Source organism: Salvelinus alpinus, chromosome 16, assembly GCF_045679555.1.
Source record: "Salvelinus alpinus chromosome 16, SLU_Salpinus.1, whole genome shotgun sequence".
Classification (NCBI taxonomy): Eukaryota; Metazoa; Chordata; class Actinopteri; order Salmoniformes; family Salmonidae; genus Salvelinus; species Salvelinus alpinus.
The window spans coordinates 19,836,942-19,955,233 of NC_092101.1; the positions used below are offsets into that span (position 1 = coordinate 19,836,942).

A 118,292-nucleotide genomic window follows, 5' to 3' on the forward strand; every position below is an offset into this window, starting at 1 on the left:
AAAAAAAAACAATTGAATAAATTGAACAATAAGTGATTCACATGTCATGATTGTATATTATGGTAAGTGATTCCCATGTCATCAGCCCATCTGATCTGGTAGTTAGAGAAACAATAGGGATACATTGCTCATGGAGTGTATCTATTGAGGTCTAAAAATTATACTGTACATTGTAATCTGTTTGATAACGTTACGAAGTTCCCCCTGCTTATCATTGGAAGCTGCCCTGTCCGTCACGTCCTGTCCCTGTCATTTCCGGAGATGACAAAACACTGCACATCCAATGGATTAATAAATGACAGTAGCTGCTAATCATTTCAACCACTAAAAACCGATTTGATTATCAAAACGGATATTCGTGACGTTTTTTTGTTTTTTTTGTTCCCAGGCTATATATTTGCGTCGGTGTCCACAAATGACTGTCCTCCTAAAATTGGTGTTTTCAGGTCTGAATAACTAAACTAGCTAGCTAGTTTGCTAGCTACCCAATGCTAGCTGCTTAGCTGATACATTTCTGTGACCTAATTTAGCTAACGTTAGCTGGCTACTTAGCGATACAAAATGTGTTGAAAATTAAGCTTTGGTTTGGTTTCTGTGGTTAAAAATAATATTGTTTTTGTGTGTCGTCATTAGCATTGCCGGGATGTGTTTACTTATTCCTTTGCAGGCACGACTTTACGCTTTGAATCATTTGGCTGTACTAACGTTAGCAGTAGAAGGTCAATATTGTTGATGACAGCTAACTATAGTGGAATACTTCTCAACAAACCGCCTATGCGCAATGAGATGTAAAGCTACTGTTAGGCTATTCGATATGAGATGTAAACAGAGTGGGAGCTTCAGCTATCCAGATTCACAGTTGCTCATTAGTTAGCTAACTAGTCATTAGCTAACAGGAAAAGTAGCCATACCCAGTGTTGGCTGAAGTTAACTTTACTCGATTCTCTCCAACAATGATTAAGTCGATCACTACGAAAACACCTCAATAATAACAGCCAATACTTGGAAATATGGATTTCATGTGGACTTCAGCCATACTACAAAATCACCTGATTCTACTTTCAAAATAACCTTTTCAGACGACCGTCTTAATTTCAGATTTTTGCTGACAGGATAACTTTCATGTTTTGTTTTGGAGAGTAGGGGTTGGCTTTGGATCAATTGTTGATTTTTGCATGTGTTATAGTTAATTTTTTTCCAAATAATATCCTCTCACAGGTGGGCAGAACTTTTTTTATTCTTTAACATGAAATGTGTTAGTTTTATTGTTAGTTAGAATTGACGATAACTACTAAAGTATTTCTGAACAATTTTAACAGTAATGTAATTGTAAATACAACTTTGCATGTCAAATTTTGTTGTACTCCTTTGTTTTGAAATCAGATCAACATACAATGTCGTCTTTGCCCCCACAGTAGAAAATGAATGGCCTATCTGTCAGTGAGCTATGCTGCCTGTTCTGCTGCCCTCCCTGTCCGAGCCGTATTGCCGCCAAGCTTGCCTTCCTGCCTCCTGAGCCTACATATTCCCTCTTGCCGGACCTCGATGGATCTGCAGCCCCAGGGACAGCAGGGTCAGCGGGGCTGAGATCCAGGGGAGGGGTACCTGGAGCAGCTGTAGGGGGTTCAGGCAGCACTGGTCCTGCAGAGGGAAAATGGAAGCTCCACCTGACAGAGCGAGCTGAGTTTCAGTACTCCCAGAGAGAGCTGGATGCTACAGAGGTGTTCTTCACCCGCTCCAGCCGTGGCAATCGAGTGGGCTGCATGTACATCCGCTGTGCCCCCACCGCCAGGTTAGTCACGCAGAACAGTGTGTGCGCGTGCGTGTATCTTGGCTCATTTAGGTCCTTTTGTCTGACCATGTGTCCCAACTCGCCCCTTTTCCTCTCGTCTTCTTTTTGTAATGCCATTATTTTTCCACTCCCTTGTGTCCTATTTCCTTACTTCCTGTACTGCATCTCATTGTGTGTGGCTATCTCAAATCTGTTCTCTTCCTGCTTTCGGCATTCATTTGTTTAGGCCATCTCTTTTGACTTACAAATACCATTCTACTTATTCTTACCCCAATTTATGCTAAAATGTTTGCCTGTGGTCTTGTCAGATTTGTCAATTGGTCTTTGATAGTCAGGTTTGCTGAGTTTATACCTCAGTATGTCTTCATATTGTATGACTTCAGGTAGCAAAATTGTTTCTCTTGTTGTGGCGTTCAGTAATAAACTAAATTGCTTTGCGAAGACATGGACTGGGTCTTGTTACACTTGAGTAATATCAGTGTCACGCATGCAATGTAATATCGTATTCCTTGTTCAGGGTCACATTTTGAGCAAAACGCCCAAGAGCAAAGATATAACTTAGTGTATGGGAGAGGCCCAGTCTATTTAAAGAATAGAGAGTATCCAGTTGCTTTAGGGAGCACAGCTCACATTCATGAATATAAAGCACATGGATGATGCCTGGGGTATAGCAACCCTATTATTCATGTAGTACAGAACAAGCAAAAAGACCTGATTCAAACTTAGTGAACTAGTCCTCTCTTGAGTCTGTGGCCGTAACCAATTTACCTTATACAGCATATTCATGTCCCATGCAAAGAGGTAATTCCTGAGTTTTCAATGGAAATCTGCTGTTCACACAATACAGGTTAGGATAGGTAAAAATACCAGGTAGAGTCCATAGCCGCAGGAAATAGGGGTGTTGGTGGTGCTGCAGCACCCCCTGATAAATTTAAATGCATTTGCCAAAATTATATAGTCTAATTACTCCTGTCTGTAGCTTACAGACATCAACAAAATCATTCAAAACACCAGAGAGCCGCAATTTTGGCAGACAGCGCCTAGTACTTGTTGCTATGCAACCATAGAAATATAATCTATAGAATGGCTTTTGGAATCTCTAACCCTGGCAATTTGACTGGTAAACTCATGGGTACACTCACAATGGTTGCCAGTCATGACTTGAATCCGAACCTCCGTTCTATGGATTCTATTTTTGTGGTTGTGGCTGTAAGTGAACAGCTATAATCTGCCTTTTGCACATTTCTAAATACAATCGTGGGAAAAACATTGTTTATAAAGCAAATGCCTACTGCTGAAAATAGTAGACTAATTTGTCTATAGAAACTACCAAATGTTTTCGCAACAACTCTACATCTTTAGCATAGGAACATTAGCCATCACCGGTGAGTAGCCTATGCTATCTTCATCATTGGGTGAGTCGGTGCCACTCGATAGTTTATTAAGTAGCCTGTACTGTAGCCTATTTATATTTCATCCTAATATTGTTCAATCTTTGTCTCCCCTCTTTTCATTGGCTTGGGCCTTTGGTTGCACCCCCAACTCAAAACATCTTCCCGCGGCTATGGTAGCGTCCATCTTTTTAACCTAGTCGTTGCTCTGTGGCCTCTCTCACCAGGTTTACAGTGCTGTTCTCCCATGGCAACGCGGTGGACTTGGGCCAGATGAGCAGCTTCTATATCGGCCTGGGCACACGCATCAACTGCAACATCTTCTCCTACGACTACTCCGGCTATGGTGTCAGCACGGGCAAGCCTTCCGAGAAGAACCTCTACGCTGACATTGAAGCCGCCTGGCAGGCCCTGCGCACACGGTACATACGGCACTGCCACAACGCAGTCAGTGTGGGAGATGTCACCTTACAGAGAGAGGAGGAGGGGTGGTGTGGGTGGAGTCATTTCACACAAGGAAGGGCTCATGCAGCTGATGGACTGTCATTAGATTGATGGGATGCTGTGCTATCAACGGCTGCCCCTGGAATGGATTTTAGAGTTATGGAGCTACAGCTGTTTTTTGTATTAGGTGTGCCATGTTCGCAGACATTTGTTACCCGTCAACTACTGGATCTTTGTGATAAAAATATATATTATAATTCCATATTATCACAGTTTAGGTTTCATAGGAGTGATTTATGTTCAAATCGTTTGCCAATACAAGCTTTTCCTTGACATTATTGTATTTTATTCCACTCTCTTCCTGGTTGTGATCAGATATGGCATCAGCCCAGAGAACATAATCCTGTATGGGCAAAGCATTGGCACCGTTCCCACGGTCGACCTGGCATCACGGTATGAGTGTGCCGCTGTGGTGCTCCACTCCCCTCTCACCTCTGGCATGCGGGTGGCCTTCCCAGACACCAAGAAGACATACTGCTTTGATGCTTTCCCCAAGTGAGTCATCTACCACACCGTCCTCCATCTTCACATTATTGCATTATTGCAGACTTGTCAAGATTAGCAGATCATTATAGAACTAGAAGTGTCAGTGGCAAAATATTTCTGTCCAACTAAAAGAAGAGCTGCAATCTCTTTCATAGCTTCCACGTATTTTATTATTCAGCCTCTCTCCCTGGGGAATCAGCCTTAGTACATAACTGAGTCATCTCTCACTCTGCATCAGATCATAAGCAGGTGTCAGAAACACTGACTCCTCCAGTCATTTGTCATATCATCGCCCGTTATTATGTCAAATGTGGTCGTGTGGTATCTGAACCATTAAGATCACATGCTGGTTCACTGAATAGGATTCCATTACAGTCCAGTTCCAGAACCAGGCAGTGCAGTGTGGGAGTAGAGTAGGTGGTGGGGAGGGAGCTGGGGATGCCTCTTATCTGTGGTGAAAGCCTCCGGTGTTCTCCTCCATCCTCCTGAATTCTCCCGCGCCTGTTGCCCAGTTGGCACTCCCCAGCCCACACAACACTCAGCTCCCATACTCAATACTCCATCTAGTCAGAGTGGACTCCAAATGATGTGATACTAGCTTGGTTCAGATCTGTATTTGCTGTTATGTGGGGGATGGAGGACTGAAAGTTCTCTCTTCCATCTGAACTAGCAGATGGAGCTGATCTGGGAGATGCATTTACATGCAGCAGGATTGTGTTCTCATTATTCTCCCCTTCCTGTCCTGTTTGTCCCTCTACCTGTTAGAGAACAGTTGCTGCTCAGTGCTCAAGGCTGCAGGGCATTTTGCACTAACTGGCCATGCTAGAACAGACTGTACAATGCTTTCTATCCATGGTTACCCTTTAAGAACATACTTGCCCATTAGTTATAACAATGTTGTTACATAATTCCTATCGTACATTGCCGTCTAGGGACTACCTTTGCTTCCCTTATCCCCAGTCACTAACTCCTTTGCCCATTGTGTCTCTGTCAGCATTGAGAAGGTGTCTAAGATCACGTCACCGGTGCTGATCATCCACGGGACTGAGGACGAGGTGATCGACTTCTCCCACGGTCTGGCTCTGTTCGAGCGCTGTCCCAAGGCCGTGGAGCCACTTTGGGTGGAGGGGGCGGGACACAACGACATCGAACTGTACAGCCAGTACCTGGAGCGCCTGCGCCGCTTCATTGGCCAGGAGCTGGCCGTACAGCATGCCTGAACACCCCCACACCGCCTCCAGGCTCCAACCCTCCTCTGGCTCCCCTCTGTTCCTCTGGGTCTAAGTGGGTCAGGAGGAATGGATGGCTGGGCTCTCAGAATGAATGATCCTTCACCTTTTGGGGCGACTTTGTCTGGATGCTCGGCAGCCCTGTCTTTTAGTTGTTTTCCTATTTTTCTGTCTCTGTCACCTGTCATTAATCCTGGTCAGAGAATCTAGTCCACCTCCCGCCCCTTGGACAGTGCAAGAATGCACCCAGGCATGGAGGGCTCTCTACCTTCTGCCTTTTTTATTTCTGTCTGTCCAAAGCCCCTCTATTACCCCAGGCATGGAGGGCTCTCTACATTCTGCCTGTTTTATTTCTGTCTGTCTAAAGCCCCTCTATTACCCCAGGCAAAAACAACCTCAAACAGGCTAGGTGTTCTAAACACATGTACTGTTTATCATCTTCTGAGACATTTACACATGATTCAATTTTAACTAACAACCCTAACATGGGCAAATCATTGAGTAATGAAAGTCTGTTTTGAGCACTGACATTTTGGTATTTAATTTGAATGGGGAATGTGTGTATTTCTCTTTTCTAACACAACGATGACACTGAGCCACTACTTTACAAATCCTGTGGTGTTGATGTATGAGTATAACTGTCCTATTTGAAAGCAGGTTTGTTGCTAATGTTTCTTGTGGAATCTTTTTTCTTTGCTCTCTTCTCTTTCTCTCCTCCTGTCTCTTCCTCTCTGTCTCATTTTCAGTTAAGCTGTCAGATTAATAGTCCATGTCTATGAATAATTTCTTTCATAGACATAAATCTTACGTTTTTATAATTATTAAGCATGGTTTAATTTTTTATCTAAAAAGTGATTAGAGCAAAAATCTTTTTTAAAAAGTTGCTGAATATTGCTTTGGCTGAAGTCCAAAATCTCTCTGCCAAATTAATTGTTTCAAAAGCATCATTAAGTCGCTAACATCTCTCTAAGATGTGATTGATTTCTAACTCGGCAACCACTCTCATGTTTCACTCCCTGATTCATATTCTACAGTAGTTGTACTGCAATTGATGTTATGGACATGTGAGTTTACCTTTAGAACACAAACTAAGTCCTGCCACGTTCTCTGAGTTAAGGAGGCATTAGTTGGCCTTTACTCACACGGAAGTCAATTCACATCTTACTGGGTTTCTATATGGGATGTTTTCCAAAGGCTTTTAAAAATATTTGTACGTGATTTAGAGTTGTACATATTCAATTTCACTTTAGTTATTTCATCCCTCTAAACACAAAATCATTGTAAATTACTAGGCTTATGCTGGTAATGGCCATTCGCAAGGTAAATTGGGTCAGGGCAGTTGAGATTAAGCTGGTTGGGTGGATGGAGTTTTAACTGAACTTGCTGCTAAAGATGAGGGTCAAATGGATTGAAAAGGGTCAAACCCTCCACATCCATTGTATACATTAATGCTGCTTAGTTTGAGGGGAAATGTTACAGTCATACATGTTATTTTACGCTGTACAGTGGAATGGATCCAGTGATGTACAGTACTCTCTGCTGGTGTCATGTTGCATGTTTGATTGGTTGCTCTTTTGCTTCATTTTAGGGGTAAAAGCACATCATTATAACACTAGTAGAGCTATGGAATGAGATGTGCTTTAATTTATTATTCACTAGGTTTATTTCCAGCAGGCTCCCTTTTCAGCTCCAACTAGCCCTTTTCACTGACTTTCTACTGTTGCCACACTATTTCAGACAGACTTAAGATTCCACAATTTCTGACCGACTGTGTGAAAGTCGACCGAATGCCCAACTTCTCTGGCATACAGGGTCCACCACCACTCACAGGATAGTGGAGGTCCTTTGTTTGGGTTGGGTTTTGGGGGAGTCAGGATTACTTGTACACAGCAACCAAATTTTAACAGTAAATGTTCTGTCTTGAACAAAGCATACCTCTTATATTGGTATGTTCATCAGAACCAAAGAAAGTCCTTCATCACCCATAGTACTTGGGTTTATTGTCCATCACCACATAAACAGTTAGGGAACAAAAGTTGTGCGCCCTGAATCAGCCAGGATATGCTCTTGTTCAAGCTGCTTATAGTTTGGTTTGGGACAGCTTAGGCGTGTTTACTCTCTATTATGGACGATTGTATGGAGAATACAAGCAATACAGCAGATTTGTGTGTCTGGGTGGCCTGAGATAGGAGTGTGTGTAGCAGATGATGGACTGTACTTCGAGTGTGAGGAGTTCCAGACACACATTCAGAGCTTTTGTTTAAAGAAACTAAGAAACTACTGTATTTTTTATTCAAATGTATTTACTATATTACATTGTTTATTTTTTTGCTGAGGGTTAGGATCCAAGTGGAAGATGGGGGTTGGTATGTTATTGTATCCAGTTATGTATTGTTTATTATTTACAACTTTGTTATATTTAGTTTAAAATGTTGTTTTCCTCACCCCCCCCCCAAAAAAACATCTTAGAAAATAAAATAATGAATTGATCAAATTTGACTTTCATGTCTGACTTAATTTCTATGATGTTTACCCCATTGGTGTAGTACAGGTCTCTGTAAATTAAAGGTTAAGTCCACTCTATTCACCAGTTTCCCCTTTCATCTCTGTGATTCAGCTTTGGCATGCTGTAAAGAAAGAGCAGAATGAGTGTTGGACCAGGTTTCGGAGGACTAGTCTACCAGATGCTATACATATACTGCTGGTGGGTGACCAGGTGACAGGGCATTGTATTGGGGAATGGGCAGCCCATCAAAATAGGCTTAGCTATTTATCTGTGACAAAAATATTCAAATAATCTATCTGTTTTATTTTTGTAGTACAAGCCCTTCCAGTCTGTCCAACCTCTCTTCGCAGGCTAGGATGAAGAGTAGGGGGATGTAGCACTGCCAGATGGGACTTAAGCGCTGCTCCCCCTTCCCGCAAACACACACACACTTCTCCCAACTCTTCTCAATGGGCTACATACATGAGCACACAGTCTCTCACACAAATGCGCTTATTGCTTGGCACAGAGATTAAGGCAGATGCAACAGCACTCCCCTTCTGCCAGGCTGCAAACAGCACAATAGGAAGTTAGAGACTGAGTGACCCACTGTAGCAGTACAATCACATCCACTGTCACCGCCTTGCACGTATAGTCTACATGGACCATTCATGCATCCATTTTAACTTAGACATGCAACTAGCAGGTTGCTACTAGTAATAGTACTGCTACTACTATTGCAAATAGCAAGTGTGTCCTTTTTGCTAGACAGAGCAGTCAGAACTGTTCATAAATTAATGGAAGATGTTTGTAATTTTATTAAGTCCATATAGGCTGTCTCAATATTTTCCATTAATGTCACTGATACAGATGGCTGAATAGACCATCTTGCTGCCGCCTGGCATATTCTGCCAGATCAGCGCTCATGGTATTGAGGATAAGCTTCAATTGACACAAGGTATGTTGAACAGTATAAAAAGCAGTTTGCAAGTTCTGGAAAGCTTTTGTAAGAGTTGAGGCACAACAGTAAATAACAGTATCATCAGCATAAAAATGAAGTTGTGCATTTTGGACATTTTTGTCTAAATCATTTATATAAATAGTGAATAAGAGAGGACCAAGTACAGAGCCTTGGGGCACACCATTCAGGACAGACAATTTGACAGACATGAGCCCATCAAATTGAGTGCACTGAGTTCTATCAGACAGATAGTTAGCAAACCATGCAACTGCATGCTCCGAAAGACCTACACTCAACAATCTCTGCCTTAGTATAGCATGATCAACTGTATCAAAAGCCTTAGAGAGAGCCTTAGAGAGATCAATAAAAAGTGAGACACAGTGTTGTTGTTTGTCAAGGGCTTCAGTGATATCATTTAAAACCTTCATGGCTGCTGTAATTGTGCTATGCTTCTTCCTGAAGCCCGATTGGTACATTGATAAAATAGAGTTAGTAAATAAAAACTCTTTTAGCTGTTCACTTACAAGGGTTTCAAGTATTTTCACCAGGGGTGACAGCTTTGAGATTGGCCTATAATTATTTAAAAGAGTTGGATCTCCCCCTTTTAAAAGTGGTAGGACAAAAGCTGATTTCCAGATCTTTGGAATTTCATTACATTCCAGGGTTAGATTGAACAGATATGTAAGTGGTTCAGCTATGAAATCAGCTGCCAGATTTAAAAAGCAGGGATCCAAAAGATCAGGACCTGCAGGCTTTCTTTGATCTAAGGATTTCAGGGCTTTATGTACCACCTGCACTGAGAATGGCAGAAAGCTAAAAGTTTGACCAGCTCTCACTGGTTCATCCACACAGGGTTGAATAAAGAGACAGAGGACACTGGTTCATCCACACAGGGTTGTACAGAGACAGAGGACACTGAATCAAACAGCCTACCAGATGATACAAAGTGCTCATTGAAACAATTCAGCATTTCAGTTTTGTCATATATAGCAACAGAGTCCTTCAAAACACATGACGGTAATTCATTAACATTACTGTTACCAGACATAGACTTAATAGCATTCCAAAACTTTCTAGGGTCATTCAGGTTATCAGTGGTAACAGACATAAAATATTCAGACTTGGCCTTCCTGAGAAGAAAAGAACACTTGTTTCTTAACTGCCTAAAAATAAGCCAATCAGCATCAGAACAAGATTTCCTTGCTTTAGCCCAGGCTAGATTACGGTCGTGAATAATACAAGACAGCTCAGAAGAAAACCATGGATTATCCCGCCCTTTAACCCTGAACCTGCGGAATGGTGCATGTTTGTTTACTATTTGGAAAAAAACATCATGAAAGAATATCCAGGCAGTTTCCACATCAGGGATAAACTCAATCTTGCTCCAGTCAAAATAAAACAAATCATGAAAGAAAGCCTGCTCATTAAAACACTTCAAATTTCTCTTACGAATAAAACGTGGATTTGTCTTTGGAACCTTAGTATTTCTAACAGCAACAACAGCACAATGGTCACTTAAATCATTACAAAAAACACCAACCGCAGAATATTTATGTGGAACATTTGTCAATATCAAATCAATCAGGGTAGATTTCTCTGGGCATTTAAGATTTGGGCGAGTGGGTGAATTAATCAACTGGGTAAGATTCATAGAATTACAAAACATTTTTAAATCATCAGACACCGACTTTAACCAACACCAGTTGAGATCACCAATCAAGATCATTTCACTGTAAAGAAGTTTAGACATAAGGTGCGTCAAAGAGAGGCCCTTTGAAACCTCAATATTCAAAGCAAGAAATTCCAACTGTTTACAAATAGTTTCAGACTTTGCCACACTTACATGGAATTTAGATTTTACATATATAGCCACACCCCCACCTTTCTTAACCCGATCAGTGCGATAAACATTGTAACCACTTATACAAATATCCTTATCAAAAACAGACTTGCTGAGCCAGGTTTCAGAAAACACAATTACATCAGCATCAGTTGATTTAGCCCAAATCCTAACCCCATCAATTTTTGACAACAGGCTGCGTACATTTAAATGAAAAATACCAAAACCAGATCTTGATTTAAAATCAGAGGGGGTTTGGAGACATTGCATATCAGGGCCAGGGTTAGGTTGCACGTTACCTGATATCAACAACAGAATAATAACTAGGCACCTCTGTTTAATAACCTTGCACGGCTTCTCTTTTTTAAGAGACCTACTGCAAGCGAATTCTACAAGTGCGTTTCCAGACAATACAAAACAGTCATTTAAAACCATTAGACTTTGGTAGTGACACAAGTTCGTACTGTTCACATCATGACACAAATGCATCGGCACTTGGACGAGTGGACCGAGTGAAAAAGAGCGAGTTCCTGCATACAAAATGTCTAATGGACGCGAGAGTACATTGTCAGATGTACTCACCCTGCGACAATGTTCGTTTTCTCCAGAGTTCAGTAAAGTCAGTGCACAAAGCAATACCACGTAAATTGTCATTTTCTCTGACAAAAAAAACAAGAGGCCAACGAAGGTAAGTGGAGAGAGGGACAGCGTGTATGTGAATCAATGTGAGTGTTTGCGCGTGTGAGTAGATTGGGTGTTGAGGGAGATCGAGAGAACGGGTTGAGCTGCCACTGACAGCCAGGCAAAGAGCAAAAAGGAGCAGCTTGGACAAGACACTCCGCGGACGAAGGAGGAACTCAGGCCAGCCAGAGATAGGGTTACTTTGGTAAACTTCAAGTAATGAAGTGCCAAGTTGAGGAGGACCCGTGATCTTTACACCAGCAAAAATGAAATAGTTTGCACTACACAACAACGAAGTTACGCAACCATAAATAAATAGATTATTAGTAGGTTAAAATGTACTAGTCACAAACAAACGACTTGACATTCTGCCATCTTGGATTTGTAGGTTCACTGCAATCTGCGATTGCTTTCAATCTTTCAACTGCTTTCACTCTAGTGGTAGCATGAGACAGAGTCTACAACCCACACAAGTGGCTCAGGTAGTGCAGCTCATCCAGGATGGCACATCAATGCGAGCTGTGGCAAGAAGGTTTGCTGTGTCTGTCAGCGTAGTGTCCAGAGCATGGAGGCGCTACCAGGAGACAGGCCAGTACATCAGGAGACGTGGAGGAGGCCGTAGGAGGGCAACAACCCAGCAGCAGGACCGCTACCTCCGCCTTTGTGCAAGGAGGAGCAGGAGGAGCACTGCCAGAGCCCTGCAAAATGACCTCCAGCAGGCCACAAATGTGCATGTGTCTGCTCAAACGGTCAGAAACAGACTCCATGAGGGTGGTATGAGGGCCCGACGTCCAAAGGTGGGGGTTGTGCTTACAGCCCAACACCGTGCAGGACGTTTGGCATTTGCCAGAGAACACCAAGATTGGCAAATTCGCCACTGGCGCCCTGTGCTCTTCACAGATGAAAGCAGGTTCACAGTGAGCACGTGACAGACGTGACAGAGTCTGGAGACGCCGTGGAGAACATTCTGCTGCCTGCAACATCCTCCAGCATGACCGGTTTGGCGGTGGGTCAGTCATGGTGTGGGGTGGCATTTCTTTGGGGGGCCGCACAGCCCTCCATGTGCTCGCCAGAGGTAGCCTGACTGCCATTAGGTACTGAGATGAGATCCTCAGACCCCTTGTGAGACCATATGCTGGTGCGGTTGGCCCTGGGTTCCTCCTAATGCAAGACAATGCTAGACCTCATGTGGCTGGAGTGTGTCAGCAGTTCCTGCAAGAGGAAGGCATTGATGCTATGGACTGGCCCGCCCGTTCCCCAGTCCTGAATCCAATTGAGCACATCTGGGACATCATGTCTCGCTCCATCCACCAACGCCACGTTGCACCACAGACTGTCCAAGAGTTGGCGGATGCTTTAGTCCAGGTCTGGGAGGAGATCCCTCAGGAGACCATCCGCCACCTCATCAGGAGCATGCCCAGGCGTTGTAGGGAGGTCATACAGGCACGTGAAGTCTACACACACTACTGAGCCTCATTTTGACTTGTTTTAAGGACATTACATCAAAGTTGGATCAGCCTGTAGTGTGATTTTCCACTTCAATTTTGAGTGTGACTCCAAATCCAGACCTCCATGGGTTGATAAATTTGATTTCCATTGATAATTTTTGTGTGATTTTGTTGTCAGCACATTCAACTATGTAAAGAAAAAAGTATTTAATAAGAATATTTCATTCATTCAGATCTAGGATGTGTTATTTTAGTGTTCCCTTTATTTTTTTGAGCAGTGTATTAAAGTGACGTTTTTGAACTTTTGTAGGCTTTTTGAATGGTATACAATGGGAAAAAAAGTTAATTTGGCAGAAGTAAATTCCTCAAACAGGAATATAATTGTATATATCTTAAATGACCTTGTTTTCACAAATTTGATGACATAATCGTCAAGCCAATTCAAAAGATTAGGGGACAGGACCCGGAAGTATGACTTAGGACAACATTGTATACAGTGACCTCCGTAATTATTCAGTGACAATTTAGATGTTGTTCGGCCTCTACTCCAGCACTTTGGATTTCAAATTCTACAATTATTATGAGGCTAAACTGCAGACTGACAGCTTTAATGTGGGTATTGTCATCCATATCGGGTGAATCATTTAGAAATTACAACACTTTTTATGCATAGTCCCCCCATTTTAGGGGACCAAAAGTATTGGGACAAATTCACTTATGTGTATTAAAGTGGTCACAAGTTTAGTATTTGGTCCCATATTCCTAGCACGCAATGATTACATCAAGCTTGTGACATTTGCTGTTTGTTTTGGTTGTGTTTCAGATTATTTTGTGGCCAATAGAAATTAACGGTAAATAATGTATTGTGTCATTTTAGAGTCACTTTTATTGTAAATAAGAATAGAATATGTTTCTAAACATTTCCATGATTACAGATAGTCCTGAATGAATCACGAATAATGATGAGTGAGAAAGTTAGTGTTAGGAATTTTGTTAATAAATAGTTAAAACAAATTCTAGCTTTAGATAAAACTATAACTAATTGAACTCTGCACGCCTGGTGAAAAGAGATTTGTGTTGTTGGTTATAAAATAAGCAGAAAGGGTCGTTGAACTCTGGTTGAACTGACCCAACTTAGCCCTGAGATGTTTAGATAAGGCTGTGGGTAACTTTTTAGGTCTTCCATTATCTTGAGTTGTCTGCTAAAGTGGTAATAGATTATAGTGAGCCTTCAGGATAATTGATTATATTGTGTGTATTGTGTGTGTGCTGTGAAGTTGGAATGAACTTTTGAACCTGTTTTCTATTTGTCAGGACAATGAGACTTATTCTGTAACCTATGACGTCATATCTTGTATATAAACCTGTGTTTATGATCAAATGGCAGCGTGCTCCGAGAATAAACACTATTATCTAATTTTAATAAGACTGTATCCTGTCTATTTTATGTTAATAAGTATCTTACAAATTCTTATAAATAGACAGATTGAATTTAATTAATGAGTATATTAGAGGAATTATTTAATTCCACTAACAGTTAGACGCACAAATATCATACCCCAAGACATGCTAACCTCTCACCATTACAATAACAGGGGAGATTAGCATTTTGGGGTGGGAGGGGGGATGATATTTGTGCGTCTGTATCACTCATCATCATTCAAATCAAGACCTGTAAGTGCCTTACTAGTTGAGGCAGGTGAAATGCCTTTGGGCAGGTCATAGAAAACTGTCACTAGCATATTGGGTAAGAGGGTGATTCTGCAATTACGGGCACTTCTATGTCCTCGGGTCAATTTTGGGGATTTTATCAAAAATAAAACAAATACAAATATTTGTATGTTAAGTTCACACTGGAATCACCCCATACTTTTTTAAACACCTCTCTATCAAGTATCTTAGCTACTTTTCAGATGCATTTTATACCTCAATTTCACTATTTTGCCCTTGTCCCAGACCCAGACTTTTAAGCTTCTACTATGTTTTTCTATGAGAAAACATTTATAATTACACATTATATAATATGTACTACAGAAAGAGTCAATTAAATAAAATCTATATCAATATTTATTGTGAGTATGCCCTTTTATATATTTTTTTACACAAAATATACCTGTCCTTTGGGAGTGGTGTCATTTCCACCACTGAGGACAAATTCCTTATTAATAAAGTTTTTTCAAGAGAATGTTAATTTAGTTACCATGGAAACATATTGTGACACTGAAGTCCAGAAGTTGAAGAAAAATCGAGGTAAATATTGCTTGTGTAGAGAATATCTTTATTGTCAGTCATTTCCAAACAGGCTATAATTTCTTTAATATGTGGTCAAACTTTTTAATTAAAAAAAATATTTTATATATTTAGTGTAAACGATATGCTATCTGTAATACTAACCAAAGCATGCTAAGCAGTCTGTCAATTTTTTTTCCAGAAACTGTAGAAGTGTCATTTCCATCACAAACTTAAGTGTGGTGGAAATGACAGAAAGTGGTGGAAATGACACAAATCCATTATCTTATTCGTTTTTACTTTACTTTTTTAAATTTTTACTTTAGGCTTATTTAATAATGTTTTAAATGAATTGAATCTAGAAAATGCTCCAAGTTGAGCACAAGCTGAAAACTAAGTAGTATTTGTCTTTATTTTTTGAAGATGCCACATAAAACAGCACAGAGGTCACAGATATATATATATATATATATACAACATTTAAAAAAAGATCCTATACAATACCAGGAACATCTGCAAAAAGACAGGGAGAGATACGAAGAAAAAAGAGAAGGGAGAAGTGAAATCTATCTCTGAGCTTACAAAGCTAGAACAAAGAAACAAGAGATGGCAATGGATATGCAACCAACGGAATAGAAGACAGACTTTAAAGAGAACAGTTGCAATGGAGGCCTACCTATCAGGCAACACATCACCTCAGCCACCAGATGACCTGCAGCCAGAACATGAGGCCATCATACCTGCCCCTAACTTACCTGCCCCCGATGCACACCCTGATACCCCTTCCTCATCGTCGGCAACAGGAATGAGAAGTCGAATACTTGCTGGAAGGAAAAAGGTTGGAAGAGGTCACTCAAAAGCATACAGAGATCTTAGTATGACAAATGTCAAACTTGATAATGCTTTACGGAAAGCTGAGAAGTACAAAAAAAGGTATGATCGACTGATGAACAAAATGGAGAGACAAGATTCCCCAAAGACAAAGACAAAACACCAAATGAAGGGAAATCCAAAGAACTGGAGAAGGATTTTATTGTTTCAAAATGCCATCATTGCAGAGTTAAAACAAAAGTATAAAACAATTTGCAGTGAAAAGGACAAACAAGTGGCTTCAAAAATGCTGATGCAACATCCTGAGAAAGTATGGCCTGGTCAAAGTCGCAAACAGAGAATTTGGATTTTCAGCAAAAGCAATGAGGGCAAATGAAAACAGGCCATTAAGTCTTCAATACTCCAGGAAACATAATTAGCACAGCCACAGAAGAGAAAATCACTAGATTCTATGAATGTGATGACAACTGCAGAGCAACAACAGGGAAAAAGGACACACTAACGAGGAACAAGAAAAAAAGCAGAAGCACTTCTTGATTGGCACAATTCAGAACCTTTATCAGAAGTTTAAGAGGGAATATTCAGAAATTTTAATTTCTTACTGTGAATTCTGCAAAAGACGTCCTTTTAGGTTGTCAGGCCAACAGTCCAGGATAGGAACACATGGCTCTGCAAAACCCACACCAACCTCCAGTTCATGGTGGACAAACTACAGCATCACAAAGTGATCAGCTGCAGCAACAATGACAACCTTATTGAGTCTTTGTGCTGTGAAAACCTGAAGAAAGATGGCATGTAGACAGAGTGCTCCCTTTGCCAAGCAAAAGAGCTTAAAACATCTACCTTTGATGCTGGTGTGCAGACATGGTGGTTTGAGTGGAAAAACAAAGCTGAAGAGAGAGAGAAGAAAGAAAAACAAAGAGGGAAACATGGAGAAGTTCACTGTACATTTGACAGTAAAAGAAAAGGTGTGGCACACTGCAGATTCTACTGGAGGACTTCTCCAAAGGATTGAAAGAGAAGTTGGGGATACACATGTACAACATTCGACACCAATACTACAAACTGAGAGAATTAAAAGAGAATCTGGGGAAAGAGGAGATCATTGTGCATATTGACTTTGCAGAGAACTACCTGTGTAAATACACCAGTGAAATCCAGGCAGTTCACTTTGTTTTCATGTTTTTTCAAGTTTTTTTTACATAGATGTCATTTCCACCACACCTTGTCATTTCCATCACAACCCATATTTTTGAGGTAAATGAGTATATTATGTATAATTTACATACAATTATTTGTTTGAGATATGGAAATCATACAGTTGTTATCATAATCTCACAAAAAGGTTGGATGGAAATATATTATTTTTCATGATAAATGTTTTCAGCTGTCACCAAGGCAAGTTTATACATTCAGGCATTGTGTTGAATTATGAATATTAGAAAACCTTAAAAATCACTTAAAATAATATTCAATACAAGTTCAAGTACAAATGTATAAGAAATCCGTTATAAATCAATTGTATGATATTTGATTTTCAACTAAAATGGATGTTTAATGACGTGATGGAAATTACATTTGTCTATGGCTGTCTGGGAAAAATGACAAAAATATATAAATTCCTGAATAGTACGATCGCAGCCATTATCATATTTAGTTTCTAGACAAATCAAAGACAAGTACAATACTGGCAAAATGGTGTTTGAATAAGTTTTAATTTCTGAAAGACAAAGTGCTCGAAATCGCAGAATCACCCAAGACTGAAAGGCTGTGAGATTGGCCGTCCCACTGCTATTGTTCTAGATCAGTGCTATTCCAACTTTTTCAGCAGGGACACCATGTTTTTCACCAACATTTCTGGGGACCCCATTTTCTCGCAAGAATATCTCGCGACCCCTCCCCAAATCTAACGACACAACCTTAAAATCGGTACATTTCGATTTTTACATCAACAAATAACCAATTCATTACATTTTCAAAATGAAAAGAAACCAATAAATATATTTACTCAATAAAATGTTATTTTTCAATTATCTTTCTCAAAAACATTTGTATATTGTCCCATACAAGAATCTTTACTCTTATTTATTTTTGGACGATCCCACTGCAGTTACCCCGCGATCCCGACTGAATACCACTGTTCTAGACAAACGTTAGGAGTATGCTAGTCGACAAGGCAGTGGATTTGGTTGGATAGTTGAAAAGCTTGCTGAGGAGAGTGGAATGAGGGAGTTGGAGGTGGGGCCTTCTGTGGTTATAGTGGATGTCCCTCTGTGGTTACCTGTCATTGATTTAACCTTGGTGGAAAAGAGAAAAGATTGGGAACCACTGATTTCTGACCAAACTTTTTATAGTCCTGTACCCCTTCAAACATTCAACCTCCAGCTGTGTACCCCCTCTAGCACCAGGGTCAGCGTACTCTCCAAAAAAAATGTTTTGCCATCATTGTAAGCCTGCCACACACACACTATACGATACATTTCTTAAACATAAGGAGTGTGAGTTGTCGTCACAACCCGGCTCATGGGAAGTGACAAAGAGCTCTTAAAGGACCAGGGCACAAAAAATAATATAATCAATAATTTTGCTCATTATTTAACCATCTTACATATAAAACCTTATTTGTTAATTGAAAATTGTGAATAACTCACCAGATTAATGAGAAGTGTGTGCTTGAAAGGATGCACATAACTCTGCAATGTTGGGTTGTATTGGCGTGAGTCTCAGTCTTAAATCATTTCCCAAACACAGTCTGTGCCTGTATTTAGTTTTCATGCTACTGAGGGCCGAGAATCCACACTTACATAGGTACATAGGTTGCAAAGGACATCAGTGTCGTAACTGCGCAATTTGCCAAGGCAGGATACTCTGAGCGCAGCCCAATCCAGAAATCTGTCAGTGGCTTCTGATTAAATTCAATTTTCACAGAACCACTTGTTGCAATTTCGATGCGTCTCTCCTGTTCAGATATCGGTAAGTGGACTTGGAGGCAGAGCATGAAAGGGATAACGAATCGTGTCATCCGTTTCGGGAAAGTACCTGCGTAATTGCGCACCCAACTCATTCAGGTGCTTCGCTATATCACATTTGACATTGTCCGTAAGCTTGAGTTCATTTGCACACAAAAAAATCATACAACGATGGAAAGACCTGTGTGTTGTCCTTGTAAATGCAGACAGAGAAGAGCTCCAACTTCTTAATCATAGCCTCAATTTTGTCCCGCACATTGAATTTAGTTGCGGAGAGTCCCTGTAATCCTAGATTCAGATCATTCAGGCGAGAAAAAAACATCACCCAGATAGGCCAGTCGTGTGAGAAACTCGTCATCATGCAAGAGGTCAGACAAGTGAAAATTAGTAAAGAAAACTTTAAGCTCGTCTCTCAATTTTAAAGAACGTGTCAATACTTTGCCCCTTGATAACCATCACACTTCTTTCTGTATGTTGTAAATGCGTTACATGGTCGCTGCCCATATCATTGCATAGTGCAGAAAATACACGAGAGGTCAGAAGTCTTGCTTTAATTAAGTTAACCATTTTCACTGTAATGTCCAAAACGTCTTTCAAGCCGTCAGGCATTCCCTTGGCAGCAGGAGCCTCTCGGTGGTTGCTGCAGTGTACCCAAGTGGCATCGGGAGCAACTGCTTGCACGCGCATTACCACTCCACTTTGTCTCCCTGTCATGGCTTTTGCACCATCAGTACAGATACCAACACATCTTGACCACCAAAGTCCATTTGATGTCACAAAGCTGTCCAGTACTTTAAAAATATCCTCTCCTCTTGTCCTGGTATCCAGTGGTTTGCAGAAGAGGATGTCTTCCTTAATTGACCCCCCATAAACGTAACGGACATATACCAGGAGCTGTGCCAGGCCCACCTCGTCTGTTGACTCATCCAGCTGTAACGCATAGAATTCACTTGTATGCGAAGCAGTAATTGTTTCAAAACATCTCAACAGTGTTGTTTGATGAAGGAATTGTCTGTATAGTTTTTTGGGCCTTTTCCCCCTGCATTGTCCCAGCCATATCCGTGGCAGCAGGAAGAATTAAGTCCTTCACAATAGTAGGGGGCTTGCCTGTCCTAGCCACTCGGTAGCTCACCATATAAGACACTTCTAACCCCTTCTTATTAATGGTATCTGTTGCTTTTATACATGTCTTACTACTCGAAAGTTGTCTTAATTCTCGCTCAAAAAACTCCTGTGGCTTATTTGTCAAATTGCCATGTTTTGTTTCTAAATGTCTGCGCAAGAGGGAAGGTGAGTTGTGAGATAGTACTTTTGCACATACAACATACTGTGGCGGAGGAAAAGCACTACTCCCAATATAAGTGAACCCCAAATCAATATAGTTCTCATATTTGCGCCTCTTCGATGGTTCAACGTCCCTGTCTGTTGTTAGGTGCTTTCCCGGGTAAGGGGGCAGTAGCTCTTCGGCTGCATCAGATTCACAACGGTCAGTGTCCATGCTAGCTGGGCTAACAACAAATGTAGAATTACTGATGCTAGCATTGGATGTGCTCGTGGAAGCAGAACAACTTGTGTCGTTGACAGGTGCAGTACTGCTGGTAGTAGCAATACTACCAGTAGAGCTGGTATGTTTCTCTATGGGCCTTACTTTTTTAACCATTTACACATTTTCGAGCAAACGGAATGAGCAGGAGCTATGTTTGGCTACATACGGACCGTTACTGGAATTCCCGCGAGAGAATAACATTTAATGTAATTGGATGTTAATTATTTGACTAGGCTACCTGTATTTGACATAGTGTTGTTATTTCGCTGAACACTAGATGGTTTAATTTTATTTTCGGGAGTGAAACGAGGCTACTCAGGCGAGAAAAGACCCTCACCCACATGTATAGTCCCGTTGGAAAATATAAAATGGACTGTTTGAAAATGTGAAGATGTATTTTTTAAATAAAAAATAAAATACTTTAAAATGTTAATCACATTTTTATTTGGCATACCCCCAACGACATTGCGCATACCACTGAGGGTACACATACCCCAGTTTGGGAATACCTGATAAGAGAACTGGTTGAAAATTACATTAGTAGAAGATTGTATGCTTATTTACCAGTTTTTACAGATGGTTCCTAGGATCCTGATAGTGGACACAGGAACAGAAGTTTACATTCCTGAATTTGATGTGCAGAAGACTAACAGATGGACTGTCTGTACACTCTGCTGACTGTTGGCAATGGTAATGGCTCTCTAGCTTAGATTCTTTGTACTGCGTAGTTTATCTTCTGGTAACTCTAATAGGAGTGATCTACTATTGGAAGCATTAACTGCTATGGAGAATTGAGAGACTGGGTGTAGTAGTGCATTTCTACTGGGTCCCAGCCCATTCAGGTGTGGGAGGACATTTAATTGAAGACCAAGTAGCCAAGAGGGCTTTAAAACAAGATACAATTTATATTCATGCCCCATTGGGTAGAGGTGAGGCCAAATGTTATAAGTTAGTAGGTATCTTTTGTATCGTCTTAGTAGCACAAGATTAGGTAAGAGTTTTTTTAAATGTTTGTTTTCTTTTATTCGAAAGTCTACAAGCTGTGATTGACCACAAACCCCAGTACACTAGGTGGCAGCATGCACCTCTAACGTTTGTTTTGCAGATCACCATTATTTACATTTTAGTCATTTAGCAAACACTCTTATCCAGGGTGACATACAGTAGCAATTAAGGTTAAGTGCCTTGCTCAAGTACACATCTGCAAATTTCTCACTTTTTACTGTTGCAAAACCATGAAATAACACATATGGAATCATGTAGTAACAAAAACAGTGTTAAATCAAAATATATTTTAGAATCTTCTAAGTAGCCACCCTTTGCCTTGATGATAGCTTTGCACACACTATAAAATATAGATTTAAAAAAAACTTTTTGGGTTACTACATGATTCCATGTGTTTATTACATAGTTTTGATGTCTTCACTTATTTTACAATGTAGAAAATAGTCAAAATAAAGAAAAACCCTTGAAATCAGTAGGTGTGTCCAAACATTTGACTGGTATTGTATTTCTGAACATATCCAACTGATTTCAAAATAAAGCATATTTATTTTTCATGGAGGTGATCTCAACAATGAAAATATGGGCTAATTGTCTTATTAGCTGATGACAAACAAAAATATTGCGTATTAGATTTCCATGTATACTCTTTATCGACTTGGCTCTAGGATATTTATGTATATTTTCATAGGGTTAAATAAATAACTCAAAATGCTTTAAAACACATTTGTCAATGAATTTCTATGAAATTGCACAAGTGCAGGATGTAGCTTCGAGAGGAGAGGTCATGACTGCATTGAAGTCAGTAGAAATGTCTTAAACGATTTACAAAGCCCACAAATGATATGGTGCACTAGCTTTACAGGACTTCATAGTTACTTGTCATCTCATTGTAACATTTTATGGTAAAGAAATGACCAAGTATATTGTTAAATGGTAATTACAGAGTAATAACCCTTTACTTGTTTGTTCCAGAATAATAATTTGAACTATCGTTCAACTCTGGGAATCTTTTTTCTTCAAGGTCAAACAAAAAGACAATCATAGTAATGATAATAATTTATTTAGGTAGAGAATTCTTTGGCAGTGAAGAAGTACACAAAGTTCATGAGAGAAAAATCACAAGTGCTGAATGAGAATCAAGATAGGAGGAAATCGACCACAGAGTAAACCTTGCCCAGCCTTTAGTATGACCAATAACAGACCAGTACACTGCGCTCAGTGAGATGGCCAGAATGTCAGTATTAGAGAACGAGTGTTATAGCCATAACCACAGTGTGCAAGGAGAGAATAGGTATTTATAGCACAGTAGGGACAGCATTCAGTGTGTGTGTGTGTGTGTGTGTGACAGATGGGGTGGTGGTGTTAATGCTGGTTAGGCAGTGTGTGGGAGCCGGTATGGGTTTCTGTTAAAGTGGGAGGTGTGTGTGTGTGTGTGTGTGTGTATAGAGGCCTGGGCACAGGAGGAACTGAGTTAGTGTCATAGTGTGGGCTGGTGTGATTTCTTTTCTTCATATCGTCTGTGACTCAAACTATTGGGAGTGAGTGATTAGCTGAGGCTCGGTGCACAGGGTGCCGCAATGTTGAGAATGTTGTAAGAGCAGACATGACTGCCTATTCTGAATGACAATTTCCATCTGAACGTTTACGCAAACGGAGCGCAACGCAGTACTTGAATGTCGTTTTTTCACCACAAAATGGGCGGCTCCTTGTATAAGCCTGCCTAGAAGTCTTGCTACGCCCATTTTCTCCACAAAAATGTTGAAATGCAACATATTATTCCTTTTGTGAGGGTGGGGGCACTGTTGTGTAGATAATGAGGCTGTATTTTACCACCAAACTCACTTGGTTGAAATTGAACCCCCAAAAATGTATTTTGTTCCTTTCTCTTTTGGCATAAAGGTGTTTCACACTGATGTAGTGGGGCGAAAAAAAAGTGGGGTTGCGGTGAAAAAAGTAAAGCTCCTTATACGTTCAATTAATTTTCCTGCAAAACATTTACCCTTCACTACACCACTGGTTTCACTAAATAATTAACTCTACATCTATCAATTTGCTCTAAAAATAAGCACCAGTGTTGCTATAAATCCGTGAAAACAAAAGTGATCTGATGCTATGAACTAAAGTAGCCTATTTTGCATTGATAACTAAATATAATCTCAGCGACTGTTCAAACAATAAACCAAACATTATAGCCTTATTAGAATCCCTCCACAAAACATATTTTGTTTAGAAGTAATTACTTGATTTTAGGCTATTTCTAAATGGTAAAACAGCTGCTAGCCATGTGCTTTTTCTCCATGAACAAAAATGATGACATTCTATTTTTAGCTGATATGGGAGCGAATACATTCAAGCAGCAGATTAAACTGGAATAATGTTGTAGGTTACACTGGCAAGTAGAAGAATATTTGCCAGGGCATTTATTTAATTATAAATTGGGAAGATGGAAAAGCTAGCTTGCTTGCTATTTTTAGCCTACAGCCAACTGGCAGGCACAAAATGAGGTAATGTAAAACAAACCGAAACTTTCATTACATTTAGCTAATATTCAAAAATGCAGTTGGTTTTCTTTTAAATTAGCCAACAGTGGTCGTTTTCAATGTGATTCTTTGTTTTATCACAAATGGGAAGACAAGAAAATCTCTGCTATTGTAGCCTTGTGAATGTTTATAAATCGGGGGTCTAGGAACACATGGACCGGAGAGGGTATCATGTTGCCAAAAGGTGCTGCTCTAAAAAATCTGACTCCACCCAAGTGCACATGATAAGTGATGGTGTATTCAGCAGATAGACCTTAACCCTGCACCCTCCTGAATAAGCCCCAGTACTCATTAATGTAATGTGCACCCACTGAGCACTAGAGTGGGAGTCTGTCCCCTCTGTCACGATTCCAAATGCAGCACAGCAAATCTGGTACTGGCTTTTTTCTGACAATCTGAATTCACATATAATTTAAGAACATCATCCTTTGGAACTCTCTCCAAGTTTGATACAAATACTTTTTTCTTCTGCCCTGTTAAAAACTAAATCAGAGGAAAACAAAACTATACTTCATTTTGTGCAGAGGTGAAAAGAAGAAGAGCAGGTCACTCATTCCACCTATTTCCCACCTCCTGACGTCACCTAGCCACCAACAAGTGCATCTCTATCAGGACTGCTAATCAGCGCGGCAGGCTGATCCGGGCCTCACATAGAGACCCATCCTATGTGTCACTACACCCTACAGATGAGATAGGACAGCTAAGCAATTTCAAAAGGAAAGGACTTGTTAAAACCAAGTAGGAACCTATCAGAATGCCTCTATAATGGGTATTCGTCACACAGCTCAGAATATTAGAGGCGCAGTCCGGTGTGTTACACACAGTGCACACAATGAGGTGAAGGAAACAAAGAAGAAAGATATTGACGTGACACAGCTCCTGTCAATCAATCACCCAGATTAACACTGACACAGGAGTTCATCATCATTAATAAAGGCAACAGGACACATCGCAGTCTCACTCCTTCCCATCTCCCTCTGAATGGGAAACATAACAGGCATCACAGGAAAGAAGAGAGTTGATTAAAAAAAAGCTGAATACTGATGGAGGGCAGGAGTCACTCCTCCTGCATGTGCAAAATCTCTTCATGTGGAGAGCGGAAGGTTGGGGGGGGGGGGGGGCACTGTCTCGCTCTGCCAAAGGCTACTATATTCTAATTGGCACTGAAGTCCCACTACACATCCATAATAGTCCATAGGGGTTAGGGGGTGGCAGGGACAGGGATTGGAAGGCCACAGGCTGCTTCTGGAGTTGGGGGATGTATGTGGGCACTGAGAGGTGGGGGTCCGATTGGGGACAGGGGTTTTGGGAATAGGGTATTCAGAGTCTCATTAACTTCATCTCACTCCCCCATCCCTGGTTCTTCTCAGTCTCCCACCCCCTCCTGTCTGTGGTCCCTCCAGTCCTTGTGCCCCTGTCCTGGGAGTCACAGTGTGACCTTGCTGAGGCGCAGAGACAGGCTGGAGCGCTGCTGGGCACGGGGGAGTGTGGAGGCGCAGCGACTTCTCAGCTGGACCGGCCTCCCCGCGGTGCCTCGCACGCGCAGCAGGAAGTCAAAATTGGCTGAGGTGTTCATGGCGTAAAAGACGTTAGCGTTGTCTGGAATCACCAGCTCTGAAAAAGGAAGTTTTAAAAAAATTACTTTTTCACATTATCATCACAACTCCGAGGCTAAAAAGAGTGTCAGGGAGAATGTTGTACCTCTCTCCTCAGAGATGACCTGCACCAGCTCGTATCCCTCCCCAGGCTCACTCTCCAGGTTGTGTTTGGCCACAGCTCTAGAGATCACTGCTGGAGTCTTATCCTGACTCGTCAACTGGGGACGAAACAACATTTTAATATCAAAATGAAATCAAAATCAGGATGAATCGTCACTTCTGAAACACCTTTAGAATACATTTTTCATAATCTCACATCTTAACATGAGACGTACCAGGATGCTCTTGTAGAGGTTGCCATTGCCCTGCTCCAGACTGACTCTGATGATGCAGGCGTCCTGGGCCTGGGTGTTGTAGGCAGGGGGCAGGGGGGAGGAGGGGGACATGGGTGTCAGGGAGACAGAGCGACGGTGCATGCAGGGTGGCCCGGGGAGAGAGGGAGAGGCCGGGGTCACTGGAACACTGGCTGATGATGAGGTAGTGTCCATGGAGTGGAGAGAAGTACAGGAAGAAGACTCGGACAACTGGAGAAACACAGATGACGCACAGTAATTAGCACATATACAACCTTCATATTGCCAACCTTTTGGATAGAATTATAACTTTATTTGCACACATTGGTAAACAAAATACAGAATAGAAAGAAAATAAAACAATAGGGCTTGTGCAAAACCCCCACCAATTAAATACAACAAAAGTGTATCTTTGTGCCATACCTTGTTCTGCTGAGTGTCGGAGGTGTGTATAGGTGTCATGGCCATGCCATCGCTTTCTGAAGGGCTGGAGTCACTAGACGACACACTTACTGAGTCCATGCTCTCCCCAGAGCTGCCAGTAGGGGGCGACCGAGGTGTTTCCCTCAACGGGGAACTCGCTGCCGAGGAGTCTACACCCAGAAACAGTCTGACAGAGAAAAAAGTCAACAAAAAAACATCACAAAACAAAAAGGACCAATATCGGTCATTTAGATCTAATATAAACAATGATTTAATGGAATTCTGTTAAAACATCAATATTATGGTAAGGGCTCCACAACTGATTGTAGAATCCTACACCATTACAATAATGTCTATATTATTCAGGGTATATTTATTGTAAATCAAAATATAAAAGTACAGTATATGTTAGATTTCCTCTAGAGTGTGCTTACAGGCTAAGTCTCTTGACCATACTCTTGCGAGGTTTGGGTGAAGTAGGACTGCTGTCTCCCACTCCTTCAATGTCACAAGACATAGCATAGCTGCAAGAGAAACCGAAAATAATCATGACATCACTGCTACCAGTCCACTTAGCCTGAGAAACAATCAGAAAGAAAGAGAGGATAGCAAGAGCTGATCTAGTGATATATATGTGTGAATGATTGATGATGTTTGTACCTCTCCTCCTCGCTGTGCTGGGGCTGGCTCTTGAACCAGTGCAGGAAGGCAGCGTCAGCACTCAGACAGTAGCTGTTACACGCAGACTGCAGCAGCTTGATCTGAGCAATCACCTCAAACTCCTGCAAGAGAGAGATCAATGTCAATCATGTCAATTGAGCTGACACTACCAACATTAATGACTTTTCCTAATCACCTAATTAGTGGTTTAGAAACAAGTTGAAAATGACACTCACCCTCCGCCTCTTCTCAAAGTTGATGAGCCCACCCTGCAGAAGACACAGAGGACACTGAAAGACTGAACTCTCATCCCACGCTGGGCTGGCTAGACAAACAGTAGTGGACTTCTCCAAAAACTGCCAAACTAATTCCTCACATACTCATGGAAACTCATGCTCTAGTTGCAAACAGTAGTCACAACACACAAGTCTCTACAACCAGAGTCTCTACAACCAAACAGAAGGAGTGAGTAGGATGATAGTAAGGCTCACCTCTACTAGGTCTGGTAGAGCAGTATCTAGCATGGTCAGGTCTGTCAGGAAGGTGCCCAGGTAAGGTATCGTCCCCTGCATGGCACCCTGGGAGGAGAGACAAGCATAGGTTAAAACATACCAATCAGCAGGCACAGCTAAGCTACTCACTTTTACCCTCTTCCTGAAGCGGAAACAAACAGGGCCGCAAACACATAGTGGCTTGTAGCTTGCTCCATCGCTCACCATTTCCTTCTGCAGCTGGAGTCGTTTGTGAATGCGTTTCTGGTGCTCCTTAGCACAGCCTTCCAGATTGGCAAACTTAGAGGTGCCCTCCTGTAGGGGAAAGAGTAGATTGGGTAAATATCAAATCACTACTAAAATCAATCAATTCATCATCAATTAACCACTTCCTCAACATCCACAATGTCTGGTATGCAGGCATTCCCAGAGCAGTCTCACCCTCATCAGCAGCTCTCGGCTGGTCAGGTAGTTGTTGTGATCTGAGAAGATGTCTGATAGTTCCTCGAACGTAGAGATGCCGTCTCTGTGGAAATGACAGAGAAAGGTTAGAACTAAATTGGGAATGCATAAGAACTCTATCACATGAGTTGTGAATGACTGATCAGTTCATATGCATTCAGCTTGTGAAAGACCCACTTGTGCACGCAGGACCAGGCCCTCTTCAGTCTGTAGAGTGGGTTGGACTGCAGTGCAGATACGATGGCGTGCAACGAGGAGAAGTTCTTACGCATGCGACACTCCTGAGCGACGTCTATCCAGCGCTGGATGACCCGTGCCCTGAGGTGCGGGCGGATCTGGCGTCGGTGCAGTATGGTGCTGACCACACATGCTGCCACAGCATTGAACTGGGTGATGGTGGCACGGATGGTGGAAGCACTGTGCTTGTTTTGCTTCTTATCCCTCTGGGACCAGATGGAACCCAGGCAGTGGTGAGGAACCACCTTCTTGAACAACAACTGGAAACAGACAAACAATGATACTATTAGTATTCAAACTTTTAAAGTAACTGTCCAGTGAAAATATTACTTTAAAAAAAAGTTAATATTCTGTTAACGCATACCAAAATATTGTTGTTGACTTGTCCTATATCGTATGTGGCCAAAGCATAAATTGGCAAAAAAAAAATTAAAACTCACCTCAAAAACTTGTATCATAAAAATGCTTGCTATTTCCTCATAGAACATGAAGTCATGTTGGCTCATTGCCTGAGCTGGCCAAATCAGCGGTCTACTCGCATTAATATTTTGTTGGGGTCCGCACACACCATCACAACACAGAAAAGCTGATTTATAACCTTCTTAATTATCATTTTTAAAAAGGAAAACTACTTCACTCATATTATAATTATTTATAGGTCGTATTTCATAGAAATATGGTAATACTGGACAGTTACTTTAAAATGTATATTTATCCTATATTGTTCAAATACATTGGAAACCCATACTCCCACCCAGCCTCCCTCAGCCTCTCTTACCGCATCCATATAGGTTAGCTGCTCGGCCACCAAATCTGCATCAAATGACAGGAAATCTTCCTGGACCTCGATCTCCACTTCCTCATCCTCACCCAGGCAGAAGGAGCTGTTTCCATGGAAACCGCCGGAGAAACCTACCAAGAGAAATGATCAGATTAATGATTTCCTTCATGATGGCAGGGCTGCCAACTTCTGAAGATAGGAGATCGCACTCCAAGCTTAAGTGAATGTCATTGGCTCCAACCCCTAGCCTGGGTTAAAAGCTCATTTCCACATATTTTCATATGGCTTAGGCCCATGACCAGGGTGGAATTATTTTTTTATTATTCAAGATTCTCTTACAGTTTGAAAAAAAAGCTAAACAAAATCAAATCATTGTCACATGCACCAAATACAACAGGTGTAGAACTTACTGGCAAAGTACTTAACCAACCATGCAGTTAAGAAACATAAGAGTTAAGAAAATATTTACTAAATAAAGAAAGAAAAGTAACAAAATAACAAGGCTGTATTATATATACACTGCTCAAAAAAATAAAGGGAACACTTAAACAACACAATGTAACTCCAAGTCAATCACACTTCTGTGAAATCAAACTGTCCACTTAGGAAGCAACACTGATTGACAATAAATTTCACATGCTGTTGTGCAAATGGAATAGACAAAAGGTGGAAATTATAGGCAATTAGCAAAACACCCCCAATAAAGGAGTGATTCTGCAGGTGGTGACCACAGACCACTTCTCAGTTCCTATGCTTCCTGGCTGATGTTTTGGTCACTTTTGAATGCTGGCGGTGCTCTCACTCTAGTGGTAGCATGAGACGGAGTCTACAACCCACACAAGTGGCTCAGGTAGTGCAGGTCATCCAGGATGGCACATCAATGCGAGCTGTGGCAAGAAGGTTTGCTGTGTCTGTCAGCGTAGTGTCCAGAGCATGGAGGCGTTACCAGGAGACAGGCCAGTACATCAGGAGACGTGGAGGAGGCCGTAGGAGGGCAACAACCCAGCAGCAGGACCGCTACCTCCGCCTTTGAGCAGGAGGAGCACTGCCAGAGCCCTGCAAAATGACCTCCAGCAGGCCACAAATGTGCATGTGTCAGCATATGGTCTCACAAGGGGTCTGAGGATCTCATCTCGGTACCTAATGGCAGTCAGGCTACCTCTGGCGAGCACATGGAGGGCTGTGCGGCCCCACAAAGAAATGCCACCCCACACCATGACTGACCCACTGCCAAACCGGTCATGCTGGAGGATGTTGCAGGCAGCAGAACGTTCTCCACGGCGTCTCCAGACTCTGTCACGTCTGTCACATGTGCTCAGTGTGAACCTGCTTTCATCTGTGAAGAGCACGGGGCGCCAGTGGCGAATTTGCCAATCTTGGTGTTCTCTGGCAAATGCCAAACGTCCTGCACGGTGTTGGGCTGTAAGCACAACCCCCACCTGTGGACGTCGGGCCCTCATACCACCCTCATGGAGTCTGTTTCTGACCGTTTGAGCAGACACATGCACATTTGTGGCCTGCTGGAGGTCATTTTGCAGGGCTCTGGCAGTGCTCCTCCTGCTCAAAGGCGGAGGTAGCGGTCCTGCTGCTGGGTTGTTGCCCTCCTACGGCCTCCTCCATGTCTCCTGATGTACTGGCCTGTCTCCTGGTAGCGCCTCCATGCTCTGGACACTACGCTGACAGACACAGCAAACCTTCTTGCCACAGCTCGCATTGATGTGCCATCCTGGATGACCTGCACTACCTGAGCCACTTGTGTGGGTTGTAGACTCCGTCTCATGCTACCACTAGAGTGAGAGCACCGCCAGCATTCAAAAGTGACCAAAACATCAGCCAGGAAGCATAGGAACTGAGAAGTGGTCTGTGGTCACCACCTGCAGAATCACTCCTTTATTGGGGGTGTCTTGCTAATTGCCTATAATTTCCACCTTTTGTCTATTCCATTCGCACAACAGCATGTGAAATTTATTGTCAATCAGTGTTGCTTCCTAAGTGGACAGTTTGATTTCACAGAAGTGTGATTGACTTGGAGTTACATTGTGTTGTTTAAGTGTTCCCTTTATTTTTTTGAGCAGTGTATATATATATACACACACAGGGGGTACCGGTACCGAGTCAATGTGCGGGGGTACAGGTTAGTCGAGGTCATTGACGTAATAAACTCAGCAAAAAAAGAAAAACGTCCTCTCACTGTCAACTGCGTTTATTTTCAGCAAACTTAACATGTGAAAAATATTTGTATGAACATAAGATTCAACAACTGAGACAAACTGAACAAGTTCCACAGACATGTGACTAACAGATGTGGAATAATGTGTCCCTGAACAAAGGGTGGGTCAAAATCAGAAGTAACAGTCAGTACCTGGTGTGGCCACCAGCTGCATTAAGTATCGCAGTGCATCTCCTCCTCATGGACTGCACCAGATTTGCCAGTTCTTGCTGTGAGATGTTACCCCACTCTTCCACCAAGGCACCTGCAAGTTCCCGGACATTTCTGGGGGGAATGGCCCTAGCCCTCACCCTCCGATCCAACAGGTCCCAGGCGTGCTCAAGGATATTGAGATCCGGGCTCTTCGCTGGCCATGGCAGAACACTGACATTCCTGTCTTGCAGGAAATCACGCACAGAATGAGCAGTATGGCTGGTGGCATTGCAATGCTGGAGGATCATGTCAGGATGAGCCTGCAGGACGGGTACCACATGAGGGAGGAGGATGTCTTCCCTGTAACACACAGCGTTGAGATTGCCTGCAATGACAACAAGCTCAGTCTGATGATGCTGTGACACACCGCCCCAGACCATGACGGACACTCCACCTCCAAATCGATCCCGCTCCAGAGTACAGGCCTCGGTGTAGCGCTCCTTCCTACACCGAGGCGAGGTGAGACAAAGGTGAGACAAAACCGCGACTCATCAGCGAAGAGTCCTTTTTGCCAGTCCTGTCTGGTCCAGTGACGGTGAGTTTGTGCCCATAAGCGACGTTGTTGCCAGTGATGTCTAGTGACGACTTGCCTTACAACAGGCCTCCACCCCTCAGTCCAGCCTCTCTCAGCCTATTGCAGACAGTCTGAGCACTGATGGAGGGATTGTGCGCTCCTGGTGTAACTCAGGCAGTTGTTGTTGCCATCATGTACCTGTCCCGCAGGTGTGATGTTCGGATATACCGATCCTGTGCAGGTGTTGTTACACGTGGTCTGCCACTGCGAGGACGATCAGTTGTCCGTCCTGTCTCCCTGTAGCGCTGTCTTAGGCGTCTCACAGTACGGACATTGCAATTTATTGCCCTGGCCACATCTGCAGTCCTCATGTCTCCTTGCAGCATGCCTAAGGCAAATTCACACAGATGAGCAGGGACCCTGGGCATCTTTCTTTTGGTGTTTTTCAGAGTCAGTAGAAAGGCCTCTTTAGTGTCCTAAGTTTTCATAACTGTGACCTTAATTGCTTAAGCTGTTAGTGTGTTAATGACCGTTCCACAGGTGCATGTTCATTAATTGTTTATGGGAAACAGTGTTTAAACACTTTACAATGAAGATCTGTCAAGTTATTTGGATTTTTACTAATTATCTTTGAAAGACAGGGTCCTGAAAAAGGGACGTTTATTTTTTGCTGAGTTTATGTACATGTAGGTAGAGGTAAAATGACTATGCATAGATAATAAACAGCGAGTAGCACTAGCATCAACAACAACAAAAAAGGGTTGGGGGTCAATGCAAATAGACTGGGTAACCATTTGATTAGCTGTCAAGCAGTCTTATGGCTTGGGAGTAGAAGCTGTTAAGGAGCCTTTTGGACCTAGACTTGGTGCTCTGGTACTGCTTGCCATGCAGTAGCAGAGAGAACAGTCTATGACTAGTGTGGTTGGAGTCTTTGGCAATTTTTAGTGCCTTCCTCTGACACCGCCTGGTATAGAGGTCCTGGATGGCAGGAAGCTTGGCCCCAGTGATGTACTGAGACGTAAGCACTACCCTCTGTAGCGCCTTCAGGTCAGATGTCGAGCAGTTGCCATACCAGGCGCTGATGCAACCAGTCAGGATGCTCTCGATGGTGCAGCTGTAGAACTTTGAGTATCTGAGGACCGATGCCAAATCTTTTCTGTCTCCTGAGGGGGAATAGGGGTTGTCGTGCCCTATTCAAGACTGTCTTGGCGTGTTTGCACCATGATAGTTTGTTGTTGATGTGACACCAAGGAACTTGAAGCTCTCGACCTTCTCCACTACAGCCCCGTCGATGAGAATGGGGGCATGCTTGGCCCTCCTTTTCCCGTAGTCCATAAATGCACACTCAAAACCCGATGACTTGGTTTGAAGTTACTTTGAGATTATTTGGCCATGAAATTTAGAGTATGCTAGCTAGGTAACATTGAATTACATTGGTTTTTGGTTAGAAAATGCTAATATTGGCCTCCTGAGTGGCGCAGTGGTCTAAGGTACTGCATCGCAGTGCTAGCGGTGCCCCTAGCTGGCTTCTGGGTTGGATGGCATTGTGTCACGAAGCAGCGTGGCTTGGTTGGGTTGTGTTTCGGAGGACGCATGGCTCTCGACCTTCGCCTCTCCCGAGTCCGTACGGGAGTTGCAGCGATGAGACAAGACTGTAACTACTACCAATTGGATACCACGAAATTGGGGTGAAAAATAAATAATAAAATAAATGCTAATATTAATGGTTGGCGGCAGTGGCTAACCATAGGATGGATTGCAGTCTCTCCTTGTCCATAAGAAACAAACATGTAAATATGTAATTCACTTGGGTGAACTATCCCTTTAAAATAGGACCGTAGAAAATCCTGCCTAGAAGTAGCACTTCAGGGGGTTGGCCACCCCTGATCTATGTTTACCAAAAACTGGGGGTTTCAATATATTAATGTGACTTCATTTGATTTCTGCACAGTACCCCACATTCAAGAAAAATGTCATGAATATCAATCTTCAGGTGGTTGAGGCTGATTTGCAAAACCTTGCTATCATCTTACTCTACATAGGCAAGATCTTTTCCATTTGTGTCTACCATCTTGTGCACAATACTAAAATGACAAAACAGAATATTTGAGGCAAGGGGCATTTCAATATAGCTCATTTTTTAGCCCATTGTAGAGGATGGCAATTGTTCTAATGACTTACAGCAGCTATTGTAAAAGACTAAATAATTTAAAACAGAGATTAAAATCTCCTGAAGACAAGAGGACATAGCTTAAATCTGCCCCTACACCAAACCCAAATTATCTTCCAATGTATTGTTGTCCCCCCACAACAATCATTTACACATTTGGGTTCACAATTTGTTTGTGCAAAATAATGTTTATAATACATACAAATCAAGTCACCTTACCAAGATTCCTGCTGAATGCTGCCTTTTCGTTGTTACAGCCTAATGAACCTTGTGCTAAATCACTAACGACCAAACAAAGTAAATAATGTAGCATATGGATCTGGGCTCATGCAAGTGGTGGATTTAATCACTATAGTAGGCTAGGCTATATTATCACAATGTCAAAAGGAAACATTCTGCGACACGAGTGACAGAAAATTCACTTGTTGACAATTATGTGTAGAAAACAGCGCTACAATATGCCGTGCTGCTCTTCTGAAAATGTTGTTCACAAACATTGATCAGCGGAGAACAAACTTGCCTGTCCAGTCTGCGGTGGTGCTCCCATAGAAAAGCTGCTCCACGCTAATCATGAGGGAATTTTTTTTTTTTTACCAACGCGCATCCAATCGCCTTGGTCCTCGACCCTCACTAAACCAATCACAAGCTTCAATCTGCTGCGGTTCACAATGTGGTGGTAGGAAAATTATGGATCTCCCGGGTGAAGGTGCTGCAGTTACAACGCTTATGATATACAGTTGAAGTCGGAAGTTTACATACATTTAGGTTGGAGTCATATAAACTCGTTTTTCATCAACTCCACACATTTCTTGTTAACAAACTATAGTTCTGGCAAGTTGGTTAGGACATCTACTTTGTGCATGACACAAGTAATTTTTCCAACAATTGTTTACAGACAGATTTGATTATTTCACTGAACCACAATTCCAGTGGGTCAGAAGTTTACATACACTAAGTTGACTGTGCCTTTAAACAGCTTGGGAAATTCCATAAAATTATGTCATGGCTTTAGAAGCTTCGGATAGGCTAATTGACATAATTTGAGTCAATTGGAGGTGTACCTGTGGATGTATTTCAAGGCCTACCTTCGAACTCAGTGCCTCTGATTGACATCATGGGAAAACCAAAATAATCAGCCAAGACCTCAGGAAAAAAAATGGTAGACTTCCACAAGTCTGGTTCATCCTTGGGAGCAATTTCCAAATACCTGAAGGTACCACATTCATCTGTACAAACAATAGTACGCAAGTATAAACACCATGGGACCACGCAGCCGTCATACTGCTCAGGAAGGAGACGTGTTCTGTCTCCTAGAGATGAATGTACCTTGGTGCAAAAAACGCAAATCAATCCCAGAACAGCAGCAAAGGACCTTGTGAAGATGCTGGAGGAAACAGGTACAAAAGTATCTATATCCACAGTAAAACGAGTCCTATATCAACATAACCTGAAAGGCCGCTCGGCAAGGAAGAAGCCACTGCTCCAAAACCGCCATAAAAAAGACAGACTACTGTTTGCAACTGCACATGAGGACAAAGATCATCATTTTTGGAGAAATGTCCTCTGGTCTGATGAAACAAAAATAGAACTGTTTGGCCATAATGACCATCGTTATGTTTGGAGGAAAAAGGGAGAGGCTTGCAAGCCAAAGAACACCATCCCAACTGTGAAGCACGGGGGTGGCAGCATTATGTTGTGGGGGTGCTTGACAACAAAGTCAAGGTATTGGAGTGTCCATCACCAGCCCTGACCTCAATCCTATGGGAAATTTGTGGGCAGAACTGAAAAAGCGTGTGCGAGCAAGGAGGCCTACAAACCTGACTCAGTTACACCAGCTCTGTCAGGAGGAATGGGCCAAAATTCACCCAACTTATTGTGGGAAGCTTGTGGAAGGCTACCCAAAACATTTGACCAAAGTTAAACAATTTATAGGCAATGCTACCAAATACTAATTGAGTGTATGTAAACTTCTGACCCACTGGGAATGTGATGAAATAAATAAAAACTGAAATAAATCATTCTCTCTACTATTATTCTGACATTTCACATTCTTGAAATAAAGTCGTGATCCTAAGACAGGGAATTTTTACAAAGATTAAATGTCAGGAATTGTGAGAAAAAAACTGAGTTTAAATGTATTTGTCGAAGGTGTATGTAAACTTCTGACTTCAACTGTAGAATTGCAGGCACAATTGAAAAGTTAACGCACGGAACAGACACTGTATTAATCAAAGAATGAAAGCAGCAGGCCTACTTTTTTCAATGCATGAGAAATAAGGTGTGGAGTGTGAAGAGGGTCAATGGAGAGAAAGAGATGGAGATAGAAATAGAGAGAAATGAAGGAGAGGGAGAGACAGATAAAAAGACTAAAGAATTGAGGGAGGATATAGTACTAATTAACTAGATATCTTAGACTGTTCACCCACCCTCGGAGTCTGGATCCAGACTGGCCTCGGCTTGTAGCTGCCCCAGTAGACTCTGGGCTCTACGAATGGGCTCCGATCCAGGCAGGGCCCTCTGTAGATAGGCCATGACTCTGTGGAGGCAGGGGTAAGATGGAGGCTCCTGGAAGTCCTCTGGACACTGGTCCAGCCAGACTCGAAGGATGGAGGCCAGGGCACTGAGGATGAGGAGGGAAGGGGGGCAGAGATAAAGTCAAGAAGCCTGCTGGGAGCAAGCTGCTGCTGACAGAGCGAAAGGCAGACTGAGGAGCTACACAGTATCAACCCAGCAACAACTCAGCTTGAATCCATATGGAAAGCAAGCAAAGACAGACAGACTAAGAAAGTAGGAGATGTTGAGAAATCTTACGTTCGAACGGCTCCTTTGGTTTCAGAGGGTCTACATCGCTCCATCTGTCCTTCACTATCCTCTGGAATTCCATATCTGAGAAAAAGAACAAGAGAAAATAACATTTCAGCACCAATGTCTACCATCAGTCTGTAAAAGAAGTGAGACCAATAGGTTTCCTTAGCCTTTCAATGTAGAGCGGCAGTCACAGTGTGTCACAGCCCAACACTTAAACATAAAATTCACCTCATAAAAATAATGTTGGTTAGCTAAATTATTTGAACCAGGTCTTATAGCACTATGGCTGGGAGAAAAGCCTGAACACACTTGGGCCCACCAGGACCAGGAGTTGCCAGCCTCCGCTGTACACTACAGCCCCCAGACCCAGACCCAGACGTACTTGTCCAACAGCAGCTGCAGCACGGTGTGTGTGCTGGCGAAGGCGCGGTACGTGGACAGGAAGATGCTGGTGTAAGTGAGGTCATTGTCCCCAAACGCCGTCAGCAGGGTCTCCACCAGCCGTTCCAGCGTTCCCGCCCGGATACTCCGGATCTTACAGGTTTCCAGCTGGCTCACTGTGTGGCCAGGGGGCAGCCGGTCCCCCTCCGCCTGTGATCAGACAAGATTGAAAGAACCAGGGATATTAGAACGATGAGAACGGGGGAGAGAAATGGAGGGAGAGAGAGAGGTGTTGAGACAAAGGCACCCTATATTTAATTCTTAAGCAGATGTGTCCGAGTATTGTGTCTGCTGGGAGAAGAATTAGAAGAGAGGAGAGAGATATTTGGTGCTGCTAGCACACTAAAACAGGAAACTCTCCAATCTGCTTCTAATCACGGAGTGGAGCACCCCTCCTCCACCCTGTCCTCTGGCTAAGGGAGGGAGGCAAAGAGGACAGCAAACTCAGTCCAACTCCAACACACAGTAGCTCTCCACTCTCAAAGTCAGTACTGCTCTCTGGTAAAAATCTCACCACAAATGTACTGACTGTCAAGTACCAAACATATACATTCACATTGTATAGCATTTCTTCAGATGGCACTCTATGGGCAGTGCCACAACAGTAAACAATGCACCAGTGTGGCACTGTGGCTCACTGTTTACATTATCTTGCTTTCCCACTAAAGAAATGAAGGGATTACAATCACCAACAACCACAAAGAGACAATCAACAGAACAGACAATAGTCTTGTTTTCACTAGCTTACTCATACATTCACATATACAGAACTCCCACTCAGAGGCTACAATAAACAAGCACTCCAAATGTATACTGCCATATAATAATGTGGGGTAGTTGTTCTCATCCATATGCTTTGCTTTTACAGGATGTAACATGCAGGGAAAGAAGAATTATGGTGGCAGTTGGGTCGTTCCACTTCAAAAAGCACAAGAAAGACAATTTCAAGACCCACCATCTCAGATTGTTCTGAAATCGTTTCGGTTGTTAGAAACAGATATGATTAGCATTCCTGCAAAATAATTTTTTTAAATATCATTTGTTCCCTGAGAAATTATGCTGATTGATTGCACACAAATTGACCATTTTAATTTCTAGGATTCATATAATATTCAATATTCAACAATTATAGTACCCAACATCCTATTTGGACCTAACTTTTTTCTAACAATGTGTAAGACATGAGGACTCCAAAGAAGTGGTCAATAACCATCCACGGACACACCAACAACGAGTATATTGGATCAATTCTCTATGTTTGACAAGTAGTATGCTGCTGCAGCTCAGAGTATTGTTCCTTAATCCTATGTCATGATTTCTCTGTGAATTTGGTGATGGTTTCTTTCCCCTGTTCAGAGAAATTAGTAATTGAAGTTGTTGGGTGTATGTCCCATCCTACATCCTGATAATACCAGGTTCTGACCACTAGATGGTGCTGTTCCTGCTATTCGTTTTTTTTTTTTAAAGAATCTCCCCATTGTTAAAGGGATAGTTCACCCAAATCACAACATACATATATATATATATATATATATGTGTTTTCTTACCCTGTAAGCAGTCTATGGGCCAGGTATGACAGCAACCCATGCTTTGGTTTTGTTTACCTGGCCACAATTTCAAATGCTTTTTGGCATTTGTGGCACAAATCCAATGCAGGCCAATGGTAACTATATTAACATTTCCACACTTCATATCCCAAAAAATCTATAAGTAATATCCTTGAGTTACACAATCAATTGCTAGATACTTTAATGACAAATTTGTCTGAACAGGTGGGGGGGACAAGTTCACTGAGAATACAATTACATAGGATGAAAAATAACTATACTCTGAGCTCCATACTAGTTGTCAAACAGAGAACTGATACTATATACTGGTTGTTGGGGTGAGATTGGTGTGGGGTGTTGGGAGTCCGATGGCTTTTGACCACTTCTTTGGATTCCTCATTTCTTAGTCATTGTTAGAAAAAGGTTTGGTCCAAATCAGATGTTAGGTACTACAATTATTGAATATTACATTAATCCTATAAATTAAAATGGACAATTTAGGTGCAATCAATTAGCTTAAATTTATCAGAGATCAAATTATATTTCAACAAAATAATGTTTCCGGAATGCTTATCTTATCGATTTCGAACTACAGAAACAATTTCTGAATAATCAGATGGTGGGTGTCAAGGCTTGCTGAAATGACATGGAATGACCTAATTAGAACCAGACAGAGATAATTAGAGGACGCAACATTGCACCTGTCTCATTGTGGCATCTGTGCGAGCATGGGCAGTGCCATTGTGGCCATCTCCATTTTGAAGTAGTACATTTTCTTATTCTGCTACTTCTATGAGTTGGTAAACAAACTGAAAGGGTGCATCCTGCCACCTGGAATGTGCTGTTTGAACAGGTATAAAGCCAAGGTTGGCACTTGACTGCCACCTGCAGTTATGGAATGTGAGTATAATAGACTATAATTCATGAGTATAATTCATTGGCTGATCCCGCTTGACGATATGGATGGAATTTTGTGATTCTTCTTTAACCCATAGGAAGTCCCTCCCAGTTGACTACTTCAAAATTGTAAAAGTACTCAATGGCGCTACCAGTGCTAAAACAGGATTTTGGAGCACTAGAGTACTCTCTCTCTATGGAACTGGCAAATCAGGAAATCACATGACTTTGACAAACAGTTGAGTAGGCTATTTGTGTAAAAGTTTTTATATGGACTGCGCAGGGTGTTGGCAAAATTGGGAGAATTCAACAGTTTAAAAGTTAAAACGCCCTGTGATTGCAAATTGACATTACTGCATATCTTATAATGAAACAGACAAGTTCTATCCACAAAACTATTTATTGTACCCTCTCCTTTCACAAAGAACTATAGACTTATATAATTGCAAAGTGATTCAATCTGTCCAACGTTGCCATGTTAACTAGTGATTATATCATCAATTCTCCAATGGAAAGATTCAATCTGTCTATAGATATAATGTATTGATCAGGGTTATTGTTTGAGCCTGATAAAGTCTCTCACAGGTTCTCAAGTTTGCGTGTTTCAACCAGTGTGTTGTAGTGAAAGAGCAGAGTGGTCCACTCACCCCCAGCCATCTTGCTCCCTTGTTGGCAGCCTGCTGGATCTGGACCCTCTTCAGTGTCACGTTATATATTGCTCCCTCCTCCACTTCCTCCCCCCAGTCCTGCACCGAGCTCTGTGGGAGAGACATATTGAGCTGTTGACACACAGACAAACCATCCTCTAGAACACAGGACCACAACAAAGCTGAACAAACCAAAACTGTAGCAAAATGTATCACATTTAAAAAGAAGTGAAGTGTGTCTAGAAACAAAAGAGGAGTACTTTTGTTATGACTCAAGGACACCGCGAAAGAGATAGAGAATGAAACCCATACTGAGCAGAGTGCCACTGAGTAGGAGAGACTGTCTCCCTCACCCCCATACCTTTCACCCTCTCTGAGAGCTGAGGTCAGAGCTGGAGAGGGCCACTGGAGCGCAGGAGATGAGAGCTAAAGCTGAGAACTGTCTGTAGACTAAAGACAATAAAAGATCCCCGGCCTGTCTGAGACTGGCTCAACCTGAAACCTCCCTCCCAGAGCCTGGAACTGGTGGAAATACAGTACATGTACCGCTCACTGCTCCACACACACACACACACACACACACACACACACACACACACACACACACACACACACACACACACACACACACACACACACACACACAGTAGTCTACTCTCTGGCTCTGAATCCATATTGGCGACATATTGCCTCTCAGCTATGCAGAGCACACACACAGAACTGCAGTTCACTCAAATCAAACATCTGCCCAGTCAAGCAGGAAGGCAGCCGCATGCAGTGTAACGGTGACCAGAGCTAATTTCAATCCCATAAAGAGGAGCTGTTTAGAGGACAGAAGCACTCCAGCAAGTCCAAACTCTCACTTTCCACCGCTGCCATAACAGGACAATGGCAAAGTCCACTCCCTCCCTAGACAGAGTGGTGGCAGCTAGAGTCAAAGGTTACAGCTGGCCGTTAACAGGCTTAAAACGCCAGCTCTTAAGGCCAGTGGCACTTAGCCCGGAACTGTTGTGGGTGGATGTTTGGGTTCTAACAAAAACACAGCACAGAGGGCCATGCAGGGAACCCACCCCAAACAATCACAGTCAGGCACTGATAAACAGTGTGTGGTGGCAATGGGCTCTGGTGTAGAGAGAGAAAGAAGGCCACAGAGGAGTAACCGAGTCCAGGAGATAAAACAGGCCAGAAGGTCTGTATTTTCCATCCGTTTCCTGTACAGTGCTGCCTCTCTGCCTGCGAGATAAATACTTCACTCAGTGAGTTATGCAGTCCAGTCCACTCCAAAACAATAGCAGGAGGTATTTCTGCTCTGTGGCCCAGCCTGCTGAGTCCACAGTCTGCACAGAGCCTGCTCTTTGTGCCAGGCATAAATGTTTTTCAAACTGGGGTTTAAAGGCCTGCCTGCTTTGTGGACCAAGTTGGGGCAAAAGCACCGGGCGGGAGTTATAAAAAGAGAGATCAAACAAGTTATTCTGTCACAGGGGACATTTTAGCCTCTAAAAGGACCCAGCTCAGTGTGTCATCTAATAGGCCTATAATACAAAAGCTGAGATAAACATGGTTGTGAAAAGGAATGAGTTTAGAGACTACATGGCATATAAATGACCCCAGGATATAAACAGAAGATGGCTTGTTTACTAACTCCAATTTCATAATTGCTGGACAGGCTTCAGTTTGGAAGGATGCTCCAATTCAGCGGAGAAGGATCCCGACTACAGAATTGACTATTTGCTCGGGAAAATAACAGTAGTCTGTCTCCGACCCGCTTCTGCTGACATCACAGAACACATCACAGTCTTGAGCCAAGTGAAAACAATACGCTCAAGATAACAACAACGGTGTCAAGTCTTTGGGCTGATCCGTAGGCTTTGTGCTTGCTCCAGACGCAGCTGCAGGGACCCGTGAAAGGAGCTCACGCCCCAGGGCCAAGGCAATTGTTCTACCATTTCACTCTCGGCTCAGAGACAAAAGTTTTTCATTTCTATGGGGAAAAACGAATGGTATCATATTTATTCGGACACTAGTTACATTTCCATAGCGCGGCCGCGTCTTTACGCAAAACGTTTACGCGCAGGCGATACAGACCATTTAAAGTGCACCACGAGAGCGTTGAGGGAGAGAAAACAATTCAAACTCAATGTTCAAATTCATCCCCCGCCGCCCCCCCTTTCTTTCCTTTATCCGCTACTTTCCCAAGCATACCCCCTCCCTCTCCAGCCGCTCTGAAAGCTGACTCTCAAACCACAAAAGCAACAGTCTGCAGCACGGAAACAGTGGAACTTTTTTTACCATCTTAGCTTTCCAGGCGAATCTCATGGTCAGCGCTTCTCTCATGATCCGGGGACTGCATCAGAACACGGTATAAACAGTCAACCCAGGCAATAAATGTTTCCAGTCCCCAGCGACATACGGTGCTGTCCTGCTCTGTAAAATATTTTCTTCACTACACAATCCGTCACAGCTCTCTTGTCTGTGTTGTCCCCCTCTCTCAAATCCTCCTCCTCTCTTTCAATCTCCCCTCTTCCCCAGTCCTCTGTTGAATGGCTGAGCTCCGCCCACTGCACTCGCGGTCCTCCCAATAACCCCTCCCGTTACCATTTTCTTTAGATTTTTCATTTTCAGGGAGAACATTATGTGAAAGATACAATCTGACAGTAAATTTAAGATAGTATTTTAGTGCCCGTCGAGATTTTCGTTGATATTACGCATGCATGCTTGTGTGTAAAGCTTAAAGGGTCAATCTGAAGTTCCTTCATCCATTTTTGGACTTTCATTAATAATATATACATATTGATTATTGAAGAATATCATTTATAATTGCCTCATGAGCTTAGTTCAACTGTCAAACCCCATCAGAACCCGAAATATAAGCTTGTTTTACTCCAGTGTTTGTAAACATTGTAAATAAACACTACATACCCCTAAAACATGCTTGAAACTATAATGTTTATATCTTGGATGGTCAGTCCTAGCTCTGTCCATGAATTTGAGTGGTTACATTTCTCCAAGCCCACCCTTTAGCTTTTAACCAAAACAGAGGCGGGGTAACGGTTTGTTATTGTTTCAACTAAGGATTGGCCCTTTAAGCCAGATAGTCCTTGTTCCAGTGAGACAATACAAGAAGGCTGGAGATGCAGTCACGACTGTGTATTGTTTATGTGAATAGGGTATGTGTGTGAGAATAGTCAACAACTGTTCCACTGTTTATGTATTTGTACACATAGTCAACCACCAGTGGTGTAAAGTACTTAAGTAAAAACACTTTAAAGTGCTACTTAAGTAGTTTTTTGGGATATCTGTACTCTACTATTTCTATTTTTGACAATTTTTACTTTTACTCCACTACATTCCTAAAGAAAATAATGTACTTTTTACTCCATACATTTTCCCAGACAATCAAAAGTACTCGTTACATTTTGAACGCTTAGCAGGACAGAAAAATCAAATTCATGCACTTATCAAGAGAACATCCCTGGTCATCCCTACTGCCTCTGATCTGGAGGACTCACTAAACAGAGAACATCCCTGGTCATCCCTACTGCCTCTGATCTGGCGGACTCACTAAACACAAATGCTTTGTTTGTAAATTATGTCTGAGTGTCGGGGTGGGCCCTTGGCTATTCATAAATTGTCAAAAATAATAATAATTTGAAATGATTCATACTTTTTACTTTGACTTTTGATACTTAAGTATATTTTAGCAATTACATTTACTTTTGATACTTAAGTATATTTAAACCCAAATACTTTTAGACTTTTACTCAAGTAGTATTTTACTGGGTGACTTTCACTTTTACTTGAGTCATTTTCTATTAAGGTATCTTTAATTTTACTCCAGTATGACAAGTGAGTACTTTTTCCACCACTGTCAACCACTTACTTAAGTCAGTGGAGAGATAGAAATCAGCATGTGATCAAACATTTAGAGAGTTATTACGAAGCCATTAGGATGATCAATAACAGTATGTCTCATGTAATAACTTCAGCCACCAAGGCCCACACAATTCACTGTGAGTCATGTACTGCACCAGTAGGACTAGACTTCCAGTGGACAATGGGAGCCCTCTGTAGGAGAGTAGGCTGGCCATGCTGTGACCCGTGTCCTCTGACTCTCATACACTGGCCAATGTAACACACAACGTCACACAGCATCACACCAAACGTCACACACAGTGTCAGTCGGTGCCCACAGACGTACAGGCCAGCCATGGTGTCACTGCTCCCCAAACAGCCCAGTCCAGGTTGGCTGCAGGCCGGGCCAGAGGCCAGAGGCTGCCTGCCTGGAGGGCCAGGGGTCCAGGGAAGCCCTGTGTAGCCTGGCTGGAGGCCAGTTCCCAGGCTGGCTTGCCCCACCATCCACATCAGTCTCCAGGGCTCTGGGAAGCATCGACAGGCAGTGGGAAAGGTGGTGACCCCTGGCTCTCCCCCGGGGACTGTTCTGCTGCTCTCAGAGGTGAGTGATGTCATCCTTCTGTGCGACAATACTCCTTCTGACAAATGTGACAGGCACAGCTCAACTCTACTGGACCAATGAGCACACATCTCCCATTTCACAAGGAGTTGGTTTGGGATGCAGAGAGAGAGGGCTAAGATCTTTGGTGCAATCTACGGAGTTTGGCGCTGCACTGTTCAGATTAAATAAGAGACTGTTTGTATTGGCACAGCTGCTGGGGATAATAAATAAAGCCATATATCTGGTTGATTTACAGTGCTAAGATCCTACTGCTGCTCCAACAGATCTTATAGTCTGGAGCAAGTCTCTATGGAAAAGGAGGTTTGTTTGTCTGGGGGGCCGGAGAAGGGGTGCTGTTCATCCTGAGATCTGGGATAAAATATATCTCCAATATCACAGCACAGACTGGGGGACTGCACATAAGGGTCAGCTCTCCCCCTGGCTGGACCCTTGGACCCCCGGCCGCCAGCCTTCCCTCTTCGGGACCCCTGTCTACCCATCCTCCCCTCTGTCTCAAGGAAACCAGGACAGGGAGCTGCAGCGCGGAGTGGAGCCGGACAAAAACAGGAGGAGCACGGTGCTGTTGTTGCACCACTGTGGGGAAAAAGGCACATTCCAGGAAATCTCCCACTTCCTGCCTGCAGCCTCCTGACTCCACAGAGCCTGCTGTCCTCATACATGACGGGTGGGGCTGGCAGGCTTAGAGCCATAAAACACTACTACTGCTACAGATGGACTGGAGAGGAGAGGAGAGGAGAGGAGAGGAGAGGAGAGGAGAGGAGAGGAGAGGAGAGGAGAGGAGAGGAGAGGAGAGGAGAGGAGAGGAGAGGAGAGGAGAGGAGAGGAGAGGAGAGGAGAGGAGAGGACGGGACAGGACAGGACGGGAGAGGATAGGACGGGAGAGGACAGGACAGGACAGGACAGGACAGGACAGGACAGGAGATGAAAATAAAATAAAAGTAGAGGGACCATAAAACTCTACATCAAGGGGACAGGATTGCATCAGAATACTCACTTACAGAGAGAAGAGAAGAGAAGAGAGGAGACACTCAGTACGGCACTATAGGGATCTAACTATCCATCTCAGAGCCAAGAGGGTTTTGCAGATCAGACAGCCAGACCGTTCAGGATGGTTTGAAGCTGCTCTGTTTAAGTGAAGAGGATCAAGAGGTCATTGTCAGGGAAAGTGTACTGTACTGTTTAGTGGGTGTTGTCAGAGCTGTGTGTGCGTGCGTGTGAGTGCATGTGCTCGTGTCATAAAGAGTTCACAGCAAGGTCAGGAGCTCATAGAGAAGCCATTTAAGCCAGAGGAGATCAAGCAAAAACAATAACAGAGTCATTAGTGGAATTCAGAGGGAACTTAGGAATAATTATTAGATTTTGTACATCAAGCTGGATGGAAATTTTAAGTTGAACCTTTATTTAACTAGGCAAGTCAGTTAAGAACACATTCTTATTTACAATGATGGCCTTTCATTAGCCTGATATGAGCAAAAAATAAGATTCATCCTCACTATTAAAGTATTGGCAGCTGTAAGACCCAGAGACTCCAGTGGAAACTCTGTCATTGCATCATTGCATAACAAGCAGTACTAGGAAGGTCCTGTCAGCATCCAATGCCAGTCTGTCTGTCTGTCTGTGAGCCACAGGGAGGGATCACTTCCCCGAAGCCTCTACTCCCACTACTACTGTCACTATTGTGACTACGTTATGTCAGGTACACTTTGTGCCTGTGTGTGGGTGGGCCATGTGTCCTGCTATATGTGTCTGTGTGTAATTTACACTGTCTGCGCATGCAGATCAGTGTGCCTGTGTGCCTGTGTTTTTACCACACTATCCAGTAGGGAGTGGTATATATGTAAGATGGTGAATTTATCCAGAATCAGCGCTGGGTTTGCCAATGCATCGTGCAGGAGCCACAACTCCAGAGGAGTTGGTTGTTTTTATGACTTTATGATCTTCTATACCTTGTAAAACCTAAAAGCTGAGCAATCAAAGTTAAAGGTGCAAAATGCAGAAATTGCTCCGCCATTTCCTGGTTGCTAAAATTCGAATAGTTTGCCTAATTTCAGTTTTTGTGACAAAACAAGCATTGCATAGTGTAGAGAACCATCTAAACTGCTGTGAAATATATTTTCTATATTTTCTATCAGTCTATCACAGTGCCAACCGTTTTGTCACCAAAGCCCCTTATACCACCCAAAATTAGACTTGGTAAATTTAGACTCTGCGGTAGCAGAGAGAACAGTCTATGATTTGGGTGACTGGAGTCTGTGATCATTTTTGGGGGCCTTCCTCTGACACCGCCTAGTATATAGGTCCTGGATAGCAAGAAGCTTGGCCCCCCTATAGTCCAGGATCAGCTCCTTTGTCTTTCTCACGTTGAGGTAGAGGTTGTTGTCCTGGCACCACACTGCCAGGTCTCTGACCTCCTCCCTATAGGCTGTCTCATCATTGTCGGTGATCAGGCCTACCACTGTTGAGTCAGCAAACTTAATGATGGTGTTGGAGTCGTGCTTGGCCACGCAGTCGTGGGTGAACAGGGAGTACAGGAGGGGACGAAGCACGCACCCCTGAGGGGCCCCTGTGTTGAGAATCAGCATGGCAGATGTGTTGTTGCCTACCCTTACCACCTAGGGGCGGCCCGTCAGGAAGTCCAGGATCCAGTTGCAGAGGGAGGTGTTTAGTCCCAGGGTCCTTAGCTTAGTGATGAGCTATGTGGGCACTATGGTGTTGAACACTGAGCTGTAGTCAATTAACAACATTCCTTTTGTCCAGGTGGGAAAGGGCAGTGTGGAGTGCAATTGAGATTGTGTCATCTGTGGATCTATTGGGGCGGTATGCGAATTGGAGTGGGTCTAGGGTTTCCGGCATGATGGTGTTGATGTGAGCCATGACCAGCCTTTCAAAGCACTTAATGGCTACTGACGTGAGTGCTATTTAGGCAGGTTACCTTCGCTTTCTTGGGCGCAGGGACTATGGTGGTCTGTTTGAAGCATGTAGGTATTACAGACTCGGTCAGGGAGAGGTCTCTGATCCATTGTTACCCTGTGAGGCCCTGTGTGAGGCTCTATCAGTGGCCTCCTGGCCTCATTAGCATAGTGATTCATACAGCCGGCCAGACTCCAGAGGAATGACATCATCACCACTGCCAGTAAACCCCACTAAGACACTGAGAGCCCCTCCCCTCCCTCTGGATGGCCACCAGCTGGGGCTGCAGTGTCTTACAGAGGTCTTTGGGAGCACAGACAACATTACACCATGGCTTATACAGACTGATCCTAGAACTGCCTCAGAGAAGAGTAAGATGAAATTGCTCCTAGATACTGAGGTCAGTTTTACATTTCCCCCCACCTAAGCTGATCCTAGATATGTGCCTAAAGGCAACTTATAGGCCTATCCAAAGCTTTCCGAGAGGCAATATTACAGGCTGATCCGGAGTGTTCCACAGTGTTCATCTGGGGTCAATAGGCTTGAGCCGCCCTCGGCACCAAAACAAGGATAATCCTCAGTTCTAGGCTGTATATTATGATGACTCACACTGTACTGCCATGTCTTATAGACATTACGGTAACTTGGGGTATCCCCAGGAGCCCTCCATCCCCACCCCTGACCCCCTGCCTATAAGCCCTAATTAAGACGTGTGGGTCTGCCTGTCTGGCCTCCTGTTACAGTCAGAGCCATCTGTTTCTCACAGCTACTGTAGCACTACAATTCTGCTGAGATGAACACCCACAGATGCATAGAACCACTGACTCTGTTCTATATTGAAAACCTAGAAATGGACACACTAGATCTGCAAACATTTTATGGCCTCAGGGTTCAGACTACAAGTGGGTGAGATGCTGACATGCCAGATTGCACTAGTGCTGACCATTCATATTAATAACTGTCCTGAGTACACCACCCTGCACTGCCCACTTGTACATCGGCCCCCTCTCTACCCTCTCACACACACACACACACACACACACACACACACACACACACACACACACACACACACACACACACACACACACACACACACACACACACACACACACACACACACACACACACACACACACACACACACACACACACACACACACACACACAAACACTCTGCCTGCTCAGGCAGAACACGCAGTAAGCTGGGACACATGACTGGGATCAGGCTGGGGTGTTGTGGGGAGGGGAGGGGGCTCACATTGTTTACCGCAGTCCTCTTGCACAAGCTGCCAGGGGCTGGGGTTTTTGTGGTGTGCAGTCCAGGTTTTGTGTGCGTCTGCATGATTTAGTGCATCTATTTGATTTAAAAAGGTTAGTGTGCTTACACAGCCTACCGCCACTGTACCACTATCATCCGCAGCCTAAAGCCCATCCAAATGTGTGTGATCAACAACGACCCCCCCCTCACACATGCACACACAGCTGCTACAGTATCAAAACCACTCAGAATTGAGTTACCCAGTAGGGGGGCACCATATTGCCGTGTGCCCCTATGGTCTGATGAGTTTCTGCCCCAGTTGAGTGATCTGACCCTCTGGTGTGATGTGTGATGCCCAGGCCTGGACTGGAGGATGACAGTGACAATAGCCTGACTATTGACTCTTCACAACTTCTCTATGCCCCAATTAATCCAGGACCCATAATACAGTATGAACCATGGAGCAGCTAGATAGACTTGCAAGATGCTACCCAAGAGTGTGAAATTAATAGGATGCCAACAAAGAGGTGTACTTTGAAGAAAATACTGCAATATATCAAATCAAAGTGTATTTGTCACGTGCGCCGAATACAACAGGTGAAATGCTTACTTACAAGCCCTAACCAACAGTGCAATTTTTAAGTAACAAATAGGTATTAGGAAGTAAAGAAATAAAAACAGTAAAAAGACAGTGAAAAATAACAGTAGTGAGGCTATATACAGTAGTGAGGCTATATACAGTAGTGAGGCTATATACAGTAGTGAGGCTATATACAGTAGCGAGGCTATATACAGTAGTGAGGCTATATACAGTAGCGAGGCTATATACAGTAGTGAGGCTATATACAGTAGCGAGGCTATATACAGTAGCGAGGATATAACAGTAGAGGAGGTTAAATACAGTAGCGAGGCTATATACAGTAGCGAGGCTATAACAGTAGCGAGGCTATATACAATAGCGAGGATATAACAGTAGCGAGGCTAAATACAGTAGCGAGGCAATAACAATAGCGAGGCTATAAACAGTAGCGAGGCTATAACAGTAGCGAGGCTATATACAGTAGCGAGGCTATATACAGTAGTGAGGCTATATACAGTAGCGAGGCTATATACAGTAGTGAGGCTATATACAGTAGCGAGGCTATATACAGTAGCGAGGATATAACAGTAGAGGAGGTTAAATACAGTAGCGAGGCTATATACAGTAGCGAGGCTATAACAGTAGCGAGGCTATATACAATAGCGAGGATATAACAGTAGCGAGGCTAAATACAGTAGCGAGGCAATAACAATAGCGAGGCTATAAACAGTAGCGAGGCTATAACAGTAGCGAGGCTATATACAGTAGCGAGGCTATATACAGGCACCGGTTAGTCAGGCTAATTGAGGTAATATGTACATGTAGGTATAGTTAAAGTGACTATGCATATATGATAAACAGAGAGTAGCAGCAGCGTGGGGGACGACGACACACACAATGCAAATAGTCCGGGTAGCCATTTGATTACCTGTTCAGGAGCCTTTTGGCTTGGGGGTAAAAGCTGTTGAAAAGCCTTTTGGTCCTAGACTTGACACTCCGGTACCACTTGCCATGCGGTAGCAGAGAGAACAGTCTATGACTGAGGTGACAGGAGTCTTTGACAATTCTTAGGGCCTTCCTCTGACACCGCTTAGTGTAGAGGTCCTGGATGGCAGGCACTTGCATTTCCTTGATTCCTCATTTCCTCTCTCCTTGTCTTCTTTTCAAAAACCCATTGGAGGAGAAGGTCGGAGGGGAGTGACCTCCTTTTTAGATTCTCCCATAGGATGCACCCTAAATGTCCCCCTATTCCCTATGAAGTGCACCACTACCCCAAATGGCCCCAGCTTAGCCCCAGTGATGTACTACCCTCTGTAGTGCCTTGCGGTCGGAGGCCGAGCAGTTGCCGTACCAGGCAGTGATGCAACCAGTCAGGATGCTCTCGATTTTGCAGCTGTAGAACCTTTTGAGGATATGAGGACCCATGCCAAATCTTTTTAGTTTCCTGAGGGGGAATAGGCTTTGTCATGCCTTCTTCACGACTGTCTTGGTATGTTTGGACAATTCTAGTTTGTTGGTGATAAGGACACCAAGGAACTTGAAGCTCTCAACCTGCTCCGCTACAGCCCCATCAATGAGAATGGGGGCATGATCGGTCCTCCTTTTCCTGTAGTCCACAATCATCTCCTTTGTCTTGATTACGTTGAGGGATAGGTTGTTATTCTGGCACCACCTGGCCAGGTCTCTGACCTCCTCCCTATAGGCTGTCTCGTCTGTTGTGTTGTCTGCAAAGTTAATGATGGTGTTGGAGTCGTGCTTGGCCATGCAGACGTGGGTGAACAGGGAGTACAGGAGGGGACTGAGCATGCACCCCTGAGGGGCCCCTGTGTTGAGGATCAGCGTGGCAGATGTGTTGCTACCTACCCTTACCACCTGGGTGCGGCTCGTCAGGAAGTCCAGGATCTAGTTGCAGAGGGAGGTGTTTAGTCCCAGGATTCTTAGCTTAGTGATGAGCTTTGTGGCCACTATGGTGTTGAACGCTGAGCTGTAGTCAATGAATAGCATTCTCACGTAGGTGTTCCTTTTGTCCAGGTGGGAAAGGGCAGTGTGGAGTGCAATAGAGATTACATCATCTGTGGATCTGTTTGGGCGGTATGCAAATTGGAGTGGGTCTACGGTTTCTGGGATAATGGTGTTAACGTGAACCATGACCAGCCTTTCAAAGCACTGCATGGCTACAGACGTGAGTGCTACAGGTCTGTTGTCATTTAAGCAGGTTACCTTAGTGTTCTTGGGCACCGGGACTATGGTGGTCTGCTTGAAACATGTTGGTATTACAGACTCAATCAAGGACATTGAAAATGTCAGTGAAGACACCTGCCAGTTGGTCAGCACATACCTGGAGCACACCTCCTGGTAATCTGTCTGGCCCAGCAGCCTTATGAATGTTGACCTGTTTAAAGGTCTTACTCACGTCAACTACGGAGAGCGTGATCACAAAGTCGTACAGAACAGCTGATGCTCTCATGCATGCCTCAGTGTTGCTTGCCTCGAAGCGAGCGTAGAAGTGATTTAGCTCGTCTGGTAGGCTCGTGTCACTGGGCAGCTCGCGGCTGTGCTTCCCTTTGTAGTCTGTAATAGTTTGCAGGCCCTGCCACATAAGACAAGTGTCAGAACCAGTGTAGTACAATTCAATCTTAGTTCTGTATTGGCGCTTTGCCTGTTTGATGGTTCGTCGGAGGGCATAGGAGGATTTCTTATAAGCTTCCCGCACCTTGAAAGTTAGAGTCCCGCACCTTGAAAGTGGCAGCTCTACCCTTTAGCTCAGTGTGAATGTTGCCTGTAATCCATGGCTTCTGGTTGAGGTATGTACGTACAGTCACCGTGGGGACGACGTCCTCGATGCACTCATTGATAAAGCCAGTGACGGATGTGGTGTACTCCTCAATGCCATTGGAAGAATCCCAAAACATATTCCAGTCTGTGCTAGTGAAACAGTCCTGTAGCTTAGCATCTGCTTCATCTCACCACTTTTTTATAGACCAAGTCACTGGTGCTTCCTGCTTTCATTTTTGCTTGTAAGCAGGAATCAGGAAGATAGAATTATGGACAGATTTGCCAAATTGAGGGCAAGGGAGAGCTTTGTACACATCTGTGTTTGGAGTAAAGGTGATCTAGAATTTATTTTCCCTCTGGTTTGGTTGCGCATTTAACATGCTGATAGAAATGAGGTAAAACGGATGTAAGTTTCCCTGCATTAAAGTCCCTGGCCACTAGGAGCGCCAAGTGGCTGTTGTTTACAAATATGCACAGACCGCACCCCTCGTCTTACCGGAGTGTGCTGTTCTTTCTTGCCGGTGCAGCGTATATCCCACCAGCTGAATATCCATGTCGTCATTCAGCAACAATTCGGTGAAACATAAAATATTACAGTTTTTGATGTCCCGTTGGTAGGATATTCGTGATCGTATCTCGTCTAATTTATTGTCCAATGATTGTACGTTGGCAAGTAATACTGATGGTAAAGGCAGATTTCCCATTCGCCGTCGCCGTATCCTTACAATGCACCCCGCCATGTGTCCTCTGTACCTGCTGTCTCTCTCTTACCAATGACGGGGATTTCGGCCTTGTCGGGTGTCTGAAGTACATCCTGTACGTCCTGCTTGTTGAAGAAAAAATCTTTGTCTAATCCGAGGTGAGTGATCGCTGTCCTGATATTCAGAAGCCCTTTTTTGCCGTAAAATACGGTGGCAGCAACATTATGTACAAAATAAGTTACAAATAACACGAAAAAAACACATAATATGTCACACCCTGACCTTAGAGATCCTTTTTATGTCTCTATTTGGTTTGGTCAGGGTGTGATTTGGGGTGGGTATTCTATGTTCTTTCGTTCTATTATTTGTATTTCTATGTTTTGGCCGGGTAGGGTTCTCAATCAGGGACAGCTGTCTACCGTTGTCTCTGATTGAGAACCATACTTAGGTAGCCCTTTTTCCCACCTGTCTTTGTGGGAGGTTGACTTTGTTTGTGGCACATAGCCTTAAGCTTCACGGTTTGTTTTGTAGTGTTTATTGTTTTGTTCGGCGTCTTTTCTAATAAAAAGAAAATGTACACTTACGACGCTGCACCTTGGTCCACTTCATTCAACAGCCGTGACATAATAGAACAATTGGTTAGGCCCAGTAAAGTATGTGACTGGAGTAATGAGCCTTTTTCTGTACTTTTGGGTCAACACAGAAACACTTCTATTTAGGACAATCAAGTGTCAGTTTCCTTCCCCGGACTGTAGCAATGGGAGGTTTGTTGAATGGCAGTGTTTTTACAGACAACCTCAGTTCTCCTCTGTGTCATAATAAATCACTCCAAAACAAACTCAACTCCATTGTCGTGTCATAATGGCACATGACTGTCAAAAAATGAGAGGTTAGCTAGAAAGGAAACATTTGAACGTCACATAAAAATAAAAGTGCAAGAAATGAAGAAAAAACGGGAAGTAGGACTGCTTGGTCAGCTTTTCTATTTTTCCTTGGAAACCACATCATCATTGTGGATTTACTCTCGTGGTCTGCTATTGCTTCTGCTATTTCAATGGCCCACTATCGAATGGCCCTGCTTGGTTTATTACCAGTCATTGGGTTTTGTTGAATATTGCCTGCATTCTAGTTTATTGAGCTGCGTGCTTTATCACCAAACTGCTCTGTTACACCCTCTGTGGCTGTGAGTGGAAAAACAGATCACAGTATCATCTTCCATGAGCCAGGAGCTAGGAGGCAGCTCTATCTGTCTTTATGAGGCTCTAAGTCCCCAGTAACATGGAACAGGGACACCTCAGCATTACATCTCTCTTTCTGACCTGCACTTTGAACCTGGCGGCCATCATCCACAGACCACAGGACCACATAACAGCGCCATTAAAACACTGCTTTACTTTATGGCTGGCCTGGTTTTGTAACCGATCATTAAGAAGAGGATAAGAAAGGAGGAGGGGAAGGGAGGGAAAACATAGATTACAACAATGCTTCACAAGCCAAGGGAGCAGAACTGTCAAAGTCTCAAAGTTCTACTGGACAGAAATGCATAACAGGCATAAATGTTATGTAACTGTAGTCTGTAAAATTTGAGCAATTTTTCTCTTGTAACCACTAACAGGAGGACAAAAATGTAATACTAAATGCACCTGTGACATTCAAATAGATAGGGAGGAGAGAGTCTAATATAGGGAAACAGAGTGTGAATAGATAGGGAGGAGTCTAATATAGGAATACAAAGTGTGAATAGATAGGGAGGAGTCTAATTTAGGGAAACAGAGTGTGAATAGATAGGGAGGAGTCTAATATAGGGAAACAGAGTGTGAATAGATAGGGAGGAGAGAGTCTAATATAGGAATACAGAGTGTGAATAGACAGGGAGGAGTCTAATATAGGGAAACAGAGTGTGAATAGATAGGGAGGAGAGAGTCTAATATAGGGAAACAGAGTGTGAATAGATAGGGAGGGAGGAGAGAGTCTAATATAGGGAAACAGAGTGTGCTATCAGAGTACAGTGAGGTTGGTCATTCTCTGACAAACAATCAAACAAACACGATTCAGACTGCATTTAACACACACAGACTAGACTCATTGTTTGGTGTGTCAATGCCAAAACGAGCTTAGGCCTATTAGCCTACACACTGTGATTGTGTACATGTGCGTATGTACACAACATCTGTGTGTGTGTATTATTATTTCATGTGAAATCACAAATCTGTATGTTTGGAATCTGTATGTTTGGAATATGTATGTTTGGAATCTGTGTGAGCAGTGGTCAGTGGGAGAGGCCTGCCGTCCGGCCTGGCCTTTCTGTCCGGGAAACAATGGGCGGAAACTGTTCAGCGAGTCGGGAAGAGACGTCAGCCAGGATGTCAGATAAGAGGACCAGGGGAGGACCATCACAAACATTCACAATGTCACACTTTATATCCACTGAGCCACACTTTATATCCACTGAGCACACACAGACCTCCATTCAGATTATATCCATATTCACCCTATCAACACTATGTACTTCAGTACTGAGCCACAGACCTACTAATAGTTGCCGTATCTACATTTCATTGGTCAAACATACACAGACCACCCAAACACCTCTATTCTTAGATACCACATCAACAATGTTAAGGTAAATGCCAGATTCAAAAGATTCAGGGCTCAAATAGGTACACAAAACATCTCTCTCATGCAAACACTCAAAGTGACATGGTTAATAAACTGTTATTACCTCTCTATAAACACACACTAATAGTACATCATATATAAACACAACCATGGTTCATGTTCCAGCTACATGGCTGATAGACTCTGATGTAACCACTTCTTGGTAGTTGGAACTTAAACTGTGTGGAAGGCAGCAGTGATGAAGGTTCCCTGAATGGATGGATGACCACTCAGCAGGTCAGTAGCGGTCAGGAGTGGTCAGAGAGGGCGACCGTGTGTTACCAGCGGTCAGCACTACCTACATGCTTCTGTGCAGCAGAACTGCTGACATGGGCTAGAGACTAGGCTTCGCTTCCCGCTCAACAACAACCCCCTCCTTCTCCCCCCCTCTCTCCCTCCTCCGTTTCCTCAGAATCACCACAACCACACAGATTGATGTTTGAGGAATAAACAGAGCTCAGCAGAAGTACAGGTCACACTTCTCTGTGAAGGTAGAGCTGTCCCCCCTGTCTGTCTGCCATCAGCCTTCACTACTGTACACAATCACATTGGACTGTTCCTTCTAGTACACTAAAGACTTTGGACATTGAATGGTCTGCCATCGTCTACTTTTCTGTACATTTCCTGAATCCCTTTGTACAGTGTCTCTCTCACACCTCAGCCCAACAATGAAACTACCAAAACATATCTCCTTAAATTAGGCCCTGCAGACCTGAACACAGAGACAACTCAAACAGAGAGACAGAGCAGGAAAGTGTATAGACCCACTTCAGATGAGAAGACCAGTCCATCGCACTGGAAGGACACAGCAGAAAGTGTGAAACAATGTTTCCCTAACATTAAAGACTATCCACCATAGACAGAGACACACAGAGAAAGGTACATGAAAGACAGCTACACACACACACACACACACACACACACACACACACACACACACACACACACACACACACACACACACACACACACACACACACACACACACACACACACACACACACACACACACACACACACACACACACACACACACACACACACACACAGGTAGTGACTGACCCAGTGTCGGGGGCTGCTCTCTGGTGATCGAGCCTGGTACCTCTGCAGGGCCACCCCTCCCTCCCCATCCAGCAGAGAGGCCTCCATGTCGGAACAGTGTCCGTGGGGGCCGGGGGGCCAGGGCAGCAGGATGGCCAGGGGGTAATGGGATATCATGGTGCCCCAGCGGCTCAGTGGCAGGGTTGGCTGGGCTGGCAGGACATATTCTACTCTGGAAGGCAGCGCGAGGGTGCTGTTGGGGGTTCCTCTGGATCTCTGGGTCTCTGGTTCCTCAGTGTCTGGATCAGGGTGGTAGAATGTTGTTGTGGATCCACTGGCTCAGAGTGGCTGTTGTCCCTGGTCTTCTGTACCCAAAGGGCTCAGGTTTTATTCTCTGTTATATTCTCTGCCTGTGTGGTTCAGTAGGCTGGTCAGTCCTCCTGCTCCCAGGCTAGGTTGCTGTGTCTCCGGTCTTGCAATTCCCTCTTCACTATGTTCCTGGAGGTGTGAGTGAGGCTTCCTCTCCAACTGACACCGTTTCCTCTTTCTCTAAACTCACTCCTTCTCTCTCTTTTCCCCTCTCAGTGTGTGTGGAGCTTGGTTGTAGCCTACCAGCTCTGACCAAATGAGTGATTCAATTCTATTGTCTATCTCTCCTTCTCTCCCTCGCTCCCTCTGTCTCAGCCAAGAGTGGGAGGAGCTTAGGATAAGCCCCTTAACTATCCAGTGACTAAAAATGTGGATGAAAGACGGGGAAAGAGAGAAGGGAGGTTGATGTTATGGAAGAAGGATGTCAGGATTTCCAATATATTCTAATGGGTGTTTTCCATGATGTTAACTTGGATGGCCTAATTTATGTGGTACCTGAGCCAAAATGAATACACCACTCAAACCACTAAGCTCCATAGTCACAGCCATTATGAGAAAAGTAACACAGATCATGTTAAAGTATGATAGAGGTCTGGGTTGTCCCAGAGATCTGAGAGTAACAGTACAACCCTAACTGCTCTGTGCTTCAGCAGTTACTAATTCTACTGGTTTGTTAACCAACACTCAACAAAAAGTGGCAGATGATGCCCTTTGAGACTGGAAGCAAGGTTCAAATGGTCATAAATGGATAACGTTGGAGAATAGGATTTAATAGGGACTGAGAGAGAAAGAGAGAGAGAGAGAGAAGAGTGTGTGTCTGTGTGTGTGCGTGTGAGTGCGTGTGTGTGTGTGTGTGTGTGTGTGTGTGTGTGTGTGTGTGTGTGTGTGTGTGTGTGTGTGTGTGTGTGTGTGTGTGTGTGTGTGTGTGTGTGTGTGTGTGTGTGTGTGTGTGTGTGTGTGTGTGTGTGTGTGTGTGTGTGTGTGTGTGTGTGTGTGTGAGAGAGAGAGAGAGCGTGTGCAGTAGGGAAGAGAGTCAGTCATGTGTAAAACGCAGCCGTTGCTGAGGAGGATTATCTAGAACCAGGCACCGCTCACACACAAACACACCACACACACGTAGGCCTACACTCAGACCGCCATGCCTGGTTGCAACAGTGAATAGGACACAGGGTTAGGAAAGTTGCTTCCGATTGTTGCCAAAGCTTTGGATTCAGGCCTAACATCCTGTTCTCAGGTGAATCAGCAGCCACTGTAGAAACATCAACACATCCGGAGCACCCCTCTAAATACTCCTGTACACACACCAGTCATCACTTATTCACTCACCGACCTAGTTAGTAACGGTTTCCTAACTCTACCACATACACACTCACATGCAATTTGGTGAAATCTGACATATCCATTCACTCTGTGCTACCATGTAGTGGAGGTAAGGCCCTAAAACATAAACTTCACTGAAGCACAGTAGCTGTAACCTCATCCCCTAAAACATAAACTTCACTGAAGCACAGTAGCTGTAACCTCTGGATAATAGAAGTTGAACTGTGCTTGTAGTGTTATTGCCGTTTGATTTCGGAGTACTGGTGGTAACATGACAGGGGTTGTACATTCTACCGAACACACGTTGACACACCCAATGAGAGTGAATCAACCCAAGTGTGGCCAGAGTTCAATGTGTTTTTGTATGAATGAGATGACAGAGGAAGGAATAGTGAGTGAACAGAATCTAGTGTCAGCCTGGTCGCTCCTAAAGTCAGATTTCTTCTAGACTTCTAGCGAACTGGCATCCCCTCCTCTCTTCCTCTCCGCTCCTCCCTCCTCCCTCGTTTCCTTTTTCTGTTGTTCATTCCACTCTTCCACTCTTTCCCCCCCAGAAAAAGCTGAACACTCCAATACTTACTCTCTTTCCCGCTATCTCCTTCTCTCTTTCCTGTCAATTCTCTCTATCTCTCATAGTGTAGCCTACACAAATTTACACAGCTGAGGGAAAGAGAGACCCACAAGTCTCACAACACAGCTCACACGCAATAAACTCACACACTCACACGCAGTACACACAGCAGATATTGCTGACACAACTCACAGCACAGTGTATCTTATGAGTATACAACCCAAATGAAATACCAGAGAAGTAAAATAAACATACTTTTCTGTATCATATTACCATTTCACATGTATCTTGTGTGACAGAGAGCAAAAACATCTCAAATGTCCTCGTCTGATTTCATAACAATTATTCAGAGAGTCTTTGCCAAAATCATATTACTTATTCAGCTTTGTATAAACAGAGACAAATACATTATTTAGGGTGTCCTTCCCAACAGTAACTCTTTACACAAAACACTCCAGTGCCCTTGAGTGGCCACCGTGATTGTTACCATGGTACGTGGTATGGCCAGTGCCGTGCAGAAAACAAAACACTTCTTGACACGACTACACAGTGACTGTCTGAAGAGCTGTGGATGACAAAGACTGAAGGAAGTATTGCACATTACCAGACAGACACAGAGGGGACAGTGCGACACAGAGCCTACACTATCTCTGGATCAGTGACGGAAGAAAAGGACAAAGGAGGAGAAAAAAGGATGGAGGCAGACAGAAAGACAGTAAGAGAAGAAGCACTGTGTTTCTTAGAAACCAGTAGTATTTCCTTTCTTTTGCCCATTTAATTTCTCTTGTCTTTTACTCTACCCACTGCTTTCCTGCTACAACAGCCCTGCCATTTTGTTTTGTAAATAACAGAGCTGCACCACAGGGTTCCTAAGTAAGGCCAGGTACACTTATTCTCCACCAAGCTCAGCAAAACAGCACTCTGATATTTTTACAAGAGAAACTGTTAAGAAGAAGAGACTTGCTTAGGCCAAGATACACAAGCAATGGACATTAGACTGGTGGAAATCTGTCCTTTGGTCTGATGAGTCCAAATTTCACAATTTTTGTTCCAACCGCCGTGTAGGTGAACGGATGATCTCCGCATATGTGGTTCCCACCGTGAAGCATGGAGGAGATGTGATGGTGTGGGGGTGCTTTGGTGGTGACACTGTCAGTGATTTATTTAGAATTCAAGTCACACTTAACCAGCATGGCTACCACTGCATGATACGTCATCCCATCTGGCTGTGTCAGGGCTATTTTACCAAGAAGGAGAGTGATGGAGTGCTGCATCAGATGACCTGTCCTCCACAATCACCGACCTCAACCCAATTGAGATAGTTTGGGATGAGTTGGACCGCAGAGTGAAGGAAAAGCACCCAACAAGTGCTCAGCATATGTGAGAACTCCTTCAAGACTGTTGGAAAAACATTCCAGGTGAAGCTGGTTGAGAGAATGCCAAGAGTGTGCAAAGCTATCATCAAGGCAAAGGATGGCTACTTTGAAGATTTCTCAAACATAAACTATATTTTGTTTTGTTACTACATGATGTGTTATTTCATAGTTTTGATGTCTTCACTAATGTGTCTTCACTATTATTCTGCAATGTAGAAAATAGTACAAATAAAGAAAAACTCTTGAATGAGTAGGTGTGTCCAAACGTTTGACGGGTACTGTATGTCACAAGCACTTTTTTTTAAAGACTTCATCATTCCTGGTGTACAAGATTAAAAAAATTGGGCACCACACAACAGCACACTTAAACTGGAACAATACTCTCAGTAACGGTTGCAGAAAAAGGCCTGTGTGCACACCATACCCCCAAATATTCTACTGAGCCCCCTCTTCTAGCTGGGCTTGGTGGTGGCTAGCTTGTGCTGGGCTTAGTGTGGTCTGGCCCCTGTTGGGCTAGTGTGGGTTAGCCTGTGTTGGGCTGATGTGTGATTGATAGAGTAGGTTCATGCTCTACAACATCCGCAGAGTACGACCCTGCCTCACACAGGAAGCGGCGCAGGTCCTAATCCAGGCACTTGTCATCTCCCGTCTGGATTACTGCAACTCGCTGTTGGCTGGGCTCCCTGCCTGTGCCATTAAACCCCTACAACTCATCCAGAACGCCGCAGCCCGTCTGGTGTTCAACCTTCCCAAGTTCTCTCACGTCACCCCGCTCCTCCGCTCTCTCCACTGGCTTCCAGTTGAAGCTCGCATCCGCTACAAGACCATGGTGCTTGCCTACGGAGCTGTGAGGGGAACGGCACCTCAGTACCTCCAGGCTCTGATCAGGCCCTACACCCAAACAAGGGCACTGCGTTCATCCACCTCTGGCCTGCTCGCCTCCCTACCACTGAGGAAGTACAGTTCCCGCTCAGCCCAGTCAAAACTGTTCGCTGCTCTGGCCCCCCAATGGTGGAACAAACTCCCTCACGACGCCAGGACAGCGGAGTCAATCACCACCTTCCGGAGACACCTGAAACCCCACCCCTTTAAGGAATACCTAGGATAGGATAAAGTAATCCTTCTCACTCCCCCCCCCTTAAAAGATTTAGATGCACTATTGTAAAGTGGCCGTTCCACTGGATGTCATAAGGTGAATGCACCAATTTGTAAGTCGCTCTGGATAAGAGCGTCTGCTAAATGACTTAAATGTAAATGTAAATTGATGTGGGCTGGCCTGTGTTGGGCTGGTGTGGGCTGGCCTGTGTTGGGCTGGTGTGGGCTGGCCTGTGTTGGGCTGGTGTGGGCTTGATGTGGGCTAGCCTGTGTTGAGATTGGTGTGGACTGTGTTGGGCTGTTGTAGGCTGGTCTGTTTTGGGCTGATGTGGGCTAGACTGTGTCCACCTTGTCCACCAAGTACCCACATGTGGCCAATGGGGTTATGTTTGCTCTGTAGAGACGTCTCTACTTTCCTTCCAGTGAAGCTGTTACTCATCATGAATCAACTGAGTCAAGAGCCCAGTCTCTCCTCTCCTCTGGCATAACTGAGTCATTTCACCCCGTTACACAAGAATATCACATCTTACATAATAATAATCAGCTATATGACTCTCAGCAGCTCAATACATCTTAAAGAAAAATATTTTTTCCCTCCTGTGAATAACAATGACCATTTACATAGAATAAATTTGTCTCTCAACAGACACACTGCAATAGATATGCCCTGCCGTTCCCACACATTTAGTTGTGCATATATTTTGGTAAAGTGGTGAACATGATGTTCCCGTGTACAACACTTGTTTACCTGGAAGATTTTCACTGTGTCTGTGTGTACTGCCCCCTGCAGGTCAGTGTGATGAGTGACCATCAGTCAGCGTCCAGCTCTCCTGACTACCCTCAGTGCCCCCAACACATCCTGACAGGGGCAGAGGCAGCCGTGTCCTACTCCCAGTTCTGTGAAGCATTTGGCTTCCCCATGGGGCCCTCGGGCGCCAGGACCCTGCTGCTGTTCTATGAGCTATGGGACCCCAGTGGGACCTTAGTGCAGAGGGGCCAGGCTAGCAACTGTCTTGCACAAGGTCAACACCCTGAGCCCCTGCTGTTTGACCATCAGGGGTGAGTCAGAGTTTGTCACTCATACTCTCAATGCAAACTGTGTAGCAATGTCGATATTGTATGCATTTACTGCAAGGCTCTTGTGTGTGCCTCCCCAGCTACTTGTCCTCAGTACTAGAAGTGTGTGAGGAAGTGAGCTACATCATACTGTACTGTAACTACACTCCGTGCCAGGAGTGTTCCCAGACCCTGATCTCCTTCTTGCTGCACTATCCCTGGGTGCGCCTGGACCTGCTCTTCTCCCAGCTCTACCACACAGCCCCCAGCCAGACCCACAGTCTGGACAACCAAACAGGCCTCCGCAGCCTGGCTGCCCTCTGGCCACGACTCACCCTCAGCCCCATCTCTGGAGCTGCTTGGGGGCATCTGCTAAGGTGTTTTGTTAGAGATGTCCCACCGTCGGCCCTACAGCTCCCCCTGCTGCCTGAGAGGGTAGAGGCGGACAGGGTTAATGCAATTCACATATCAGCTATTACAGGCATAGGCCCTGCCTTTTTGGACCTCCCACTGAGGACATACACAGAGCCTGTGGAGAGAACCCACACTCCCCAAGCGCTCACCCTGCTCCCTCCCCCACACCTGAACACATCCATGCGCATCTCCACACCCCACCCTCGGGTAGTTCATGCCCCCCTCCCAGCCTATCTTCACCCTATCAATGTGGTCAGACATGTCAGGATGCCTCCACCTTGGAGGGGTCAACCCCAATCTCCTCCCTCTTCCTCTGGGTTCTTCTCCCCCCTGCTCTCTCTGCGGCTGCCTGGGCGGCTGGTGGAGATAGTGCGGGAGGTAGAGAAGGAAGTGGGAACAGCAGTCAGTCAGTCCCAGCACAGAGACTCGAAAAGAGGAAGAAGATCCAGAAGAAAATAGTGCAGGGGAGTCACAACACAATTCTCAAAAATGAAACTGTCATGTGCATAATATTTAACCAACAATAATGAATGGAGTTGATGCCGGCTGTGTTTTGCATTGTGTGCTCCGTATACTCTGTTTGTGTTTGCTGTGAGTGTGTACTTGCCGGAATACCTGTCTGCCTACCCATGTAGATGCACCCTGTTTTGGCACTGCGCTAGAGGCTAGAGGACAGGAGGGTGAGAGGTGGGAGGACTCTGCATGTGTGCGTGAGTCTGATGCTCAGAGGGGCACAGGGTTCTGGAGCACACTGGAGAATACTACACAGCCCCATCCCTACCCAGCCTAGCTCAGCACTGCAGCCTATAGCCGGACAAACAAACAGAGAGAGAGAGAGAGAGAAAGAGAGAGGGGCGGGTGGGGTGCAGCACAGGGCAAACAAATAGAAAGAGAGAGAAAGGAAGGGAAGTGACAGAGTAGAGAGAAGTGGAAAGGGGGAAACGAGGAGAACAGGAAGAGAGGAAAAGGGGAGAGGGGAGGAGAAGCAGGGGAAAGCATGTGCCAGAACAGACTGGGACTGATGAACATTGCAGACTTCATCTGAGCAACCTGATGTTAGGTGTGCTTTATCGCTCTCTGCACCCCCCTGAAGTACTGTACATGTACGCATACTGCGCACACACCCTCACATATCTACAAACAAATGCAGCTCAAGTATGTAGAAAAGCAGACAGGCCAGTTCTCCAACTCCCCATACAAACATATTATTTATAAAGCTGAACACATTAATATTTCAAATCTACCGATCTCATTACAACCATACCCTGCCCACTCCAAACTAAACTATGAAGTCATTTGGTGGTGATATTAAACAAAATAGGAATGAACAGATACACAGAGAAAGGTAATAACTCAGTGTGTGTGGTCAGCAGTATTTCTTACCTGAGTGCGTGTGCAGAATCCCTCCATTAGAGAGACACTAGCATCGCCTGCTCTGCTGCATAGAGGAGGAGGACAGAAAGAGAGAGAGAAAGATGGAGGGAAATCTCTTAAAGATATGCTCTCTTCATTTTCTCGCACTCCATCATGTGTCTGTTCTGTCGTCTACTGTCGCTTGACACATTCATCTCCGCGATGCCTCTGTCCAGCAGCAGCAAATCAGAACCACTCGGCCCCAGCTTTATCTCTTGCTTTCACACTCACATACGTACACACTAACACACAGTACAGCAATCACACACTATCTCTCCCGTCGTGCTCCCTCTCCAGCTGCAGTGCTGAACTACTGACTCACACTAACAGCTGCAGTGCTGAACTACTGACTCACACTAACAGCTGCAGTGCTGAACTACTGACTCACACTAACAGCTGCAGTGCTGAACTACTGACTCACACTAACAGCTGCAGTGCTGAACTACTGACTCACACTAACAGCTGCAGTGCTGAACTCCTGACTCACACTAACAGCTGCAGTGCTGAACTACTGACTCACACTAACAGCTGCAGTGCTGAACTACTGACTCACACTAACAGCTGCAGTGCTGAACTACTGACTCACACTAACAGCTGCAGTGCTGAACTACTGACTCACACTAACAGCTGCAGTGCTGAACTACTGACTCACACTAACAGCTGCAGTGCTGAACTACTGACTCACACTAACAGCTGCAGTGCTGAACTACTGACTCACACTAACAGCTGCAGTGCTGAACTACTGACTCACACTAACAGCTGCAGTGCTGAACTACTGACTCACACTAACAGCTGCAGTGCTGAACTACTGACTCACACTAACAGCTGCAGTGCTGAACTACTGACTCACACTAACAGCTGCAGTGCCGCTCTGCACCTCTCTATCTTACATTTAAGTTATTTAAGTCATATCTTGTGGCCGTCTATCTGCGTGTATGTGTATGTATGCCTGTGTTCCTGTGTCTTTGGGGTGAGTATCTTCACATGTGCTGCCTGACAGTACTTTATTACTACAGCTTGAGAGTGAACCAAAGTATTTTAATAAACAGAATTCAACCTTGTACTCTATGGTCATTGGTCATTGAATGAAAAGGGGACTCCTACTAAATGAGCCAAGCCGTTGTTGATTTAGTCAGACATTCCCCTTCTGTACCATCGGTATCCCCTGGCTGGTTGTCCTTTGCGTTCAGGTAATAACTCTAATCAATGAAATTTGCATTATCACTCACAACCAGATAAAAAGTAGGATCAAAAGTACATTATAAACTGGGTGTTTCCAGCCTTGAATGCTGATTGGCTGAAAGACGTGGTATATCAGATGGTATACCATGGGTATGACAAAAAAATGTTGTTACTGCTCTAATTACATTGGTAACCAGTTAATAATAGCAATAAGGCACCTCGGAGGTTTGTGGTATATAGGCAATATACCACAGCTAACAGCTGGTATCCAGGTATCCATAAGAACAGCCCTTAGCCGTTGTATATTGGCCATATGCTACACCCCCTCTGGCCTTATTGCTTAAATAAACCAGGGTTAGGGTAAGGGTTGAGCCAGGGTGTGGACATAGGACAAGAGGAAAGTGTGGAGAGACATGGCGGATAACAGTCAACATGGCTCAACCCTAACTCTAACCTGTCAAATGGGGCTCCTCCTCCACCTCTGAATTCCAAATTCAACACCTGCTCATGACCAGCAGGTGGCGACATTGCCTCTCTTTCTATTTCAACAGAAGGAGATTGAGACTCAGGGACAATTTCAACACAGACAGACAGAATATCAACATGTTCACAGGTATTTTCGCAGTTAGTTAAATCACTCAGGCAAACAAACACCACACTGGGCTCTCATAATAACTAGCGACTGTTCGTGTATGGTTAGAGGTGTGGTTCTGATATGGTGCAGTCGGTTACTGTGGCCTCCTCCTTATCATCCTCCTGTCCAGCAGTAGAGGTATTCAGGGCTCAGAGGCAGACTTCTCCATATCCAACCTGCCTGTCTCTTTATGGAACTCATGTGTCTCGTAAAATCCTCTGTTCTGGACAGTTTCTCCTCTTCTCTCTCTCTCTCCCTTCCTCTGTTCCCCATGCAGGTCTGGGCCTCAATGACTGATTCTACGGACAGGAACAGTAAAACCCAGAGAGGAATTTCCTATAACCAGACCACGGTGCACACCGTGGGATAGAACATAGTGTACTGAATACTGAGCTGAGTGTCTACCTGTACATGCATACAGTGCACATGCTTTGACTATGACTAGGGCCCGAAAAACTGTGGCCACCAACTAAATGGGATTTACTGTACATGAATCGTGTTCTTGAGTGAAATGTTGCCGTCGACCAAAGCTGTGTCTATGCTACAGACAGTAAGGTTGACATGACAAGGTCGTGGGAACAGTGCAGTAGTTTAGGTTAGTGATACAATTGAAATAACAGCAATACACGGCCAAAACCTTACACCATAGTCGTTTCAAACCCTGTAACCATAACAGAGATGATAGCAGGAGATATGGCCAAATCAAACAAACAAACTGCAGAGTGAATGAAAACACAGATTTGTAGCACCACCATTGCAGTTAGATGAAAGGCCAGGTTCAGCTCAGAGCCAAATGAGTGTAGTCTGATCTGTGTGTAACAGGGCCAGTCTGCTATCTGCTACAACAGTATCTACAGGTTCACAGGCTGACTGTCTCAGGGGAACACTGTCCTCCATCATCTCTGTCCTGACCTGCTTCTTACAAAGAATCAAATGGCAAATGATTGTGACAGTGTGTGTGTGCGCTCTTGCATGTGTGTATGAGTGTGTATGTACATGTGTTGAGTGTGTCTGGTAGTGACAGTGATCTAACATCATAGCAACTGACAGCCCTCCTGGGTATACTTGCGATCATGGAAAAACACAAACACCAGCCTGCATGCACACAAGCGCACACACACACAACGTCATTTCAGACAGCTGTAAGATTCCTTTATTCCCTGGGCTGCCCATAAACCACATGTTATTTTTAAATTACAAAAATCATCCTTTTTTAACAATACAATAAACATTGGTTTGTGAGTTTTATCTCTGTACTGCAAACAGCAATATCTGTCTTCCATATGTTGCAGTCTCAGGTCGTCCAGTCTCTGTCTCTCTCTCATATCGTCCCTGCATGTTGTGGGTGTTCAGGTCCCACCAGTCCTTCTCTCTGAGTCTCTTCAAGGTCTCTCTCTGACTGTGTGTGTGTGTGTGTGTGTGTGTGTGTGTGTGTGTGTGTGTGTGTGTGTGTGTGTGTGTGTGTGTGTGTGTGTGTGTGTGTGTGTGTGTGTGTGTGTGTGTGTGTCAGACTGTAGAGCGCATGGGGAATAAATACATCTGAGGTCCTGGGCCCACTTCCTCAGTGCACAGACCACTCCGCCCTTCACCAGGTATCCAATGGGATTCACATCTCAGCCTGCTAATATGCTAGTAGACAGCAGATAGCCAATGAGAAAAAGCACTGAGCAGAGTAGTTGACTGTGTATCCAGTTGGATGTGTGTGTGTGTGTGTGTGTGTGTGTGTGTGTGTGTGTGTGTGTGTGTGTGTGTGTGTGTGTGTGTGTGTGTGTGTGTGTGTGTGTGTGTGTGTGTGTGTGTGTGTGTCCGTGCAAAAGCACGTCTACAAGTCTCTCTCTCTTCCTTCTCAGAGTTCATCTCGTGTGGAGCGGGCGGCAGGCGGAGGTGAGTCTCCCGTCACACTGTTCTGAGCCACGGTGTGGATGCGGCCTTGCTGCTCTGTCTTCCTGGCATGCTGGTGCAGGCGGTCCCAGTCGGTGGCGGTGGCCTCATCGTCCCAGATGGTGGAGGTCTCCGTGTCACTCACGTAGCCCGGCTCGCCCGTGTAGTGGGTGGGGTACAGGAGGAGGGGCTCCACAGAGAAGGCCTTCAGGTCCCGAGGCTCAAAGTGAGACATGAAGTCGGAACTGACGGAGAGAAGGGGAAAGAGAGGAGGGTTCATTGACACATCAGAGAGTATCACACATAGAAGGAGGGAGGAAGAAATAGTCATCTGTCATCAAAGTGCATTTCGTGCACCATGCAGAATGATACAGGGGCACAGAAAGGAGAGGCTCATATATGGTAATTCAGCACCACCTGGTCAAATTTAATCATGGAAGCTGGCAGAGACACAGAGTAATAGACGGAGTATTCCAGTATCTTGAAAAGACACTTTAACATGTCATCATTAAAATATAGAACTAAGAACAGACATAGCCCTTGGTTCACTCCATACCTGACTGCCCTTGACCAGCACAAGAACACCCTGCGGCATACTGCACTAGCTTCGAATAGTCCCGCGATATGCAACTTTTCAGGGAAGTCAGTAACCAATACACACAGTCATACAGGAAAGCAAAGGCTAGCTTTTTCAAACATACATTTTCATCCTGCAGCACTAATTCCAAAAAGTTTTGGGACACTGTAAAGTCCATAGAGAATAAGAGCACCTCCTCCCAGCTGCCCATTGCACTGAGGCTAGGAAACACTGTCACCACCGATAAATCTACGATAATCGAGAATTTCAATAATCATTTCTCTACTGCTGGCCATGCTTTCCACCTGGCTACCCCAAACCTGGCCAACAGCTCTGCACCCCCCGCAGCAACTGGCCCAAGCCCCCCCCCCCCCCCCCGCTTCTCCTTCACCCAAATCCAGAAGTCTGAAAGAGCTGCAAAATCTGGATCCCTACAAATCAGCTGGGCTAGACAATCTGGACCCTCTCTTCCTAAAATTATCCACCGCCACTGTTGCAACCCCTATTACTAGTCTGTTCAACCTCTATTTCCTATCATCTGAGATTCCTAAAGATTGGATAGCGGCCGCGGTCATCCCCCTCTTCAAAGGGGGAGAAACTCTCGACCCAAACTGTTACAGACCTATTTCCATCCTGCCCTGCCTTTCTAAAGTCTTCAAAAGCCAAGTGAACAAACAGATCACCAACCATTTCAAATCCCACCGTACCTTCTCCGCTATGCAATCTGGTTTCCGAGCTGGTCACGGGTGCACCTCAGCCACACTCAAGGTCCTAAACGATATCATAACCGCCATCGATAAAAGACAGTACTGTGCAGCCATCTTCATCGACCTGGCCAAGGATTTTGACTCTGTCAATCACCGTATTCTTATCGGCATACTCAACAGCCTTGGTTTCTCAAATGACTGCCTCGCCTGGTTCACTAACTACTTCTCAGATAGAGTTCAGTGTGTCAAATCGGAGGGCCTGTTGTCCGGACCTCTGGCAGTCTCTATGGGGGGGCCACAGAGTTCAATTCTCGGGCCGACTCTTTTATCTGTATACATCAATGCTGCGGGTCATTATTTGATCCACCTCTACACAGACGGCACCATTCTGTATACATCTGGCCCTTCTTTGGACACTGTGTTAACTAACCTCCAAACGAGCTTCAACACCATACAACACTCCTTCCGTGGCCTCCAACTGCTCTTAAATGCTAGTAAAACGAAATGCATGCTCTTCAACCGATCGCTGCCTGCACCCGCCCGCCCGACTAGCATCACTACTCTGGACGGTTCTGACTTAGAATATGTGGACAACTATAAATACCTAGGTGTCTGGCTAGACTGTAAAATCTCCTCCTCCAGACTCACATTAAGCATCTCCAATCCAAAGTTAAATCTAGAATCAACTTCCTATTTCGCAACAAAGCCTCCTTCACTCCTGCTGTCAAACACACCCTCGTAAAACTGACTATCCTACCGATCCTCGACTTTGGTGATGTAATTTACAAATTAGCCTCCAACACTCTACTCAGAAATTTGGATGCAGTCTATCACAGTGCCATCTGTTTTGTCACCAAAGCCCCATATACTACCCACCACTGCAACCTGTATGCTCCTGTTGGCTGGTCCTCGCTTCATATTCGTCGCCAAACCCACTGGCTCCAGGTCATCTATAAGCCTTTGCTAGGTATAGCTCCGCCTTGTCTCAGCTCACTGGTCACCATAGCAACACCAGCCCCCCTGCAGCACACTCTCCAGCAGGTATATTTCACTGGTCACTCCCAAAGCCAACACCTCTTTGGCCGCCTTTCCTTCCAGTTCTATGCTGCCAATGACTGGAACGAATTGCAAAAATCACTGAAGTTGGAGACTTATATCTCCCTCACTAATGTTAAGCATCAGCTGTCAGAGCAGCTTACCGATCGCTGCAGCTGTACACAGCCCATCTGTAAATAGCCCATCCAACTACCTCATCCCCATACTGTTATTTATTTTGCTCCTTTGCACCCCAGTATCTCTACTTGTACACTCATCTTCTGCTCATCTATCACTCCAGTGTTTAATTGCTATATTGTAATTATTTTGCCACTATGGCCTATTTATTGCCTCACCTCCCTTATCCTACCTCATTTGCACACACTGTATATAGACTTTTTTTCTATTATATTATTGACTGTATGTTTGTTTATTTCATGTGTAACTCTGTGTTGTTGTTTGTGTCGCACTGCTTTGCTTTATCTTGGCCAGGTCGCAGTTGTAAATTAGAACTTGTTCTCAACTGGCCTACCTGATTAAATAAAGGTAAAAAATAAAATAAATAAAATAATAAATCTAAGTGAGTCAGAGAGTGGCAGGGGTGCAGAGAGGGGAGAGAAGTGACACGTCCACTTCAATCAGTCAGGCCCTGTCAGCCAGAGGTCAGCTGGTGGAGGTCAGCCCCCCCTGTCAGCCAGAGGTCAGCTGGTGGAGGTCAGCCCCCCCTGTCAGCCAGAGGTCAGCTGGTGGAGGTCAGCCCCCCCTGTCAGCCAGAGGTCAGCTGGTGGAGGTCAGCCCCCCCTGTCAGCCAGAGGTCAGCTGGTGGAGGTCAGCCCCCCCTGTCAGCCAGAGGTCAGCTGGTGGAGGTCAGCCCCCCCTGTCAGCCAGAGGTCAGCTGGTGGAGGTCAGCCCCCCCTGTCAGCCAGAGGTCAGCTAGTGGAGGTCAGCCCCCCCTGTCAGCCAGAGGTCAGCTGGTGGAGGTCAGCCCCCCCTGTCAGCCAGAGGTCAGCTAGTGGAGATCAGCCCCCCCTGTCAGCCAGAGGTCAGCTGGTGGAGGTCAGCCCCCCCCTGTGGCCATTTGAGTGTCAGCACTCAAGGAGAGTGTAACCTAATGCCTGAATTTCTGCCCAGGGAGGTGAACCCTGAGAGAGACTTAGTCTGAGTGTTTAATTCTCCCAGCGTCAGCACAGAGCAGGCAGAGGAGAGGAGAAACTGCAGGGCATCCCTAACCCACTTTCACGCTCATTCACTCTCTCCAGACTTAGCTCTCTCTTTCACGCTCATTCACTCTCTCCAGACTTAGCTCTCTCTTTCTCGCTCTCAGATACTCACATATTGAAATTTCCCACACATATTACACAACCTACGTTTACCAACTACACACATTGCTGACTGTGTGTTTACATAGCACTCCTTCTCTTTCCCTCTCCTGTGCTCTCTCTCACACACACACAAACACACGCTGTGGTCTGTATTTACATAGTAATTCATACTCACACTCAGACACGCACGCACACGGATACACAGACACACAGACGGATACACACACACACACACACCCTATAGAGAGGTCAGTAGTGCTGAGAGATTAATTAGCTGCACCATTAAGAGCATCTTGACTGGCTGCATCACCACTTGGTATGGCAACTGCTTGGCATCCGACCGCAAGGCGCTACAGAGGGTAGTGCATACGGTCCAGTACATCACTGGGGCCTAACTCCCTGCCATTCAGGACCTCTATATCAGGCGATGTCAGAGGAAGGCCCTAGCAATTGTCAAAGACTCCAGCCACCCAAGACACAGACTGTTCTCTCTGCTACCTCACTGCAAGCGGTACCGATGCACCAAGTCTGGAACCAACAGGACCCTGAACAGCTTCTATCCCCAAGACATACGTTAACCAAATTGCTACCCGGACTATCTGCATTGACATATGTGATGACCCTTTTGATTCATCACATACGCTGCTGCTACTGTTTATTATCTATCCTGTTGCCTAATCACTTTACCCCTACCTATATGTACAGTACATAGCTACCTCAATTACCTCATACCACTGCACATCGACTCGGTACTGGTACCTTGTGTATATAGCCAAGTTATCATTCATTACTCATTGTGTATTTATTTGTTGTGTTATTATTTTTTATATATTTTTTTCTCTCTACATCATTGGGATGGGCCCTGTTTACGAAGCATGTGACAAATAAAAGTAGATTTTAATTAATTGAATTTTATTTCACACACAGACACACACACAGACACACACACACACACACACACACACACACACACACACACACACACACACACACACACACACACACACACACACACACACACACACACACACACACACACACACACACACACACAGTCTCTCCCTGTCCATCTCTCCCCACCCCCATGCTCAGCTCTGGATCAATGGGAATCCTGTCCCTCTCACCAGTAGCAGGAATAACCATTCCGGACCCACATTCCTCCGAGAGCCAGAGTGAGGGAAAGAGAGAGGGAGAGGAAGAGAGACGGGAAGAGAGGGGAGGACAGAGGGGAGGACAGAGGGGAAAATGCAAAGAGGAGTAGGAAGAGTGAGGGAAAAAAGGGTCAGGGGAGCAAGGAGAGGCAGAGGGCAGGGTGTCAGAGACAGAGATGGGGCTAAGAGGGGGAGAGAGGGGTAGAGCAGGATTTCCCCAGGAGGAAGCAGACAGATAGGGAACCATTGTGTGTCCTACGAGGGACACCTTACCCATTGATCCCTGGGAACTTTCCATGGCCTGTGGGAAAGGGACCCACTCCATACAAGAGAGAGAGGGGGAGACAGAGATGAATAGAGAGCAAGAGAGAGGAAGAGAAAATGAGGAGGCAAGAGAGAGATGGCGTGGGGAAAGGTGGCTGAAGAGAATGAGTGAGGGAGAAAGAAGAGGAAGACGGGGACATGCTGGTGTACCTCTAAAACAGCACTCACCATACCATAGAGTCTATATGGAGGCTATATAGACACATGTATTTTTGCCTATGTATGCATTACTGTGCGTCACACTTCATTTTTGTTCTGATTGGTCGTCTAGTCTGTTTCTAGTCTCTGTGTTTGTCTGTCTGACTTTGACTGTAACTCTGTCTGCATCCTCTCCGTGTTTGTTTCTGCACTCCTCTGCATACAATGTAAATGCTGTTATAAATGTAGATGCTAAAATAAGTCTGTCCTTCATGCAGATAGTATCTCAATACGAGTCTGTTTGTCTTTCTGTCTCTAGCAGTCTTTCTATGCACTTCCCTGTCCCTCTGTCTGTCCCCGTCGGTTCTCCTGTCCGTTCCCTGTCTGTCCGTCCCCCTGTCTGACCCCCTATCTGTCCCCATCTGTGTCAGTGCAGTCAGCCAGTCACTTACTTGGGGTGTTTGTTGAACATGACAGGGAAGAACTCATCGACAGGTAGCATCTTGCTGAAGGCCTGAGCAGCCAGCAGCTTCCTGGCACCCTGCGCTGACAGGGCATAGCCCAGCGTCCAATAAGAGTAGTCAGCCTCCACCAGGTTATTAACCCCTTCCACCGAACGCTCCGGCTGGCGCACCTGCATACGCTTGCGCCCAACATAGCTGCAGGAGAGAGAGCGAGAGAACGATAGATGGAATGAATTATACATAAGCCCAACATTAAGAATTACACATCATAACAATGCTACTTGTAGACTTATTTCTTACATGAGATCCCAGTCCAGCTGGGCCTTCTCTACTTCCTCTATGATGGTCATCATTCGCCTCTTAAACCTGGGCTCAAAGCGCACGTCATCCTCCAGCACCAGCACCTTGGAAAGACCACGCTCCGCCATCTGACAACAGCACAGAGAATAGGTCTGAGGTCACAAATCCGCAAGAGGACACAACCACTGAGAGGATAGGGGATCTGCATCCATCCATCTATCGTAAGGATAGCATGGTTAGTTCAGCGTACCTGTACCCAGGTGGAGTGGTGGCTGAGGAAGCAGCCTATCTCTCCTCTGGTTAAAACACGGCCAGAGTACGGGTCCTTATAACCTGGAATCATCTCTATACCCAACGCCTGCAGCTGAGAAGAGTTCAGAGCCCTGAGAGAGAGAGAAGGAGAGTGAGAGAGAAAGAGAGGGATTGTGATCGATGAACAGAGAACTAATTTAAACCATAGTGTCCCATGCAGCTATGCAATCTTGTGTGTGTGCGTGCGTGTGCGTGCGTGTGCGTGTGTGTGTGTGTGTGTGTGTGTGTGTGTGTGTGTGTGTGTGTGTGTGTGTGTGTGTGTGTGTGTGTGTGTGTGTGTGTGTGTGTGTGTGTGTGTGTGTGTGTGCGTGTGTGTGTGAGAGAGACCTACTTGCCGTCCACTGCGTCAGTGATGGTGGCCTGCAGACCCAGAGAGGCCATTGTGCTCAACATCCGCTGTCTCCTGTCCAGACGACGTTTCAGATTGATCAGGAATATCTGAAACGAATGGAGGGAAGGAAGGGGGAGAGAGGGAGTGAGCAATCAGGAGGAAGAGGGGGAGTAATCAGAGTAGGAAAGTAGAGTTGGGAAAAAGGGGAGAGACAGGGGGGTAATGGATGAAGGAACAGGAAGTAAGAGCAGGAAAGGGAGGGTGAGAAATAAATGTCACATCAATATAAATAGTTCCTCTAAACCAGGGGTGGGCAATAAATTAGGCTCGAGGGCCACATTGGGATCTCAGAATTGAGTGAAGGGATGCAGAGAATTTTTTCGGACCGATTTGTTTTGCAAAAGCAATTTGTGGCCCAGAAAAAAGGGCAGTTATTTGAAAACTTGTAGTTCCATTATCATTTCTACATACTTTCTATCTGGTTTCAGACGTTCAAGAGTGGCCTGGTGTCACGTCTACACCCACTCCTCCCCTCCGGCGCTCAACATCACTGGTTTACTAACCACCGGTCCTGGCAACCATCATTACGCACACCTGGCATCAATCATTACGCATACCTGCGCTTCATCATGAGGAACACCTGGATTCCATTACCTCACTCATTACCTCCCCTTTATCTGGCACTCCCTTAGGTTCATTCCCCAGGCAGTATTGACTATGTGTTTCATGTCTGTAAGCTACTCTTGTTTCTTGTATTGTGCCATGTTCTGTTTATTATTAAACTCACCACCTGCACTTGCTTTCCGACTCCCAGCGTCTACGATACAGAATACTGCCTCAACAAATGGAAGCAGCAGGAAATCAGGACATCTCCCAGATGGTTGATGAACAGGGAAACCTACTTCGTCAACACCACGACCAGCTGGTGCAACTGGGGAAGGCTATGGAAGATGTGCTTCAGTCTTCAATGTCTCAAACATACCAGAGAGGCGTTGCCTTCAATTAGTGGAGGATACTCTGCCACCAGTCGACCCAGCACACCAGTCCATGTAACAGTCCGCCCAGGTCAGCGATGCCCTTCTGTCCTTCCCAGATAGATATAACGGAACCCCATCTAAATGCCGTGGCTCCCTATTCCAGTTCTCCCTCTATTTTGCGCCACAGATGGGAACCCCAACCACTGAAAGGTCCAAGGATGCCACGGTTATTTCTCTGCTGACTGGGCAGGCGTTGGAGTGGGCTACGGCTGTCGAGGAGAGGAGGAGCTGGATTCGTATAAAGGGTTCATGGCTCTGTTCAGAGGTATCTTCGATCATCCACCAGAGGGCAGAGAGAGGGGTGAGCGCCTATTCCAACTATGTCAGGATGACCAGACCGCTGCAGAGTACGCGCTCACCTTCCGGACTGTAGCAGCAGCCAGCGAATGGAATGAGCCAGTGCTCTGTACGCTATTCAGAGGAGGACTGCGCGAGGAGGTCCAGACGGAACTGGCATGTCAAGAAGACAACCTCTCCTTGGACGTACTCATTGGGATGGCCATCTGTCTGGACAACCTACATTGGGAGCATCGGTACCCTCGTCAGTTCTTTCCCTCCCTCAGTGACCACTCTGTATCAGATTCTGAACCCATGGAGGTAGGGGTCACACTCCTCCCTGTGGCTGAACGACGTAGACGGAAACAGCTGGGGCTCTATCCCTATTGTGGTCAAGGAGGGCACCAGCTTCAGCAGTGTCCGATATGTCCTAACTCGGGATCCACGAGAGTAGAGAGATGGTCATGTGATCTTCTACCCCCTGGGGCAGCTGTGTGTATTCCCATCTGCATCATTTTCTGCCAGACCCTTGTGTCAATCTACAGTGCTAGTGGATTCCAGTGCTGTGGGGAACTTTATTGACCAGACCCTTGCCTCCTCTCTCAACATCACCTCATACCCACTCTCCTATCCGTTTCCTGTTCAAGCCCTGGATGATTGATCAGTATGATCCGGAACCATTACACACATCACCACACTACTCACCCTCACTGGGGAGTCCACTCATCAGGAAAACATTCCTTTCTAACAATTAGTGCTCCAGTTCACAAGATCATCCTCGGCCTCCCATGGCTCCAATGCCATAACCCCACCATCTCATGGTCGAGAATGAAAATCACGGACTGGGCACCCGAATGCGGAGGACCTGCCATCTCTCTCTCGTCGTATCCCCTGTGGTCTGGGACGTAGATCTGGACATTTGCCAGGCTCTGGAGAGGGAACCCACAGCCACTACCTATCCTCCTGAGCGCATCTACATTCCCACAGGGGATAAGGGAGCAGCTGTTGACCTGGGCACACACAGCTGTCGTCGCTGGACATCCTGGGATCACCCGTACTATTCAATCTCTCTCCGAGAAGTATTGGTGGGATACCTTGGCGCAGGATGTTGTTCGTTACGTCAACTCATGTTCTGTGTGTGCCCAAACTAAGTCCCCGGCATGCTCCAGCAGGGGAACTCCTTCCCTAGTCTCATCTGTCCATTGACTTTGTTACCGATCTCCCCTCTGACGGTTTCACCACCATTCTGGTGGTTGTAGATAGATTTTCAAAATCATGCCAGTTTATTCCACGCTCTGGTCTCCCTACAGCTCTCCAGGTCGCTGAAGCACTGTTCCAGCAGGTCTTCCGGCATTATGGCCTTCCAGAGGACATCGTCTCTGACCGTGGACCACAATTCCCGTCAATGTTATGGAGGGTTTTTATGGAGTAACTGGGGTTCAGTCAGCCTCACTTCTGGGTACCAACCTCAGTCCAACGGGCAGGTGGAGAGGATGAACCAGGAGCTGGGGAGGTTCCTGAGGAGTCTCTGCCAGGACTGGCCGGGTGAGTGGGCCCGACTCCTTCCCCGGCCGGAATACGCCCGGAATTCATTACGTCACTCCTCCACCGGGCTTACTCCCTTCCAGTGTGTCCTGGGTTATCAGCCGGCCCTGCAAGAAGCTGAGCCCCAGGTTTGTAGGGCCGTTAAAAGTTCTCCGGAGGGTCAACGAGGTAACGTATAGGTTACAGCTTCCCAGTGACTACCGTATCTCAACTTCTTTTCATGCCTCCCTTCTCAGGCCGGTGGATCCTGGTCCCCTGGCTGATGCTGTCCCCCACGACACCCCTCCGCCCCCCTTGGACGTAAAGAGGTCCCGCCTATGCTGTCAGATCCCTACTAGACTCCCGACGTTGTGGGGGTCGACTCCAGTACCTGGTGGGCTGGGAGGGGTACGGCACAGAGGAGCGGTGTTGGGTTCCGCTGGAGGACATTCTTGATCCCAACATTAGCCGTGATTTCCATCTTCACAGCCTGGACCAGCCCGCTCCTCGTCCTCAGGGCTGTCCCTCTGGGAGGGTTACTGTCACGTCTAGTCCCGCTCCTCCCCTCCCCCTTCGGTATTGCCGGTTTACTAACCACCGGTTCTGGCAACCATCATTGCACACACCTGCGCTTCATCATGAGCCATACCTGGACTGCATTACCTCACTCATTACCTCCCCTTTATCTGGCACTCCCTTAGGTTCATTCCCCAGGCAGTATTCACTGTGTTTCATGTCCATATGCTACTCTTGTTTCTTGTATTGTTCTGTTTATTATTAAACACACCACCTGCACTTGCTTCCCGACTCCCAGTGTCTATGTTACACTTGGGTCGTTTTTTTTTAACCCCAAATAATTCCCCCACAAATGTGTGTCTATATATACTTAAACCTCCCCGGGCCAGATTGAATGGTCTCGCGGGCCGGGTCTGTATATTGCCCACCCCTGCTCTAAACAGTCAGGGCCAGTGTCTTACTGTACCTCATCAAAGCCCATCTTGTCCTGCGGCATCTCGGGATTGTACAGGTACTCTGAGGGTGCTATGTTGTGATCAACTGTAGAAACAGAGAAGTTAGAGTTAATACAGCAGAGTGGGATCAGAGAGAGTATTTCCTCTAGGGTCAAACTGGTTTATTTACCATTCTCATGAGCAGAGAGAAATGCTGAGGGAGGAAGGAAAGAGAACTAGAGTTAGCAGAGAGGAAGAGGCGAAGCGAGAGGGTTTAGTCTGCCCATGACAATAAGACCACGAAGTGAGGAATTGTGGTCAGTGTCAAATTTGGTCAACAAAAAATGCAATTGCTAATTTCCTACTTGAGGCTTATTTGATAGAATAGATGTTTTGTGATGGTTAGGTTATGAATGTTCTGTTTGTCTGTTGCCAGTTTGTCTTGTCAAGCTTACCAGCGTGTTTTCCGAGTTCCTGTTTTTCCTAGTCCACCCGGTTTTGACCTCTTGCCTGTCCTGACACTGAGCCCGCCTGCTTAACCATTCTGCCTGCCCCTGACCACAAGCCTGCCTGCCGCCCTGTACCGTTTGGACTCGGACCTGGTTATGACCTTTTGCATGTGCTCGACCTGCCCCTTGTTGCTCAATAAATATCAGAGACTCGAACCACCTGCCTCCTGTGTCTGCATCTGGGTCTCGCCTTGCGTTGTTACAGTACAAACTGGCCCTGACTGACCCAGCAGATGCAGACCAGCTCCATCACGTTGTCTCCCTGCAGGGAGCTACCATCAAAAAACATGAGGAGCTTCTCCTCATTGAATCCCCTCACGTCCCTGTTGTGTTGGGACTTTCTTGGCTCCAAAAGCACAATCCCGTTATTCACTGAACCACGGGTTCAATCCTGGGTTGGAGCCCATTCTGTCACTCCCACTGTCTTAAAGCGGAGCAACCGCCCCCGAGACGTCCACCTCGGGGTTTAAGTAAAGCCTCGGATTTCTCTACTGTTCCCACAGAGTACCATGATCTCCTGGAGGTATTCAACAAGTTTCGTGCTACCTCTCCACATCGTCCCTATGATTGTGCCATTGACCTCCTCCCGGACACCACACCGCCTCGAGGTCGGCTATATTCCCTATCCGGCCCTGAGACCAAGGCCATGGAAGAGTACATTGAGGACTCTCTGGCTGCTGGGAGCATTCGTCCTTCTGTATCACCTGCCAGCGCAGGATTTTTCTTTGTGGAAAAGGACAAGACCCTGCGTCCATGCAACGACTACCGGGGCCTCAATGACATCACAATTAAGAATCGTTACCCCCTGCCACTCCTCTCCTCTGCTTTCGAACCTCTCCAGGGGGCTACCATATTTCCAAGTTGGACCTTCGGAATATCTACCATCTCGTTCGGATACGTGAGGGGGACGAGTTAAAGATGCTTTTCAACACGGCCAGTGGACACTATGAGTATCTGGTCATGCCATTTGGGCTCACCAACGCTCCCGCTGTTTTCCAGGCCCTGGTCAACAATGGGATCCGTGACATGCTGAATCGTTTTGTGTTTGTCTACCTCGTCGACATCCTTGTTTTCTCCCGGTCTGCCCAAGAACACGTCCGACAAGTCCTCCAGCACCTCCTGGAGAACCAGTTGTTTGTGAAAGCTGAGAAGTGCGAGTTTCACCGCTCTACTATCTCCTTTCTGGGATACGTCATCGCTAAAGGAAATGTCCAGATGGATCCTGAAAAAGTGAGAGTGGTGGTGCATTGGCCCCAACCCACGTCCAGAGTGCAACTGCAACGTTTCCTGGGGTTTGCTAATTTCTACCGCCGCTTCATCCGGGGCTACAGCACACTGGCGGCTCCCCTCTCTACACTCACTTCTCCCAAGGTACCGTTCACATGGTCCCCAGCGGTTGACAGGGCTTTTGTGGATCTTAAGCATTGGTTCACTACTGCCCCATCCTCGTCCATCCGGACCTGTCCCGTCAGTTTGTGGTTGAGGTCGATGCTTCTGATGTTGGAGTGGGGGCCATCCTGTCCCAGCAATCTGCCCAGGACCAAAAGCTCCATCCCTGTGCTTTCCTGTCCCATCGTCTCAACTCCGCTGAGAGAAACTACGACGTAGGTAACTACGAACTTCTGGCGGTCAAGATGGCGCTGGAGGAGTGGAGGCACTGGCTGGAAGGTGCGGAACATCCATTTTGGTTTGGACCGATCATAAGAATTTGGAATATCTCCGCACAGCCAAGCGCCTTAACTCTAGGCAGGCCCGTTGGGCTCTGTTATTCACCAGGTTCAACTTCACCATCTCATACCGCCCAGGGTCTAAGAATGTGAAGCCAGATGCTCTCTCTCGCCTGTACAGTTCCGCTGCCACACCATCGGACCCTGGAGGGGGCCTGGCTAACCGGATGTTTGTCACTGATTCGGCCCGGTACCAGGTCCTGGAATGGGCTCATTCCTCCAGGCTTACCTGTCCTCATGGCTCCTGTCAAACACTGGCCTTCCTCTGACAACGCTTCTGGTGGTCCACTATGGTTCCTGATGCCTCTGCCTTTGTCACTGCATGCACAGTATGTGCCCAGAATAAGACTCCGCAGAAAGCTCCGCTGGTCCTCCTTCAACCACTGCCCGTTCCTCATCGCCCCTCGTTCCATATTTCTCTGGATTTTGTCACTGGGCTTCCTCCGTCTGATGGCAACACCGTCATCCTGACAGTAGTGGATCGGTTTTCCAAAGCCACCCATTTCATTCCTCTCCCCAAACTACCCTCAGTCCATGGACTCCCAGTGGATATGGTCTCCGACCGGGATCCTCAGTTCTCTTCCCGGTTCTGGAAGGGGTTCTGCACCCTTATTGGTTTGTCGGCCAGCCTGTCCTCCAGATTTCATCCCCAGTCCAACGGCCAGTCGGAGCGAGCGAACCATGACCTGGAAACGACCCTACGGTGCCTCGTCTCAACCAACCCCACTACCTGGAGCCAACAACTGATCTGGGTGGAGTATGCCCGGGAACACTCTTCCCTGCTTGGCCAGTGGACTCACCCCATGGAGCACTCGAAAGGGGAATCAGCCCCCGCTCTTCCCGGAGCAAGAACAGGAAGTCAACATACCCTTGGCCCAGGTGTTTGTCCGCTGGAAAAGAGCCTGGGCGGCTCTTCTCAAGGCCAACTCCAGGTATCGTCGACAAGCGGACCACTGCTGGACGCCGGCTCCCCGTTATCGTCTTGGGCAAAGGGTATGGCTATCAACATGGGTCTTGCCCCTCCGGGTGGAGTCCCACAAACTGTCCCCCCGTTTCATTGGTCCCTTCCCCATCTTTAGAGTCCTTAGTCCCACTGCTGTTTGTCTTCTGTTACCCTGTACCCTCCGTATACACCCTACTTTTCATATGTTCAGGATTAAGCCCTTGTCTCACAGCCCTTTATCTTCTGTTTCCATGCCCACCCCCCCTCCCCGTGTCTTCGATGGCCATCTGGCGTACACGGTGAGAAGCCTCCTGAGTGTTCGACCACGGGGCAGGGGTTTCCAGTGCCTGGTTCACTGGGAGGGTTATGGCCCGGAGGAGAGGTGCTGGGTCCCCGCTAAGGACATCCTGGACCCGGCTCTCATCGCCAGCACCCTGGTCAACCAGGTAGGACGCCAGTTCGTCTTGTCTTGTCTTGTCAAGTCAACCAGCGTGTTTTCTGAGTTCCTGTTTTTCCTAGTCTGTTTTTTCTAGTCCTCCCGGTTTTGACCTCTTGCCTGCCCTGACACTGAGCTTGCCTGCCTGACCATTCTGTCTGCCTCTGACCTCAAGCCTGCCTGCCACCCTTTACCGTTTGCACTCTGACCTGGTTATGAACTCTTGTCTGTCCTCGACCTGCCTCCTGCCTGCCCCTTGTTGCTCAATAAATATCAGAGACTCAAACCATCTGCATCCTGTGTCTGTATCTGGGTCTCGCCCTGTGTCGTTATAACGAATGCACTGATATAAATGGTGGCATTTCGTCAACTTGATAAAACAACTTCATATTGGAGTTGTGGCTGTTTACAAGTGTATCTGCTCTCTAATAGACTAGAATGGTCTCGCCTCTTCCCGCCATCTTTGAGGACATGTATTTCCATTGTTAGAGTGGTCACTCGACTATCTTGTCAATATAATAGATAATCTTTGGAGTTAGTAAAGCACTGCAGCAGGCCTGAGAGAGAAAGAAGTAGTGATGGGCTATAGATACTTAAACTATTAACTGCAATTCCGGTGATAAGCGTCAGGGTTAAGGATAGGTTTTGGCTTAAGGGTTAGGGTTAAGTTCAGGGTTAAGGCTTGGGTCAGTGTTAGTGAACCATCTGTAGGGGACTGTGTTATTTAGAGAGGTGTGTGTGTGTGTTTGTCATAGGTGTGTGTGCTTACTCATGGCCTCAGCGATGGTGTGTGTGAAGCTCTCCTTCTCGTCGTCAACATTCTGCGAGGCCTTCAGAGGAACCGGCAGGAAGCCATAGTGCTCTCTGTTACACACGTACATCTGCACATCTGGAAACAAACACAGTCACACAGAGTTCATCAACAACACACTGATACACACAAACACCTGGACATCTGGAAACAGACACTGCTATACAGAAACACTACCATGATTGTATCGGCAAAGTGCATGCTGGGAAACAGCCCACAGACTCGCACAGCTAAGCATACACAATGTCTCATATAACCACAGTATTTAAAGGAAGATACAGTAAGCACAAGGATATACAACTGACGGAATATATACAATAATGTCCTGGCCTTGTGATTTGAAGCAATCCAGAGCAATTTTTTGGGAGAGGCTGGTGATCCTCTGTGGCCGAATCACGCTCTCTGTTGTAGTGTTTTGAAGGATTGTATTTGTTTTTGTGTAGACAGGAGTAGTTGTATGGTTTTGGCGAGTTCAATTCGGTTTACTTAGGCTTCCGCAGGCCTATTGGACACCTATGGTTTTGTGTATAAGTAACTTAGCCACTTTAGTGTACATACATACCATGTCTATACATACCGTGTCTACATATTCATTCTATAACATGTACCATTTGTGGGTATTAGGGCCTAAGAACTCGATGTCTGACAGGTTCAATCACTCATGATCAGTATTATTCTGTGGTCACTAGTCATCATCATATTCCTGTAGCATTTCAGATGGATACAGTTAGTATTGTCTCGGTTATTATCTATGCTTAGAGTACGTCAATGGTTGTATTGAATTGTTTAATGCCCTAACCAATGGAAGAAACACTTAAAGAACATGGCCGTGTGTGTGTCAATGTGTGCGTGCGTATGGGAGAGAGAGACAGTGAGATGTGAGTGTGTGTGTGAGAGTTGTGTGCGTGCGTATGAGAGAGAGAGACAGTGAGATGTGAGTGTGTGTGTGAGAGTTGTGTGCGTGCGTATGGGAGAGAGAGACAGTGAGATGTGAGTGTGTGACATTACTGTGTTTTTAGTACGTGTTTGTGCATTCCTGTTATGTGTGTAATAGTTCTGCTTGTACTCTACCAATCATTAGCCAGAACAATTAAATCAAATCAAATGTTATTGGTCACATACACGTGTTTGTGGGTGTAGCGAAATTATTGTATAATTACACACATTCAGTCAAGTAATTAAGTCACACATCTGGTGTCAATTACCCAGCCTGCCTTGTTTCCCTCATTTAAACACCTGATCGGTTATTTTGTAAAACATGCCTTCAGCACAAGACATAGTACTAGAGGTTGATTCTGAACCAGGCTATATGACTCTAAGCTTACACAGTTGGTGCGTTGGTGGGGTAGCTATAGTGTGAGGGCTATGTTTTACAACACATCCAATAACATGGACTAGGATTTTGTTTCTGAACAGGCTCATGGTGACCACACATGGCGGGGTTGAAGGGATGGGGGGCGATTGGGGTTGGGGGTGTGTGTTGAACTCTGACCTGCCTGCCGGGCAGAGAAGGAGAACACCATGATGTCATCGAAGGCCCAGCTGTAGTCAGGGTGAGGGGGGTAGAAGGCCAGCTCCCTGCTCGCGCCACGCCTCAGGTCCAGCAGGAAGGTAGAGTGCACCATGGGTACAGCGAAGCAACCCAGACGCTTCCACTCCCTGATTGGCTGGTAGTCAGGGGTACGTTTGTAGTAACCCTGGGGGAGAGATGGAGAGAAATGGAGAGGGAGAAAGATGAAGATAGAAGGAGACAGAGAGAGAATTTAAAATGTGAAGGGCTATGAGGTCCCAAATGGTAATTAGAATTACTTTAATTGCCAAGGTGACGAGGTGACAAAGAGACACATGATGTGGTCTCTATTAGGCTGTTTACCTGTGGGGTGATGCCACACCAGAAGTTAGAGTAGAGAGAGCGTGACTCTAGCATGGGAGCTACCAGAGTCAGGTTCTCAGCCATGAGCAGGTTGAGAATCTTTGGGTTGGTCAGCAGGTTATCACCGTCTGCAAACTAGATACGGAGAGAGACAGAGCAGGATACCGCATAAATACACAGAATGTAATCTAACAAACATCTAGTATTGCAGGTATGCAGTCTCATGAAACCAGAGACAGAAAGCAGGAATCATCATTCACATACAATAATGCAGCTAACTAATGTTACACTGAAATGTAACACATGCAATCTCATAGGTATATTATGAACTCAGTCTCACCAGTATGTAATCTGCCCAGCGTTCCCGTGCTGCCTTAAGAGCAGCCTGCCTCAGTTTCATCACATGGTTGAAGCGGGACGGAGGCCAGTGCTTGGGCCCCCACTCATCAGTATAGGACCTGAGGACAGGACAAAGAGCTTTACTTTCAGTCTCTCATATTCACCATGCACCGATGAGCAGTGAACTCCAAAGATGTATAAAATGAAAGAATGTGAACCAGACTAGATGGTGGTGAGATGCCCTGAGTCTGGGGAGGGGAGGTTGGCTGGGAGGGGGTAAAGTAGACTTACCTGGGCTCCTCCATGGGTCTCCACTCCACATAGTGGTACTGGTCCTGAGCCTGCTTCAGCCACTCCCTCAGCATGGCTGTGCTGTTGTCCACACTGTGGTCTGTCGCTGCCCTGAGACACAACATATTATGGGACACTATATTAACACAACGTAATGCACAAACAAGGTAATGAAGTACCAACTCACTGTAGCCCTTTCCTGCAGTCAAATGACCAGATCACCCTCTCGTAGGTGGAGCGTTATTCATATTTTTCATTATTTAAAAAAAAAATGCAGAAAATGTGGTGTTTCTATGTCAAACAGTTTTGTTACATTTCAGGCTTGTGTAATATAAAGTGTAATATTGTGATGCAAACTTGAAATTGAATACATTTAAACTCCATATCTGACATGATACAGGTGTCTTCTTTTTTTTAAGCTCATAACCATGTGTGTGAGGTGTATACGTTTGTTTGAAAGTAGATTTGTTTAAGACTACCAAGAAACACTTTGACCCTGATTTAGCCCACTGCAGTATTAAAAAAAACATGATGAGAGTGTCTACATAACACATCAAAGTAATGTGTCGACATGATACAGCAACATAGCTGATATACTGTGTGTAGGATCAGAACACAAGCACACACACAGTGTCCTGTGTAAATCAGGTCTGGCAGACAGTTTGGAAAGCTATAAGGTGGAAAGGCTGTAAGTACAAACCACAGAGAGTAAAAAGAGCAACAAACAAACAGGCCAGAGTGTACAGTACAGTACTGCAGCTGGAACACCTCAACCCTCCTTACTGACACTGCTGCCACTGTCTGCACACCGTTTGCCTGTCCTTACACACACCTACCCAACTCGGTCACAGACTCATCCAGTCACATTCACCCTGTCTTTCTCACCCATGCTATCACACTATCACTTCTACAGAGTTGTGGCCTCACAATAATAGCCTATGACCTTGAGAGGGTATCTATAGTACAACTTCAACATAATCAAGTAAATCTAACCTGCTTCCATCTCTCTCTGCACCTAATACAGGATGTGCTTAATGGAGGAAAGGTCAAGAGAGAGAGAGCAAGGCCAGTGTATCTGTAGAGGTCGCAGTGCCACTGCTGGCACACACACTCACACACACACACACACACACACTGGAGTTTTCCACTGCTTGCTGTAATATTCCCGGCCATAACCTCTCCAGACAAACTCATACCCTACTATGTTGGAGTGCAGACAGACCAGAGATAGCAGTGTATAAACACACATTTTACAAAACCGCTGCTAACACTGTCCACCGTGAGATAACACTATAAACAGAATTCATTACACACACCCAGTTCAGAATTAACAATATTGACATCTGTGACACACACACACACAGCTCCAAAGAGAGAGAGAGAGAGAGAGAGAGAGAGAGAGAGAGAGAGAGAGAGAGAGAGAGAGAGAGAGAGAGCTCCAGACAGAGAGAGAGAGAGATCTCAGCAGACAGTTGTGACTTCATATTAACAGCTAGACACTAACAGATTTCCAGACAGACAGCGCCAGTCCAGCTGGAGAGAACGTAGGCCTGAAGGACCACAGGGGCAATCATGGGGTTAATAACAGCCCTTTCACAATGTGTGTCCCAGTGTGTGTGTTCGCTCATGTTTGAGCCTGTGTAAGGAGGTATACAGTGCCTTCAGAAAGTATTCATTTCCACATTTTATTGTGTTACAAAGTGGGATTAAAATCACTAGAAAATATTTGTACAAAAATTATTAAAAATAAAACACTAATATATCTTGATTAGTTAAGTACTCAATACATGTTAGAATCTCCTTTGGCAGTGATTACAGCTGTGAGTCTTTCTGGGTAAGTCTCTAAGAGCTTTGCACACCTGGATTGTACAATATTTGCACATTATACTTAAAACAATTATTCAAGATTTGTCAAGTTGGTTGACAGTCATTTTCAAGTCTTGTCATAGATTTTCAAGTCGATTTAAGTCAAAACTGTAACTAGCCCACTCAGGAACATTCATCTTGGTAAGCAACTCCAGTGTATAGTTGGCCTAGTGTTTTAGGTTATTGTCCTGCTGAAATGTGAATTTGTCTCCCAGTATCTGTTGGAAAGCAGAGTGAAACATGTTTTCCTCTAGGATTTTGCCTGTGCTTAGCTCTAATCCATGTATTTTTATCCTATAAACTCCCTAGTCCTTGCCGATGAGAAACATACCCATAACATGATGCAGCCACCACAATTGAAAATATGAAAAGTGGTATTCAGTGATGTGTTGTGTTGAAATGTGCCCCAAACATAATGCTTTGGGTTCAGGAAATATAGTGAATTGCTTTTCTACATTTGTTGCAGTTTTACTTTAGTGCCTTATTGCAAACAGGATGCATGTTTTGGAATATTTTTATTCTGTACAGGCTTCCTTCTTTTCACTCTGTCTATTAGGTTAGTATTGTTAGTATTGTGGAGTAACTACATGTTGTTGATCCATCCTCAGTTTTCTCCTATCATAGCCATTAATCTCTGTAACTGTTTTAATGTCTCCATTGGCCTCATGTTGAAATACCTGAGCGTTTTCCTTCCTCTCCGGCAACTGAGTTAGGAAGGACGCCTGTATCTTTGTAGTGACTGGGTGTATTGATATATCATCCAAAGTGTAATAAAATAACTTCACCATGCTCAAAGAGATATTCAATGTTTGCTTTTTATTTTTACCGATCTACCAATAGGTGCCCTTCTTTGCGAGGCCACCCTGGTCTTTGTGGTTGAATCTGTGTTTGAAATTCACTGCTCAACTGAAGGACCTTACAGATAATTGTATGTGTGTGGTACAGAGATGAGGTAGTCATTCAAAAATCATGTTAAACACTATTATTGCACACAGAGTGAGTCCATGCAACTTATTATTAGCTGATGTACGAAGGGCTATATAAAATTAAAATAAACTTGATTATGTGACTTGTTAAGCACATTTTTACTCCTGTACTTATTTAGGCTTGCCATAACAAAGGGGTTGAAAACTTATTGACTCAAGACATTTCAGCTTTTCATTTTTTATTAATTTGTAAAAATGTAATAAAAATAATAATTCCACTTTGACATTATTGTGTGAAGGCCTGGGACAAAAGAATCCAGGCTGTACAACACAACAAAATGTGGAAAAAGTCAAGGTGTATGAATACTTTCTGAAGGCATTCAGACCCTTCGCTATGAGACTCAAAATTGAGCTCAGGTGCATCCTGTTTCCATTGATCATCCTTGAGATGTTTCTACAACTTGATTGGAGTCCACCTGTGGTAAATTCAAAATATTGGACATGATTTGGAAAGACACACACCTGTCTATATAAGGTCCCACAGTTGACAGTGCATGTCAGAGCAAAAACCAAGCCATGAGGTCGAAGGAATTGTCTGTAGAGCTCTGAGACAGGATGGTGTGTGTTTTTGCTTTGTCATTATGGGGCATTGTGTGTAGATTGACGAGGGAAAAAAACGATTTAATACATTTTAGAATAAGGATGTAACGTAACAAATGTCGGAAAAGTCAATAGGTCTGAATACTTTCCGAATGCACTGTACATGCTTTATTGTAACGTCAGCAGTGGTTTACGTGTGGTTGAAAAACACCTGCCTTGGAGGTAATGAGTGGATGTGCATGTGCACTGTCTATTACATGGTTTTTAACCACAAAATTGCTGCAGGAAATACATATGTTGGTACATGACCTTTCCAAATGAAAGACAGCTCTAGGATTTGAATAGGCGTGGATCTGTGAAAAGGTCCAAAACAGAGGAGCTTCGATATGTTCTGTATATGAGGATGAGTGTATGTGCAGGTGTGTGTGTGTGTGTGTGTTTTGCGAGTGAGCATTCTGGAGCATGTGTTTGAATTTCATTACTTTGTTCCCTTGTCGTATTCCTTATACGAGTCTGTGAGGTCACAGTGACAAATATGTCAGAAGGATTGTATCTCATACCTTAGGAAAAAAGTAAACCTATTTAGTAAATTCCTCACAACGCTCATTAAAACATAAACACAAACAAACAGATGACCACAAACAAACAGATGACCACAAACAAACAGATGACCACACTAAGGTTTGGTTTCCACATTCCCCACTAAAATGTTAACACAATTCTAGGAGGAGTCTATTCAACCATGTAGCAGTTGAAGGTTTCTGACTGATCTTCATTCTCCACTAAGCCCCTCTGAGCCTTAACACACAGCTCAGGGGGGGGGGGGGGGGGCTGTACAGGCAGAGGATACACAGCCTGAGATGTCTATCTTTCACTTTTGTGTCTCTTCCTACAGTTTTTTTGAGGTGAATCTCCATCATTCCATCTCCTCTCTCTATCATTCCATCTCCTATTCCACACATGCATGTCCTGTTTCCGGGAGGATCTATCCTTTCCAGGCCTCTCAATTTCCTCTCCCCAGCCAGGGAGTGTACAGAGCAGCAGCTTGAGTCCCTGTGTGTCCCCTGTCTCCCAGGCTGCCTGGTCATCCCCACATCCCCCTAACCACACTCACATGCACTGCAGCCAAGCCTGGAAGTCAATGGCAATGATGTGTGAAAGGAAAAAATGAATGTGCTTGTGGGATACTGTGTATATCTTAAAGTGTATTCATAAGTGCACATAGTGCCCGTGTCTTAGCCCTTCTGTGAATGTGTGTGTACTGTACATGTGAGAGAGAGTGTTGAAATGGCAACTCCTGCTAAGTTTTGTAGGTGTTTAACCCTTTACACTAGTGGGAATTGGCCTATATGGATAGGGATAAATATACATGTTTCTGACAGAAGAAATATGAAAAGCATATGCAGAAGCATGGTAGAAATTACAAGAGAACAGTTTGGAGATTATAGGAAAATTATTAGACCAAAGTTGAGGAGAGTTCACCTGACACAAGACTGAATACAAACATTACACTGTTGATTTATATGTGCATTTTACATTTACTGTACTTTTCACCGTATTTGTTGATAACAAAATCTGAAAATACTCTGGATACATTCAGTAACATGATAGAATATTCCTGGAAAATGTGAGGTAGGTGAAAAGTAAGGGGGAAAAATGACAAGGGTTTGAGTGAGAGGACTAACGGGTGTCTCCAAGTGGTCACAAACCTCTCCATAGTGTGCACAGTTCCTAAGTAATTTCACTGCACTTTTATGACTCAAAGAAGAGTCTTCAACTATAAGGTGCTTTTATGAGCTCTCCTAGCTGTGCTTTTGAGGAACTAGAGGAAGCACACTTGTAGTTGTTTTGAACACAACACTATCCCCGCCATCACACAATTATGGTTGTTGTTTATGCAATCCAAAAACGGCCATTTTAAATCTCAGTCTGGGTCAGGTGGGCATAATTTCAAAGCTTGTTCTATTGCCAACATGACTAGCTACGTTTTAAATATGATGTTACAGTGTTAGGCTCTCACAGGGAAATTCAAAGAAGCAGATCGTAATTTTGGTGCGCATAGAAAGGATTCATTAGTTCATTCAGGTGCGTGTTCCACGGCAAATGTTCTTCACAATAGATAAACATAGGCTCATTCTGTTCAGAACAACCCAGGGTATGACGCCATGTCATCACACATATTGATCATAAACGTTGACGTTGTATATGACATGAGTTGTATGATATGGAAATGTGAAGTCCTCTTAACTTAGAGCATTTTCCTCACTCAGACAACAAAACATTTGCAAAAGTTGCCCAATTAGTTGGAGGGATGGGGGCAACTTCTTGTCGCAAGGAGTGATCAAGTTCAAAACGGCCGTCAGTCAAAACCCATACAGAGCTGTGAAGCGCAGAGCCATTTATAGCATTTTACTGTACAGCTTCTCAGTGCCCAAATCTGCCATTTTCAACCCGTATACAAGTACGAGTGTAAAGGGTTAACAATTCAGGCTTTGAGGGTTTGGACTGAACACTGGTCCCCCCTCCTTCTTTTCACTCATCTCTCACTTTATTCATTCACACTGCCCTCTTGGAAGTTTCCAGTAACTCTCCAGCTCATTATCTTCAGGCCCGGAGCACTGCATCTCTGCTTTCTTTCTTTATGATATGCATCTGGACAACACATGCTCCTAGGTTTCACCTACACATCCTTCCCCTCTCTTTCTCTCTCTCCATCCCTCTCTCCTTTATCTACGGGTCCCACCTGGACTGGCTATGCCATCATCAGTGAGGAAGGTGTGATTAGCTGACAGTGACAGTGATCAATGGGAGGGGTCAGAAGGGTCACACCTGGTCCAAAAACACTCAACAAACCCTTCAGTGAAAGTAACGAGGCCTAAAATCCTTCTAATGTATCTGGATTGTACATGCCCTCATACTGTAACTAGTGTTAACAGATATGCATCACTCTGTCTAAATTGTGTGTGTGTGTGTGTGTGTGTGTGTGTGTGTGTGTGTGTGTGTGTGTGTGTGTGTGTGTGTGTGTGTGTGTGTGTGTGTGTGTGTGTGTGAGTATTAAGTCTGCAGTAGCCCCCATCCCCTCCCCAGGCTGACGTGGCTGAGGCAATAAATGCTGGCCTGGCAGGGATGGGGGGGGGTGAGAGTTACTGGCCAAATTCCTCAGAACATTCACAGTCAACACACGGCAGAATGGCCCATGCTCCTCCCCCTTAGAGCCTATACAGCACCTCATCCTCACACACATGACTTATCCATACACACTCTCAGTCAGGCCAAACAAGGTAACTTGCAAATATAATCTGTCAGAAGAATCTCTGTGTTCTTGCCCTCTGGGCTACCCACGCATACTTTTTACACACTTTCATCCATAAATTCACACTGTCGATTTCTACACACATTGAATGCCTTGCTCCCTAACATGCAATTTCTCACACTTAGTCACCCACATGAAATAAACAGACAGCTTTGAAATACACACTGAGTGTACAAAAAATTAGGAACACCTTCCTAATATTGAGTTGCACCCTCCCCTTTTGCCCTCAGAACAGCCTCAATTCATCAGGGCATGGACTATGCAAAGATTCAAATGCGTTCCACAGGGATGCTGACCCATGTTGACTCCAATGCCTCCCACAGTTGTGTCAAGTTGGCTGGATGTTCTTTGGGTGGTGGACCATTCTTGATACACAATGGGAACTGTTGAGTGTGAAAAACCCAGCAGCATTGCAGTTATTGACACAAACCGGTGCACCTGGCACCTACTACCATACCCCGTTCAAAGGCACTCTTTTGTCTTGTCCATTCACCCTCTGAATCCATGTCTCAATTCTCTCAAGGCTTAAAAGTCCTTCTTTAACCTGTTTCCTCCCCTTCATATGCACTGATTGAAGTGGATTTAATAAGTGACATCAATAAGGGACCATAGCTTTCACCTGTATTCATCTGGTCAGTCTATGTCATGGAAAGAGCAGGTGTTCCTTAATGTCTTGTACACTCAGTATATATTGTCACTATCACTCTCAAGCATAAACGCTCTCATCCATCTTAATATGCTCTCTGAAAACCCTAACCTCTGACTCACTGGACATCTAGATGATTAACCTACTCAGTCATGTCTAGATCATTTCAAACTGATAGTAAATTATACAATCACAATCACTTTGTTTATAAGGGAAAATAAGAAAGACAGATCGACTGAGAGAAAAAGAGAGAGAGAGAGAGCGAAGAGGTAGGGGGAGAGAGACGGGAGAGATAGAAGAGGGATGGATAGAGAGTGAGAGAGCGAAGAGGTAGGGGGAGAGAGACGGGAGAGATAGAAGAGGGATGGATAGAGAGTGAGAGAGCGAAGAGGTAGGGGGAGAGAGACGGGAGAGATAGAAGAGGGATGGATAGAGAGTGAGAGAGCGAAGAGGTAGGGGGAGAGAGACGGGAGAGATAGAAGAGGGATGGATAGAGAGTGAGAGAGCGAAGAGGTAGGGGGAGAGAGACGGGAGAGATAGAAGAGGGATGGATAGAGAGTGAGAGAGCGAAGAGGTAGGGGGAGAGAGACGGGAGAGATAGAGGAGGGATGGATAGAGAGTGAGAGAGCATGAACAGCGGTAGTAAAGTGTGTCTCAGTGTTTAAGACAGGATGATGACACACAGACAGGCAGACTGACTGGGCTAAAATTGTATGAGCTCCTCTGGCCACTGTTGAATACATAACTGTCCTGTCATCATTACGTCCCTCAAAACACCTCTCTCTCTCTCTCTCTCTGGTATTTTCGTGTCTTTCTGAAGAGAAATCGAATACTTTGTCTGGATAGCAGTTTATTTCAGCATTGGCCAGATCCATTGTTGCTGGGCTGCCTCCAGAACTATTAGGTAAGAGACAATCACTTCCATGCTAACAGGCCCTTCTAACTGAGCACTCTGCTCTGTTTCAGCTCTCCTTTGGGGATCCACTGACACTAACACATGGCCCGGGATGTTCTGAGTACAGCCACAACTCCTGGCAGGGGACATGGAGCTGTTTTCTCTGATGTCAGACATAGGTCTGGGAACAGTCCCATATCCTCTCAGGTTTTATGAGGGAACAACTGGTATTAACACTCCTCGGGTAAGAATGGTGTGTGTAAATCATATCAGGAGTGTGTGTGTTCATATTATGTTGAGTGAGTTAGAAGGTGGTATGGATTATGTTGTGTGAATCATGGAGTTCCTGTGACACTGAGTTACTCCCTAAGCATAAGTCTAGCCCAAGGCGATGGGAAATTTGGTATGGGATTGGTAATGGGAATCAGAAGGAGAGGCAGGGTACTGGCCAGCTGAGTAGAAACAGACACACACACACCACCACATGCAGACCCCAACGGACTGACACTGGGCCAAAGCACTGAGGATAATTAAACACACACTCACATACCAGCCATGTGCCAGTGATATGATCTAATGCACAGAGTGAGAGAGGGAAATCAAATCAAAGAGAGAGAGAGCGTGAGAGGGAAAAAGAGAGAGAGAGAGCAAGAGAGAGATGGGGAGAAGATGATACAGAGAAACCAAGAGAGAAAAAATCTGATATCATAATTTACATTCACAAAAGCCCAAATTGTCTGCTTCAAAATCTTATCCTGTCTTCTTCCCCCTTTCCTTTCTGTGAAAAAAAAACACTCCCAAAAATGTCAAAGGATCTCCTGACATGGTCAAAAAGACATAAACCAAGGCCCCATCCCCAGGCCTGACAGAAGAATTAGAACCATGAGATACCCCTCCAGAACCCACACTGCTATCAGGCCTGACAGAAGAATTAGAACCATGAGATACCCCTCCAGAACCCACACTGCTATCAGGCCTGACAGAAGAATTAGAACCATGAGATACCCCTCCAGAACCCACACTGCTATCAGGCCTGACAGAAGAATTAGAACCATGAGATACCCCTCCAGAACCCACACTGCTATCAGGCCTGACAGAAGAATTAGAACCATGAGATACCCCACACTGCTATCAGGCCTGAGGTGACACAGTTGCACTCGGAGGTGGATCAAGGTTCTATACTCCCAGCAAGAGTCTACACAGCACAATGGAATTCTAGGAGATGGAATATAGTGTAGATCAGAGGAAATAGTTGGTTGTTGGACTGCTACTTAGCTTTCAATGTTGTAATCCGGTAGAAAGGGAGCTCTTTGGAAGCAAGGGTAAAACTTTCCAGTTTGAATGTTTGTTGCAGCTCGTTCCAGTCACTAGCTGCAGCGAACTGAAAAGAGGAGCGACCCGGGGATGTGTGTGCTTTGGGGACCTTTAACAGAATGTGACTGGCAGAATGGGTGTTGTATATGGAGGATGAGGGCTGCAGTAGATATCTCAGATGGGGGGAGTGAGGCCAAAGGGTTTTATTAATAAGCATCAACCAGTGGGTCTTGCGACGGGTATTCAGAGATGATCAGTTTAAAGAGGAGTATAGAGTGTCCTATAAGGAGCATTGGTGGCAAATATGATGGCCGAATGGTAAAGAACATCTAGCCACTCGAGAGCATCCTTACCTGGTAGGATGGTAGGATGGTCATCTGAATAAGGGTTAGTTTGGCAGCTGGGGTGAAAGAGGAGCGATTACGATAGAGGAAACCAAGTCTAGATTTAACTTTAGCCTGTAGCTTTGATGTGCTGAGAGAAGGATAGTGCACCGTCTAGCCATACTCTCAAGTGAGGTGTGGGAAGAGTGGCATTCTTCTTACCAAACCACATGGCCTTTGTTTTGGAGGTGTTCAGAACAAGGTTAAGGGTAGAGAAAGCTTTGTTGGATACGAAGAAAGCTTTGTTGTAGAGCATTTAACACAAAATCTGGAGAGGGACCAGCTGAGTATAAGACTGTATCATCTGCATATAAATGGATGAGAAAGCTTCCTACTGCCTGAGCTATGTTGTTGATGTTTATTGAGAAGAGCGTGGGGCCTAGGATCGGGCCTTGGTGTACTCCCTTGGTGACAGGCAGTGGCTGAGACAGCAGATTTTCTGACTTTATACACTGCACTCTTTGAGAGAGGTAGTTAGCAAATCAGGCCAAAGACCCCTCAGAGACACCAATACTCCTTAGCCGGACCACAAGAATGGTCTACCGTATCAAAAGCTTCGGGCCAAGTCAATAAAAATAGCAGCACAACATTGCTTAGAATCAAGGGCAATGGTGACATCATTGAGGACCTTTAAGGTTGCAGTGACACATCCATAACCTGAGCGGAAACCAGATTGGGGTTAGACCCACAGAGAGAGAACTGCTCCTTAAAGTAACTAACTTTGGTCTTCCGAATAGATTAAGTGAACTTATTTCTCATTTGCCTGAACAATAGCCAGTCAGCCTTAGTATGCGTGTGCCGAGCCTTTCGCCAAATGCAATTTTTGAGGTAAAGTAACTCTGCAAGATCACGGTCGAACCAGGGGCTGAACCTGTTTTTAATTCTCATTTTCTTCATGGGGTCGTGTTTGTTAACAATACCACTGAAAATATCAAAAAAGAAGGTCCAAGCTTCTTCGACAGAAGGGATCAAGCTGATTCTATCCCATTTTACAGAGGCCAGTTCATGAAGGAAGGCTTGCTCATTCAAGTTTATTAGCATGTAACGGCGTTCCTCCTCCTCTTCATCCGAAGAGGAGGAGCAGGTATTGAACCAAACTGCAGCGTTGTATTTAGACATAATGAATTTATTTAAGTGTAGACGAAAAACACGAACTTCACTTGAATACTTACAAAACAACAAAACGAATGTAGACAAACCTGAACATACGAACTTACATATAACACGAAGAACGCACGAACAGGAAAAATGACTACATAAAACGATGAACGAACGAAACAGTCCCGTATGGTGCAAACAAACACAGACACGGAAGACAACCACCCACGACAAACAATGTGACACCACCTACCTTAATATGATTCTCAATCAGAGGAGATGAAAACCACCTGCCTCTAATTGAGAACCATATCAGGTCACCCATTAACCAACATAGAAACACATAACATAGAATGCCCACCCACACTCACGTCCTGACCAACTAACACATACAAAAACTAACAGAAAACAGGTCAGGAACGTGACATAGCAAGCATCTATGACAAATCAGCACAGGTTGTTTCACTGAGCAGCCATTACGAACCCAGGCTGTAAAACAGTGATCACTAAGGTCAATACAGAAAACACCAGACTGATACCTATCAGGATTATTTGTGAGGATAACATTAAGGAGAGTAGCCTTTTCTGGGTGTTTGGAGTCATACATTGTGGGATTGGTAATAATCTGAGAAAGATTTAAGGAGTCCCATTGCTTTAGGACTTGGTCAGGTGGTTTAAGCATGTCCCAGATTAGGTCACCTAGCAGGACAAATTCAGACTTGTTATAAGGGGCCAGGAGAGAGCTTAGGGCAGTTAGGGTACAGGCCTGTGCTGATGGATGACGATAGCACCCAGCAACAGTCAACAAAGAGCTATTTGAAAGTTTAATGTTTAAAACCAGCAAATCAAATTGTTTGGGGACAGACTTGGTGGAGACAATCGAGCACTGAAGGTGTTCCTTGGTAAATATTGCCACTTCCCCAATTTTGGAAGATCTGTCTTGCCAAACAAGGTTATAACCAGAAAGGTTAACATCAGTATTCAAAACACTCTTCCTTAACCATGTCTCAGTAATGACCAACACATCTGGATTGGAACTGTGAACCCACACTTTCAATTGATCCATTTTAGGTAATACGTTTCTAGTGTTAACGTGCAGAAAACCCAGGCTTTTACGAGAGCAGAAATCAATGAAGCAGATATCAGAGCACAAGTCAGAATTGGGGCTAGCAACAGTAGATGGGCCAGGGTGTACATGCACATTTTCAGATATCATCAACAGTAATACAATCAAGGCACGGCATAGGACAGGGAGAGCTCTGCAGTGCTGAGTTATAACATCTGAATGTGCAGCAGATTGCAACAAGATCATATTGTACAGCGATTTCATCAGGTAACATGAATACAAAGCGAGAGGTGGTTAGAATAGGATGGGAGACCAAAAGTCTGTGTAACCAATAGAGAGCCAGAGTCCCGAGTGTGGGAACAAACATAGTCTGTCCCACGGTTGGGTAAAGAAAGTTTGGAGTCAACAAAGTATGCAGGAGTTATGAGGCAAAAAGCAAAATAGAAAAATGCACAATAAAAAAATAAAATATATAACGACTTTGGGCTAGCCATCGTTTGTTCAGAGCAACTCGCCCCACAGTGCGTGTGTGCTGGAGGCAAGCGAAAGCTCGGGAGAAAGGGGTGAGTGTGGTGGGGGTACCTGCACAAGACAGGGGGAGACAGGCCAGGGCAGACGGTGAACAGATTGCCAGGTGGAATCCAAGCAGCAGTGCAGCAGGCAACAGGAGTAGGTGCACACCCACTTGGGAGATGCTTTTATTTCTGGAGGCAGATTTCTTGTAAAAAATACCAGTGAATGGTCTTTCAACAGCAGGAGGGGGCTTCAAGGGAGGATGCTTCAAAGACTCCTGCCACTTGTTGGGCCCAAAGGCCTCGACACCCTTTACTTCACACCTAAGTGCTAATTGAGCATTAACTCAGCATTCAGTCTCTATAAAGTAAAATATATCATTGTAATGTACTTTTTTTCCATTTTTTTCATTTTTCTTTTTCTTCTTTGCTTTCAAAATAGCATCAGACCAAACACTACTCACTCAGTTCCAGGTTGGATGGTGTCCTCAGGTCTCTGCTGTTTGTTTGCTAGAGCACCCTCCATATTACTTGGAAAAGGGAAATCTTGAAGCAGTAATCTCTCTGGTTAATTTTGGTTCAAAATTAGGTTGTAGGTTTGGAGTTTTGATCTGGAATGAAGGCCATGCTGTGGAGGGTAGCATCCTGCATATGTACCTGCCCGAAAAATCCAAGTTTATCTAACTCCAAATCTATCCTTTTGTAAAAATGTAGAAAAATGTGAGAGCTCACATGCACCTGTGTCTCTCTCTCTGAGGGGGGCGTGACATCTGTGCTGACAACACTATAATACCTAAGGCCTAAGGGCACACATGGTTTAGATGGTACTCTCTTTCATCTGCATGTAGCATTAAAACATGATGTGTGGTTCAGATTTTTTCTTTGTGGTTCAGATTTCTTGGAGTGTGCATTGTGCAGTGGGTTATGTCATATGATACTCTAACATGGGGATACGAGTATAGAAACCACAAGGAATTCTCTGTTATTAGGCTATTTCACATCAATACAGTTAATTCTGGGAACCGTTGTCTTTTCATAGTCCTGACATGATCTATGTCGAAACACATCGACAAACCATCTCTCCCTCCAGTTCACCACCTGGTAAAGCACTTACAATAAACAGCCCACAGACCTAGCTCCAGACTACTGAGTTACTCCTGAACGCTGCCTCAAAGATGAGCTCAGCCTTTCCCTCCAGTCACAACACGTAGTCATGACCTGGTGACCAATCACAGGACTGAGTTACATTCCATCAACCAATCACTGGCCTGGGTCCAGGCCCGGGTCCAGTTGTTGGCCTGCAGCCAGCTCAATGTTGTCCTGGGGGCAGAGGAGGGAGGGTACGCTGTTTGAGCATGGATGGAATGTGAGTTCACTTTACTAACCTGCTCAGTGCCCCTGTGTAATTCTCAACACAAGCCTGCCAACCACCCTGCCTCCGCCCCCTGTCTACCTCTTTCCTAATAACCATTCCCTGCATTCTTTCACAGCACAGTGTGAGTCTTTCTCACCTCTCTCTCAGTCCTCTCTGTCAGACAGACACGTCCATTTGCTTTTCAGACTACTGAAGCTTTCTGTGGAGAGTGTGTTATCCCATCTGTTCTGTGTCTCTATCATACACACAGACTGCCCTTCCTCCAGCCATGACCCAGTTGAAACTCTCATGTGCCCCTACATACACACATGAACAGCGACAGTCTCCGTGTCGCAGACGAAGGGCAGGGAGAACTGAAGGTGAGCAGGGTACAAGCTCTACCCATCAGCCCCAACACAAACACACAGCCTTGGGTCCTTGCCGCCCAGTAATTAGCCACTAGCACTGGGTCTGTGGCCAGCACACATTTAATCACACAATCAGCTTTTATTTCACAAATCATAATTCTACCATTCTGTTGCTTTCACTGCCTCGCTTTATTTAGGTTGTATAACCACTGTTTTTGTTTATACAATACATATACTGTATATGTATTGTAGATGGCGCCGACAGACATGACAGCTCTGCTTCTAGCTCCTAAGCAACTTTGCAGTATTTAGTTTTTTTGTGTGCTATTTCTTACATTATTAGCCCAGAACGTTTTTTTGTGTTATTACATACTGCCGGAAATAACTTTCGGATATCAGAGCGGCGGTACCCACCAGCATTACGACCAGGAATATACGACATTCCCGAATTGGATCCTTTGTTCGTACCCCCCAGTGCAATTGAACTTATCTCATTGGCTGCTCCAAGACGCCGACGGCGGAGAAGAGGTATTCAGAGTGGACTTCTAGTCCGACTCAGGAGGCGTGCACACCATCCACCTCTTCCGAGTATATTACTCGCTAATGTTCAGTCTATGGACAATGAAGTAGATGAGCTCAGGGTGAGGATCTCCTTCCAGAAAGACATCAGAGACTGTAACATACTCTGTTTCACAGAATCATGGCTCTCTCCAGATATACTGTCCCCGTCCATACAGCCAGCTGGGTTCTCAGTACATCGCGCAGACAGGAATAAAGAACTCTCCAGGAAGAAGAAAGGTGGTGGTATATGTTTCATGATTAACTATTCATGGTGTGAATGTGATAACGTACAGAAACTCAAGTCCTTTTGTTCACCCGACGTAGAATACCTTACAATCAAATGCCAACCGTATTACCTTCCAAGAGAAATATCTTCGGTCATAGTCACAGCCGTGTATATTCCCTCTCAAGCCGATACCATGACAGCCCTCAAGGAACTACACTGGACTTTATGCAAATTGAAAACCACATATCCTGAGGCCGCATTTATTGTAGCTGGGGGTTTTAACAAAGCAAATTTGAGGAAAATGCTACCGAGTTCTAACAACACATTGACTGTAGTACTCGCTCTGGAAAAACACTTGACCACTGCTACTCCCCCTTCCGGGATAACTACAAGGCCCTCCCCCGCCCTCCCTTCAGCAAATCAGATCACAAATTAATTTAGCCTCTCCCTTCATATAGGCAGAAATTTGTGATCTGATTTGCCGAAGGGAGGGCGGGGGAGGGCCTTGTAGTTATCCCGGAAGGGGGAGTAGCAGTGGTCGAGTGTTTTTCCAGAGCGAGTACTACAGTCAATGTGTTAACAGGAAGTACCCGTGCTAAGGTCTACTCAACACTGGTCTGACAAATCGGAATCCATGCATCAAGATTGTTTTGATCATGCAGACTGGGATATGTAGCCTCTGATAACAAAATTAACGTACACACGGACACGGTGACTGAGTTCATCAGGAAGTGTATAGAGGATGTTGCTCCCATGGTGACTATTAAAACCTACCCAAACCAGAAACCATGTATAGATGGCAGCATTCGTGCAAAACTGAAAGTGCGAACCATCGCATTTAACTATGGCAGGGTGACTGAAAATATGGTTGAATACAAATAGTGTAGTTATTCCCTCAGTTAGGCAATCAACAGGCAAAACGTCAGTACAGAGACAAAGTGGAGTCAGAATTCAACAGCACAGACACAGTACAGACAATTGCGGATTACAAAGGGGAAACCAGCCACGACGTGGACACCGACGTCTTTCTCACGGATAAGTTAAACACCTTCTTCGCCCGCTTTGAGGATAACACAGTGCCACCGACGCGGCCCGCTCCCAAGGACTGTGGGCTGTCATTCTCTGTGGCCGACGTGAGTAAGACATTTAAGCGTGTTAACCCTCACAAGGCTGCCAGCCCAGACGGCATCCCTAGCCTCGTCCTCAGAGCATGCGCAGACCACCTATCTGGAACTAAATGACTATCGCCCCGTAGCACTCATGTCTGTCATCATGAAGTGCTTTGAGAGGCTAGTTAAGGATCATATCACCTCTACCTTACCTGACACTCTAGACCAACTTCAATTTGCTTACTGCCCCAATAGATCCACAGACAATGCAATCGCTATTGCACTGCACACTGCCCTATCCCATCTGGACAAGAGGAATACCTATGTAAGAATGCTGTGCATTGACTATAGCTCAGCCTTCAACACCATAGTACCCTCCAAGCTCATTATTAAGCTCGGGCCCTGGGTCTGAACCCCACCCTGTGCAATTGGGTCCAGGACTTCCTGACGGGCCGCCCCCAGGTGGTGAAGGTAGGAAACAACACCACTTCGCTGATCCTCAACACAGGGGCCCCACAAGGGTGCATGCTCAGCCCCCTTCTGTACTCCCTGTTCACCCATGACTGTGGACACGCACGCCTCCAACTCAATCATCAAGTTTGCAGATGACACAACAGTAGTAGGCCTGATTACCAACAATGACGAGACAGCCTACAGGGAGGAGGTGAGGGCCCTGGCGGAGTGGTGCCAGGAAAATAACCTCTTCAAAACGAAGGAGCTGATCGTGGATTCTCATACTTAAAAAAACTTTTCTTCATGGTACAGTCATTATCAACACTGAACATCTAGGCTGCTCAACCACCCAATAAATGTCTCTTTGCCAAAAACTTCTCATTGGCAGTCAGTATTGAGAGCATGCAGAGATATACTGAGACCTTTACAGTCATTGGTTCAGATTCAGGAGAACAATACAGACAGACAGTAGAATGCAGCAGCAACAGGCACATCCTATAGGGCAGGGGTCGGTAACAGACGGCCCGCGGGCCAAAAACGTAATTCAGCTAAAATTAGGTTGAATTTAGGAAATCTGTTCCCAAATATTTAAACACCAGGGTAGATATTTGTTTGTGTGTGTGTGTGTGTGTGTGTGTGTGTGTGTGTGTGTGTGTGTGTGTGTGTGTGTGTGTGTGTGTGTGTGTGTGTGTGTGTGTGTTGGTTGAGAAGTGTTCTCAATGAGAAACAGACAGACATAAAGCTGCAAACAAAAGCAAGCCTTGAAAGGATGAGTGGAAAACAAAAGACATAAGCATCCAACTGGTGATGACTCCAATTTTGAGAGAAACAGAGAAAACGCATTAAACTATCAAGTCCCTCTTAAAAGTTTCCATGTGCAACAAAATAGGTATGTGATGGGTATTCTCCACATGCTTGTGCACTGACTTTCTTTGTCCCTGTAGACTAGTCATCCAGACCTTTCGTCTCTCCCGTGATTCTCTCCACAGCACTTTACGCATCACTTCCCCAGTGCGTTGAGCACCCACCTTTTGTGCCGCTGTCAAAGCCACTCAGTGTCTACTCTCTTCCCATCTCCAATCACTGGATTAAGTTGTACATCAAAATATCTTGCATTCTTGCTTGGAACGTGCTAGATAAAACAACTTATTTATTGAATACCTCAGTAGTCTATTTATTATACTTCTTAATAAGGCACAATGAATGACTTTATAAGAGGATTACTCATGGGCTGGTGCCATCAACTGTAAAAGTTAGTGGCACCAGGGACACTAGGGGAAAATGTTAGTCTGGAGCCCTGTTAACACTTAAGGCATCCACATGCTTCTCATCTGAAATAGTCCAGAACAGTTTGTGCATATATTATGATGTCATTTTGTAAGGTTTTTGCTAGTTTTGCGCAACTAAGATCTCCTCTGCAAAAATGTCTAAATTAATGACAGATTTCTTGAGTTATCTTACACTGAACAAAAATATAAACGCAACATGCAACAATTTCAAAGATGTTACTGAGTTACAGTTCACATAAGGAAATCTGTCAATGAAATAAAATCATTATTTCACTCATCCCTCATCCTCATCCCTCATCCTACTACTCCTCTGTTCCTCGGGTGATGTGGAGGTAAACCCAGGCCCTGCATGTCCCCAGGCACCCTCATTTGTTGACTTCTGTGATCGAAAAAGCCTTGGCCTCATGCATGTCAACATCAGAAGCCTCCTCCCTAAGTTTGTCTTACTCACCGCTTTAGCACACTCTGCCAACCCTGATGTCCTTGCCGTGTCTGAATCCTGGCTTAGGAAGGCCACCAAAAATTCTGAGATTTCCATACCCAACTATAACACTTTCCGTCAAGATAGAACTGCCAAAGGGGGAGGAGTTGCAATCTACTGCAGAGATAGCCTGCAAAGTTCTGTCATACTTTCCAGGTCTATGCCCAAACAGTTCGAACTTCTAATTTTAAAAATTAATCTCTCCAGAAATAAGTCTCTCACTGTTGCCGCCTGCTACCGACCCCCCTCAGCTCCCAGCTGTGCCCTGGACACCATCTGTGAATTGATCGCTCCCCATCTAGCTTCAGAGTTTGTTCTGTTAGGTGACCTAAACTGGGATATGCTTAACACCCCGGCAGTCCTACAATCTAAGCTAGATGCCCTCAATCTCACACAAATCATCAAGGAACCCACCAGGTACAACCCTAAATCCGTAAACATGGGCACCCTAATAGACATTATCCTGACCAACTTGCCCTCCAAATACACCTCTGCTGTCTTCAATCAAGATCTCAGCGATCACTGCCTCATTGCCTGTATCCGCTACGGGTCCGCGGTCAAACGACCACCCCTCATCACTGTCAAACGCTCCCTAAAACACTTCTGCGAGCAGGCCTTTCTAATCGACCTGGCCCGGGTACCCTGGAAGGATATTGACCTCATCCCGTCAGTTGAGGATGCCTGGTCATTCTTTAAAAGTTACTTCCTCACCATATTAGACAAGCATGCTCCGTTCAAAAAATGCAGAACTAAGAACAGATATAGCCCTTGGTTCACTCCAGACCTGACTGCCCTCGACCAGCACAAAAACATCCTGTGGCGAACTGCAATAGCATCGAAGAGCCCCCGCGATATGCAACTGTTCAGGGAAGTCAGGAACCAATACACGCAGTCAGTCAGGAAAGCAAAGGCCAGCTTTTTCAAGCAGAAATTTGCATCCTGTAGCTCTAACTCCAAAAAGTTCTGGGATACTGTAAAGTCCATGGAGAACAAGAGCACCTCCTCCCAGCTGCCCACTGCACTGAGGCTAGGTAACACGGTCACCACCGATAAATCCGTGATAATCGAAAACTTCAACAAGCATTTCTCAATGGCTGGCCATGCCTTCCTCCTGACGACTCCAACCTTGGCCAACAGCCCCGCCCCCCCCCGCTGCTACTCACCCAAACCTCCCCAGCTTCTCCTTTACCCAAATCCAGATAGCAGATGTTCTGAAAGAGCTGGAAAACCTGGACCCATACAAATCAGCTGGGCTTGACAATCTGGACCCCCTATTTCTGAAACTGTCCGCCGCCATTGTCGCACCCCCTATTACCAGCCTGTTCAACCTCTCCTTCGTATCATCTGAGATCCCCAAGGATTGGAAAGCTGCCGCGGTCATCCCCCCCTTCAAAGGGGGAGACACCCTGGACCCAAACTGTTACAGACCTATATCCATCCTGCCCTGCCTATCTAAGGTCTTCGAAAGCCAAGCCAACAAACAGATCACTGACCATCTCGAATCCCACCGTACCTTCTCCGCTGTGCAATCCGGTTTCCGAGCCGGTCACGGGTGCACCTCAGCCACGCTCAAGGTACTAAACGATATCATAACCGGCATCGATAAAAGACAGTACTGTGCAGCCGTCTTCATCGACCTGGCCAAGGCTTTCGACTCTGTCAATCACCATATTCTTATCGCCAGACTCAGTAGCCTCGGTTTTTCTAATGACTGCCTTGCCTGGTTCACCAACTACTTTGCAGACAGAGTTCAGTGTGTCAAATCGGAGGGCATGTTGTCCGGTCCTCTGGCAGTCTCTATGGGGGTACCACAGGGTTCAATTCTCGCGCTGACTCTTTTCTCTGTATATATCAATGATGTTGCTCTTGCTGCGGGCGATTCCCTGATCCACCTCTACGCAGACGACACCATTCTGTATACTTCTGGCCCTTCCTTGGACACTGTGCTATCTAACCTCCAAACAAGCTTCAATGCCATACAACACTCCTTCCGTGACCTCCAACTGCTCTTAAACGCTAGTAAAACCAAATGCATGCTTTTCAACCGTTCGCTGCCTGCACCCGCACGCCCGACTAGCATCACCACCCTGGACGGTTCCGACCTAGAATATGTGGACATCTATAAGTACCTAGGTGTCTGGCTAGACTGCAAACTCTCCTTCCAGACTCATATCAAACATCTCCAATCCAAAATCAAATCTAGAGTCGGCTTTCTATTTCGCAACAAAGCCTCCTTCACTCACGCCGCCAAACTTACCCTATTAAAACTGACTATCCTACCGATCCTCGACTTCGGCGATGTCATCTACAAAATAGCTTCCAATACTCTACTCAGCAAACTGGATGCAGTTTATCACAGTGCCATCTGTTTTGTTACTAAAGCACCTTATACGACCCACCACTGCGACCTGTATGCCCTAGTCGGCTGGCCCTCGCTACATGTTCGTCGTCAGACCCACTGGCTCCAGGTCATCTACAAGGCTATGCTAGGTAAAGTGCCGCCTTATCTCAGTTCACTGGTCACGATGGCTACACCCACCCGTAGCACGCGCTCCAGCAGGTGTATCTCACTGATCATCCCTAAAGCCAAAACCTAATTTGGACGCCTTTCCTTCCAGTTCTCTGCTGCCTGTGACTGGAACGAATTGCAAAAATCTGTGAAGTTGGAGACTTTTATCTCCCTCAACAACTTTAAACATCTGCTATCCGAGCAGCTAACCGATCGCTGCAGCTGTACATAGTCCATCGGTATATAGCCCACCCAATTTACCTACCTCACCCCCCCATACTGCTTTTATTTATTTACTTTTCTGCTCTTTTGCACACCAGTATCTCTACTTGCACATGATCATCTGATGATTTATCACTCCAGTGTTAATCTGCTAAATTGTAATTATTCGATTTATTGCCTACCTCCTCATGCCTTTGTATATAGACTCTCTTTTTTTCTACCATGTTATTGACTTGTTTATTGTTTACTCCATGTGTAACTCTGTGTTGTTGTCTGTTCACACTGCTATGCTTTATCTTGGCCAGGTCGCAGTTGCAAATGAGAACTTGTTCTCAACTAGCCTACCTGGTTAAATAAAAAAAATTAAAATATATATATATATTAGGCCCTAATCTATGGATTTCACATGACTGTTGGTCACAGATACTGTACCTTAAAAAAGGTGGTGGTGTGGATCAGAAAACCAGTCAGTATCTGGTGTAACCACCACTTGCATCATGCAGCGTGACACATCTCTTTCGCATAGAGATGATCAACCTGGTGATTGTGGCCTGTGGAATGTTGTCCCACTCCTCTTCAATGGCTGTGCGAAGTTGCTGGATATTGGCGGGAACTGGAACACGTTGTCGTACTCGTCGATCCAGAGCATCACAAACGTGCTCAATGGGTGACATGTCTGGTCAGTATGCAGGCCAAGGAAGAACTGGGACATTTTCAGCTTCCAGGAATTCTATATAGATCCTTGGGACATGGGGCCATGCACTATCATGCTGAAACATAAGGTGATGGCGGCGGATGAATGGCACAACAATGGGCCTCAGGATCTCATCATGGGATCTCTGTGCATTCAAATTGCCATCTATAAAATGCAATTGTGTTCATTGTCCTTTGCTTATGCCTGCCCATACCATAACCCCACCGCCATCATGGGGCACTCTGTTCACAACATTGACATTAGCAAATCACTCGACCACACGACACCATACACGACGCCTTACACACTGTCTGCCATCTGCCCAGTACAGTTGAAACCGGGATTCATCCATGAAGAACAGACTTCTCTAGCATGCCAGTGGCCATTGAAGGTGAGCATTTGTACACTGAAGTCAGTTACGACGCCGAACTGCAGAGAGGTCAAGATCCGGGTGAGGACGACGAGCACGCAGATGAGCTTCCTTCTTTGGTTGTGCGAACCCAGTTTCATCAGCTTTCTGGGTGGTGGTCTCAGACGATTCAACAGGGTGAAGAAGCCAGATGTGGAGCTCCTGGGCTGGTGTGGTTACAGATGGTCTGCGGTTGTGAGGCCGGTTGGACGTACTGCCAAATTCTCTAAAACAACGTTGGAGGCGCTTTATGGTAGAGAAATTAACATTCAATTCTCTGGCAAAAGCTCTGGTGGACGTTCCTGCAGTCAGCATGCCAGTTGTACGCTCCCTCAAAACTTGAGACATCTGTGGCATTGTGTTGGGTTAAGTCAAAACTGTAACTCGGCCACTCAAGACCACTCACTGTCTTCTTGGTAAGCAACTTCAGCGTAGATTTGGCCTTGTGTTTAAGGTTATTGTCCTGCTGAAAGGTAAAATAATTTCCCAGTGTCTGGTGGAAAGCAGACTGAACCAGTTTTTCCTCTAGGATTTTACCTGTGCTTAGCTCCATTCCATTTATTTTTTATCCTGAAAAACTCCCCAGTCCTTAACGATTACAAGAATACCCTAACATGATGCAGCCACCACTATGCTTAAAAATATGGAGAGTGGTACTCAGTAATGTGTTGTATTGGATTTGCCCCAAACATAACACTTTGTATTCGGAACAAAAAGTGAATTGCTTTGCCACATTTTTTACAGTATTACTTTAGTGCCTTATTGCAAAACACTGTTTTGTCAAGTGTTTTGGAATATTTGTATTCTGTACAGGCTTCCTTATTTTCACTTTGTCAATTAGGTTAGTATTGTGGAGTAACTACAATATTGTTGATCCATCCTCAGTTTTCTCCTATCACAGACATTAAAGTATGTAACTGTTTTAATGTCACCATTGGCTTCATTGTAAAATCCCTGAGCGGTTTCATCCTCTCCTGCAACTGAGTTAGGAAGGACGCCTGTATCTTTGTAGTGACTGGGTGTATTGATACAGCATCCAAAGTGTAATTAATAACTTCACCATGCTCAAAGGGATATAATAAATGTCTGTTTTTTTATTTTATTTTTTACCCATCTACCAATAGGTGCCCTTCTTTGTGAGGCATTAGAAAACCTCCCTGGTCTTTGTGGTTGAATCTGTGCTTGAAATTCACTGAGAGACCTTACAGATAATTGTATGTGTGTGGTACAGAGATGAGGTAGTCATTCAAAAATCATGTTGAACACTATTATTGCACACAGAGTGATGCAACTTATTATATTACTTGTGAAGCACATTTTTACTCCTGAACTTATTTAGGCTTGCCATAACAAAGGGGTTGAATACTTATTGACTCCAGACATTTCAGCTTTTCATTTTTAATTAATTTACCAGCATATCAAAAAACATTATTCCACTTTGACCTTATGGGGTTCTGTGTGTAGGCCAGTGACAAAAAAAGCTAAATTTAAACCCTTTTAAATTCAGGCTATAGCACAAAGAAATGTGGAAAAAGTTAAGGGGCTTGAATACTTTCTGAAGGCACTGTAGCCCAAAGGCGTCTGCATGCTTCCCAGCCGAAACAGTTGGGAAGAGTTTGTGCATATATTATTTTGTGCATATATTATGACGACATTTTGTGACATTGTTGTTCGTTTTGGACTTCGGTAAGGTTGTTTTTGGTTGTTCGGGCACATTAAAAATGTTCTTGAGGCAAGCCGAAGTCGGTAGCTGAAGTCTACGCCCATTCGTCGGTGATTGGTCAACAATATAGATTATTCAGTAAAGTCTTTGTTGTTCTCCAATGAGAGACATTTCTTTATTTTGAAACAGTGCCCAAACATCTTAGTTAGATGTAAAATAGCGCAACTAAGATCTCCTCTGCAAAAACATCTAAATTAATGACAGATTTATTGAGTTGTCTTAGATTAAGTATGATTATTTAGAGGAAGTGTATACTGGCTACAGCGTCTCAAATTGGACAAACAGTACTATTGCAGCTTTTTTCTCGTTTTTCAAGCGAATGTCTTTTAAGGGGAGTATACGAACACATTCGTTTGGTTCACTTAGCCGACTTTGGCTAGCCGCCAGCAGAACTGAAGCATGCTGACACCTTAAGACTGCTTGGCTTTTATAATGTTTAAGGCTTAAGCAGACAGGCAGACAGAGAATGAGAAGATGCACAGTGACAGCAGAGAAAATGCCGAAACAAATAAACAGCACAACAGGTGTGGATAAAATGCCAGACCCGAATTGTTATCCAAGTCCACCCCTGTGTAACTGCCTATGGAGAATTGATGATGGAGACTTTTGGCGATAGGGGCCCCCATCCCCCCATACCTGGCTGCTGTTTTAAGCCCCCTGATTTCTGCAGTGTGTGCATAATAATAAAAAAACACCGTCAACAACATGCTCTGCCCATTCATCTACTCCTAACATGCAATTAGGAACCCAGCAGACACGCGTGGAGAGGGCATTGTAAAACGCAGCAAAAAGTCTCGTTCACGCTGACAGCAGCGTCTCTGTTCTTTACGTGGACAGGACAGGAGGTTCTCATTATAATTATACCGACACCATACCGATAACAATAAGCTCTATGTTACTTATATGTGTGTACTTTTTCCCATAGTAAAGTGCAAAGCAAGAATTTTCGCGGGCGTGCCCCAACTGGCGGGTTTTATTTGCCTCCCCAAGTTTTCTGAGCAAATCTTGTTTAAAAAAAAACACACACACACACACACACACACACACACTATATATATATATTACTGGACATGAAATACTGTACAAAAAAAACACCAGGAAATCAGCTCCAATTGATTTTCATTTTGGAAATCTTGTTCCCAAGTAGGCCTATTCCCACGCATAATAGAGAGGCGTGATCGTATACAAATGTAAGCAAGGTTTGAAATTATGTTTTTGTGAAATATTTGCAGTCTAGAAATTATATGTAATTATGTTCCGACCCCCGACCATCCGCTCAAGAAAAATGGTCCCGCGGATGAATCTAGTTCATGATCCCTGCTGTAGGCTATTGGAGACGATTTGACCGGAATAAAGTTGTTCAAAATTTAGTTGCGTTTCTCACCAGATAGCTATCCGCTCCTTCGGGTAGTCTAGCCTGTCGATGCAGCCCAGGTAGTGCGGCAGGCTGTGCGCTGCGTTGCGAGCCAGAATGGCGATCATGACTTTTGGCATCAGCAGTGACGATTCGGGTCGGACCGGGTCCTGCACCAGAGTCACCAAGTCCGACATGCCACCCGGCATGAGGGCGACAAGCAGCGCGCAGAGCAGTCCGACTCCCACGGCTCCAACCGCCGGCATCATTCCCAGACAACACCGTTATGCCAACCTGAGCTCTGCCGCGACTGAATATGAGAGTGAGCGATTGTGGGAGGGAGCGAAGAAGGTAGGAAGGGAAGGGGATGGAGTGTGTGGACGAGGGAGAGCACAGGAGGTTGGTGGCACCTTAATTAGGGAGGACAGGCTCGTGGTAATGGCTGGAGCGGAATAAGTGGAATGGTTTCAAATACATCAAACACAAGGTTTCCAAGTGTTAAATGCCATTCCATTTGCTCCATTCCAGCCATTATTATGAGCTGTCCTCCCCTCAGCAGCCTCCACTGGAGAGAGAGGGGTAACATCTCTTGTCTACCTCCTCCCCGCTGGCTGCTCCCCAAAACGTTCATATACCTCTCTTACAGCTTTCCCTCTCTCTCTTGGAGACTGGGCTACATAGGCAGGACAGGGGCTGATAAAACATAAAGGGGAATCTAACAGGTGCAACAGCACAGAGAGAAGAGGTGGCTCCAAACATGGCCAATAACATTATTTTAGTAAGTAAATAATACATTTTCTTACTCAAATCCAGCAGCTTGAAGCTTCCTGTGCTATAAAACTGATAGCCTAGACACAATAGGCTATTATCATGAAATAATGTTGGGTGAAAGAAGAACGAAAATTGTACCTGAAGTGCAAAAGAAGGTTGTACATTTCGCAATACTGTGTTTGTCAGTTCAAGTCTATGTATGCAAAATGCATAAACTGTATGCTGTTCTGAGGGAAATATGTGTATAAATGTGTAACTACTCTTATTGTGTGGTTGCAATGTCAGATCATTGTAACAACATGTGGTTTGACTGCTTGTGCACGGCTGTCACCGTGGTAAAGTTGGTTTGATTTTTGGTATTTGCCAGACATTCTTACCTTCAAACTTCAATAGCTCGCGAACGATTTTAGCTACATACCTCCAGTTAGGCTCTCTATGAAGGAAAAAAAAGTCTTATTTTCCCGATTCCAACCCGAGTTTCGTAATCACACGGCAACGGTGTAGTAAGCCTCGCGCACCGTCAATGCAACTATTTAGGGACCTTCAAGGTGCTCGATCACAATATTCAAACGTCAATTACTCTTCAACCATGTGACTTAGCCACCTCATTTCAATTGTTATTTATTACATAGAGCGGCATATTGCACACCCTTTGGTTTCCTCATAAAAGTATTCCAACATTTAAAAATATATATATTTATAACAAATTCAATAGCTCCTTGACCATGTGACCTAGACACCTCAAACCAACGTTGGAATGTTAACTGGGTAGGGACATACATCACACGGCCTTTGTACATAACATTTTTTTTTTTTTTTTTTTACTTTACCTTCATTTATTAGTTCAATTTTTTACTTCAAATGTCAATAGCTTCTTGATCACATGACCTAGGCACCTCAAACCAACTTTGTATATTTCAAAGGGGAGGGACACACATTGCACAGCCTTTGGTTTTACACAATTTACACCATTTTATATACATATTTGAAAGTATATAATTTCAATAGCTCTTTACCCACATGACTTAGAAACCTCATTGCAACTTTCATTTATTCCTTATATGGAGAGTTATTTTGCACAGCCTTTGTTTGTTTTTCATAAAATTATTCCAACATTTATTTAAAAAATATACAGTACCAGTCAAAAGTTTGGACACACCTACTCATTCAAGGGTTTTTATTTATTTGTACTTTTTTCTACATTGTAGAATAATAGTGAAGACATCAAAACTTTAAAATAAGACATATGTATTTGTTTATTTTTATATAACCTTTATTTAACTCTGTAAGTCAGTTAAGAACAAATTCTTATTTACAATGACGGCCTACGTAGAGGCAAAAGGGGCTGGGATTAAAAATATAAATAAATTACATAAAAATATAGGATGAAACACACATCACGACAAGAGAGACAACACAGCACTACATAAAAAGAGACCTAAGACAACATAGCATGGCAGCAACACATGACAACACAGCATGGTAGCAACACAACATGGCAGCAGCACAACATGGTAGCAGCACAACATGGTAGCAGCACAAAACATGGTAAAACATTATTGGGCACAACTGTTCAGAGGAGACTGCGTGAATCAGGCCATCATGGTCGAATTGCTGCAAAGAAACCACTAGTAAAGGACACCAATGAGAAGAAGGGACTTGCTTGGGCCAAGAAGCACAAGCAATGGACATAGACCAGTGGAAATCTGTCCTTTGGTCTGATGAATCCAAATTTGAGATTTTTGGTTCCAACCGCCGTGTCTTTGTGAGACGCAGGGTAAGTGTACAAATGATCTCCGCATGTGTGGTTCCCACCGTGAAGCATGGAGGAGGAGGTGTGATGGTGTGGGGGTGCTTTGCTGGTGACACTGTCAGTGATTTATTTAGAATTCAAGGCACACTTAACCAGCATGGCTACCACAGCATTCTGCAGCGATACACCATCCCATCTGGTTTGCACTTAGTGGGACTATCATTTAGTGGGACTATCACCTCCAGGCTGTGTAAGGGCTATTTGATCAAGAAGGAGAGTGATGGAGTGCTGCATCAGAAGACCTGGCCTCCACAATCACCCGACCTCAACCCAATTGAGATGGTTTGGGATGAGTTGGACCGCAGAGTGAAGGAAAAGCAGCCAACAAGTGCTCAGCATATGTGGGAACTCCTTCAAGACTGTTGGAAAAGCAACCCAGGTGAAGTTGGTTGAGAGAATACCAAGAGTGTGCAAAGCTGTCATCAAGGCAAAGGGTGGTTACTTTGAAGAATATCAAATCTAAAATATATTTTGATTTGTTTAACAATTTTTTGGTTACTACATGATTCCATATGTGTTATTTCATAGTTTTGATGTCTTCACTATTATTCTACAATGTAGAAAATAGTAAAAAAATAAAGAAAAACCCTGGAATGAGTAGATGTGTCCAAACCTTTGACTGGTACTGTATGTAGCTCAAATCTTTTTTGAGCTGTTGACGTTTGAATGTCCGTAAATCGAAACTCAAACCAATTTTACCACGGTATGGCTGTCTTCTACATTATCCTTCCTCCATCTGCTTTTTCTTCAACTCCTCCTCTCCTGCTCTCATGTATGGTACATAATTCCTCTGCACAAGCCCCTGTCTGCATGCCTCCATTCCCCACTTCCTCATTCTCCCCATCCCTCTGTATTTCCATTCTTTTCCCATTCCTCCTCTCTGACTGTTTCTTGGATGGTGCAGCTGCAGCAGCAGCAGGGTTCTCTAAGTACCATGAAGTCATCAGTGACATCAGTTCCAGTCCCAGCTGCAGACAGACAGACAGAGACACCCAGCCAATCTCACCCTCTGACTAAACTCAGCCATCTGCTTATTTGCATAAGTGTGAAGCCACCTGTTGATGTTTTCATTCTTGATTGAAATGTTCTAATGAGTGTACATTACCATTAACCCTGTAGTTGGATGGATGTTTCTGATGAAAGATGTCTGGACAGAAGTACTAAGTAGAAATGTCTGTCTGTCCATTGTGCTGAGCAAGGTCAATCTCCTAGCTCCCTCTAGTGCCCATATAGAGACAGTAGCAGAGGTTGGAATCCATCCATGTTCCTTCACACAGTAGCCTAACATGCTGACCACACCCGTCACGTGCGCGAGCGTTGCAAAATAAATGTACACATACATGTTATTCAATCATTGCACCCAACGAGCGTCTGCGTAGCCAGGCGTTAAAATAGAACTTGGTTCTATTTGTGACCAATGACGCTTCTGCAAGTCCCAGTTGGTAGTGGTAATGCACCTTAAAGGTGGTTGCCAACCGCCATATAAATTCCAAAGAAGAAGAAGAGATTACTAGAAACAAACTTTTACCCTTTTATCTGTGGATTAATTGTCGGAGTAGAGGACCTTGTGCATTTCATGTAAAATAACAACCCAATGTTTATATCCTAGGACAAATTAGCTAGCAACAGCAAGCTAGCTAGCTAACTAAATTGCCATAAATGTTTGCTTATCAACCTGTCTCCAAATTAATATAGTTGGTTCAGAGTTCGTTTTGGTATTTCAACATGCGTGTCCTGATCGCGTCTGGTGTGGGTGGACAAGATCAACATGTGCGCGATGGAGTAGGTCGAAAAGCATTAAACATTTATGGCAATGTAGCTAACTAGCTTGCTGTTGCTAGCTAATTTGTCCTGGCTTCTTCTTCTTTGGACTTTATATGGCACTTTGATTTTTGGTTGCGATGGAGAGGTGAATCCAACATGTTAATTATTAACCAGAATTTTAAATTAGAAATCAACCTAAGCTTGAAACCCTAAGCCTATATGTAGTCTATTTTTAGTTGAACCCTGGGTTGAATTTAAAACAAACGCTGTTGATGACTTTGCTATATATAAATGCTATAAAGACTTAAATAGTATCATTGATGATATGACGTATAAAGTATGGTTACATTTAATTTGCTCTGTTAAACCTACCTTTGGAATTACTTTGATAGTAACGGTGAATCTATTTAGTTATGAGATATCTCAATAATAACTTTCACGATAGAACATGGGTAGTAGTCAGTGACAAATATCAAAGCTACATAGGGCTGGGCTTGGTTAAACCCTGGATGGGAGACCAAAAGGGATAACTGAACCCCCCAAGTAGGTGCTGCCCAGCCTACCTTTTTTTCTGATAGTGGATATATATCGTTGTAGATCTGACATTGTTTCAAAGGTACAAATTCAACATACAGTATGTTATACAAGGTTTATTATCTATGTTGAAAATTGATTACCACGAGGACATAATCCTGTGGTTGAAATTTCACCCTGAAAACAGTTGATGACCTTGATCAAATCCAATGTATTTTCCACGTCACAATACTGACAAATTATGTTGAAACAACACTGACGCAACCAGTTTGTGCCCAGTGGGATACCTCCTAGCCTACTCTGAAAAGTTACCATATGGTCTCAATTTCACCCCAAAGCATTTCCTTTGTAATTGTGGTTACTTACATACAGTGCCTTCGGAAAGTATTCAGACGCCTTGACTTTTTCCACATTTTGTAACGTTACAGCCTTATTCAAAAATTCATGAAATTGTTTTTTCACCCTCAATCTACACACAATACCCCATAATGACAAAGCAAAAACAGGTTTAGAAAATGTTGCACATTTATTACAAATAAAAAGCTGAAATATAACATTTACACAAGTATTCAGACCCTTTACTCAGTACTTTGTTGACGCACCTTTGGCAGCGATTACAGACTAGAGTCTTCTTACAGCCTAGTCTTCTTGGATATGACGCTACAAGCTAGGCACACCTATATTTGGGGAGTTTCTACCATTCTTCTCTGCAGACCCTCTCAAGCTCTGACCGGTTGGATGGGTAGCATTGCTGCACAGCTATTTTCAAATCTCTCCTGAGATGTTCGATCAGGTTCAAGTCCGGACTCTGGCTGGGCCACTCAAGGACGTTCAGAGACTTGTCCCGAAGCCACTCCTGTGTTGTCTTGGCTGTGTGCTTCGGGTCATTGTCCTGTTGGAAGGTGAACCTTCGCCCCCAGTCTGAGGTCTTGAGCGCTCTGTAACAGGTTTTCATCAAGGATCTCTCTGTACTTTGCTGCGTTCATCTTTGCCTCGATCCTGAATAGTCACCCAGTCCCTGCCGTTGAAAAACATTCCCACAGCATAATGCTGCCACCACCATGTTTCCCCGAAGGAAGGTTTCCTCCAGATGTGACGCTTAGCATTCAGGCCAAAGAGTTCAATCTTGGTTTCATCAGACCAGATAATCTTGTTTCTCATGGTCTGAGAGTCTATAGGTGCCTTTTGGCAATCTTGAAGCGGGCTGTCATGTGCCTTTTACTGAATAGTGGCTTCCGTCTGGCCACTCTACCATAAAGGCCTGATTGGTGGAGAGCTACAGAGATTGTTGTCCTTCTGGAAGTTTCTCCCATCTCCACAGAGGAACTCTAGAGGTCTGTCAGAGTGACCATCGGGTTCTTGGTCACCTCTCTGACCAAGGCCCTTCTCCCCCGATTGCTCAGTTTGGCCGGGCGTCCAGCTCTAGGAAGAGCCTTGGTGGTTTCAAACTTCTTCCATTTAAGAATGATGGAGGCCACTGTGTTCTTGGGGACCTTCAATGCTGCAAAAAATTTTTGGTACCCTTCCCCAGATGTGTCTCGACAAAATCCTGTCTCGGAGCTCTACGGACAATTCCTTTGACTTTGTGGCTTGGTTTTTGCTCTGACATGCACTGTCAACTGTGGGACCTTATATAGACAGGTGTGTGCCTTTCCGAATCATGTCCGATCAATTGAATTTACCACAGGTGGACTCCAATCAAGTTGTAGAAACATCTCAAGGATGATCAATGGAAACAGGATGCACCTGAGCTCAATTTCGAGTCTCATAGCAAAGGGACTGAATACTTACGTAAATAAAGTATTTATATTTATTATTTTTAATACATTTGCTAAAATAGATTACTTTGTCATTATGGGGTATTGTGTGTAGATTGCTGGGGATTTTTTTAATTAATCAATTTTAGAATAAGGCTGTAACATAACAAAATGTGGAAAAAGTCAAGGGGTCTGAATACTTTCCGACGGCACAGTACTTCACATGCAATCCATTGTCCTTTTCAACCTTGCAGAGCTGCATTAACGGCTGTCATTTCACTTCTGTTTGGGATAAATGCATAGTTCCATTTTGTCTGGAAGGGAGACTAATTCTAACTTGCATGCTCCATCCTGACTACTGCCAAGCTTATGATGTTCTAAACTGTGGTCAAAACCTGAATTTCAGAGCCACTCAAAATAGCAGGGTAGATTCTCATAGCTTTGTAAATGTAATTAATGGATGGTTAGAAGTTGGCATGGCAGTAATGTGCCATATTTCCCTAAAATACATCTCATGTTTCCCTTGGAAACATTGCACAATTCTGCAAGAGCACTGAATATTGTAAGTCTACAAACATTAGCATTCAGTCAACATGACTCACACAATTGAGTGCAAACCAAGTGATTTCAGTAGACAGGCATGTAGTGTGATTATAATACCAATGAGCTGGGTTATATAAATCTCTCTGTGTGGTTGAGAGGAGAACCGTCTGCCTGCCTGTCCATCAGAGTGATGGAGCCACTAGAGCAGGGGGGCAGAGGAGAGGAATTATGCACACCCAACCATTGCTCACAAGCTGGACAGA

General features: G+C 44.7%; 4 protein-coding genes across 7 annotated transcripts; 2 read left to right on the forward strand and 2 right to left on the reverse strand.

The window, feature by feature from the left end:
• The first annotated feature begins 237 nt into the window (after nt 1–237).
• abhd17ab (abhydrolase domain containing 17A, depalmitoylase b) lies at nt 238–7,896 on the forward strand. 2 transcript variants are annotated; one of them, XM_071345273.1, is made up of 5 exons: nt 238–1,218; nt 1,416–1,792; nt 3,411–3,605; nt 4,003–4,182; nt 5,168–7,896. In XM_071345273.1, exons 2-5 carry the CDS (start codon nt 1,422–1,424, stop codon nt 5,391–5,393), a joined length of 972 nt encoding a protein of 323 aa, XP_071201374.1. In that variant the 5' UTR covers nt 238–1,218; nt 1,416–1,421; the 3' UTR covers nt 5,394–7,896. The 2 variants fall into 2 exon arrangements, with proteins under 2 accessions (XP_071201374.1, XP_071201375.1); XM_071345274.1 differs by having other exon boundaries at nt 1,419–1,792.
• Nucleotides 7,897–22,441: 14,545 nt separating this feature from the next.
• Nucleotides 22,442–64,662, reverse strand: rgl1 (ral guanine nucleotide dissociation stimulator-like 1). 3 transcript variants are annotated; one of them, XM_071345277.1, is made up of 17 exons: nt 64,373–64,662; nt 40,389–40,499; nt 37,239–37,447; nt 36,860–36,934; nt 36,475–36,668; nt 28,940–29,073; nt 28,102–28,421; nt 27,904–27,988; nt 27,688–27,777; nt 27,463–27,549; nt 27,208–27,240; nt 26,972–27,093; nt 26,746–26,835; nt 26,312–26,498; nt 25,871–26,119; nt 25,639–25,753; nt 22,442–25,551 (listed from the first exon to the last, which is right to left on the reverse strand). In XM_071345277.1, the coding sequence occupies exons 1-17, from the start codon at nt 64,397–64,399 to the stop codon at nt 25,364–25,366; spliced, it is 2,316 nt and encodes a 771-aa protein (XP_071201378.1). In that variant the 5' UTR covers nt 64,400–64,662; the 3' UTR covers nt 22,442–25,363. The 3 variants fall into 3 exon arrangements, with proteins under 3 accessions (XP_071201378.1, XP_071201376.1, XP_071201377.1); XM_071345275.1 differs by lacking the exon at nt 64,373–64,662 and adding an exon at nt 56,810–57,412; XM_071345276.1 differs by lacking the exon at nt 64,373–64,662 and adding an exon at nt 42,678–42,930.
• On the forward strand, nt 60,990–63,448 carry LOC139541721 (putative C->U-editing enzyme APOBEC-4). Its single transcript, XM_071346675.1, has 3 exons — nt 60,990–61,010; nt 62,310–62,578; nt 62,677–63,448. Exons 1-3 carry the CDS (start codon nt 60,990–60,992, stop codon nt 63,446–63,448), a joined length of 1,062 nt encoding a protein of 353 aa, XP_071202776.1.
• A 2,683-nt stretch (nt 64,663–67,345) lies between the features above and the next one.
• On the reverse strand, nt 67,346–111,176 carry colgalt2b (collagen beta(1-O)galactosyltransferase 2b). The gene is made up of 12 exons (XM_071345278.1): nt 110,878–111,176; nt 85,477–85,587; nt 85,187–85,304; nt 84,847–84,981; nt 84,466–84,670; nt 82,932–83,051; nt 78,580–78,653; nt 74,761–74,867; nt 74,368–74,500; nt 74,118–74,245; nt 73,806–74,012; nt 67,346–68,344 (listed from the first exon to the last, which is right to left on the reverse strand). Exons 1-12 carry the CDS (start codon nt 111,114–111,116, stop codon nt 68,065–68,067), a joined length of 1,857 nt encoding a protein of 618 aa, XP_071201379.1. The 5' UTR covers nt 111,117–111,176; the 3' UTR covers nt 67,346–68,064.
• Nucleotides 111,177–118,292: the final 7,116 nt, after the last annotated feature.

Bases quoted from the DNA above. Each gene is read 5' to 3' on its own strand.
- LOC139541721 (XM_071346675.1), top strand. From the start codon at position 60,990: ATGCTCTACAACATCCGCAGA. The intron at 61,011-62,309 runs GTACGACCCTGC...TGCCCCCTGCAG, and splicing joins TGCTCTACAACATCCGCAGA to GTCAGTGTGATGAGTGACCA. The intron at 62,579-62,676 runs GTGAGTCAGAGT...GTGCCTCCCCAG, and splicing joins CTGCTGTTTGACCATCAGGG to CTACTTGTCCTCAGTACTAG.
- rgl1 (XM_071345275.1), bottom strand. From the start codon at position 56,965: ATGATATCCCATTACCCCCTGGCCATCCTGCTGCCCTGGCCCCCCGGC. The intron at 27,550-27,687 runs GTGAGCGATGGA...CTCTCCTCCCAG, and splicing joins TCCAGCTGCAGAAGGAAATG to GGTGCCATGCAGGGGACGAT. The intron at 27,094-27,207 runs GTGAGTGTCATT...TCTCTCTTGCAG, and splicing joins ACTTTGAGAAGAGGCGGAGG to GAGTTTGAGGTGATTGCTCA.
- abhd17ab (XM_071345273.1), top strand. From the start codon at position 1,422: ATGAATGGCCTATCTGTCAGTGAGCTATGCTGCCTGTTCTGCTGCCCT. The intron at 1,793-3,410 runs GTTAGTCACGCA...CTCTCTCACCAG, and splicing joins CGCTGTGCCCCCACCGCCAG to GTTTACAGTGCTGTTCTCCC. The intron at 4,183-5,167 runs GTGAGTCATCTA...TGTCTCTGTCAG, and splicing joins TGCTTTGATGCTTTCCCCAA to CATTGAGAAGGTGTCTAAGA.
- colgalt2b (XM_071345278.1), bottom strand. From the start codon at position 111,116: ATGATGCCGGCGGTTGGAGCCGTGGGAGTCGGACTGCTCTGCGCGCTG. The intron at 85,588-110,877 runs GTGAGAAACGCA...GTTGTGTCTCAG, and splicing joins AAGGAGCGGATAGCTATCTG to GGCAGCGACAGACCACAGTG. The intron at 74,246-74,367 runs GTACGCTGAACT...TGCTGTTGTCAG, and splicing joins ACCACTCCACCTGGGTACAG to ATGGCGGAGCGTGGTCTTTC.